The sequence below is a fragment of the Callionymus lyra genome, chromosome 2 (genome assembly GCF_982586985.1).
Source record: "Callionymus lyra chromosome 2, fCalLyr1.hap1.1, whole genome shotgun sequence".
In the NCBI taxonomy this organism is placed as follows: Eukaryota; Metazoa; Chordata; class Actinopteri; order Syngnathiformes; family Callionymidae; genus Callionymus; species Callionymus lyra.
Genome location: NC_141819.1, coordinates 11,302,283 through 11,446,461, shown reverse-complemented (window position 1 = coordinate 11,446,461; position 144,179 = coordinate 11,302,283). Strand labels below are relative to the sequence as shown.

Here is a 144,179-nt window from a genome sequence, read left to right as displayed (position 1 = left end):
TCTGTTCTCGCAGTCGTGGGAGCTGTTCTTCAGCACCAACACTTTATATTCAATTAAAAAAAAGGTCATCACATCAACATGATCCACTCAGAACCGGTAACTTCAATCCGACCCGGTGTCATTGACGCGATGATGTCACTTCCCTCCGCTCGTCTCGCTCATTGTGAACCTTCGTACAGTTTCCTCCGAAGTGACTCAGCCGTGGGTTTGTTTGAAAAGGGCAGCGACACAGGAGTCCAAGAACGCCCTTGACCCCTCCCACTCCTGAGTCGCTTCACTCACACACCCACTCACACGCTTACACACATTCTGTTGATCTTTGTGGGAGTCGGACATTAAGATGAATTTCCTGCCTCCTGTTCTCTGAGTCACTGGCTGAGTGTGTGTTTGAAGAAGTTGCTTTAAAGGTGGTCGTTCAAAACTTGAGTAGCTTCATGAGACTTTTTGAAAACTTGTTAGACCACCTGTTAAGAAGGTCAAAATAAAACCTTTTGCAAAAAAGAAAGACATAAATATATTAATTTTGATTTAATCTTAACCCTTGTGTTATCTCAGGGTCAAGGTGACCCTAAGGCCTGAAAACAAATGTGTTTGTGGTATCCATTATGTTGTCTCTGGGTCAAGGTGACCCGAAGGCCTGAAAACAAATGTGTTAACAAGGGATACCTCAAACACATTGTTTCCAGGCCTCTGGGTCACATTGACCCTGAGGTAACAAAGGTTAAATCCACCTTGTATTATTAATAATAATATTTTCTGTCAGGCTTCTTTATACTACCTATACCTATAAACCATTCTTTTAAATCGACTACATACAGAGCTTGTTTATCAAAATACAATGCTATATATTGTATTTTATTTTATGTAATATCTGATGTAAAACTAGTCATTTTCTTTTATTTCTCATTAGGGCCAATTTTCATTTGTTAAACCAATGGTGGAAAATTACATTTCCTCAGGGGCCCCATTTTATACAATGCCTGTTGTAAGGCGCCATCAAGAACAAATAAAGTAGAGAAAAGTATAAAATTAGGTAATAAAATCAAGATAAATATGCTAAAATTGTAATTCAATTGCACTTTATGTATTTTTAATCCAATATAAAAGCCTTTTTATTCCAAATATTCTTTTTTCATTAACCTATATCTACAAAATGGGAGGACAGAAGTCCTGAAAAAAGAATAGTAATTAAAAGTAAATAAATACAAAATAAAATGGTAAGACTCTACATGATTTTTGACCTCAAGAGGGCCACATAAATAAAGTCAAAGGGCCACATGTGGCCCCTCTTGTCAGGATCAGGACTGAACACTCCTTTTTATTCAACATTACAGCATGTTCCCTTCACTAGACAAACTCATATTTCACTTCTGAACATCTCTGACAACATCAAGCTCATTTGTTTTAAAAAAGAAAAGGAAAAAACTGGCAGAAAACTTATTTTCCCTAGTAATGTATTTGAAAATAAATTAAGTGGAGGATTGTGATTAAAAAGATACAGTAAAATTGTCAAATTTTGATGCAATTTTGAGTCTTTTGAGGGATGTGCTAACACAGAGATTTGGGGAACACCACGTGAAAACTTTACAAGTTTTTTTCCTCTCTCTGTTTCTACTCTGAAATTGCTTTTTAGAGTTATAGAAATAAAGGAAGAGCAATTACTTTTTAGAGTTATAGAAAAAATGTTTGTTCATTTTAATGTAGCGACTGGAGCTCAGTTGTCTTCATCTTCGTCCAAAAAGACACTTAAAAACATCCAAATACCTCCATACTGATCGTCTGTAACCTTTAGTTTCGGGTAAAAGGGAAAGTCTCAGACTTTTGAAGGTGGGTCTAACACAGAGCCTTGTGGAACACCACGTGAAAGATTTATAACCTCAGACTTTTTTTTTATCCATCATACCATGTTTTTTAATTGTTTTTTTATTTGCACTGTATGTTTAATCCAATATTTATATAGTGTATATATTCTTTCTGTTTGTGAACCTGCTGCTGTCTAAATGTAATTTGTAAGTCATCAATCTTTTTCGTTCACGGCTGAAAGCAACGAGGTACAAATGGAACCCACAAATGACCCGGTAGTTGTGACTTGAGCGTTGCCAAAGAGAAACCATTCCTTCAGCTTTGAAATCGACTTTAATTCATCAGGCCGGAGGACTGAAGGAAACAAGTTTAATCTCTTGATTTAAGTGCCCCTCTTGGAGCATCAAGTCTCTCTAAAGTATGACTTGGCAAACACGACTCCCGAAGATCAAACCGTCGCTGTGGTCAAAACAGTGACGTCACCGGTCTGGAAAAAAAGAAAAAAGAAAAAAGAAAAAAAGTTTTAATTGATTTTGGGGAAGAGGAAGAGGGAGAAACTCAAGGTCGAGAGGCGTTTGATATCCAAACGTACATTTAGATGATTCAACAATGTAGTGCTATTTCTGGTGAGCCTTCTCCCAAAATATAATTCACTTACTGCTGTTACTGCTTTGTCATTCCAAGAATAAAAGATGAAGCTGAAGCCGGAGGATGAGAGGACGAGTGGTGATAGAAAACACGACGTCACACACTGAGACGATTACGCCCAGAAGAAGTCTCAGGACTCAGAAATATCTGACTTCCTTACTTCGCCGTCTTTATTACTAATGAAATAAATGTGTTGTATCAATTTAAGAACTTGTTTTATCATAAAGAAATGATTTATTCACTTTTTAAAACATAATTCATTAATAGGGGTGTTTAATAGCTATCTGGTGGATCACGATACAGGACACGATATAGTGTGATACTGTAGCAACAAGTATATCTGTGTAGTATTGTCAAGTACTTGACTCTGGTGTTGCAGAATTTACAGACCACATGAATCTTGATGAAGTCGTAACTGCTTTCATTCGTTTTTAAACCAAAATATGACCAAACATCAGCTTTAAAAGCTGCTGGATTGGACTGTATCCTCTCGTCCTCAGTCATCGTGGAGATCTCTGGGATTTAAATGTTCCATTGGCTGCAGAGGATGTAATGACTTCTAGCATTTAGCACAGTTTAGACACAGAGATTTATTGCACCGATCCAACTTTGGCATTATATTCAATGACAGAACATTTTTAACAATAGTTTAAAGTTTATTTTTTGAGTAAATCTAACTGAAACGAGGGACTTGTTGTCAAGAGTCACAGTATAATGTCAGCTCAGAGGAAATACCATGTAACGGTTTAGCTAGCAAGGCAACCCAGACGCGGAAGATAATAAGTTACCAGGCAGGAGGTTCACAAAAGACAGTTTAATAAACACACAAAACACAATGAAACACAAAAGATGTCCACAAGATGGCGTCAAAAGTTCAGAGTCCAAATCTCAGTCTTTACAAGTCCAATTAAAAAAAAATAACAGAAGTCCAAAAAAACAAGGGTGGCTGCAAGGCGCGAGAAAATTAAATCCAGAACTCACCAAACGAAACACAAAGCGCTGAAAAACAGTGAGGAGGTTAACGTTAAAAAAGCAACGTTAGTTTACAAGGCGAACAACTGACAGCTTTATTGTGGATCTTGCCGAGCACCGCTCTCACCGACTGTCAAGAGAGCAACGAAACACAGGCAAAGACTGTACAAAATACAAGCCCAAGGAAGGGTAACGTGACATACCATCTTCTTTTCAAAACAAAAAACATCTTTAAGACAGTAATAATCAACAGAATAGAAGTAATTTATATTTTCTAACGCGCTCGGTCAAAGGAGCCGACAGAATAGTAAATAACACATTTTTTGTTTTTTTATTCTATACACACTTTATTGATATTTAAATCAGAAAATGACCATAATAAAAAAGAAAATGTTATTTTGCAAACACAAAAATGAACTTAAAAAATGTAAAACATTTGTATTTAATAAATAGCTACAGTGCTGTTGAATTGTTATATATCGGTATCAATATTTCACACACCCCCTATTTATTAATATATTTTTCGATAAATTTTAGACACTAATAAGACAGATTTATCTCTGTGATCATGTGGCATCTGGTCCAAACCTATATTTTGAAAACCCTGCTGATGCTGAAGAGTAGCACCAGCACAACTGTCAGGCTGTTATGCAACAAGTTTGGATGAAAAATGACCGGACGTAGATGAAAACTTTCTGCTGGATCTGCAGCGCCGGCGTTCCCAGGGAGAGAAAAAACAGGCTTTATTTTGAATTACAGCATTACTCAAATCCCCCGCTGATATAATTGGCCTGAACCGACGGAGGGAACGACGTGGCCCTCTCCAGGCCATGACCAATCTCCTACACAGATCAATCACGGCGGTTCAACACTGGTGCTTTCAGCAGGCCCACCCAGCTCTGATGAATGACCCGGGCCTTCGCTGCCCTCCTCGACGGACACACCTCGGATGCAAACATGTGACTGTTTTTTGACAAATACCTGCCGTGCCGACCTCTGCATTCTTGTGGATTTCGGAGCTCGCCAGTGTGTCCCGGGTCCACCACCAGGTCTCCAGCTCGGATCTGTTCATCTCACTATCCATCGTTTTGAAGTAAAGACCATGGTCTCAGATTTAGAGGAGCTTGTATTCTTTATTTCATTTGTGTCTATGTTTACATGAACGACCAATTCAATGGTTACAGTATCATGAGGACTTGTTCGTCCATCTTTGTCGCGCCTCCAAGTGACTTAGAAGTGGATCAGCATTTTTTCCAAAAGACACCCAGAAAGCCCATGAAAATCCTAAGAAAAAATGAATACATTTCTCGACTTCACTTGACCTTATGACCCCATATTAAAGGTCAACTAAAGTGAAAATTCAACTCTCCTGATTCACATGTTTCAAGTGTTAAAGTCTTCCTCTTTTCAAGATACAGAAAGTCTCTCATCATGACCATGTTTTGAAATTAATATTTTATTATATTATTTAAGTTCTCCCCTGTCTGAAATCTGGGCGAACGAGAGGTTACGAGAGCGGAGTAAATAATGACATAATAATGGCTTCACTCCTCCTCCAGCCAGCAGTAATCACACCTGCTTTGTTTATACAACGAGTCCCTCGGAGGTGGATCCACTCAGGATTGATGATGTGAAGTGACAAATGTCAACGTTTGTCCAATCACAGCAGAGTGGCTGTGGTTATGTTAAACAAAATTCTCCAGAAAAACAAAGTGTTTTCAGTGGGCGGGGCTTAAGATCATTTTCTAATGTCAATATTTCAATGAAAAGAGAGTTTTGTACAAACAGACACTGATGATACAATAGAGTCCAACATCTATTTAATACACACTTACATCAACACATTAGTTGAACTTTAAGCTTTACCTAGCAATGGCTTTACCAAAATAAGTAAAGTTTTGTTGGAAATATTTAATCACATTATGGAATTCTGAATCTCATTGGGGCTTCAACACAAGATGGAGGTATTTGAATGTTTTAAGTGTCTTTTTGGACGAAGATGAAGACGAAGACAACCGAGCTCCAGTCGCTACATTAAAATGAACAAACATTTTTGTCTATAACTCTAAAAACAACAGATTAATCTAAAAATAATCCCAACCTTTAGTCGACATGAGGGTGAGTAGAAAACGAGTGAAGTTTAAATTTTGGGTGAACTATCACTTTAACTTTGTTGTAATGCTTTGGTGTGAGAAAAGGTTTTAACCCAGTTCGGCGTGTTAGCATTCCAGCTTGGAGAAGTGGGTTCTGTTTGTTGTCGGTCGCTCTATTCTTCGGCGGGTCAGCTGAGGATTGTTTTACTGACCAAATGTTGAACCTGGAAGCAGAAATTCATGAATTGAGTCCGTCCATCACTTTCATCCTCCTGCGTTCTGTTGACTCTCCCACTTTCATTGCTCGCCAACTTCTTCTTTATTATCTCATTCGTCTTTTGCTTTTCTCACTGATGTGAACGGCGGTTCCCATGTGCTGCAGGCGGGGTTTTCGCCCCCAAATCCTGGAGGGAGCGACTGAGAAAACATCTCCTGTTACCAGCATCTCCTCGACCGTGCTCCCGACCAAGTCTTTACAACGGGTCCGTTTGAAGTCCTGAATGAAGGATGACAAAACTCCAGCGCTGACCCTAGAACGCAGGGTGAGTGGGAAAGACTTGATGGCAAATGGAAGAATCACTCATCAGTGATGACACAGAGACAGACATGGAGACAGACAGATACACTCAGATACAAACAGATACAAAAACACACAAATATACACACACAAAGACAGACAGATACACTCACACACAAACAGATACAAAAACACACAAATATAAAGACATAAAGACAGACAGATACACTCACATAAAAACAGACACACAAACACACAAATATACAGACAGACAGATACACTCACATACAAACAGACACAAATATACAGACATAAAGACAGACAGATACACTCGTAACAAACAGATACAAAAACACACACAAATATACAAACATAAAGACAGACAGATACACTCACACACAAACAGATACAAAACACACAAATATAAAGACATAAAGACAGACAGATACACTCACATAAAAACAGATACAAAAACACACAAATAGACAGACATAAAGACAGACAGATACACTCACATAAAAACAGATACAAAAACACACAAATAGACAGACATAAAGACAGACAGATACACTCACATACAAACACATACAAAAACACACAAATATACAAGCATAAAGACAGACAGATACACTCACATACAAACACATACAAAAACACACAAATATACAAGCATAAAGACAGACAGATACACTCACATAAAAACAGATACAAAAACACACAAATATACAAGCATAAAGACAGACAGATACACTCACATACAAACACATACAAAAACACACAAATATACAAGCATAAAGACAGACAGATACACTCGGAACAAACAGATACAACAACACACAAATATACACACATAAAGACAGACAGATACACTCACATACAAACAGATACAAAAACACACAAATATACACACATAAAGACAGACAGATACACTCACACACAAACAGACACAAACAGACAGACATAACGACAGACGGATACACTCACATACAAACAGATAGAAAAAACACACAAATAGACAGACACACACATATATATAGACATAAAGACAGAGAGCAACAGACTGATACACAGACACACAAACATACACACATACAGATCCACAAACGAAAAGATAGACAGAGACACTAAAAGACAGGCAAAAAGACACAAACAGAAATTCAGATACACTCACACACAAACAGATACAAAAACAAACAAACAGAAAGACACACACTTATACAGACATAAAGACAGACAGCAACAGACAGATACACAAACATAAAGAGAGACAGATACAAAGACACACTTAATCGACAAAAAAAGAGACACAAACGCACATACATAAACACAGACATAAAGACTGATATAGACACGGACACAGAAACAGACAGACAGACGGACAATAAATTGACAGACACACACAAACAGAAAGTACTGCAAAGACAGAAACACCAACATGAAGACAGACAAACAAACAGGTAGATACACATACACAGTCCGACAGACACAAAGACGGATGCAAAGACACACAAACACAGTCTGACAGACACACAAACAGATGGACACACAAACAAAAAATAAATACATACACATACAGACAGAGACACACACATGAAGAAAGACAGACACTCAAACAGACTGAAAAAAAACCCTGGATAAAAAGACACCGGGCAGAAAAACAAATACATTAACACACATACTGACGGACATACAAAAAAGACAGACAAATGCATTCACAGACACAAAAAGCCGGATAAAAAGACACACAAATAGACGCACACAGATAAATAGAAACAGTCAGCTAGATTCTGTATTAATTCAAACATGAATTACATGTAAGAGTAATTAATGATAAATAAATAATAGTATTCAATTTAATGGAAAACATACAAACTTTTTGAGCAAAAGAACATTTAGTTGCGTGAAGCCGTGACTCGTGACGACTGCCTCCACCGAGCTGCTCAGGGTGAGACGTCACTCCTCCTGAAATGTGCTGATATTCATTAACATTGATGTCCAGAAAAAAAGCTTAAGCTCATCACAGGCCACGGAGAATAATTACTTCTTTGAATTAGCAAACGTTAACGCCCACACGTCGCCCCCTCGTACTCTTGAACGCTTCTTTTCTTTTCCAATCTCCCTCTCCTCGTCTTCCGCCACAAACACTGGGACATTATTCCGAGCCGCCATTTGCCTCTGGGTGCGTTTGCTGGTTTATGGGCTGTTGTTGCAGAAATGAAGGAGCGTTTAGGACACGACTGAACATCACAGACACAAATTGAGGTGAAATACGAAAAGAATATTAGGATCAGATTCTTATACCTCCAGGTTAAAACAATCCCTGTGATATTCATGAACATATTATTTCTCTCTCTCTCTCTCTCTCTCTCTCTCTCTCTCTCTCTATATATATATATATATATATATATATATATAGCTTATTGCTAATTTATCTTATAAAACAGTTGTTGTTTATGTTATTTTATTTTAGTTATGATTTAAGTGTAAAATATTTCATTTAATAAATATAAATTTGGGATTAAATGGTAATTCCAAACCACAGAATTACTTTATTGTACTTTATTTAAAGTTACATTTAAAGCTATTTTACTGTATTTAAAAGTTAATCTAAAAGAAGAAAAAAAACAATGATGGATTTTCCTTTATTAAAACAATTGTTTTAGTATGTGACTTGTTATGTATGTATATTGGGTGTGTTTTCATTATATTCGCACTACCTTACCTTACCTTACTAGTAGGTTGATGAAGCTTCATGAAACAGTGTCATGTTGTTTAGAGGTCAGTAGGTTTAAAAATAATGTTTCATTAAGACAGTTTTTCAAAACAAAAGAAAATAGTGCAGAGACCGCCATCTAGTGGACTCTGAAAATAATGACACTGTTTCATGAAGCTCCATCGACACATCACTAGTTTTAAATGCTGATACATGATCAAGAAGCTAACTGTATTTTTATATTATGTGATTATATTATTTTAATTTGTCAAATAATTTATTTAGCGTCATCAACACATTGTTTTAATCTAAATATCTAAAAAAATATATACATTAAAAATAATTCACAAAATGTCTTTGTGGAGTTTCTCCCAGTCTCTGTGTGGGTTTACTCCGGTTTCCTCCCACAGTCAAGAAAGCCTACAGAGGTCGACTGAATACCATAAATTGTGTGAGTGAGTGTGAATGGTTGTGTCTCTGGCTTCCCTGTTGACCTGTTCCATTCTTCCTGTCTTTTGTCGGAAGTAGTTGAGACTAAAACGGAAAAAAGGAAAAAGGAATTAATATCTATTCATTGTGAAATATGATGATAATACAATTATTTATACAATAAAAAAACGTTTCCTTCAACTGAGAAAAATCTCTAAACTTATCTAAAATTATGTCACAAAATGATCTGGAGCTTATTATCCATGCGTTTGTGTCTTCTCGTTTAGACTATTGTAACAGTTTATTTTCGTGTCTAAACAAGAAGGATCTGTCTCGCCTTCAGTTAATACAAAACTCTGCAGTGAGAAAACTGACCCGCTCTAGTAGAAGACCTCACATTTCCCCGATCCTTAGAACTCTTCACTGGCTGCCAGTTTCTTTCAGGATCAATTTAAAAATTCTGGTTCTTACTTTCAGATCTATTCATGGTCCTTCCATCAGTGATCTGATCCAGCCTTACACGCCAGCTCGGGCTCTGAGGTCTGTGGATCAGAATCTACTGATGGTTCCTGAACATGCTTCAGGACCAGAGGAGAGAAATCCTTCCAGACTGTTGCTCCTAAGCTTTGGAACTATCTCTGTGTTTGATGATCTACTGACTCCTTCAAGAAACATCTTAAGACACTTTTATTTGTGTTTTTCCCTAATTTTTCTGGGACTCCTGTGTTTGTTTGATGTTCAAGTGCTTTGTGACCCTGGTCTAGAAAGATGGTTTACAAATAAATATTACTTACTTATTTACTTACTTAAATCAAAATATAAAACTTGAAATAAAATATCCACAAGAGACAAACAGGAAGTAAGGAGAGCTTTATTTCAAGATCAGTAGATAGACACGTCATTTGAAGAGAAACTTAAATTCTTTAAACAGTGATGATATAACTCAAATTCCTTTAATTATGTTATTTTAGAACAAGAAGAACAAGTGGAATCTCTTCCACTTGTGTCGTTGGTCCTTTATGAGGAAACTCTGAGTGTCAATTAGGAGGAAAAATAACTCATGTTCATGTTGATCATGTTTAAACACATTGTCTGCTGCTGGCGTGCTGCGACAAAGACACAGAACAAAGGCACACACGACATTTTCCACATAAACACGCAGTGGAAAGAACACTAAAAGCACAGAAACAGTGAGCACATGTGCCCGGGGGCAGAGATGACACCATGTTTGTCTGCCACATGTCTAGGATGTTTGGGGACGCTCGTGTCTTCCAGAGGCGGTCGAGGAAACAGACGAGCTGAGCCGAGGACTTGACACTCCTGCCACCTTCTGGACCTGTGGGGACGCAGTGACGTTGAGTCGGGCACCAAAGATGCATTTTCAAGACCGTTATTCATCTACATGTGTTTGTTTTGTAATCTAGAGACATGTCAGAAGCAAGAGAGATGACTTTTGCCAGGTGGTCATAATGTTATTGGTATCTTAAAGAGTTACTAATGTGAAAACCCAACTCTCATGTTTCAAATGTTAAAGTCTTCCTCTCCTAGATGCAGTAAGTCCCTCATCATGACCATGTTTTCAACTTATTACTTAATAAAGTTCTTCCCCGTCTGAAATCTGGGCGAACTAAAGGTTACGAGAGTAGACTCAATTATGACGTAATAATGGCTTCACTCCTCCTCCAGCCAGCTGTAATCAAGCCCCGCTTTGTTTATACAACAAGTCCCTTGGAGGTGGAGACTTACGGGATGGATGACCGGTAGTGAAAAATGTCGATGCTTAACCAATAACAGCAGAGTGGGCGTGGTTATGTTTTTTTGTGAACAAGATTTAATCTCCAAGAAAAGTGTTTTTCAGTGGGCGGGGCTTAAGATAATTTTCTAATGTCTATATTTAAATGAAAAGAGAGTTTTGTACAAACAGACTCTGATGATACAATAGAGTCCAACATCTTTTTAAGACACACTTAAGTCTCTATTTAAACATTCTTAAGATACTCTTGTGCAACCAAAAAAATAATATGGTTTCTTTGGAGGATTTTGCTGTATGTTTGGCTCTTTATAATTTAGCTTCGGTTACTACTTGCTAGAAACTCATCTGTCGCTCAATGCTTTGAGTCGCAGAAGCAGCAGCCGTGAAAAAAGATGCCCAGATTTCCTCCCTATTATGATGCAGTGTTTTACTTTTGAAAGGACAGTACATGTGACTTTCTACTCTATAACCTTTGGCTTTAATCTACTAGTTCAATGAAACCTAGCATCATTTTCAATCTTATATTTATATACGTTTATAATTTGTTTGTCCACTAGATGGCAGTCTCTTCAATATTTTAACTGTTCTTATAAAACATCACTTTTTATTTTTAAACTGATGGCGCCACCTTCTGACCTCTAAACAACATGACACTGTTTCATGAAGCTTCATCAATAGTCTTAAATGTGAATGTGAGGATTTTGTGTTCTTTTGGAGCATTTTTTACTGCCATTACCCTTAAGGCCTCCAGATGTACCAATGAAGCTTCATGAAGCAGTGTCATATTTTTCAGAGGGACAGTAGAGGGCGCCCTCAGCTTAAAAATGATGTGAGGTTTCAATAGAAAAGCTTTTCAAATCAATAGATTATAGAGCAAAGAGTGACATCTTGTGGACACAGGAGATAATGACACTGCTTCATGAAGCTCCGTCTCTTCCAGCCTGCATTGCTATGTACAGTGGATCGCATCTGAGGATTTCACTTGGAAACGAAACAAACGACTTCACAGAAAGACAGAAGATCTCCGTTTGTTTCTCCGAGTGAAGTTAATGATCAGCGCTTCAACAGATTGCGTCTATTACTCTCACTATTTATCTAACTTGTCTGCTATTACAAAACTGGCTTTGACTTCCACACCGCCATTATTTTTAATCATCTCTCCACGTCGTCAAGTGTGCGGCTCCCACTATTTACACTGCGCCGGCCGTTCATTATCGTATAATCTGAACCGTCTCATCAAGATCTGGGAACGAGTCGTGGTAGAAAATAACTCATTGATTTACAGGTTAATCCCGAGCCAGGAAATTTTTTTTGTCCGACGCAGGTTAGCTGTTGTTGTCGGAGAATATATTGGAGAACCAGAAAGTGACCCGATTCTTCTGTAAACCACCCACTCAGCCCCTCAGAACCCCAAGATTAATGGCGGCTCAGTAGAATGGGTCTCACTGTGGACGAGCCAGGGATGGAACCGTTCGTCTTCCCGTGCGGGTTTTTGGGAGAAAGTCCAACTCCGTCGTATTTATTAGAAGCTCTGTTTGATGGCTGGGGTCGCCCGGCCCGCCGACTATTTACCCGAGAGGTCACTCACAACGGAGGGAGAGAGAGAGAGACGGAAATTTAAGCTGCAGGAAGTAAATTGGTTGTTTCCAGCGTGACCTCTCCGTCTTCTTGGAGTTCTGCAGGGTGCAAGGACAACTTAGCACTGAAATAATATTTCAACAAGCGGAACCGGCGCCATCGCTCAGCTTGGGCTGTTCACACCACAGTGCAGCATCAGGGCTTTTTCATCTTTGTTTTAGGGCTAATTTGCTTCAATGTGAAGCAGGATTCGAGAGTTTTGGAGATTTACCTCCACATGAAATGTTTGGCTTTAAGTGTTTAATAGTATTTAAACTTCAACTAAAGTGTTGATTTAAGTGTGTCTTAAATAGATGTTGGACTCTATTGTATCATCAGTGTCTGTTTGTACAAAACTCTCACATCAAGAAATGATCTTAAGCTTCGCCCACTGAAATCACTTTTCTGGAGATTAAATCTTGTTTACCATAACCACACCCACTCTACTGTGATTGGTCAAACATCAAGGTTTGTCACCGCACATCATCAATCCTGTTTTTTTTCACATGAATGGCCCAAAAACGGAACAACACATTTCTCTCCTTCATCCCAACTGGTGTCAGGATATTTAACTCTTTACTTTAAATATCCTGATGTTAATCCATAGTGTGTTTTTCTTCCCGTGTGTTTTTATTTTTTTGTTTTTATTTTTTTTTATTTTATTTTATTTTATTTTATTTTATTTTATTTTATTTTATTTTATTTTATTTTATTTTATTTTATTTTATTTTTATTTTATTCTGTTAATAGTGTTAATTTTCTAATATTCTGAATAATTTGTATATTTTTAAGATCGTTTTATTTTATTTTATTATCTCTTTTATTATTTCTTTATTTCATTGCACTTTATTTTCATTGTGCTGTTGTAAAAGTGTGTTTCCCCTCTGGGGATGAATAAACGTTTTCTATTTCTATTTCTATTTCTATTTCTATTTCTCTCACATGACTGCCTTGAGAATATCAACATAGTGCAGCAGAAAAACTCAGTTTATGTGGCCCACAAAGAAGAATTACAAATAAAGATAAAACATGAAACTGATCCAACAAGATCCTTTATCTCACTTTATAAATAAATGTACACAAAATAAGTTGCTAACAATAAAATTGTACGAAGCTATTTTTGTCTCACTTATATTTAAAGAGGGTGATCTGCAAATATTCAATGGTTTGCAACAGTTGTAACTTATGTTTTTATATTTACAAAACATTTGTATTTGGAAATGTATAATTTTAATGTACAAAACAAAAACATACATTGGTTTAAACTTTAAATTCTGTGTGTGAAATTACTTTTACATATCGATCAGCAATTACACAGATTTTCCACTTCACTTAAGTCTTGTTTATTATGAGACCGTTGTAGCTCAAAATTTGCTAAAGATATGCCTATAAAGTGGAGACACGCACAGACACACAAATGCACGCAAACACAAGATTTTAGTACCATTGTATTTATGTATTTATTTGTTTGTTAACTCTGTTCTTATATACAGCAGTTTGTGATATATATATATATATATATATGCTCCTTTATTCCATGGTAAAATTAATTATCTTTATTATGCAGATAATTTACATTCGTATTGAAGTATAGACAATGAGAATAGATCTTAGTGAAGTGTGTGTTCGCTGACTTTTAAAGTGTAATTTTGTAGAGTGGTTAGAGGGGGAGCTTTAAATGGCAGCAAAAGACCGGGTTTTTTGAGTGTAGTTTGGCAGCATTGCCTTTTGCAAAGCAGTAAATTCTAAGAGCTACCTGTGGATGACTGGCTGTAAAACTACTTATAGACTATACTGTCGGAATTGTTTACTTGTATCGCGACAGAAACACAGGTAACTGAAAGTTGTTCTGGTATTGACTGGATGATCCAGGGATGGATCGGATGGTCAGCCAGAACGCTTAGCTTAGCTTTTCTCTTGGAAGAGCTTTGATGATCAGAAGACAATCGATGTAACTAAACACTTTAATAACCAAGTCTTTAAAATGTGATCTCATTGCACCAAGGTCTTATATACAGTAGATGGCCAATCAAATTGATAGCCGTAAGTTGATCTTTGAAAGCTCTGGAGAGACATAATGACTCCGGTTTGTTTGCAGTTTGTGTTAAACTTCAAAAAGTTCCTGGGAAAAAATGTTAATAAGAAACCATTTGCGAAGATGGCAACATTCTGGTCAGCGATTTAGTAAACAGGATTTCCACTAGGCTTGTCACGAATGCCTCGGAGATGTTGAAACGGAGGCTGAATCTGCGTTCTTGAGCAGCTTAAGCTCTGCACAAAATTGACTTTGACCATCACATTTTCATACAAACGGCTCCCGGGAGTCCCATTTGTGCTCGGGTCTCCTCCGCAGCCCGACGGGCCCAATAAAAGCCAATGAGCTGTTGAGAAGTGTGTTGTTGTCTTATACAAACGGCATATGGTTGGTGTCGCCGCGGCTGCACACGGTCGCAGCGCTCCAGCTCACTTCTCATTTAACATCTGGGCAGTTCGAAACTTTCAGGAGCGTTTGGTTGATATTAGGAAGTGGTGATGCTGGGTAGATGCTGCGGATGTCTCGAGATATTGTATCATATGAATGATTCTTCCCACACTGGGGAGATGGAAGATGTGAAAATGGTTTGACCAGATAATCTGTAAGAATCCCAAATCTAGTTACTTACTTAAATATATACTTTTTTTATTTTATTTATAGGACACTAATTGTGTTGATTTAAGTGTGTCTTAAATAATGTTGGACTCTATTGTATCATCAGTGTCTGTTTGTACAAAACTCTCTTTTCATTGAAATATTGACATTAGAAAATGATCTAAAGCCCCGCCCACTGAAAACACTTTGCTTTTCTGGAGATTAAATCTTGTTAACCACGCCCACTCTTCTGTGATTGGTCAAACATCAAGGTTTGTCACAGCTTGTCATGAAGCCCGGAAGTCTTCGACCTTTAAGGGACTCGTTGTATAAACAAAGTGGGAGTGATTACAGCTGGTTGGAGGAGGAGTGAAGCCATTATTACGTCATAATGGACTCCGCTCTCGTAACCTCTTGTTCGTCCAGATTTCAGACGGGGAGAACATGGTCATGATGAGAGATTTACTGCATCTTGGAGAGGAAGACTTTAACATTTGAAACATGTAAGTAAGTCAGGAGAGGTGTTTTTTTTTAATTTAAAGACTATACCTAGCGTAGACAGATATTTTTGCTAGAAGATATTTCAACATTTACTACTGACAACTTTTTGTCTGAGCCCTAACACAGAAAAACCTTTTACTAATAACTTTAAAAAATGTATTTTCTTAACAGAGCAATAAATAACTTGTTTTTCAAGAATTTGAATTTGTGGCGTTCCACATGCAGGGAATGGAAAGAGAAAGGCTGACTGAACCTTTGATACTGTCCATGTGTGCAAGAGCAAAAAATGTGGGAAATTTAAAGGATTTAGTAAATTCCCAGACTGCTCATGTGTCCACTGTGTGCAACTTCATCAAGAAGATCATGGATGGAAGATATAAATAATATCAGACTACAATGAAGGATTGCTCGAATGGATAAAGAACATTGATATACTTCTAAGTAAAATTTAAGTGGCACTGCGACGGACTGGCGTCCTGTCCAGGGTGTCCCCTTCCTCTCGCCCTATGACTCTGGTATATGCTCCAGTCTCCCCGCGACCCCGGGACAAAGCGCTTGTCAATGAATTTGTAAAACCTGTTTTGGTGTCACTTTGCTTCTTCTTGCACTAGATGTCTTGAACTTTAGGAGTTGAATCTGATGGAAGAAACTTGGAGAGCAACTAAGTATCCAGTGTCAAAAAACTGAGTGTCTGAACTCTTCCTTAAAGCTAATGTGACATTGACGGGTGCCAGTTTAGACCAATTTTTTAGTATGTCTTCTCCCCCCCAACTGGCAGGAGATCATGGGGCAGACCCAGCCCATTAATGTATACTTAAAGTAAAAGTACGTTATAGTTGACGGCACTTTTATTAATCTCTCTGGAGATCTCCTTCGGGAAATAGGGTAAAAACATTCCAGTTTACTATGAAGAAACATTATATTAAGATTAAGTTATTAAATGAAGAATTCTAAAAAGCATGTCCATGGTTTGTAGCATTGTTTAAATAAAGTTCACTTCTGACTTTTTGAACCATTATTTTCCTTTAAATTCATCTTAACTGCCTTTAATTAGTCTTTGCAAATCACAGCACATTTTGAAGTTAGAAGCCTGACTGTAATTGTCACAGACGCCAATTAAATTGTTTTAATCTTCGACAAGCTTTTGTTGGTGAAGCGTTGTGTGTTGCTGCCCTCCAGAGGTTAAAACTGCTCCTACACCTAGTTTCAGACCAGCACAGTGAAAACGGAACAATCGCTTGAATACAAATATATACTTTTATTAAAACAAAAACGTTGGAATATTGGAGAATTTAAAAAGAGGGGGAGGTTTTTTGGAAGGGAACCGACACAAAAAACCCAAAACCGATTTGCATTATTACGGAAACAAGAGTTTTCTTTTTTTTTACAGATGTTAAGAAAGTAAAACACATGATGCAATCGTTCCTCAGTCGGTCCTCAGTCGCTCTCCGACGACTTGCTGGAGTTGGACGAGGACGTCTCTCTTTTCTTCTTCTCCTTCTCCTTCTTCTTGGAATGTTGACCGTGTTCCTTTTTGTTCTTCTTGCTTTTCTTCTTGTGGCTTTTCATTTTCTTTTTCCTCTTTCGTGCCTCTTCATCGGACGACGACCTGCTCCGCTTCTTCTTCTTCTTGGTGGCCTCGGCTTCACTCAGTGAAGATGATGACGAAGATCTGAAAAGCCCAACAGATAAAAAAAAGTTTTACAAACAATGTTGCGTTTAGTTTAAAGAGCAGAGTTACCTTTTTCTCGGCTTTCTGTCTCGGTTTCTCTTCAGTTTCCGCCTGTCCCTCCTTCTGTCATCTTCACTGGAATCTGTAATTCAAGCAAAAATGCAACATGTATTCATAATAAAACAGAATTTCCAGATATGAACCAGTTACATCCACGGATCTTCTTAAAGTCTGCACCTCTCTCTCGACGAGGACCTCTTCCAACTTTCTGTGTATTGTTCTGAGGAGCCGGGACGTCGTCGTCACTGTCGTCGGTGCTGGTGCTGCTCACGTCCAACACGATGTCCTTCTGCGGGTCGACTCTGACAAAGTTCCGGCACTCAAACGTCAAATGGCCCGCTTAAAAATAAATGAAACTTTAGCATCGATGCAAAAAAATGTGTGAAAGACGTTTCATTCACTGGCGTTAATACTCACGATAGCCACATTTCTTGCAGCCGGCTCTGATGTTGTCCTTGTTGGGACCTAAAATTAAAGAACAGAGATGTTTACACAATGGAGAAGAGATGAACATTATATAAAAACAATTAAATAAAACATTTACAATACATAGAGCTACTTTTGTAATACTTCCCACTTTTTCTTTGTGTCTCTCCTCTCCACAAAAGATTAAAGAAAATTCCTGTCCTTTATAAACACTCCAAAGAAAATCCATCTTAAACTTTAGGTTATTTTCATACTACATAATGTATATAAAAAAACGTATGTGGATAATTTACTACTTACAAATATCAATAAAATGCCTTTTAACTCCAACATTTCCGTCAACCTTCTAGCAACAGTTTGTATTGTTGAATGTATTCATATTATAACTACTACTACTACTAAACACCATATATCTGAGAAGAACTGTAGTATAATTTACAATATAATCGAGGCTTGCTACAAACACGTATGTGGTTCACAATGTTAACCTTTAACTAGGATCAAACCAATTGTTAGTTTTTCGCAGAACACTATTTAAGTTTAAATCAACTTTGTAAACACTGGTTTAGTCTTAATAGCTGTGAACCGTAAACGTATCAGTGACGAACATCGACGTGAAGAACATCGTGTTCACATTCAAGATGAAGTATTTTTCATAGATTTAAACACATATTAATATATGAAGAGAAGAGATACTTGCCTGGAACCGCCATCGCAGACAAAAAACAAACAATGTAAATCTACTAAAGCGCCAAAACAATGGGACTCCGCAGGGTGCACTATCGAAACAACCTCGACGAGAAACGTTCCACGCGACGAAGGTTCCGCTTCAAGACAACAGCACGTCAACACCGCACCCAAGTGGTCTGGAGTGGTAAATGCTGAACTTTGAAAAAAAAAAACTACAGTTAAAAACTTGAGCCGCCAGGATAGATGATGGTTGAAAAAAAATATAGTACATTTTTGTTTATACCTTAACAGCATGAACAACTTAAATAAACCAAAAATATGAGTGAGAGAATTTAATATTCTAAGGGTATTTAAGGTAGCGGCCAAAACAGAAGAAAGAAGGAACATAGTTTCGACATGAGTGAATAAAAAAAAATGTAATTATGCAATTGACATTTATTTTATTAGATTGTTTAGATTTATATTAGTCTATGCATTCATAAACGAATACTGCTCACCATTAAAGAAAATAACATTATGCTTTAACTTTTATTTGTTCAGGCTTTTCCTTGATTTTCTGCAACTCCTGTTGTGTTATCAGTTTTATCTTGATCTTTAAAGTATATAATTTATTGAATATTGTTTTGATTGTTTAAGCGCTTTGTGACCCTTTAAGCGCAGACCCTTGTCTGGAAAAGCGCTATACAAATAAAAATGACTTACTTACTTACTTACTTTGTCTATTATCGTGTTATAGACAAATAAAAAGATCAAATCAAATAAAAAGTAGTCACAATAGTTATATTAAGTGAGTAATCAATAGAAGGGGAAATTTAAACTGTGTCAAACACATTTCTACCTGATAAGATGCATAGTTTCACCCATCAAGTCCAGTCAAACATACCATATGTGGCCTTCAGGCTGCACTTTGCCCAGGTCTGCTGAGGACAATAGGTCATCAATTAACTTCTGGACTGTGGGAAGAAGGCTGAGGAAACACACTCAAGGAGAGGATTATCTTCATAGAAATTAGACTCTAGTTAAGTGTAAACAACCTGAAGTTTTGACATATTGAAGAGTAAGAATACGAGGGATAAGTGTTGATCATGGTTTGTTGATGCTTGTTAAGGAATCCAGTTCATGATGAATCTAACTGAGAGACAAAACTAAAAATAGTGACTGGATCTATCATACAGGATCATACAGTTAAAGAGTTTTTTCTAGAAAATTTACAACAACAAAAATCATAATTTAAATGTCAAGAAGAATTCAGTAATAATATAATTTATAACCCCATCAGATGTCATTCATTGTTGCTAACTTTTTCACTAAATCTTGTGTGGTGTACTTGAGGAAGGCGTTAAACCACCAATTTTCTCACGTCTAGTCATGTGGCACCTTTAACCTCAATTCAGCCTGCAGAGGATTAAGTGAGTGAGAAGAACATTCAATGTTTTATTGCATTAATCCCGCTACACAAAGTTTTCAGACACAATATCAGCCGCATGATCACCACCGTCCTCCGTCTGTGGCTTCTTTAAGGAAGGCAGGAGAGTCGCCCTGCCAGATGGAAAGTATGTGCAGATGAGGAGACCCCAGACGTGCGCTCATCCCAGAGTTGTTGACCCTGACATTACACGTGCACACAATCTATTTCCTGACGATCCTGGGCCGTGTATGAAAACATAATCTTTATCGTGTGTCTTTATATTGAGACAAATGGTTGTCGTTATCACAGCAGATGAACCTCAAAGCTATCAATCTGGTGTTCATAAAAAATCTTCATTTTGTTTTCTTCTGCCCACTGGGTGGATTCACAGTAGAATACTACTACTACTACTACTACTACTACTACTAGTACTACTAATAGTAATAGTAATAATAAATATATTAATGATATATCATATTTATTTAGAGCTTTTTGGACATACAAAGATGCTAAAACAAGGGATGGAAAAACACACAAAAAAGGGTTAAACAAGTAAAGTAAAGACAATTGCGAGTAAGTAGTAAATGGATGATAAAGGGATGGATGGATTCATAGTGAATAGTACGATTGTAAATAGATGAAGGGATGATAGATGGATTCATAGTAAATAGAAAGATGATAAATGGATGGATGTATGATTTATGACTATATTGATTTATAGTCAATAGAAGGATTGTAAATAGATTGGATGGATGGATTCATATTAAATAGATGAATACTAAATGGATGGATGTATGATAGATAGATTTATAGTAACTAGATGGATAGATGGATGGATGGATGGATGGATGAAAGATAGGTGGATGAATAGAAAGGGTGGATTTATAGTGAATAGATTAATTAGAATTTAATGGATTGATTCATAGTGAATGGATGGATAGATGGATAAACTGAATGATGGCTGGATAGATTAATTCATACTCTATAAATGGATGGATGGATGGATGGATGGATGGATGGATGGATGGATGGATGGATGGATGGATGGATGGATGGATGGATGGATGGATGGATGGATGGATGGATGGATGGATGGATGGATGGATGGATGGATGGATTCCCGAAGGAGACCTCCTGAGGAATCAATAAAGTTCTACCTATCTACCTATTGTTTTTGCACCGGAGTACCCAAAGATGACCTCGTTTCTCACAGTCCTGATATATGTTTGTCTCTCACTCACGTCAGTCTGGTCGTGTTTGGTCTGTTCAACTCAAGTCAGAAAAAAAAAAACATTTTCATCTCAAACATCTCCAGGAAAATATTGAGTTACATCACTTTTACAGACTGTTCACGTCTTTGATGTCTATGATCCGAAACATACTCCGTCTGATAATCCCACTTCAAAACCACGTCTGCTCATTCATCTTCGCAGCGGTTCACAAGTATGTGTCCGCACACACGACGCAAACACGATCAAGGCAGAGAGTTGGTGTTTGTGTGACTCACAGAACTCAGTTAGAACGATAGTCCTCCAGATCGGGTTCGGAAATTAAATGACATGAATCAAAACCCAAATAAAAATAAATAAACAACAGACTCAAAACTATTGGGTGGGTCATTTCTGCTTTTGTATTATTTAACAACACAAAAAAAAACGTTTTTAAGACTTTATTAGAGACACATGTAAAAATAACCTCTTCATCTTTACAGGGGATAACCTTTCAGAATGCAGATCACAAAAACTTTTTTGTTAGCTTGAGACCTTTGGCCGATATCACCTGTTTTATGTTTAGTTTTATTTGACTCTGTCACCCTTTTTTTTTAGTTTAGTTCATTATCTTCATTAAAAGTCTTGTTCTCGTTATTCTCAGGCCGTGTCAAACAATGTATTCATTAAATTGTAATTTAAATTTCAGCTGTTACTAATTCATCACAATGGTGGAGTAAACTGAGGAATGATTTGTATCAAAGGTAGTGATGTGTTGATGAAGCTTCATGAAACAGTGTCATTATTTCCTGAGTCCACTAGATGTCACTCTTTGCTCTATAATCTATTGCTTTGAAAGGCTATACTATTGAAACCTCACATCATTTATAAGCTGAGGGCGCCCCCTACTGTCCTCTGAAAAATATGACACTGTTTCATGAAGTTTCACCGACACATCTTTAATCAAAGGAATAATCTTAAATAATGAAATATGCATTAAAACAAATGTTAAGTGAATATGCAAGGCCCTAATTCAAGGAAAACTCTCCATGTATCATGTACTTTTATTAACAATTTTGTACTTCTTACATACATTTACCAAGATGCAATAAGTCCCTCATCATGTCCATGCTTTGAACTTTATAAAATTCTCCCTTGTCTGAAATCTGGGCGAACGAGAGGTTACAAGAGTCCATTATGACGTAATAATGGCTTCACTCCTCCTCCAGCCAGCTGTAATCACACCCCGCTTTGTTTATACAACGAGTCCCTTGGAGGTAGAGACTTCTGGGATTGATGACGTGCGATGAAAAGCCTTGATAATTGACCAATCAAGACGGTGTTGTTATGGTAAACAAGATTTCATCTCCAGAAAAACAGTAGTGTTTTCATTGGGCGATCATTTTCTAATGTCAATACTTCAATGAAAAGAGAGTTTTGTACAAACAGACACAAACTGATGATACAATCGTAACAATATATTTATTTTTAATAAAATCCCTGTAATTATTTGACTTCGTAGACGCTTTGGTGATCGTTAAAGATGTTTTCGGGCGAAGGTTCGCCTCAGCATGGCTGCCTGTGTAAATAAACCTGCGTCTGACCTCAAGCGCCAGCCCTGGATTCTCCTGACCACCTGACACAATCTTCCTTCCCTCACACACACACACACACACACACACACACACACACACACACACACACACACACACACACACACACACACACACACACACACACACACACACACACACACACACTGTGCCTGGGTGGTCAGGGCAGCTGGAGCGAGCGAGTCCTTCCTCTGGTTGTCCTCCTGAGGTGAGAAAGATCCTTCCGAGTTTGTGATGATGTGTCGGAAAGTTTACATCATGTCTCGGGTTCACAAGAAAACACTCTGATAGACGAGCGAGTGACGACCTGAGGTGTGTGTAAAGGGCGATGAAAACAAAAGGAGAAGGTAGAGACAGGGAGGGAGGGAAGGCTGAGTCTGGTGGAAGAGAGTGTGACCAGGTTAACCACACCTCTATTTAACGGAGTGGGTTATTTTCAAAAGTGTATTTAAAATGTTGTCGTTTTATTTAAAATCTACATTATTTGCGCCACCAAAGAATTAGCAACTAGCATAACTATTTTTTTTTTTACTTTTTTCTAAAACTTTCTGTCTATTTAAAAGGTTATTTAAGTAACATTTTTAAGATAATTGAAAATATCTGTAACTAAATAACAAACCTCTCATTTAAGAACATGTTTAGAAATTCATATTCTAAACATAAATGTATGCAAAACGTCTCAAATGGAATTGAATTGTGTTTGTTACGGGGTGCTAAGTTAGTGATGGTCTGATGAAGCTTCATGAAGCAGTGTCATTATTTTCAGAGTCCACTAGTTGGCGGTCTCTGCACTATTTTGTTAAGAACAACTGTTCAAATTAAACATCACTTCATTTTTAAACTGATGGCGCCACCTACTGACCTCTGAACAACATGACACTGTTTCATGAAGCTTCATCAGACCATCACTAGTAATAACCTGCTGTATTGACACACCAGGGCCCCAATGATAGTGTCATAATAATAGGGATTTCTGAAAAGTTTATATTTTTCTTTTTTACAGGCCATGTTTTTTTTCTTGTTTTCATTTTCTTTCTTTTTTGTAATGCTACGGGAAACTTGTAGCAAATGAATCTCAACTTAATTATATTTTCGTTAAATTGTTTTCCTGTTATCATTATATATTTTTCTCAACTAATGCTTTTTTTTAATGTATATGTACTTTCTTTTTAATGTCTGTAGATTTGCCCGTGCAACATATTCACATTTATTTAAGATAGAAATATAATGTAATATCCTCTCTTAGTGATGTGTCAATGAAGCTTCATGAAGCAGTGTCATATTTTTCAGAGTACAGTAGGGGGCGCCCTCACCTTAAAAATGATGTGAGGTTTTAATAGAATAGATTTTCAAATTTAATAGATTATAGAACAAAGAGTGACATCTAGTGGACTCAGGAAATAATGACACTGTTTCATGAAGCTTCATCGACACATCGCTACCATCTATTCTCTAAAACAGCTTAAGTTAGAGATTAAAGTACTTAGGGACATAAAGCATTTTGATTCTACACAGACAAAATGGCTTGTAGTTGTGGGTCTTGACAAGACAGTTGAGATGTTGTGGTGGAGAAATTGAGGAATTACAATTTTATTTCTAATCTCAACAACAGCTGATAAAATCCGAAATATATTTATTGGAATGAGGAGACTCCATACAGACGAGCAGTATAGAAGTATTTGGATGTTTTTAAGCGACCTTTTGGACGAAGATGAAGACCAAGACAACTGAGCGTCAGTCGCTACATTAAAATGAACAAACAATTTTGTCTATAACTCTATAAAGGAACATAATAATAATCCCAACCCTTAGTCGACATGAGGGTGAGTAGAAAATGAGTGAAATATGAGTTTTAGGTGAAGTCTCCCGTAAAGACTCTGAACTTGTGTCTCTGCTTCCACAGATGGATCTGATTTTAAGAGATGAAACTTCTGGTAAAATGACCTCCTTCAACACCACGTCTGTCATCCGACCTCACTTCACCACCGCCGGCTCTCCCTCCTCCTCCCGAGTCACCCTCTGCTTGCACGACGACTCCCTCTTTCATGTGGACCATTTGTTGTAGGGATTGAAACTTCAGTTTTTGCTTCATCAGTTCCCTTAAATTATTTTTCGCCTCGGGTCCGGTTCCTTCCCTCCACAATTCTGTCGACGACTTCTGTTACATCGACAAACAAACTTTCTCATTACAACCGGAATCATCAAGGTTGTTTGTCTTTGTACCTCCAAAGCTGCAACCAATTTCCTGCTGCTAATGACAAAGAGCTCCAAACCTGAAGGAGCCGTCGGAAGGTTTGTTCCCAGAATGAAAAGCGCTCGGATCGATTGTTGTGGCGGAGGGACGGATGCCTGCGCTTTCATTTGACTGATATTGTGACGCATAAGGCTCTTGGCGTCACGTTTGCTAGCTTGAATAGTGTGTAATTATTTCTCTTATTTCTACTCATAAGCATTTGGTTGGCGAAGCTGACTGTATATTTGTTAAATTAGTTGCTAATACAAAATGAGCAAAGGACACATTTAGGAAAAGCAAAACACAAGTTCCAAGCTACATTATAGTTTCATTAGGGTTTGAGTAAAACTATTTTCCAAAGAAAATAGATATAAATAAGATATGATAATAATGTGAATTAACAAACAATATTTTTTATAACTCAAAACATGAAGATTGCTAACACAGACAATGCTTAAAAGCTAATCTATGGAGATGTTTCTGATAAAAAAAATTGTATGTACTTCATTCAAACAGAATTAAAGGATTTCTAAAGAACTAAAATAACTTTTTACTATTTTATAATAATTTCCTTTTGTTTGCCCGATGAGGGATGTGACAAAACTGACATTTATCTAGGTCCTATTCAACATATACCTGGAAATTAATATTAATGTTTATTTAAAACATCAATACTGTATGTATATCTATTCAGAAGGCTGGGTATAATTCTGGATATAGCCTATTAATAAAGATGTGTGTCTGCATGATCTCAGTGTCCTAAGAGTGACAAACAGCTCAACAAAATTGTTAAAACAAATTGGCATATATGAGGAGGGCTGTGACGATTTCCTTACATCACATTTATTTTGTCAAGCCATCTCCAGTCTAGTCCATTCTTACCCTTTGCATTAGTCGTGAGGCCGTTCTACATGCTGTGTTTGTTGAGCCTCCTAATGACGCACGCCTGCCGTATAGCCACCAATCATCCAACTTTCTTACACGCTGGATTTTCCATTGACCGGCGTCAGCTCGTTTTAAAGTTCTTCCTGCTATGACTGACTTCACCTCGCTCCCTTTTTAATTGTGCTAGCGCTTTTAGTTACTTGGTTTTGGTGCATTCTATTTTGTTCATTCACTTTCTTTTTGTTCTTTTGTTTTAGTGGTTTGTGCGTTTGGACACCGACCTGTTTCGGGACTTTGGCGTTTCTGTCGTTTTTGAATGAACTGAGATTTGGACGGTGAGGTATGACTCTGTCGCCATCTTGTGGACATTTAGTAGTGTGTTTTGCGTAAACTGGACTAGTTAAATTGTAAATTAAATTGTATATTTGATCAATGAAACATTGTTTGTGGATTGTCTCCTGGGTCTTCTTTGTTAACCCTCTTCTTATCTCAGGGTCAAGGTGACCCACATGAAGTGAATGACATCTCTAGCGTCCAGAAATACATATGCAGTGGTGGAGGTCGTTTACCTTGACCTAGAGGTAACACAAGGGATACCACAAACACATTTTTTTCGGGCCTTCGGTCACATTGACCCTGAGACAACACAAAATAAATCTAATTCCAAGAAAATATACCCAGTCAGGCCTGGTATTTCAATTAGTTTTAAATAAATAACTTTCAATATTTTCTTAAGAACTAAATGAAGAACTGTGAATTGTGTAGGTGTTCAGTGTTCTCCACTTAAAGAGTTGATGTTCTTACCATGCGACAGTCACCATGTTCTCCGGCATTACATCATAAACTGTAACGAGCCGTCGAATTACCAACTTTAAGCATCGTCTGCATCTAAATTATACTTTTTCCATGACCTGGCTTCCATGTGTGAACTCAGACATAACACATCAGACAGGCTTATGCTTCTTCGTTTAAACAGCCATAAATACAAACGGCCATGCAGTTCTTTAGATTCAACTCCATTGTCCCGCCGGTCCTCGTCGCTCCTCCGCACTTAAACTGGGATAAACCATGTTTCCTTTACGAGCCCAATTAAAGGGAAGCTCAAAGTTGTTGTTTTGCCTGCCGTACGCTTGTGCAGCCGCCGTGATCCGTCCTGAGTCGCGATGTCTGACTCTTGGTGTGTAATTTAATATCTGTCCCCCAGCTGAGCTCAACGGCGGCAGTAAAACCTCCTATTATGGCGTTACAACCAGTCCAGCTGCTGTGCAGCACATCCCATAAAAGACGTTACATCATTTATGGAGCCTCCTTAAATTGATCCCGACTGTATCTCGAGAAATGTCCACTTTCTAGGGAAGATTTTTGTGTACGCAAATAGATCACAGGTGTTACTAACAACTTGATAAACTTTCTGCTTGTATTTGTTTTTTTTCATTCATAATGTATGTTCAAACATGCAATTACTTTTAATAAACAATTAAAATGGTAAATAATATTCTACAACATAAAACATATATGCATTTTGAAAAGTTGCATTTTGCATTAGTTTTTATCCAAAATATATGTATTATTTTAAATAATATTGTTTTTTCAAAAATAATGCAAAATACAACTTGAAATATGAATTGTATTACAAAATATATTTAAAAAAAAAAGAGTTTTATCTTAAACTTTAAAACAATATATTATCAATCTTTTAGTTGAGTACACAGGAAGGCCGGAAACAATAAATATTATGAAAGTTTTAAGGGGCAAATGTGGCTTGAATTTGACATTCCTGATGAAGACAATATGACTGATTTGAATTATGGAAAGAATCAAAGAAATAATAACGAAAAAAGGCTACAATATAAACAGGGAAAAGGTCGGCCGTGGGGGCACTTATTCATCCTTGAAGACTCTGTGAAAACATCAAGGTGTATCACTGCGCGTCATCAATCCCGGAAGTCTCCACCTCCAAGGGAATCGTTGTATAAGTCTGTCAAACTGAGCCTGAGAAACCTGGGTGTTGTATTTGATAAAGACATGTCTCTTGTTCGACACTGCAGAAAACTGAACAGAAACTGTTTCCTTCAACTGAGAAAAATCTCTAAACTTAGGAAAATGTTGTCACAACATGATCTGGAGCTTGTAATCCATGCGTTTGTTTCTTCTCGTCTGGACTATTGTAACAGTTTGTTTTCATGTCTTAACAAGAAGGATCTGTCTCGTCTGCAGTTGATTCAAAACTCTGCAGCGAGAATTCTGACCCGCTCTAGTAGAAGAACTCACATTTCTCCGATCCTTAAAACTCTTCACTGGCTTCCAGTTTCTTTCAGGATCAACTTTAAAATTCTGGTTCTTACTTTCAGATCTATTCATGGTCAGGCTCCTCCTTACATCACTGATCTGATCCAGCCTTACACCCCAGCTCGGGCTCTGAGGTCTGTGGATCAGAATCTACTGATGGTTCCTGAACACGGCTCAGGACCAGAGGAGAGAAATCTTTTCAGGCTGTTGCTCCTAAGCTTTTGAACGATCTTCCTCTCTCTTTGCGCTTGATGGATCTACTGACTCCTTTAAGAAACATCTAAGACGTTTCTATTTGTTCAGGCTTTTCCTTGAATTTCTCGAACTCCTGTGTTGTTCTCAGTATTATCTTGATCTTTAAAGTATGTACTTTTTTGAGTATTGTTTTGATTGTCTAAGCGCTTTGTGACCCTGGTCTCGAAAAGCGCTATATAAATAAATATTACTTACTTACTTACTTACTTACTTACAATACGGGGTGTGATCACAGCGAAGTTTACCACATTTCAATTGTCATTTTCATTCATTAATACCTATTTTATCTTTTTAGATGCATCTTTGAATTCTCTTTAGCGTGCAGATGTTAGTTCTTTTGAATTATTTCAACTTTTATTTTCTATACTTTGAAGTTTTAGCCTTTGATTTCATCATGTTTGTTATTGGTTTTCAAATTTTATAGAGAATTTTCTAATCATTCTTTTTGGTACTGATCCTTCCTACCCCAGTCTAAGATATGCAGAGATCGATTGACGACTCTAAGGTGCTCCGGAATTTTTTTTTTTTTTCTTTTTTTTTTAAAGAATGAGTCAACAGCTCCGAAGTTGCATGATAACAAACTGAATCAGGGATCAATATTTTGGTTGTATGTCTTGGATTTGTGTTTTTAAATAAAAAGATTCACACCTGCCACAAAATGGGTCCAACACCTACAACCTCACCTCACCTCACCTGCCTATCATCTTTTTTTTTATATACTACGATCTTAAGAAAGTCATAAAAAGGGATTTGACTGCTGCTTTGGAAAGGCAGCTGTGCGGTGTGTCGCCACCCACGCCTAAATCCTCAGCCCGACAACCCCAAACTAAACATTTCCCCTTTGATTTGTGATCCAGACTAACCACAGTCATTTACAGAATCTATACGTCAAAGTGAGTCGACGCGTTAAGAGCACTGAGGGGGATTTCACCTTTGTAATTTACTTTTTTTTACTGAGTAAACAGCTCGAGTCCAGATGCTGGAATATAAGGAGTTTCTGGGATGTAACTGTTGAATCATGCTTTCAGTTTGAGGGAAGGTTCCAGGAAATGCAGACGGTAACCTGAGGATTAGATTATCTAGAGCTGGTCAAGTTAGGAGCATGTAGAGAAAATTAAAATCATTGTGGAGGGGAAAGGTTCTTGTTCTTTCTCTTTCTTTCTCTTTGTTCTTGTTCTTATTTTATTTTAATTTTTATGAATAATTGCTGTATTTGTGTGTCTAATTGGTAAAAAAAAAAATTTACGAAACATTTTTTATTTCAAATAAATAAATAAAAATACTGTAACAAAGAAAAAACCGTAAAGAACAGAACCGATTAAAATTTGTGTGGAAAAAAGTGTTTGTTTAAAGACGATTAAAGTGCATGTTTAAAGAAATTTGGGAAATAAAAATGATGTGAAAAAAACAAGATGAGAAGCAAAGTGTAAACTTTGTATTGAAAAATACAAATGACAACAAAATAAACATTATTGCAAAATAAAATATAAAAAATATATTAAAAAGACAAACTATTAAAAAATATTTAGGCAAGATATTCTCAATTTGGCTTGCATTTAACACACATCTATTAGTTTTGTAAGTCCAACGTCCTTTTTTCAGACTCTCCCCATAGGCCACACCCCCTATGCTCCTGGAGCAACAGATTCCAGTGAGACTGGGAGATCACAGAGAGATTTTAAAAAGTATTGATAATGACAAACTCAGTTTCCTACAATCCTTTTCAAAGAGTTGTTTGAACTTATTGGAAAGTGGAGACTAATTCTAATAACTAGGTTGCAATTTTTAAACTGACAACTAAACCACCGACTGTAACAAGGGTTAAACTAACGACTAAAACCCCCGACTGTAAAAACGGTTAAACTGATGACTAAACCACTGAATGTAACAACAGTTAAACTGACGACTAAACCTCTGACGGTAACAACTTTTAAACTGACAACTAAACCACCGACTGTAACAAGGGTTAAACTAAAGACTAAACCCCTACTGTAAAAATTTGTTTAAACTAACGACTAAAACCCCGACTGTACCAACGGTAAAACTAATGACTAAACCACCGACTGTAACAACGGTTAAACTAACGACTTAAACCCGACTGTAACAACGGTTAAACTAACGACTAAACCACCGACTGTAACAACAGTTAAACTGACGACTAAAACCCCGACTGTAACAAAGGTTAAACTGACGACTAAAACCCCGACTGTAACAACGGTTAAACTGACGACTAAAACCCCGACTGTAACAAAGGTTAAACTGACGACTAAAACCCCGACTGTAACGAAGGTTAAACTGATGACTAAACCACCGACTGTAACAACAGTTAAACTAACGACTTAAACCCCGACTGTAACAACGGTTAAACTAACGACTAAAACCCCGACTGTAACAACGGTTAAACTAACGACTAAAACCCGACTGTAACAATGGTTAAACTGACGACTAAAACCCCGACTGTAACAACGGTTAAACTAACGACTAAAACCCCGACTGTAACAACGGTTAAACTAACGACTAAAACCCCCGACTGTAAAAACGGTTAAACTGATGACTAAACCACTGAATGTAACAACAGTTAAACTGACGACTAAACCTCTGACGGTAACAACTTTTAAACTGACAACTAAACCACCGACTGTAACAAGGGTTAAACTAAAGACTAAACCCCTACTGTAAAAATTTGTTTAAACTAACGACTAAAACCCCGACTGTACCAACGGTAAAACTAATGACTAAACCACCGACTGTAACAACGGTTAAACTAACGACTTAAACCCGACTGTAACAACGGTTAAACTAACGACTAAACCACCGACTGTAACAACAGTTAAACTGACGACTAAAACCCCGACTGTAACAAAGGTTAAACTGACGACTAAAACCCCGACTGTAACAACGGTTAAACTGACGACTAAAACCCCGACTGTAACAAAGGTTAAACTGACGACTAAAACCCCGACTGTAACGAAGGTTAAACTGATGACTAAACCACCGACTGTAACAACAGTTAAACTAACGACTTAAACCCCGACTGTAACAACGGTTAAACTAACGACTAAAACCCCGACTGTAACAACGGTTAAACTAACGACTAAAACCCGACTGTAACAATGGTTAAACTGACGACTAAAACCCCGACTGTAACAACGGTTAAACTAACGACTAAAACCCAGACTGTAACAACGGTTAAACTAACGACTAAAACCCCGACTGTAACAATGGTTAAACTGACGACTAAAACCCCGACTGTAACAACAGTTAAACTGACGACTAAAACCCCGACTGTAACAAAGGTTAAACTGACGACTAAACCACCGACTGTAACAACAGTTAAACTGACGACTAAAACACCGACTGTAACAAAGGTTTAACTGACGACTAAACCACCGACTGTAACAACAGTTAAACTGACGACTAAAACCCTGACTGTAACAAAGGTTAAACTGACGACTAAACCACCGACTGTAACAACGGTTAAACTGACGACTAAACCACCGACTGTAACAAGGGTTAAACTAAAGACTAAAACCCCGACTGTAACAATGGTTAAACTGACGACTAAAACCCCGACTGTAACAACAGTTAAACTGACGACTAAAACCCCGACTGTAACAAAGGTTAAACTGACGACTAAACCACCGACTGTAACAACAGTTAAACTGACGACTAAAACCCCGACTGTAACAAAGGTTTAACTGACGACTAAACCACCGACTGTAACAACAGTTAAACTGACGACTAAAACCCTGACTGTAACAAAGGTTAAACTGACGACTAAACCACCGACTGTAACAACGGTTAAACTGACAACTAAACCACCGACTGTAACTAGGGTTAAACTAAAGACTAAAACCCCGACTGTAACAACGGTTAAACTAACGACTAAACCACCGACTGTAACTACAGTTAAACTAACAACGAAATCTCAGACTGTAACAGCGGTTAAACTGAGGCCTAAGCCACCGACTGTAACAAGACAAATTTCCACTTTGAGTATAATGACTATGACGATGAAGACGTGGAAACGGTAAGGAGGCGTGACGATAAATGAAAAATTTACACCAAGACAAAGAAGTGTTACGCCAATAAAGGACCAGTTGTGGGGACGGGTGCATCTAAACGGGTGGTATAAGTGGGTGAGGAACACGGTAAAAGAAATGACAAATGAAGAATGGATTATTTGCACGAATGCGCCAACAAAAAAATGGTTATAGTCACCAAGAAATATACAGTGCAGGAATGTGCCAGAACGACACAACAGTGTAAGGAAGGCAAATTAGTTCAGAAAAAATCCTACCTTCCGATATTGCACCTTTCAATATTCGGGATTAGTTGTAGAATGTTGTATGAGTCAGACCAGAACCACAAGTACTTTATACAGGATGTAGGACTAAAAACAATATGCCAGGAATTTGAGATTTTTATTTTAAACTTTTCCTCCGGCACTACAGTAGTAGTAGTACTACTAGTAGTAGAATTTGTATTATTTTATTATTTTATTATTGACAATGAAACACTTTTGAGTAAATATTTATTATAATGATGTTTTTCGTTCAAGAAATTATTCAAAAAATTGATTAATAACAGTGATATTTTTCAGTAAAGTTTCACTGAGGAAGGAAACGCTAAACAGAATAAACTGCAGGAAATTGGACGATTACAAAAGTGGCAGCAAATTCCCTCAAATGGGTTCAATTAGACCCTGTTGTTTTAAACGCTGCTGCCTTCTAGTTAAATATGAGGTTAAAGTAAGTGCAAACCATGAGGTTTAATTATAGTTTTCTCATTTGATGACGGGAAATTAGTTGAATACATGTTTGTCGACTCGACCTTCGTTCGGAGAGATGGAATGAAAGAACCTTTTCAACACTGGTGTGGGCAGTTTGGTTCGATTCCCAAAGTCTCAGTTGGTTCAGGAAAGAGAAAAAAAAGAGGAGACACGGATCAGATGCCAACCTGATACCACAAAAATCTCTTTTTTTTATGATTTAAAGTCAAATAATCCAAGAAATCACAAGAAAAATGAAACAAACTTGTCACCGATGGAGATGTAAAGAAATAAAACAGGAGGTTTCTGATTTCTCTTTTTTGTAGATTTTAGATTCTTTCTGATGATCAAGTGGAAAAAATGGTGGCGGTCCTGGTGAACCAGATTTATATATCCAGAGTACTTTTGTGAGGCACATATACCCGGAAATCTTCCTAATCCACAGCACATGTTGTTGTCACTCCGAGGTTTGTCACAGTGCTCAGATCTTTCACTCAAATGTTGGCGAGACAAGATTTTTACCGTGAAGCTCTGCCAAGGTCTTGCCTGGTTTTCTTAAACATCTCCTGGTTTTCATTACCCAGGATTCATTAGGGCGGTCCTGGAGAGGACAGTGTAGATTCAGCAATTTTGAAGTCAAACATTTATTTTTGACTCTTTGAATTCCTAGAATGAGATCAGTTCGACAGTTTCCTGTAATTTCCATTCCTGAGAAACTTCAAGATCATCATTGAGCGAGTGAGTCAGTGATAGTGAAACTGAAGTTAAAGATTATGAGGATAAAAGTTCTGCTGAGGTTCTCTGTGCAGCCCTTTAGTTTATATGATGTTATTCTATGTTTGTATGCTTTTAGGTCTTCGATGTGTAATCTTTATATCTGCACTTTGTGTTCACTTTGCACTTTGTTCTTGTTCTTACTTTTATGCAACTTTTCTGTACCTTCAAATGTCTGCTGTGAACTGGAAACCTAATTTCCTGAAAGAGATCTCCAGAGGGATTAATAAAATCAATCTAATCTAATCTAATCTAATCTAATCCAATCCAATCCAATCCAATCTAATCTAATCTAATCCGGCCGTTGTGATGTAAATCTGAGTTTTAGCAGTTTTAAGCTTTTGTTCAAATATTTTAACAGAACTACATTTAACAATTTACAAAGAAAAAGGTATAATTTAGGATTAAGTACTTGGATTCATTTGTATGACTAGTGACTTTTTTGTACCTGTTTATTTACGATTAAAATTTAAATTAATATAAATTAAGATAGATTTTTAATTGAAAGGCATCGAATAACTTTTGCTAATATTTTGAACATATTTAAGATTCAACTTTAAACTTTAAATTTAAATTTAAATACGTAAATTTAAAGTGTTAAAGAAACTCAAAATTCATTCATTGGGTTGGGATTTTTTAGAGAGTAATCTTTTCATTTTTAGAGTTATAGACAAACATGTTTGTTCATTTTAATGTAGCGACTGGAGCTCAGTTGTCTTGGTCTAAAAAAAAAAAGTCTCTATATTGAGGCTTCAATACAAGATGGACGTTACAGACGAGCAGTATGGAGGTATTTGGATGTTTTTAAGTGTCGGAGACGAAGACATTTTAACTCCAGTCACTACATTAAAATGAGCAAACATTTGTTGATTGCATAATTCTAAGTTTGGGGGCAGGAGTGGAGTGAAAGGATGATGTTATTCTATTCTGTTAATCTTTAAATCCTTTTCTTTATGTTAACAAAATCAGAAATCTTCATCTGATTTATTTGTGTCATTTCTTTTGATCTATGTTCTTTAGACTTTGTCATCCCTTGCTCTTTGCACTTTGTTCTCATTCTTGCTTTAATAAAACATCTGTACCTTCTATTGCCTGCTGTGAACTGGAAACCCAATTCCCCGAAAGAGACCTTGAGGGCAATTAGAAAATGAGTTAATGTTGGGTGGTTGTTCGCTGGAACTCCGTGCTCTCTACATACTTTTTTTTTAAAACCTCCTGTTAATTTGGTCTGTGTCACGACTATGTCATTGAAGGAGATGAAGCTCATTCATCTGCCAGAGATTAGAACTGCATCTTCTCAGCATCAGCATGAATCCATCCAAGAGAAAAAAAAACACTTCTAGCCAAACACGTTGAAACTGTTAATCATCTGCTCTCGACTCCAGCGTTTCCTGGACGGGACTTAAAACCGTCAGCAGGTGTCGAAAACAATTCGACGGCTCATCGTCTTCCTCCCCGTTTGACGAGAACCAATCTCCGTCGCCGCGGCGATCTTCAAACATCATCTGACTCGACGAGAGACATGTGACTGACTGGCAGCAGGTCCCGGGGTCGTGATGGGACGCAGGCCTCCGCCGGGGTTCGAAAGGGGTCGAGAGGGAACTTGATTCCTCGCTCTCGAAGCTGGAATCGACTCATTTCACACATTAACCGTCGTGTTTACACAGCGGGGGGAGAGACAGTTTCATTTCGGCGGGCGGCCTCCACTACCTCACAGAAGAAGAATGCTAACTCACCACCACCAGGCACAGCCGATCGCCAAAACCGGTGGGGGGGGGGGGGCGGTAATATCAGGGTCTTTAAAGTCCCAAAAAAATAGAGATGGCAAGGGTGGAAATATGAGCTCTTTCTCCCAGAGGGAGAGTCTGGATCTGCTCACTTTCTTGTGTTGATCCAGAGAAAACGATCCGAAGACGTCTCGCCGTCCGAGCAGAGAATTGGAGTAACCTTTTTTAAAAACAATAAAAGTGGAGGCGAGAGACGAGGGGCTGCGATGCTATGGTGCTCCTCCTGTGTGGTCCTCCCTCTCTCCCTCACTCTCTCCCCTCCTTTTTTTTTCTCTCTCGCCCTTCCTCACTCCACACCCAGCGGGGGCTTCAAAAAGGCAGACTCTTCCCAGCCTCTCGCACTCTTCCTCCCATATCCCGGACCTGGCTGAGCGTCCACCTTTTTTTTTTTTCTTCCCCCAGGCGGCAGCTCAGCGGGGGATTAGAGATGCGGGCGAGTCAGAACAGGGCCACGGATCTGCTGCTGGTTCTTCTGGGCCCCGTGTTGCTGTGTGCGGCCGCGACCGAGAGTCAAGGTGAGTTTATCTCTGAATTCGTGGTCGAAAAGTATAGAAGTGTGATGAACTGGTGCAGCATGAAAGTCGTAATAGTATTTTATTACAAACCAATTGAGTTGTAGCGTAAAAAAAATACATTTAGTCCTTTTTTTAACTTTTTTAAATAAAGTTATGTGTATTTTCTCATCTCACAATGTGTCTTTGTCTTTTCTTTTACATTATTTAGCAGCATTTCTTTTAACTTATATTACTCAAATTCCTCTCTCGTCATATTAATATTTCTCTTCTATTTCTTTTAATGAAATTAAGTAATACTTTTAACTTTAACCCTTGTGTTTATCTCAGTGTCAAGGTGACCCGAAATCAAATGTGTTTGTGGTATCCCTTTGGTTGTCTCTGTGTCAAGATGAACGACCTCCCTGGCTACCATCAATTCGTATGCAGTGGTGGAGGTCGTTCACCTTGACCCAGAGACGACACGAGGGATACCACAAACACATTTGTCGGACCTTTCTGTCAACTTGACCCTGAAAACATGTTTTGTTTAACATTAGCACACATGTGTAAATATCTATTAAATTTGTAAACACAAATACAGTATTTTAACATACATATTATATTTATAACTATAAGCCTGTTGCTTTTGCTTGAATGTTTATGGTTATACAACTTTCAGACAGTGTTGAAAACTTTAAAAGTTACAAGATGAGAAAAGACATTCTGTAGTTACATCTGGATTTAGAATGATAGATAGATTGATTGATTGACTTGATTAATCCTTCTGGAGAGTGCAAGGGATGACAGAGTGGAATTATAAAGAACATAGATCAAAATTAAATAATGCAAAGAAAAGGATACAAAGGAAAAAGGATACAAAGATTAACATAGACTAGAATAACATCATACTTTCACTTCGCGCCTGCCCACAAATTCAGGATTATACAGTCTAATAGCACAATTAATTAATGTGTCCCTGAGTCTATTAGTGTTGCATCTGGGGAGGAGCATTCGTGCACTACATCTGCTCCTTTCAAGAAACATCTGAAGACACTTTTATTCGTTCAGGCTTTTCCTTGATTCTCTGAGACTCCTGTGTTGGTCTTGGTGTTTTCTTGACCAGTTAAGTATATATTTTATTGGGTATTGTATTGATTGTTTAAGCGCCTTGTGACCCTGGTCTAGAAAAGCGCTATAGAAATATTACTTACTTACTTACAGTAGTTTGCCGAGTGATCTCCTCTCTTCAACTGTCACCAGTGAGTCCAGCTTCAACAACACAAAGGTTTATTCGTCCACTTGTATGGCTTCTCACCGCTACTGCTGACACACTGGTCTAAATTACCAAGTAGATTTTTTGAAAAAGGTTAAAAATAACTGTGTCTATTGTGACAAAATAGCAGTTTTTCTAGTTACCATTGCAATTAAACACACCGCTATCATTCTAGCTTGCCAAGTTTTGCAGTGAGTCATGAGAAATGAGCTCCTTGTTGAGGTCGTGCGTCATCTAAGTGCTCTCCTAGTTATTTGTTTTTTCCTAATGATTGTTCTTGAACATTTGAGTTTCTCGTCTTTTGAATTTCCTTTTATAATGTATTTGGTTTCTTTATGTTTCTGTTTTCTGTATGGAGTTTGTATGTTCTCCCCGTGCTGCTTGGGTTTACTCCGTGCACTCCGGTTTCCTCCCACAGTCCAAAAACATACATGGGAAATTTACCGTAGGTTTGAGAGTGTGTGTGAATGGTTGTGTGTCTCTTGTGTGCCCTGAGACAGACTGGCGTCCTGTCCAGGGTGTCCCCCGCCTCTTGCCCTATGATACTGGGATAGTCTCCCCGCGATCCCCATAATGAATGAATGAATCAAGTAATCTCTGGACGGAATGAAAGATACATTTGGCTTCACCATTTTAAAAGTCAGAACTGCTATTATACAGATAAGTAACTAAGTAAGTACATTTTATTTATATAGCGCTTTTCCAGACCAGGGTCACAAAGCGCTTAAACAATCAAAACAATATTCAATAAAGTATATATTTTAAAGATCAAGATAAAACTGATAATACAACAGGAGTTCTAGAAAATCAAGGAAAAGCCTGAACAAATAAAAACGTCTTAAGATGTTTCTTAGGTGTTTGATTGTTGGATGCTCAGCCGTTCTGACTTCAGAGTGGTTTCCCTGAGTCAGTCGCGGCGAGCTCGTCCTCGTCATCCCACTGGGTCACACAGATGAATGAGTGCACTTGACCCGGAGTACGCTTCGCTCTTGAGCGTCGCCGCTCTTCCCACGCTTCAGCCTTCGCTGTCACGCAGATGACATGCCTCCTCCCGAAACGCTCCGACAATCCATCTTCCCTGTCATCTCTCCGCAGCGTATCCCGACGACGACGACGAACAGTACGAGCAGGAAAGGGAGGCGGCGTACTGGGACGCACAGGCGAGGCGAACCCTGGAGGCTGCCCTGAAGCTCCGACCTCGAGAGCACCGGGCCAAGAACATCATCCTCTTCCTGGGCGATGGTAAGGTCACGCTGTTATTATGGGATGTGTTCGCTCGTAACTCGCCTCCTTGTACTGGGGCGCCGAGCAGAAAAGGGCAACGGTGAAGGTCCACGAACAAACAGCTCAATACTTGATGCACGACGTCGTCCATGGTCGGAATGGGGAAAGGAAGTGTTGCATGAAAGAGGGTCGGCGAGTTCTTTGATCAGAAGTCTCTCTTTCACTGGTTATCTCGCTTTAAAATGCTGTCACGTCCAAACTGAATCTGAAGAGCGGTGTCAACACAAACTTTATTCTCAGTTTCGGATCAATCAGACTTGGAAGAGAAAAAGTCTAGTTCAACTAATGTGTTGATTTAAGTGTATCTTAAATAGATGTTGGACTCTATTGTATCATCAGTGTCTGTTTGTACAAAACTCTCTTTTCATTGACATATTTACAACCACGCCCACTCTTCTATGATTGAGGTTTGTCACCGCGCGTCATCAAATCCCCGAAAGTCTCGACCTCCAAGGGACTCGTTGTACAAACAAAGGAGGGCGTGATTACAGCTGGCCGGAGGAGGAGTGAAGCCATTATTGCGTCATAATGGCTTTTGTAACCTCTCGTTCGCCCAGATTTCAGACGGTGGAGAACTTAAATGAAGTAATAAGTTCAAAACATGGTCTTGATGTGGGACTTACTGCATCTTCGAGAGGACAACTTCAACATTTAGATCATGTTTTAAGGATGTAGTTTAAGTAAACTAAAGATATAATGACATGCATGTCTATTTCAGCTGAGGGCGCCCCCTACTGTCCTCTGGAAAATATGACACTTCATGCTTCATGAAGCTTCATCAGCCCATCAGTACTCAACAGACAATAATAATCATCACCAACAAACAATTCTTTACCATTTTGAGGGAGGAAAAACTACACATTAAAATCTTAGTTGCAAATTCTGTAGCATCAATATGTGAACATTTAACCTTCGTGTTAGCTCAAGGTCAGGGTGACCCGAAGGCCCCAAAACAAATGTGTTTGTGGTATCCCCTGTGTTGCTTAAAGGGTTGAAATTAAAATGACCACCAAAATAAAGTGTGTGGGATTGAACTTGAAGCATAATTAACTTCACGAATGTGCCCAACTTGTCTTAGTTTTCACAGGTTAAGTATATATTTGTTTTGTAGTATTGTCGAGTACTTGACTCTGATGTTGCACAATTTGCAGACCACATGACTCTTGACGAGGTCGGAACTGCTTTAATTTGTTTTGAAACCAAAATATTTCCAAACATCAGCTTTAAAAGCTGCCGGAAGTCGACTGTATCCTCTTGTCCTCAGTCATTGTCGGGATCTTGCGGGATTCTGGTGTCTAGTGGTCGGACAATGAAGCTTCATGAAGCACCGTCAGAAGACAGTAGGGGGCAGAGTGACATCTAGTGGACTCAGGAAATAATGAAGATGCATGTCTATTTGTTATTGTGCACACATGGCTGCTGGGATTGTGGCGATAATACTTTGCATTAATTAGAAGATTTTTTTTTGTTTGTTTCATGCGCTTGCATCCAAACATGAATAACTAATAAATAAACAGCTCTGTAGCCGGAACTTTGTACATTTTAAAATTATACACAGTCTTAAATTAACCGTAATCCTCGAATACAAGATGAGTCCTCATTAGACACTTTTTTGTACGAGAAAATAATCTTTTAAGTTAGAATTTGGTCTACAAAGAGTACTACAATAAAATAATCATTACTCCAAAACCATGAGAACTAGAAGCCTTCACCGTAAAACATATAGATGTCAAGGAAATTAGTTAAAAAATGTGAAGAATCCCCTCCACTGTGGCTTTATAAACAAGCCTGAAAACGTTTACAATTGTTACAACCTATTAATACATTTGACTGATGGACCTTCAGCTGCTTCATTACCTGCTGACAGGCGGAGTCTGTGTTAGTCTGAAAGATGGTTTCGTTATTTCAACCTCTATTAAACCGTCTGTTTAAAAACTCCGGCTCGAACTGTTGACATTCCATCAGGCTTTTTTTTTCCCACCAACACTCTGGCACATGATTTAAACTAATGTGACAGTAATAGTTCACGAGTGTATATTTTCAAAAGAGGACACTGGTTTCTTTTTCCCTGTGGAGCTTTACTGTGACGCCGACAGTAAACAAAGCTGAATAAAACCTGAAATATTCTGAGCTACAGTAGCGTTGAAGTGGGATGTGCAGCATATGGAAAATAAACATGACCTTTAGAGCAAACAAATCCTTTCTTGTTTATGCGTCACATCTTTCTATTTTTGTTCTGGTGGAATAAACATGTTACACAATCCTGTTTTGGGATCTCTAATGAATGAATCAACAATAACACAATTAGAACCTTTTAAAATAATTATTTAAAAACTGGGAAGTACCACTGAACAGTAGTGGTGTGTCGATGAAGCTTCATGAAACAGTGTCATTATCTCCTGCGTCCACTAGATGACACTCTTTGCTCTATAATCGATTGATTTAAAAAGCTATTCTCTTCTGTATTATTTACCATTTTGAGGGAGGAAAAACTACACATAAAATCTATAATTGCAAATTCTGTAGCGTCAATATGTGAACATTTAACCCTTGTGTTAGCTCAAGGTCAGGGTGACCCGAAGGCCCAAAAACAAAAGTGTTTGTGGTATCCCCTGTGTTGCTTAAAGGGTTGAAATTAAAATGACCACCAAAATAAAGTGTGTGGGATTGAACTTGAAGCATAATTAACTTCACGAATGTGCCCAACTTTGTAGTATTGTCGAGTACTTGACTCTGGTGTTGCAGAATTTACAGACCACATGAATCTTGACAAAGTCGTTACTGCTTTCATTTGTTTTGAAACCAGAATATGTCCAAACATCAGCTTTAAAAGCAGTCGGAAGTCGACTGTATCCGCTTGTCCTCAGTCATTGTCGGGATCTTGCGGGATTATATTGTCTAGTGGTCGGACAATGAAGCTTCATGAAGCACCGTCAGAAGACAGTAGGGGGCGCCCTCAACTTAAAAATGATGTGATGTTATAATAGGATAGCTTTTCAAAGCAAGGGATTATAGAGCAAAGGGTGACATCTAGTGGATTCAAGAAATAATGAAGATGCAAAGTCTGCGGCCGAAAGTGCAATTGCAACAGAAAAATAAGCAAACAAACGTGAAAAACTATGGTAACACATAAAATATGATTTGAGGTGAGGCTTAGGATCTCTATCAACGGTGACCCATTTTTACATCAAAGTATGACATCACAATCAACTGTTCTCTTTCTACGTAGTGGAAAGCAGGCCGACTGAGAAATGTCTAATCAAATACTCACAGCAAACAAACTGCACATACATGTTAAAAAATAAAGTCTTACCATTAAAAGACGGGAATATATGTGATATATAGACAGTGTATATATATATATATATATATGTGTGTCTTTGACAACTGGTTCTGAATTGTTCTCTAGTTTAATCAGCAGCTCAAGACATTCTGCTTCTGACATTTGTGACTGCCGGTAGATATGATCACATTTGGCCATGAAACCATTTATATCTGGACCACTAACACCCGCTAATGAGTCTCCTTAAGGAAAGTTCCACATTTAAAACATTATCTTTAAGCTCTTCCCTCATTGACTAAGAGTTGTGGTGATTCTGCAAATGAAAGCAAATCATGCAATTGCTGGCTTTGATTAGGACTTAATCCGAAAAAACAACTATTGTATTTCTCACCTTCATTAACCTTAATATAAAAAGTCAAAACGTTTTCCTGTAAAATGTTTATTGTGCCCAGTAACCAAAACAAGAAGATCTTTAAGCGCACAGGAGTCATTAAACAGCTTGAGAAGATTAGCTGGAAATTCAAGTCGTATTCAAAGAAAGTTGATCTTTTTTCTCACCTTTGGGTCAACACGTCGAGTCAGTCACTTTTGTTTATGTTCTGTGTGGTCTCGTGTTCCTTTGCTTTTATTACTCTTTTTACCACCAGGATGACTAAATTGTGCTTTTAAAAATACTCCGGCTGCACACTGACCGTCAGAGTCGTGCTCCATGTGTTTTCCTGCTATTTTCCAAACCGTGTCCGTTCTTGCCGTTGACTTTCCATGGTTCTGTTTACCGTCACAACTTTAGAGAACAATTACAATCCGGATGGTGATACAACCTCGCGGCGCTAGAATGAAGTTTTTTACTCACAACTAAATGAAAAATTGAGTTTAGCCAAAAAATATCAATCTAAAATGCAGATGGACAATTATTTAGTTTGAATTCCAAGATACCAGTATCACGATACAGGGGCAACGGTACTATATGTCATTATAGTGTAGTAACAAGGATACATTTGTAGTATTGTCGAATACTTGACTCTGGTGTAGCAGAATTTACAGACCACATGACTCTTGACGAAGTCGTAACTGGTTTAATTCGTTTTCAAACCAAAATATGTCCAAACATTAGCTTTTAAAAAGCAGCTAAGGTCGACTGTATCCTCTCGTCCTCAGTCATTGTTGGATTCTATTGTACCTTTAATGGCTGCTGTCATCTAGTGGCCGGAAGTGTAACCGTAACAGAAAAATAAGCAAAAGCGTGAATATTTAAAATGTATTTGTCATAAAAATTATATATTTTATTACAAACACACTTTATTTAACTATTAACCAAGAAAAACTATGGTAACACATTACAAATGATTTGCGAGCCGATGATTGAAACGAATAAAATCTTTAAAAAATATACATTTTTTAAATAATCAATACAGTGCTGAATATCGATACAATATTGTGTAAAATAATATCGCAATAAAGGTATTTTCTAGCACTTTCTGTCTCAATCATTCACTGTATTTTTTTTATTAAAACATCTGTTTTTTGGGTTTTCTATTGACAATATATAACAATTTAAAAATCATTATTATTTTCTCATATTTTACACAACCATTGGTTTCATTTTGAAGTACTCTCTAGCTAATATGGTAACCGTGACCTCCGAGGACCAAACTGTAGATTAGAAATGATTAAATAATGAAATGACGTAGAGGAAATGATCCGAAACATAGACAAATATTGCAACATTTCAGTGCTGTCGTTACGTTTACTAGCATTGCTTCATGGCCATGAGTGTGTGAACTACAATACAATAAATAAACCCAAACACATTAACTGCAAGAAGTACTGTTTTGAGCAGTGACTTAAAAACACCTTCAGACTTGCTTGTGTTGCCTAACACTTTGATTGACGGCTCTCTGTCAGGAATGGGCGTGTCCACGGTGTCGGCGGCCAGGATCCTGCGAGGTCAGCTAGAGGGGAGGTCCGGGGAGGAGACCATGCTGGCCATGGATACGTTCCCGTATTTGGCTCTCTCTAAGGTGATCACACATTTACCTGCACGACACCAAAATGATTCGATAAAAAACACCAAGATATTCTGACAAAAAATCAAATTAAAAGATAAAGCTGTAACTTTGTGTTCTTATTGTGAGAATACAAGAGTTGATTGTGCGAGTATTTATTTGTCAACCCTTACATTGTTACAGTAAGAGCAGGGGAAAATTCAGATTTAATTTTGGATAAACATTGAGAAAAAAACCACTACAAAGCAATTTCACAAGTACTTATCATTAAGATATTTGTCTAGTGAAGCTGAAGAGAATAGCTGGTGTGTCTGGACTCAAAAGGCCTCCCATACTCTCTTAAGAAGCCTTTTGTCTGAGATGTTGGTCTGGGATCCTGATAAAGAGCCTCAACGACGCTTAAGGTGTGTGCATTCGGTGAAAGTTATAATCAGGTTAACTCGCATCATAACAGCAGATCATCTCTGGAATGTGGACGAGTGTGAGAACACCACAGCGGGAGGTGTTTTAACATGAATCAGGCACTAAATGTCTTCATGTGGAGACGATCATTCACTCAGTTAGTTAACAAATGTGTTTTTTCAACAAATAAATGTACTTGTTATTATGTGTCTTGTTAGTATCATTTGCTTTTCAACTGTTTCTATAAAGTTAATAAAGCTTAATGGTTCTCATAGTTAGTTTTTTATGGTCGTTTTGTTTAATAAAAACAGAACAAAATGAGTTACTGAGTCCCAGTGAGACAGAAAGACAATATCATAAGAGACGGATAAAAGATCAGCGATAAGAAATACTATAACTGAAAATAATTTTAATAATAATAATAATAACCACAACTACAATAATAATGTTCAAAACCAACAACAATAATAATGACAATGCTAACGATAATAATAACAGTAATAATAATAATAAATAGATAATAGCAATGATAATAATAACGATGAAAAACAACAACAATACTAATTGTTTTAATAATGACAATAATAACAAAAATCGTAACGGTAATGATAATGATAATAATTACAAAATAACGATAATAATGGTAAAAATATATATAATAACAACGATAATAATAACAACTGATAATAATAATGAAAATAAAAACTGTTATAATAATGATTAAAATACAGATCATAATAATGATAATAACAATGACAATAAAAAACAACGACAATAGTAACAATAGTAATAATGGTAATAATAATGATAATAACAACAATAATAATGAAGTTAATAACAATGTTAATCATAATGATAATAACAACGATAATAATAAAGACAAGAATATTAATAATTGTAATGATAACAATTATAATCTAGATAATAACAATGATATAATGATAATACTAACAACATTAATAATGGTCATAATGACAATAATAATAGTTATAATAATGGTGATAATAATAATAATTATAATTATGGTGATGATAATAATAGTGACTGTAATAATAGCGTCAATAATAAGAATGTTAATAACAATGATGAAAAAGTTCCAATACTCTTTAAATGTCTCGACATACTTTATTTAGACCAAAGATGATCAAATTAACACGAGGAGTTAAAAAGGACAACAAGGTTTTGGGTTTTATGAATTTTTTCAGTAAACATACCAAATAGCAAAGGATACATAAGTTATGATGCTGGATGATTTGGCAAAAATGTGGCTTAAAAATAAAAAAATAAATGGGCCTTAACTAGAACCATGAGGAACTCCACTGGTATATGTATCCATTAATCATAAGAAGTTACCGATCCTTGTCTAAATCAGGAATGTTTTGATAAATAAAATCCTAAATTTGGAAAAAACAAGCCTTTGTCTATAACTTGTAAAGCCAGAAATTGAAGTTTTAAAGATTGTTCCACTGGATAAAGGGAGTGGAATGAACCAGAATGCCCTTTAATCCCGCCACAAATTCACCTCAACAGACCTACAGCGTGGACAAGCAGGTGGCCGACAGCGCTAGCACGGCAACAGCCTACCACTGCGGGGTGAAGGCCAACGCCAAAACAGTCGGCCTCAGCGCCAGAGCGGTCGCGTACGAGTGCAACACCACCTTCGGCAACGAAGTCTTCTCCGTTCTACGACGGGCAAAGGCTCAAGGTGAGTCTTTTTCTTTTTTTTTTCGCTTGTGTTATGGGATGTTTATGGTTTTCTTATCAGGAGATATTCGCTATATTTAACGACAAGGAATAAAGCATCATCTGATAAGAATAATTGGTGTTATTGCTCAGACTTGAATTATAGTTCAATGTTCAGATGCTGTGGATTGACTTTATGGTTTCTGGGTAAACAGCTGAGGTTTTTTAACTAGTAACTAACAAATTAATAACTAAGTTAAATAGCTTGTGACCTCAGAGCGAGTTAAGAAGGAGATACTTTGCTCAGGGGGAGGTGGTTTTCCTGAATATTAAAACACTTTGTGAAGTACGTCCTGAGCCTCCGCCTCCGAACTCTGTAACCTCCAAGTTTCCTTCGACACCGCAGGCCAAGTAGGGATGGACGGAAAAAAAAAAGAAGGATGGCGACAGGAAAGATAGCCTGAGCAGTAAATGGGTTTACCCTTGTATAAAGTAAGTAAGTAAGTAAGTAAGTAATTTGTATTTATATAGCGCTTTTCCAGACCAGGGTCACAAAGCGCTTAAACATCAAAACAATATTCAATAATATATATACTTTAAAGGTAAAACTGATAACACAACAGGAGTTCCAGAAAATCAAGGAAAAGCCTGAACAAATAAAAACGTCTTAAGATGTTTCTTAAAGGAGTCAGTAGATCCATCAAGCGCAAAGAGAGAGGAAGATCGTTCCAAAGCTTAGGAGCAACAGCCTGAAAAGATTTCTCTCCTCTGGTCCTGAACCGTGTGCGTGGAACCATCAGTAGATTCTGATCCACAGACCTCAGAGCCCGAGCTGGGGTGTAAGGCTGGATCACATCAGTGATGTAAGGTCTGAGCATAAATAGATCTGAAAGTAAGAACCAGAATTTTAAAGTTGATCCTGAAAGAAACTGGAAGCCAGTGAAGAGTTTTAAGGATCGGAGAAATGTGAGTTCTTCTACTAGAGCGGGTCAGAATTCTCGTTGTAGAGTTCTGAATCAGTAGACCTTCACAACGAAATATTCAATGACGACACCATGAAAACAAGTGTTTTAATTGACTATCGCGACTTCTTGTCTTGTGTCCAGGCAAGTCTGTGGGTATAGTGACCACCACACGCGTCCAGCACGCCTCTCCGGCCGGCGCCTACGCCCACTCGGTCAGCCGCAGCTGGTACAGCGACGCCGACCTCCCGGCCAGCGCTCGCAAACAAGGATGCGTGGACATCGCCACTCAACTGGTCACCAACGTGGACATAGATGTGAGATGCCAGACCCAACACGTCAACACTTTCATCGAATCTATAGATCCATAAGTCCAGCTGAATCTAGGACCTGTGTTATGATAGATTTATTGGGGCGGGGCCTTGAGTTCAGCGGGACTTTGTTCGGGTGTGAATCCAGTTGACAAAACAGTAACAGGAATGCAAAACGTTAGTCAGTACCTCTATCTGCATGTTGTAGTCATTAACCATGAACCTCCTTGTTTGTCAACAGCTTCCCTTTTTATCTCGATCGCATGTGTCAAAACCAACTGGCCTACGTCGGCGACAGTCCTTTCTAGTAATCATAGCATCTTCAACTCGGACTCTTCTAACTCTGCCGAACGAGTTGCTACATCATTGATCGTGACTTGATTCTATCCTACGATGTTTCCCTTTAATCCAGAAACGTCGTCCAAAAAAGACACTTAAAAACATCCAAATACCTCTTAACTTCTCGTCTGTAACGTCCCTCTTATATTGAAGCTTCGACAAGAAGAATTGTTCCTTAAAAACGTAACCAAGTCTGTATTTCAACATGTTTTTTAGCGGACCCTAGTAGGCTAGCTGCTAGGCTAACGTCCTACGCAGACAGGAAGTACTCCAGGTTATATAGTGCTTCCAGTGTAGGATTTGTGCGTCATTTGAAACAAAGACAAACTTGAAGACAACTGAGTGTTAGTCGCTACATTAAAAAGGATAGATTTGGCTGAACTATCAGTTTAAGGAAAAAATTGCTAAATAAAAATATAGATACTTTTGTCGTAGGCGCATATCTCTGCCATATCTCTCGATGAAGCTTCATGAAACAGTGTTATTATTTCCCGAGTCCACTAGATGTCACTCTTTGCTCTATAATCTATTGTTTGGAAAGGTTATTCTATTGAAACCACATCATTTTTAACCTAAGGGCGCCCCCTACTGTCCTTGAAAAGATTTGACACAGCTTCATGAAGCTTCGTCGACACATCACTACTAAAAAGTTAAGTTAGCATAACCACTGCAGAGGCACAAGCCATGCAAGTCAATCGAAAATCCATGTAGTTTAATTACAAAACATTAAAAAACATTGTGAGTAATTGTGTTAAAAATTACACAAATTTTGACAAACAAATAAATTCTATGGTGATGGTAAAAAAGAAATCTGTGTAAGAATCAAACAATTATCAACCTTTTTTTTTTTTATAGTAAAATGGAAAAAATTCTATCTTTTACTACATTTTAGTTACACATGCACACATGAAGAAATTATTTGTACTCTCGACACTAGTGATGTGTCGATGAAGCTTCATGAAGCATTGTCATATTTTTTCAGAGGACAGTAGGGGGCGCCCTCAGCTTAACAATGATGTGAGGTTTCAATAGAATAACTTTTCAAATCAATAGATTATAGAGCAAAGAGTGACATCTAGTGGACTCAGGAAATAATGACACTGTTTCCTGAAGCTTCAACGACACATCACAACTTGACACCGAAACAAAACTACCATTGTAACATGTTCTTCTCTCAGGTTATTTTGGGGGGAGGAAGAATGTACATGACACCTAAGGGAACCCCGGACCCTGAATATCCGACCTCCAACTCTCGCAAAGGAGACCGCAAGGACAAGAAGAACCTCATTGACTTGTGGCTCAAGGCCAAACCGGTACTGTCACTTCAAGCCAATGAGTTCAAAACACACACAAACTAAACCTCGTTCTTGTTCTGCAGAATAAGAAATCGCGCTACGTTTGGCACAAAAAGGAGTTTGACGAGATCAACGTTAAAACTACAGACCGACTCATGGGTGAGTAGCACATGCTCGTCCCTTATCTCTCCTGTTCTGTGTGTTAAAAGATAAACTTATCTGACGTGAGTTTCCCGCTTTCATCTTTTACGAGTGAACAACCTCGACACTTAAATGCGGCGATAAGAGGCCGAGCACACGTTTGACCATCTGACGCCGCAACAAGGCTGACTGAGCTGATTCTCCCCGAACGTTTCCAGGTCTGTTCGAGGCGAAGGACATGAGGTTCGAGATTTTCCGAAACGAGACGCGGGACCCGTCCATCGTCGAGATGACGGAGAAAGCCATCCAGATCCTCAGCAAGAACCCCAGAGGGTTCTACCTGTTCGTGGAAGATAAGTCCAGTCGAAAAGATTTAGATGTTGTTGTGCGTGTCGTGAAACTAATTGTTGTGAACGTTCCCGGCATCACGAGGGAGAATCGATCACGGCCATCACGACGGCGTCGCCAAGCACGCGCTCACCGAGGCGGTGATGTTCGACCACGCCATCCAACGGGCCGCGCAGATGACCAGGGAATCGGACACGTTGACCGTCGTCACCGCAGACCACTCTCACGTCTTCACCTTCGGCGGGAACACGCCCAGAGGGAACCCCATCTTTGGTGGGATCCTAGTGGCAATCACCATAATGAAATCATATGAAGCTGCGTTTTTTTTGGTCCTTGTATCCATGTTGGGAACTAGTTCAACTTCAGTTCACCGAAAATGAACTGATTTAAAGTTCAGTTACCCAATTTTAAAATGAACTAATTTAGTTAATCGTTCAAAAGTGTCAAAGGTTTACCGCTACAAGAATGAACCAGTTAAAAGTTCAGTCCACTAACTTTAAAATGAACTACTTCAGTTATTATTAAACATTTTGTAAGGTTCACCGCTCCAAGAATGAACCAGTTCAAAGTTCAGTTCACTAATTTTAAAATGAACTCGGTCAGTTAATCGTTCAACATTTTTAAAAGTTCACAGCTCCAAGAATGAACTGACTCAAAGTTCAGTTCACTAATTTTAAAACGAACTAGTTTGGTTAATTGTTCAACATTTTTAAAGGTTTACCGCTCCAAAAATTAACCAGTTCAAAGTTCAGTTACCCAATTTTAAAATAAACTATTTCAGTTATTCGTTCAAAAATGCAAAAAGTTCTCAGCTCCAAGAATGAACTGGTTCAAAGTTCAGTTCACCAAGAATGAACCAGTTCAAAGTTCAGTTACCCAATTTTAAAATTAACTACTTCAGTTAATTGTTAAAAATTTTTACAGCTTCAAGACTAGTCTGGTTCAAAGTTCGGTTACCCATTTTAAAATGAACTAGTTCAGTTAATCTTTCAAAAATGTCAAAAGTTGACACCTCCAAGACTGAACTAGTTTAAAGTTCAGTTAACCAATTTTAAAATAAACTAGTTCAGTTAATGGTTCAATATGTTTAAAAGTTCACCCCTCCAAGAATGAACTGACTCAAAGTTCAATTCACCAATTTTAATTTGAATATTTAATACTAGTTCAAAGTTCTGTTTATGTTTGTATATATATCTATATATATAGAGAGAGAGAGATATATGTACAGATATATATACTCAAACAGACAGGAAACCAAGTGGGCTTCAATGACTGTTTCTGACCCACCAGGACTGGCACCGAAGAGAGCCGGGGACCACATGCCTTTCACCAGCATCCTGTACGCCAACGGGCCCGGCTACATCCACATCAACGGAACCAGAGAGAACATCACGATGCTGGACTACTGTGAGTTGGTCAAGAGTCACTTAACACCAGCTGCTCTCAGGAGCAAGAACTCATTAACCGTCTATTGTAACCGCGGACGCTTCTATTTCCATGTATTTACACTTGTCTTCCAAAACCTTTTTCCCTCGTCCACGGTTCTGCTCCAGTCACTGCAGTCATTGCATGGGTCAGACCTGCAAAGATAGTTTAATTCTTCAAACCCTCATATCACTCTGTTTAGATTTAGGATTTATTTAATGTTCTACCCTGTTTTTATGTAAGTACATCATGGCTATTATTTAAATTACAGTAAAAATGGTAAAACAACTTTTTGAAAGAGTTAAACAGCAGATTTGTGATTTGTTTGTAGAAATTCATCATATTTCAATATTTGCCGCAAGAAGCAACATGTCCTCCCAACATACATCCATCATCCATCCATCCTTCCATCTACCATCCATTCATCCACGATCCATCCAACCATTTATCCATCCATCCATTCATCCATTCATCCATTCATCCATTCATCCATTCATCCATTCATCCATTCATCCATTCATCCATCTGTCTATCCATCCATCCATCCATCCATCCATCCATTCACACATTCATCCATCTATCAATCCATCCATTCATCCATCTGACTATCCATCCATCCATTTATTCATCCACACATTCATCCATCTATCAATCCATCCATTCATCCATCTGACTATCCATCCATCCATTTATTCATCCACACATTCATCGATCCATCAATCCATTTATCTGACCATCCATCCATTCTTCCACACATCTAAAATCTATCGATTTATCCATGCATTTTTCTGACCATCCAGCCATTTTTTCATCCATTTGTCCATCCGTCATCCATCCGTCCATCTATCCTTCCATCAAACCATTTAAATATCCATTCATCCACCATTGCATCCAATCTGTAACCCATCCATCCATCCGTCCATCCACCTATCTTTTCATCCATTCGTCCATCCATCCTATAGCAAAGAGGCCCAGACGTCTTCCAGGAAACCTATTTTAGCTCCTTCTACAGAACCAAATACATAGTTTCTTCTGGTCTTCCCAGTAGAGTATGCCCAGAACATCTAAGAGGCATCTTCCAATGCTTTCCTTAACTGGCTTCTCTGAAAGGTAGAGGAGCAGTGGTTCATCTTTTGGTCTCTCCTGAATGACTCATCTCCTCACCCAAGGAGAGACCAGACACCTCCATGTATGGTCGAGTTGAGTTATTCATACTCATTAAACAAAGTTGGTGAGCAAAGAACGTTATGGACAAATGCTTTGGCTTTTGGCTCAGCTCTTTCTTTAACAGAACACAGTCATACAGAGAGCTCGTGACTGAAGGATCTCTTCCCAACCTGGACAGAACGTACCAACCTTTTCCTTCTGAAGACTGAAGCTTCAGATTCTTACAAAAAAAGCAGTGACGAGCATTGAAGACCTCTTTGTTTTTTGGTGATGAAAGAATCAGTACTAACGTGTTCAAATCGATTCCAGAGCAAAATGAGGAGCATTAAAGACGAGCACTAGCAACATGTTACCTTCCGTATCCTCGAAGCCCCTTTTCACTGATGTAACGTTGTTTGAATCGATTCTAAATCGACTTCATGCTCGACCGACGAAACCTCTTTAGCTTTGATTGTTCAGATTGTTTCCATGGCGACAAAGCCGTTTGTGTGTTCATCACCGGCTTGTTTACAACCATTCATCTCCTCTCCAGTGTAGTGTGACATTTTGAACACGTCCTATTTCCCTTCCAGTCGACGAGGAGTACATGCAGCAGGCGGCCGTCCCCCTGGAGAGCGAGACCCACGGTGGCGAGGACGTGGCCATCTACGCCAGAGGCCCCATGGCTCACCTGTTCCACGGGGTCAAGGAGCAGAACTACGTGGCCCACGTCATGGCCTACGCCGCCTGCCTGGAGCCGTACACGGACTGCCCTCCTCCTCCTCATCCACGAGCCCGAGGCTCCGCCGGGTTCATGGACACGTCGTCCCGACTCCTGTTGGGACTTCTGAGTGTCACCTGGTTGCTGAGATGACACAGAGGAAAAACACACGAGAGTGTTTATCCAGATCCAGAAGTTTAAATATATATATGCAGTTTAAGACACCCGACGTGTCCTTCTACCGCTAGGCCTTGATCACACTCGTGCTTTTCAAGCAAATGATTGTGATTTAGTTCAGCTTCAAGATAATAACTAGTGATGTGTTGATGAAGCTTCATGAAACAGTGTCATTATTTCCACTAGATGTCACTCTTTGCTCTTTAATCTATTGTTTTGAAAAGTTATTCTCTTGAAACCTCATATCATTTTTAAGCAGAGGGCGCCCCCTACTGTCCTCTGAAGAATATGAGACTGCTTCATGAAGCTTCATCGACACATCATGGTCTGATGAAGCTTCATGAAGCAGTGTCATTGTTTTCAGCGTCCACTAGATGTCACTCTTTGCTCTTTAATCTATTGTTTTGAAAAGTTGTTCTCTTGAAACCTCACATCATTTTTAAGCAGAGGGCGCCCCCTACTGTCCTCTGAAGAATATGACACTGCTTCATGAAGCTTCATCGACACATCATGGTCTGATGAAGCTTCATGAAACAGTGTCATTATTTTTCAGAGTCCACCAGATGGCGGTCTCTGCATTATTTTCCTTTGCTTTGAACAACTGTTCTAAGGAAACATCATTTTTAAACTGATGGCGCCACCTACTGACCTCTAAACAACATGACACTGTTTCATCAACACGTCACTAGCCAACAGGTCAAGTTTTCAAATCTTGTTTTTTTTTTACTGAATAGCTTTAAATTGCAAATTTTTTTATTTTTTTTTATCAATTCTAAATGGGTTTCATCACAAAACTTAAATGATGATTTTTATATTTTTCAAAAATTACTTAAGCCAAAAATATTATTATCTACCAATTACCTCGACCAAGGAGTGGCATTTATCCACCCATGCCTTGTAAGAACCAGCATAAACTGTAAAACTAGACTTTATAAAACTCAGGTTACAGTTTAATGACCAAAAAAAGGTTTATTTTGTTTCATTTATTTCCTCCTTTTCCATGAGACTTGTGTCGATAACTTACCTACATTTTGTTTGTGGTGCTGCAAAGAAAATTGACTGATTTCCTTAAATAATGGGTTTTTATGAAGTGAATTTAGCCTCTTGGCGGAGGTATGTGGCGTCTTAATGGGATGAGTTTTAATTTATATATGTATACCTAAATTAAATATGAAATCATATGCTGCAGTATTTTTAATATGCAGATTATTGAGAAAGGATATAATATTTATATATCTGTTCAAACACAGAAAATCAATTATAATTCATTCTAGAATATTAATTCAAAACATGTCAAAAGCACTTTAATAAGCATTTTAGATAAATTTTTATATATACAGTATATATATTAACTATATGTAATTGGCTATTAATAGATTGCACAGAATATTGTAGAAATCCAATTTAAATGAACCATTGATAGCAAATAATGCAACATTACCTCTTAAACCAATTACTTACCCTTCAATAAGGTTTGACATGATGCGCTGAAATGTTCATTTAAATTTTAAAATTCAGGAATATTGATTTAAAATCCACTAGAACATCCAAAGACAAAAAACGTATCAGTTCATAACAAACTCTGTTGCTGTCTCTGTTCAGGTTTCTACGACTGTTATTGTTTGGAAGAAATGTTTTTCTATTGACAAATGTTTTATGAGCACAATATATTTATGTACATATTTTTTCACAAAGTGTTTTCGATATGAGGAATAAAACGGCCATGTATTTAAAGGATTAAATGTGTAGTCTTTCGTATTCTATTCCATCTAATATCTGATATTAAAAAAGTATTATAGTTTTCTAATGCAAATTGTTGGTACAAGGTTTTGTACAAAGAGTACAGGCACGCTGTTCACAGGTTATGGGGATGTATGAATGGATAGATGGATGGATGGATGAATGGTTTGATGGATGGATGGATGAATGGTTTGATGGATGGATGGGTTGATGGATGAAAAATAGAATGGATGGATGGATGGATGGATGGATGGATGGATGGATGGATGGATGGATGGATGGATGGATGGATGGATGGATGGATGGATGGATGGATGGATGGATGGATGGATGGATGGATGGATGGATGGATGGATGGATGGATGGATGGATGGATGGATGGATGGATGGATGGGTGGATGGATGGAAGGAATGTATGAATGGGTAGATGGTTGGATGAATAGATGGATGGATGATAGATAGATAATGGTTGGATGGATGGTTGGGTTGAAGGATGAACAATGGAATGGATAGATGGGTGGTTGGATGATAGATGGATGGATGGATGGATGATGGATGGATTGACGGATGGATGAACTGATGGATGGATGGATGGATGGATGGATGGATGGATGGATGGATGGATGGATGGATGGATGGATGGATGGATGGATGGATGGATGGATGGATGGATGGATGGATGGATGGATGGATGGATGATGGATGGATGGATGGATTGACGGATGGATGGATGGATGGATGGATGGATGGATGGATGGATGGATGGATGGATGGATGGATGGATGGATGGATGGATGGATGGATGGATGGATGGATGGATGGATGGATGGATGGATGGATGGATGGACTACAGTTACTGAAGGCTTGTGAATGACATTTGAAATATTTTAATGTGTTCAAGTCTCTAAACTCAACCTTCAGTGAACATCAGATGAAGAATGTTTGTCAAACGGCAGCCGTGTGAGAGAAAGACCACGTCTGACGCTCACTCACTTCTAGAGGTGGACTTACCTGTGTCAAGGTGTCCACTAACACAGCACCATAGACAGGTTGTTCAACAGGTTGTTTCCATTAAAGACTCCTCTGAGCTCTGGTTACGTGTGAACGTCGTAAAGGTCTCGTGATAGTCGAGCGCCCTTTACTCCCTGAGTGCTGCTATAAAGAGACGTCGGACCACGACGACACGTTTCTCTGTTTGTACAACGACCGGCAGCATGGCTCGGATACACGGAGCAGTACTGGTCCTTCTTTTAGTGCACTCCACTTCCTGCGCGTCGGGTAAGAGTCGCCCCCGGATCTGGATTGTGTTACGAGTATTTTGTCCAAATGTTTGGTGTGAATTTGTGTTTTTTTCTGACCTCCAGAGGAAGAGCTTCACGCCGATTTCTGGAACAACAAGGCGAAGCAGGCGCTTTACACGGCGTTGAATGTTCAGCCGAACGTCCATCAGGCCAAGAACATCATCCTGTTTCTGGGCGACGGTGAGTTCAAGACTTGGCTTTAAAATATGATGGAGGAACGATTCAAATGAAAATATATTTGAGTCAATAAATACAGGTGTTTACAGGTGCGGGAGGAGTATAAAAACATTCAATTAAATCAAAATTAAAAGGAAAACATAATGTTGAAAATGATCAATTACTATTAAAATGTATTAATCTCAAGTTTCTAGATTTAAACTTTGCAAAATGAATCAAAACACATTGTGCTGGATGTACTTAATATGTAATTATTGAATTTATATTTAAAAATGTACCATAATCTCAACAGAAAATAGCATGTATTAATCTAAATAACACAAAAACGTCAATAAATATGTGAGATATTGACAATTTACAAACACAATAAACACATTTTCAAACTATTTACACAAATGTGTAAACTCTTGAAACTAAATGTATAAACTTTTATAACACATTTTCAAAACTTTGGGACAGGTATTTAAAATAAATAACAAATTTATAACTCACTCTCAAATTTACAAACGTTTCCAATAAATTTACAAACCCTTGAATCCAATTTTAAAAAACTTTTCTAAAAAATGTAAAAACTTTTCTAAAAAGTAAGAAACTTTTCTAAAAAATGTAAAACATTTTCTAAAAAAAAATAACAATCTTTTCTTAAAAAAAAGAAATGTACAAACTTTTCAAAAAGATGCACAAACTTTTCCAAAAAATGAACAAACTTTTCTAAAAAAAAATGTACAAGAATGTACAAATATACAAGAAATCGAGGAAGAAAAGCTCTCGCTCTGGTGTACAAGTCATCTTAATGAACACTTTCCTGCTGGCTGCTCTTTTGAAGGGAAACCCTACCCCTGTCGTTGTGGGGGTGGTTTGGCTGTTTTATAGAGATAGTTGTTCTTGCAAAGTGATTCTGACGCAGGAATGCACTTCTTTTGAGTCTCAGATGATCTTGGTTGGTTCTACAAGACCTTTCTATTGTGTATCAATCTAGTGTCTTCCTGGTCCTGCAGCGATGTTCTTGAAAGACTTCAGTGACTTCTTATCTTAAACTATTCAAATGGAATATGTTCTTATTCTTGGAGACTTTAATCTTCATGTTGATGATGTCACATCTTGTTTTGCTAAAGAACTTTTAACTTTAACAGAAGCCTTTAATTTTGAGCAACATGTTTCTGAACTCACTCACCAAAAAGGCCACATTTTAGACTTAGTTTTTACTCTTGGCCTGAACATTTATAATGTATCTGTACATGATGTCCATCTGAGGGATCATTCTCTTGCCTTGTTTAACCTGGACTTCATCCCTGAACCTAAGCCTTTGAAAGTTAGGTCTCAGAGGCGTGTCATCTCAGCCGATACTGCAGACAGTTTTTCTGCTATGTTTGAACCTCTTTCCTTCAATGACTGCCTTAACGTGGACAATTTGATTCACTGTTTAACTACTCATTGTGTTAAAATACTGGATCAAGTGGCACCTGTTAAATCGAACTTGAAAATTCAGAAGAAACGGTGCCCTTGGACAAATGAAGATCTCCTGAGTCGGAAGAGACTTTGTCGAAAGACTGAGTGTCTCTAGAAGTCCACTAAACTTGAGGTGCACAGACTTCACCTCAGGGATCTGATGTCTTCATACAATAAGATGGTGGAAACTGCCAGATCTGATTACATTCGGAAGCTGGTAACAACAAATAAGAAAAACCCCAAAGTGTTGTTTGACACGATAAATTCTCTTGTGTGTCCTGCTGCTCCAAAACCCCTGTCTTCTGTGAAGCTGAAAGCGACGCTTTGTTGAGATTTTTCACTAACAAAAGGAGAAAATCGTTCTCCTTCTGTCTGGAACCCCTGCTGTCACTGAGCCATGCCATTGTGAGAGCCTTTACTCAAAAAACCAGGCTTAGACTAGACTAACCTCAGTCATTTCAAGGCTATTTCTAAGCTCCTATTCTTTTCAGTTTCAGAAGATTCAGTCTGGCTTCTGCAAACATCACTTTACTGAGACAGCATTACTGAAAGTGTCCAGTGACATCGAAGTTCTAAAGGGTTCAGAGACTCAGGGACTCTGAAAAATGCAGGGGGTCTTGTGGGTGCTGAACTTGTGGCCTGAAATGTTTGAGGACCAGCCGCTCCAGTGTCTTAATCAGCTGTGAAGTCAACCAGGTCTGTAATCGTTCAGCTCGCTCGGCCAGATCTTTTTCTGGCCTGGAACGATACAGGAAGTCTTCCACAGGGTTGGTTCTTTACCCAGCTGTAGACTGTAGGTTGAAGACATGCTGGAGCGGCTCAGCTAGTTCAGCAGCGCAGGTCTTTGGCAGCCGAGCAGACATCTTGTCAGGACAGGAAGCACTTCCCTGGATCCTCCGAAGAACATCACGTATCTGGAGTGACTTATTATGAGACTTCGGCAGCACATCCCAGTCTGTGGCGTCAAAGAAGTCTCTGATGGCGTCCATCCACAGCTGTGCTGTGTCTCAAATCGCATACTAGCGTACTAAAAGTTAGTATTTTTAGTACGTTAGTGTGTCTCAATTCTTAGTATGCGAAATTTAGTGCGCCATGCATACTAAATTGGCGTACTAACACGCCCACAAAACTGAGTATGGTTCGATGGACACTAACCACACTAAACAGCCGCCATTTTAGTGACGTTTTAAACGGAAGTTACGTCATATATAAATGCATATATATTCATATACTTAAATGTGTATTTTCAGCAGCAGTAGGAGGATAAACACGTCTTCGCTGCTGATACCAGCTTAAATATCTCGCGATTATTTAGATTCTCATATTTTTTCTTTATTTCTTTTTCTAAAGTTGCAATACGTGCTGCCAGCAGGTGTCGATAGCGTTCAAACATCTGCTTGAAACATCGTTAAATAGAAGTAGAAGAAGAAGCTGTCATGTGATTTCCGGTTAGTGTGTAGCAGCAGTGTTTGATTTGAGACATACTATCTGCGGAGAATTTGCGTACTAGTTAGTATGCATACTAAACTGATGCATACTAACTTCTAGCATACTAAGATTAGTATGCGATTTGAGACACAGCACTGGTGTCCACTTCCTGATTGTCCTAGTGTTCAGAGTCGGACTCTGCACCAGAGGAGTGCACCGCGACTGAAGGTGGACCAGGTTATGATCGGACCTTCCAAGTGGAGGAGGATATAAAAGGCTCTTCATAAAGCTCTTCACCTTATCAAAGCTCGGTAATTACAACTTTATTGTCGTTTTCTCGTAACTGTAATGATTGACAGCGGCGTGTGGTCACATGCAGAGATTCCCTTGATGCGCAAGATTTAATCGTCCCATTCGTGACACATTAATGAAAGGCGTTCTTCCATCCAGACTCAGCAGGAACTCACCAGGATTTATGGGTTTACACACAAGTGCATGATGGGAAATGACTGTGGTCACATTGTGTCTCACCTTCCCCTCAGGTATGGGTGCACCCACGGTGACGGCGGCTCGTATCCTCAAAGGGCAGCTGGCGGGAGAATCCGGGGAGGAGCAGAGTCTGAACATGGATAAGTTCCCTCACCTGGCCCTGTCCAAGGTCAACCGCACTTTAATCACCTTAGTAATAGTGACATCGGCCGAGACGACCTTTGAACCCCGTTGATAAGACAACAACAACAACTAGCCAGCAGTTAATGCAAAACTCTGCAGCGAGAATTCTGAGACGCTCTAGTAGAAGAACTCACATTTCTCCTGATCCTTAAAAACTCTTCACTGGCTTCCAGTTTCCTTCAGGATCAATTTTAAAATTCTGGTTCTTACTTTCAGATCTATTCATGGTCAGACCTTCTATCAGTGATCTGATCAAGCCTTACACCCCAGCTCGGGCTCTGAGGTCTGTGGATCAGAATCTACTGATGGTTCCTGAACACGCTTCAGGACCAGAGGAGAGAAATCCTTCCAGACTGTTGCTCCTAAGCTTTGGAACGATCTCTGTGTTTGATGATCTACTGACTCCTTTAAGAAACATCTTAAGACGTTTCTATTTGTTCAGGCTTTTCCTTGGTTTTCTGGAACTCCTGTGTTGTTCTCAGTTTTATCTTGACTTTTAAAGTATAGATTTTATTGAGTATTGTTCTGATTGTTTAAGCGCTTTGTGACCCTGGTCTGGAAAAGCGCTATATAAATACAAATTACTTACTTACTTACTTACTTACTTAAGTACAAACAACAAATTGCTATTTCATTCTGTTATTGGGATTATTTTGGAAGAACAAAAGTTTTACAGTTTTAAGATCTATGTTGTTCAGATGTTTTGATACTGAGATATATTACAAATGTTTGGTGGCTGGAAACACATTTATGACACATTTTCAAACCTTTGAAACTCATTTAAAACCTATTCTAAATAATGTACAAACTATTCTAACACATTTTAAACCCTTGAAACAAATTGACAAAATCTTGAAACTCATTCACAAAATCTTCAAAACAAAATGTATAAACACTTCTAACACATTTTCAAACTCTTATAACAATTTACAAACTCTTCTAAAAAATGCAAACTCTTTAAAGACATTTACAAACTTTTATAAAACATTTTTAAACACATTTTAAACATTTCAAAACCCTTGAAATAAATATTCAAACCCTTGCATCAAATTTACTATTTTAGCACATTTACAAACACATTTACATTCTCTTCCAACACATGTACAAACTCTGTTTTTAAACTCTTTTAACAAATTCCAAAAATGTCCAAAAATAAAGAACTCCTGACACAAATCAACAATTTTTTAACCCTTAAACCAAGTTACAAACTTTTGAATTCAATTTACAAACTAATAAAATCCAAAAATGTCTTATAACACATTTTCAAACCTACGAAACAAATTTAGAAACTATTTTCAAAACATATTTTCAAACTCCTTCAACACATTTTTAAACCCTTGAAACCAATTTACAAACCCCTAAATCAAACTTACAAACTCTTTCAACACATTTTTAAACCCTTGAAACCAATTTACAAACCCCTAAATCAAACTTACAAACTCTTTCAACATATTTTCAAACCCTTGAAACCAATTTACAAACCCCTAAATCAAACTTACAAACTCTTTCAACATATTTTCAAACCCTTGAAACCAATTTACAAACCCCTAAATCAAACGTACAAACTCTTTCAACATATTTTCAAACCCTTGAAACCAATTTACAAACCCCTAAATCAAACGTACAAACTCTTTCAACATATTTTCAAACCCTTGAAACCAATTTACAAACCCCTAAATCAAACTTACAAACTCTTTCAACATATTTTCAAACCCTTGAAACCAATTTACAAACCCCTAAATCAAACTTACAAACTCTTTCAACATATTTTCAAACCCTTGAAACCAATTTACAAACCCCTAAATCAAACTTACAAACTCTTTCAACATATTTTCAAACCCTTGAAACCAATTTACAAACCCCTAAATCAAACTTACAAACTCTTTCAACATATTTTCAAACCCTTGAAACCAATTTACAAACCCCTAAATCAAACTTACAAACTCTTTCAACATATTTTCAAACCCTTGAAACCAATTTACAAACCCCTAAATCAAACTTACAAACTCTTTCAACATATTTTCAAACCCTTGAAACCAATTTACAAACCCCTAAATCAAACTTACAAACTCTTTCAACATATTTTCAAACCCTTGAAACCAATTTACAAACCCCTAAATCAAACTTACAAACTCTTTCAACATATTTTCAAACCCTTGAAACCAATTTACAAACCCCTAAATCAAACTTACAAACTCTTTCAACATATTTTCAAACCCTTGAAACCAATTTACAAACCCCTAAATCAAACGTACAAACTCTTTCAACATATTTTCAAACCCTTGAAACCAATTTACAAACCCCTAAATCAAACTTACAAACTCTTTCAACATATTTTCAAACCCTTGAAACCAATTTACAAACCCCTAAATCAAACTTACAAACTCTTTCAACATATTTTCAAACCCTTGAAACCAATTTACAAACCCCTAAATCAAACTTACAAACTCTTTCAACATATTTTCAAACCCTTGAAACCAATTTACAAACGCCTAAATCAAACTTACAAACTCTTTCAACATATTTTCAAACCCTTGAAACCAATTTACAAACCCCTAAATCAAACTTACAAACTCTTTCAACATATTTTCAAACCCTTGAAACCAATTTACAAACCCCTAAATCAAACTTACAAACTCTTTCAACATATTTTCAAACCCTTGAAACCAATTTACAAACCCCTAAATCAAACTTACAAACTCTTTCAACATATTTTCAAACCCTTGAAACCAATATACAAACCCCTAAATCAAACTTACAAACTCTTTCAACATATTTTCAAACCCTTGAAACCAATATACAAACCCCTAAATCAAACTTACAAACTTTTGAAATTTGTCACACATTGAAATACTCTTCAAACAAATGTACAGCTAACAAAAGATGTGGGCTTGAGCATGAAAACTGACGACACTTTCAAACCCACAGACCTACAACGTGGACCAGCAGATGCCCGACAGCGCCGGTACGGCCACGGCCTACTTGTGCGGCGTGAAGGCCAACTACGGGACTCTCGGCGTGACCGCTGCCACGCCCAGGTACAACTGCAGCGCCACCGCTGGTAACGAAGTGTACTCCATCCTACATCGGGCCAAAAATGCAGGTAGACTTCCCCCCTCGAGATGTTCTCCCCCGCCGTGAGATCCATTGACCAACAATCCGTGCTCCAGGGAAGTCGGTGGGAATCGTCACGACGACCCGGGTTCAGCACGCCTCTCCCGCCGCCACCTACGCTCACACCGCCGACAGAGGCTGGTACTCGGACTCGGATCTCACCACGGAAGCCGTCGCCAACGGCTGCCGGGACATCGCCCACCAGCTGCTGTACAACACCGAGATCGACGTGAGTGACTTCGTTATGTGGCGTCAAGTAGGACGCTAAAGATCTGCGCCTTCAGGTCATTCTCGGCGGAGGACGTCAGTACATGCACCCCAACACCTCGGCCGACCCGGAGTACCTCGAAGAAACCGGAGATCGACTCGATGGGAGGAATCTAGTCGAGGAGTGGATGAAGGACAAACAGGTAAAAAGTGCTTTTTAACAAAACTGAAATATTGACGCAAGAAAATGATCTTAAGCCACGCCCACTGAAAACACTTTGTTTGTCTGGAGATGACTTTAACCACGCCCACTCTCCTGTGATTGGTCAATCATCAAGGTTTATCACCGCTCGTCATTAAATCCTGGAAGTCTCCACCTCCAAGGGACTCGTTGTATAAACAAAGCCGGTGGGATTACATCTGGCTGGAGGAGGAGTGAAGCCATTATTACGTCATATTGGAGTCTACTCTCGTAACCTCTCGTTTGCCCAGATTTCAGAGCAACTTTATAAAGTAATAACTTCAAATAACTTGATGAGGGACTTACTGCATCTTGGAGAGGAAGACTTCAAAACGTCTCACCATAGATTCATTGATCCATTGTTAGGATGTTTACACATATGTAACGGTTAAAACAATACAAATATTGTTTTCTTCTTCGTGTTCTTCCCGATAAAGCACGCCCTGAAGGCTTTTAACTAGTGATGTGTTGATGAAGCTTCATGAAACAGTGTCATTATTTCCTGAGTCCATTAGATGTCACTCTTTGCTCTATAATGTATTGATTTGAAAAGTTATTCTATTAAAACCTCATATCATTTTCAAGCTGAGGGCGCCCCCTACTGTCCTCTGAAAAATATGACATGTACAATCAATGTATGATGAAAATATATTGGGTTTTTTGTTGACAGAGAGCTAATTATGTGTGGAATAAAAAGGACTTTGACGCTGTCAACCCCGCGAAAACAGACTTCCTGATGGGTAAGAGACGCAGAGTCAAGTTTTAAGTTAATGATGCACTTATTTAAAGAGATACTTCACCCAAAATACACTTGTTTACTACTCACCCTCATGTCGACTAAGGGTAGGGATTATTTTCAAGAGTAATCTGTTCCTTTTTAGAGTTATAGACAACATTTTGGTTCATTTTAATGTAGCGACTGGAGCTCAGTTGTCTTCATCTTCGTCCAAAAAGACACTTAAAAAAACCAAATACCTCCATACTGCTCGTCTGTAACGTCCCTCTTGTGTCGAAGCCTTAACATCAGGGATTGTTCTGAACTTAAACAAGTCTATATTTTAAGTTTGTTAGCAGAAGCTTAAACGCTAACGTGCTACACAAACAGGAAGTGCTCCGGGTAAATATCGTAAGCGCTACCAGCGTAGACAGCAGACTGAAAGCTTTCTGAAATATAGACTTATTTAAATTTTTCTGGGACTATTTCTCAATCTGAGTCTTCAATACAAGAGGGACGTTAAAAACGAGCAGTATGGAGGTATTTGGATGTTTTTAAGTGTATTTTTGGATGAAGATGAAGACGAAGACAACTGAGCTCCAGTCGCTACATTAAAATGAACAAACATTTTTGTCTAAAACTCTAAAAAGGAACGGATTGAAAATAATCCCAACGCTTAGTCGACATGAGGGTGAGCAGAAAATTTGCAAATTTCTGGTGACCTTCGACTTTAATGTCGAATTTCTTGTCCTCGCAGGTCTTTTCGAACCCAAAGACTGCCGCTACGAACTGGAGCGCGACCCGTCCATGGATCCGTCTCTCACTGAAATGATGGAAAAGGCCATCAGGATCCTCAGCAGAAACCCCAAAGGCTTCTTCCTTTTTGTGGAAGATAAGTTGAATTAAATTTTTAAAAATATTGTTGGTCAAACATCATAGACGACGAGAAGAATCATTACGTGTTTTTGTGTCGGGGTCTTCAAGGGGGAGAATCGATCACGCCCACCACGCCTCGAGGGCCAAGAAGGCCTTGTATGAAACGGTGGAGTTCGACCGGGCGGTGGGTCGAGCCGGCGAACTGACCAGCGAACTGGACACCTTGACCGTGGTCACCGCTGACCACTCGCACGTCTTCGCTGTCGGAGGGAACTCCCCGAGGGGGAACTCTATCATAGGTGAGCCGTCTACGATACATGTTGACACTTCGTCATAAACACGTGAAACACCTTGACCTTCGCAGGGGTCAGCAGCAAGGTCGCCGAGGATAAGAAGCGCTTCACTGTCGGCATATATGGAAACGGACCCGGATTCGCCATCGTGAACGGAAGTCGACCTGACGTCAATAACACTGTTGTGTGTAAGTGAAGTGTGTTTAAATGTAGTTACAGTTGACACTGGTGGTGTAGCGCCATCTGCTGCCCAAAGACTTGCTACTGTAATCCAAACAAAAGTTTCAGATTAAGTTTCCCCCTTTTTTCACACTTTTAAACAAAAAAAAGTTTGACTTAAACGGACATATTTTAATTGATTTTGATGATGGTTATATTCAGGAAGACAGGGGCCACATTGACTGTATTTAGGAGGCCCTCATGATGTCAGAGTAGAACATTAAAAAAAAAAAACAGCTAAATAATTTTAATTTTGTATATATTATTGTATCAACTATAACATATTGTTTTAACTTCGTCGTTTTTGGTAAACATTTCTCACCTTACAATTGAATGAATAATTTAGATTGTATTTCGAAAACATTTTATTTTATATGTATATTTTATAATGAATGGTTTATAAATATTTTATTGTATGTTGTATTGTATTTTATTATGTTTTTTAATCACATTTTGGCTCGTCTATCCTCTCTTTTGGCTTGACAGCCACTCACGTCAACCACTATATATAATGTGGTCCCTATAATAAAAAATATTATGAAATAAAATACAATAAAATAAGTGTCTTGTAGACTAAAAAGAGCATTCAACTCAAAAATGAATAAATAAATAAAGGCAGCAGGCAATGTGGTTGAATGACATATGGTATCAAAAAAAACTTGAATACAATCATACAAATAAATATAATTTATTTGCAATTATATTATGTTTTCTAAGACATAGTAACATATATCCTTTTAGAACTTTTAAAGGAAGTTGTATAGGCCTTTATTAAGGGGAAGTTGTTAAGATGTTAAGATGCTAACAATTGCATTTTGTCTTTGGTTATTTGGAGCATGATGTTTTCAATTAAAGGGACGTATATTTGTGTGTTCTACACAATTTAACACTTATTTATCTTTCATTATTCTCTTTCTTCAGCCGATAATGATTACCGTCAGCAGTCGGCGGTTCCCCTCGACTCGGAGACGCACAGCATCGAGGACGTGGCCATTTTCGCCAAAGGCCCCATGTCTCACCTCTTCCACAGCGTCCAGGAGCAGAACTACATCGCTCACGTCCTGGCTTATTCCGCTTGTATCGATCCTTACGATAACTGTCTCCTCACCATGAACCATGCTGGATCCTTCCATCCCAGTCTGATGCTTCTCCTGATGTGTCTACTGGCGCTGTGTCTCTCAGCCCGTTTATAAGAACAGTTTAAAGTGAAGTTTTTGAGTGGATTTGCCATCAGATGAACGCTTGATTTAATGGGTGGAATGTATGGACATCATAAGCTAAACTCATCATTGGTGCCTTGTCATTAACTTGTTTATAATGAATAGTAAACTGTAATTGAAATGCTTCTGAATTCTCTATAAAGTGTATTTATATAAAAATAGATTTTGTTTTCTAAATAAAGACATGTCAAACTTGACAGATATTAATGAATAAGCATCTCTGAGTCGTACAATATTTACGTTATTAATACTTTTTTCATTTGGAAATGAGTAGAGCCGAATGTATTTGCATTCTAATGACACAAATGGACAATATAACTATAACTAATATATTTATTATTTGTTAGGTGTATTGAACGATTAATGCCATCGGAATCAGAAAACGTTTATAGCCAGAATTGTAAAAAACACAGGATTTTTTTTTTTGTGTGGTGTTGTGCAATTAAGTATTTATTAAATAAAATCTAATACAATAAGTTACTCGTGCACTAAAGTTGGCTACAGCGAAAAGTGAAGATGCTAGTAGACAATAATAAACATTTTACATGAAATTGGATAAATAAAATATATTTCTTATAGACTAAAGGTAGCATTGAATAGAAAAAATAATTAAAAAAAAATAATAATAATGTTAAGAGCAGCAGGCGATTTAATAATCTTATAAATATAATCATAAAAATAAATATAATTTATTTGCCTAAACATCAGCTCCGCAGGTTTATGTTGATCATGCTCTTGTTTGACACAAAATAAGAATAAGTAAAATATATCACAGCTCATTTTCCAATAATTCCGCAATAGCAACATTTTTAGAAAAATAATAATAATAATAATCGAAAATACACTATTTATGACATATAAAGCGTGACGAACGTGTGTCTTCTCTTATTGGTCGAACGAACATCAACCCGCCAATCACAAGTTGAGATAGGCGGGACTTCCGGTTAGTACCGACAGGGGCGTGACTGGAGGGAAGTTTAAGAAACACAACAACAGATTTTATACTTCATGCATTTGTGTTCGATCGATTGAACGATCGACGATATATAATCGATACACGCCATTGACAGTGAGGAGAAATGAGAACGCATGAACCAAACATGCATTATGTTGCAGCCATGTTGGAGGCTTGTTTTGAGCGCTAGCTTAGCTTGTTGTTAGCGGCGACGTCAACAATGACCCAGACGTGGATGTGATCCGGAATGAGACGGAACCGGTTCAGACATGGATCGCAGGACAGAACGACTGGCGAGTGAACTGTGCAAAGCTGTAAACGACGAGGATCCCAGGTAGAGAATTTCAAGTCTATGCCCGGACATGTTTTGACGCCACAGGACATGTGTGTCGAATCTGACGTTTGTTTGGATTGTTAGAAAAAACAAAAACATGTGGGGGAAATTATATTTATTATAACCATACATTAATATATTCTTGTTATAAGTTGATGAAAAAACTATAATAATAGTAATATTAACTATAATAATAATAACTATTGTAATTAATAATAATGTGGCATCAATGCAGCGTCACGAAATCTATCGAATCAGCTCTTTGAATTGTCAGATCATTTACTTAAATTCACTAGTTTTGACAACAAATCTCACTCACAGCTACTGTTCATCTATAAACACATTAATTGTATTTATAAAAAAAAACATGTGTGGTACAAAGTAAATGATGAAAGGACATTTATAAAATGAGAATAAAGCAATATGGGCAGAAGATATTTCAAAGTCAGTTCTGTACCATTTAAAGTGCAGTCTTTAGGTCAAATTAAACCTAAAATATATGGATCTTAATCCTCCAAATTAGTATGGATTTACTCAAATATGTGTACGACAACACGCTGAGGATAATGAAAATACATCACCTTGCAAAGTATGACTCTTAGTGTAGGAAAATTTTACCTTAAAAACTGGATTATTATGAAAACAAATAATATCACTTCCATTGGTTTAAACTTATGTCTCTCTATTGAATTCATTTTTTATCTGTGAAAATGTTCATCATATACAGATAATTAATTTCTTCCCATTGCATTTGTTACTTTTAAAGCAGTGTTTTGTATGTTATTTGTCGTCTCATGCTTTCCATACAAACCCTTTTAAGAATCAAATATTTATTCACACTCGACTCATAGGAAACGTTTAAAGTCGACTGTTTCAATTAAAAAAAAACATGTGGTTTGTCGTCGTCTTCAGCCGAGACTCTCTTCTGTTGCAGGTCCGTGCAGCTGCTCTTGTCACGAGGTGCGAGCCCGGACCTGGTGGGAGGTCGAGGGGTCGCCGCCGTCCACCTGGCAGTCGGCAAGGAGACGGAGAAGAACACACGATGTTTGAAAATGTTGCTTCAACACGGAGCCAACCCTAACATCAGGTCATTTAAATGCTAGAAAAAGATTTTTAAACTTTATTGAATGTGCAGTTTTTGGTTATTTCTCTGGGTTTGCTTTGATGGTCGCAGATCGATGGAAGGCTTGACTCCGCTTCACGTGGCTGCTGTGTGGGGATGTTACCAGAACCTCAAGCTGCTGCTGATGAACGGAGGAAACGCACATCTTAAAGATAACGTGAGTAGGGACTTGTTCAAAGGATCAGGACGTAGGTCAGAATATTGAATTGTTGAATTTCAAATGTCAAACGTTTATTGAGTAACATAAGTCAAATAATTCTATAATTTAGTTTAAATAATATTGAAAGGTCGAATTTGTTTTTATTTCATAACTTTATTCAATAATTAGTATATTGAAAGGTTTATTTATTTTTTATTAATAATGTAATTGAATAACTTGTGTATCGAAAGTTTTAATTTGTTTTTATTTAATTATTCAGTTGAATTCAGTTATTTTTTCTTAATAATGTGAATGTATAACTTGTGTATTGAAAGGTTTAATTGTTTTTTTCTTAGTAATGTAAATTAATAACTTTAATATCGAAAAGTTTAATTAGTATTTATTAAATTATTCAGTTGAATAATTAGTATATTGAAAGGTTTAATTGTTTTTTTTAATAATGTAAATGTATAACTTGTGTATTGAAAGGTTTAATTGTTTTTTTCTTAGTAATGTAAATTAATAACTTTAATATCGAAAGGTTTAATTAGTTTTTATTTAATTATTCAGTTGAATAATTAGTATATTGAAAGGTTTAATTGTTTTTTTCTAAGTAATGCAAATTAATAACTTTAATATCGAAAAGTTTAATTACTTTTTATTTAATTATTCAGTTGAATAATTAGTATATTGAAAGGTTTAATTGTTTTTTTTTAATAATTGAAATTTATAATTTGTATATCGAAAGGTTTTATCTGTATTTATTCAATTATTTAGTTGATTAATTAGTATATTTCAAGGATTTCTTTTTTTTAATAATTTAAATAAATAACTTGTATATCTAAACGTTTAATCTGTTTTTATTCAATTATTTACTTCTATATTTTGTATATGGAAAGGTTAATTTTTTTTTTAAAATAAAATATTTTCTTAAAAGTTTTTTCGATTTATCTAATTATTTAATTGAATGATTAGTTTATTGAAGGGTTTAAGCGACGTTTAAATTTTTTACATAATGTAGTTCAATAACTTGTATATCGAGAGGTTTAATTAGTTTTAATTTAATTATTTAATTCAATATTTTGTATATTGAAAGGTTTAAAGATCATTTTGAAAAGTTATATAATTCAATAGATTGTAGGTAAATTCATCGATTCAAATATTTGGAATGTATTTATTAGTTTTTAAACACAGTTTTATATTATTATTCAAATAATTCAAAATGTATTTTCTTAATCCATTACGTTTTAATCATTCACCTTTAAAATAATTATAATTAAAAAATTCGATTGGTATTTATTTTGGTATAAAGATGCCACCAGACAATATTGAATTGAAAGGTCTACAAATTAAGAAATATTGATTATTATTTAAATTAAATTTGGAATATCAAACACAATATTTAAGAAAATAACTAATTTTGAAAACACTTACATTTTAAATTAAATAAATAAAAATAAAAAAATGAAACCTTTTCAATATAGAAATGATTGAGTTTCAAAATATTATAATTAAAGATAAAAAAAAAAAGTTAAATTCAACCGCTCTATATTGTGATGGAACCGATCCTCAGTAGATCGCAGGTAGAACCGTGGTCTGATGTTTCCTCGACCTCTCAGGACGGAAACACGCCCTCGGATCTCGCGAAGCAGCAGGAGAACCGTAAATGTGTTCACCTTCTCCAAGAGCATCTCAAGACGTCGGTGGAAACCGAAGATGACGCCTCGCCACAATTTGAGTTCTGTAAGTTCACCCCTAGAATCCTCACGCCGGATATTTCTTAATAAGTCCTTCTGTCTCGTCGCAGCCGTGCTCTCCGACCAGACGGACGCGTCCAGCTGCAGCTTCGCCTCATCTGAGGTCGGCGACTTGGGTGAAGCCGCTCTGAGCAGCACCAGACGCTCCTCGTTCTTCCGCCGCTCCGCCATGAATGGGAGGTTCAGCACCAGACTTTCGGACGTGGACCCCGAGCTGCTCCCGCGTCAGTCCTTGCCGTGGCCTCCTGAAGGTCCTTCTCTGTTGTCCAGCACTCGGGTGTCGATGTCTCCGTCCAGGAGGGACACCCTCCCGGCCTTCGCCTGCAGACCCGCCGCCCGAAAGAGAGTCAGCTTCAGGGACGTGGACGACTACTTCCCCGTCTTCAGTCCGGAGAATCGAGGGGCGTCCGTTCCCGACGACCTTTCCTTTGACCTCTCGCAGTATTCCAGCTTCCTGGACCCCGAGCGTCTGACCACGATGTCGCACAAGCGTCAGGGCGTCGACGTCACGTCGCCGGATCACGTCTATGTTTTTTGGCGGGAGAGCGGCGAGGAGGAGAAAGAGATGGACAAGACGGTTCTGATCAGGGAGGAGGGAAGAGGTGCTGCTCGGGCTCAGCCAGCAGGGGGCGGCAGTAGCAGCAGCGGGACTACCGGGAGCAGCTACAGCAGCTGTGAGAGTGACCACTACACCAGCGCTCTGGATTTGTCTGCTCACCCCAGACACACCGAGACACTGTCTCACGATGGTTTTGAACCTCCTGTACAAGCTGATCCTCCTCGGCCTGAACCAGAAACTCAAATCCCAGTCACAAATAAAGAGTCCGATCACAACGCCGCTGTGGAATCGTCGGAAAATCCTTCCGAACTTTCGTTCACGCCGAGTCCCTTCGTGACGGGAAGAACGCGCTCCCGGCTGAGCCGATGCTCTTTCAGATCTGGTTTCGAAATGACCGCCTCCTCCCTGTTCGAGGAGAGTCTGCCCACGCCGGTCCGGACCCAGCGCCAGCAGACGCCGAAGTCCCTCGGCGACGCCGGCTACACCTCGCCGACGATCAGCGCCGAATCGTCGCCGGAGAGTCGCTCGTTCTCGCCGTCCTGCACCTTGAGCGGGAGTCAGGCGGACACCATCATCCTGTCTCCGAGCGTCGGGTCTCAAACCCTCAAGGACACCTTGATCCTGGAAGGCGATCCGGAGACGTCGACCCAGGCGTACGAGAGGAACCTGGAGGAGGTCATCCAGGCCATCAGAGAAAACGGGTTCCAGGACGACGACCTTCTGACGGAGGACGTGACCGACTCGGACAAGGCGACGGACGAGGTGTGGCTGACGGAGGACTGCGGCCCTCGCACCGAGTCCTCGTCCGAGTCCTCGTCCAGCTCCGCCTACTTCTCCCCGAGGAGGTCTGGCTCGGACCCGCCGTCCACGCCGAGGTACAGCGTGAGCCGAGTGTCCGGCCACGCCACCCCGGCCCGCCTGTCCTACACCCCCGGGGGACGCCCGCACATCCTGGAGGACGCGGACGAGCCGGTGGAGTACCTCTACACGGACTCGGAGCAGGGCCACGCGCTGATCGAGACCCGCATCCCGCCCAAGTCCAACGCGTCCTTCAGCTCGGAGGCGAGCGGCGAGGAGACGCTGGTGTACGACTGGCGCGGCATGCGGGACGAGATGAAGGAGAATCGTGGTCCGAGACCGGACCGGGAGAGTCCGATGAAGGGGTTGACGGACGGGGAGCTGAGGCTGAGGCTGCAGGAGCTCGGCGAGAGCCCGGGACCCATCAACAGACGCACCAGGCCGACCTACATGAAGAGGCTGGCTCGGCTGGTGCTGGTGTCCAACCTCCCGCCGGCCGCCCCGGGTGAGAAGCCACAGAAAGGTGTCGCGACGTCTTCCCGCGCAGACCTGGGTTACAGTCCGGAACTCAATCTGGCCCTTCAGACCTTCAACCTGCCGGACTGCCAGGAGGACGAGCAGGCGCTGTGTCAGCAGTTTGACCAGCCGGATCAGAACCGCAAGTGGAGGGAAGGCGTCATCAAGTCCAGCTTCAACTACCTGCTGCTCGACCCCAGGTTTGTCCCCTTGAAGGTTATTATATCAGGGTTCACGAGGAACAACTCATGTGTTGATGTAAGTGTATCTTAAATAGATGTTGGACTCTATTGTATCATCAGTGTCTGTTTGTACAAAACTCTCTTTTAAATGAAATATTGACATTAGAAAATGACCTTAAGCCCCGCCCACTGAAAACACTTTGCTTTCAGGAGAATAAATCTTGTTTAACATAACCACGCCCACTCTGCTGCGATTGGTCAAACATCAAGGTTTGTCACCACGCGTCACTAATCCGGAAGTCTCCACCTCCAAGGGAATCCTTGTATAAACAAAGTGGGCGTGATCAAAACAGGCATTAAAATCGTGGATCTAAGAAAAATATAAAAATGAAGGCCTTCATTTTCAATCAAATATTTCACATTTAAAATCTCTAAATATCTGGAAAATGTATTTTGTTTAAATAATAATAATTAAATATTGACACACTAACAATAGTGAACACAAAGCGGCTTCTTAAAGTGACGTTTTGCTTTGAGCAACAGTTATTGTCCGACCAATGTTTGTGTCCACGGCTGATAGTGTTACCAGGCTTTGAGGGAGAAGTGTTTTATTTTGAAAATCAGTGAGATCAAAGGCATGTTTTTTCCTTTTTTATTTCATGTTAAAATCAACATTTATGGGTTCAATTGTCCCAAAAAGATACTTTGTGGCCGGTGTCGGTCGATTTGGAGTTTTAAATTTAATGTTGAATGGTATTAAACTTAACTTTCCTTGAGCTGTAGAACTTTGTATAAATGATTTGGATTATTTTTACTGGAAATCTTTATCTATAATACTTAAATGTGTATATATATTAATGTATTTAAACGTAAATCACATCAGATTTAGTCATTTGCTGCAACTGCTCTGTCTCTCATACCATCTCATGCACAAAACACACACACATTCATAGCCGTTGAAACCTAAGAATTATTCCTTTTATTTACTTTATTCAATTAAATGTAGTTGTATTAGCCCTCAAGAGCTGCAAATTCTAAGAAAAGATGGGTCATTCTTCAAAACAAGGGATGCATCAAACACATTTGTTTTCGGGCCGACACAAGGGTTCAATCAGAAACATATCGACTACCAAAAAAATATTAAATCCCACCCTAGACTTAAATCCCTATTTTTCCCTATAACATTATCCTCTCTTTTTATTGAATATTTCAAAACATTATACAGTGTCACTAGTTTGAATAACCACTAGATGGCAGTCTACGTTTAAAAACGGGCTGATGAAGCTTCATGAAACGGTGTCATGTTGTTTAGAGGTCAGTAGGTGGCGCCATCAGTTTTAAAATGATGAACAGTTGTTCAAAACAAAAGCAAAATAGTGCAGAGACCACCATCTAGTGGACTCTGAAAATAATGACACTGCTTATGAAGCTTCATCACTAGGCAGAGAGTGGCATCTAGTGGCCAGTCACGCTAATCTTTATCATGTAGCTGTTTCATGAGGCCTCGTCAACACATCGCTAGCGTTAATGCGTGAAAAAAAAAATCTTAACAGACGCTAACAAAATAGAAAATAAATTGTAGAAATGTATGTGTTTACTTGTGACCCTGGGTCCTGAGATGCTTGTCGTTTGCTGTGTCAAGCAAAAGTGTCTTTGTAGTGGCCTGAACATAAATGTTTGCACATTTTCATTTTTTCCCTTTACTAAATGATATAAAAATATTACAAAAATAAATTCACTTCTATTACAATGACCTTGAAACGTGGGTGATGTCATTCACAATTTTTAATTCTCTATTTTAGATTTTTTGTATCCCATGAATGTATTATTCACAGGTGGTACCTGACGTCTAGTTATTGACAAATGTTTCTTCCATCAGAGTGACCAACAACCTCCCCTTCCGGAGTCGTAGCATGACTCAGCAGGAATGCTTCCAGACCTTCGTCCGCGCCATTTTCTACGTGGGGAAGGGGAAGCGCTCGCGTCCCTACAGCCACCTCTATGAGGCGCTGGAGTACCACAAGGGAGACAAGACCTCCAAGGTAAAATAAGCTTTTGGTCGGATTTTTAACATGTTTTCTTTTTTTCTGATGTGTTGATGACGCTTCATGAAGCAGTGTCATATTTTTCAGAGGACAGTAGGGGGCGCCCTCAGCTTCAAAATTATGTGATGTTTCAATAGAATAGCTTTTCAAAGCAATATATTTTAGAGCAAAGAGTGACATCTAGTGGACTCAGGAAATAATGACACTGTTTCATGAAGCTTCATCGACACATCACTGCTTTAAACTGGAGCACAAATGTTTTTCGAAAAGAGTATTTTGAACAAAAGCCCGTCAGAGACTCTCATTGTAGACCAAAGATGAGTCGGTAAACAAGTAGTCTTAACCCTTGTGTTATCTTTGGGTCAACACAAGGGATACCTTAAACACATTTGTTTTTGGTAGTGATGTGTCGATGAAGCTTCATGAAACGGTGTCATATTTTTCAGATGACAGTAGGGGGCACTCTCAGCTTGAAAATTATGTAAGGTTTCAATAGAATAGCTTTTCAAAGCAATAGACTATAGAGCAAAGAGTAACATCTAGTGGACTCAGGAAATAATGACACTGTTTCATGAAGCTTCATCGACACATCACTGCTTTAAACTGGAGCACAAATGTTTTTCGAAAAGAGTATTTTGAACAAAAGTCCGTCAGAGACTCTCATTGTAGACCAAAGATGAGTCGGTAAACAAGTAGTCTTAACCCTTGTGTTATCTTTGGGTCAACACAAGGGATACCTTAAACACATTTGTTTTTGGTAGTGATGTGTCGATGAAGCTTCATGAAACGGTGTCATATTTTTCAGATGACAGTAGGGGGCGCTCTCAGCTTGAAAATTATTTAAGGTTTCAATAGAATAGCTTTTCAAAGCAATAGACTATAGAGCAAAGAGTGACATCTAGTGGACTCAGGAAATAATGACACTGTTTCATGAAGCTTCATCGACACATCAATGCTTTAAACTGGAGCACAAATGTTTTCCCAAAATAGTATTTTGAACAGAAGTCTTTCAGAGACTCATTGTAGACCAAAGATGAGTCGGAAAACAAGTAGTCTTAACCCTTGTGTTATCTTCGGGACAACACAAGGGATACTTCAAACACATTTGTTTTTGGTACTCTTTACACTCTTTGCTCTATAATCTATTGCTTTGAAAAGCTATTCTATTGAACCATCACATCATTTTTGAAGCTGAGGGCGCCCCCTACTGTCCTCTGAAAATTATGACACTGTTTCATGAAGCTTCATCGACACATCAGTATAAAAAAAACATGTTCAAAATCCAACCAAGAGGACAGTAGGGGGCGCCCTCAGCTTCAAAAATGATGCGAGGTTTTATTAGAATAACTTTTCAAAGCAATAGATTATAGAGGAAAGAGTGACATCTAGTGGAGATAATGACACTGTTTCATGAAGCTTCATTGACACTAGTTTTTTTCTACATCCAATTTCCATTTCAGAAACTTTGCCGGAAAGTCCAGCACATCCTGCAGGTGTGGGGCGACGACCAGGGCGTCGTCTCGCTGCACTGCTTCCAAAACGTCATCCCGGTGGAGGCGTACACCCGGGAGGCCAGCATGGTGGAGGCCCTGGGTCAGAGCCGCTCGACGACATTGTCACAAATGGCAGCAGCAGACACTTAACTTTTTTTGTTTTCTCTCTCCGATCCTCACAGGGTTGAAGATGCTGACCAACCAGAAGAGGGGAGACTTCTACGGCGTGGTGTCCAACTGGCCTCCGAAGAGGAAGCGTGAGCTCGGCGTCCACCTCCTGTACCGAGCCATGCAGATCTTCCTGGCCGAGGGCGAGCGGCAGCTGCGCCCCGCCGACATCAGACAGTGACACGTCGCCCCCCCTCACCCTCCGCCGCACCCCTAATCTCGGTGGATGTTTTAAAAAAAAAAAACCCCAACGCTCCGCCGCCGCCTCATCTCCACAATTAACTGATGCCGACGCGCTCGTAATTAGTCGCCTCCTTATCAGGCGCCTTCGGATCCGGGCGGCGGCGGCGAAGAAGAAGAAGAAGAAGAAGACGGGACGATTCCCCCGCAGGAGCGTCTCCGCAAAAAAAAACACTTTTAAGATCTCCGGGCGTCTATTTATAGAACTCATAACACGGTTTTATCAGGTGAATCTCCAGGCCTGCAGGCTGCCGTCGTCAACTCGGCAGAGGAAATGAAATCATTTGTTGGTCCCGAGCAGTTTGATAAAAGAAAAATGTCTGTTAATAAATGCTTTTTATTCTGCATTAAAATCACGATCAGCGTTAAACAAGGTGTAAAATAACTCAAATTACATATGAACTAGGTTTGAATGTCTTTTTAACGTGTGTTACAACGTCAAGCTTTGGAAACAGAAATGTATTTTTAAAATGTTTTTTTACTTTTACAGGTTGTGTTCCTGACTTGAGCTCATGTTTCTCTGATTTTTAATTCTCTCTCTTTCTCAGGATTATTGTCGTGTGTAGATAATTGTGTAGAAAAAAAAAAGTCAAAAACACTGAACGCATTAAAAATCAAACGTGTTTACCGTCAAATCATTTCTTCTGTTCAGCTGTCGGAGCTTCACAAATGAAGTTAAAATATTAAATAAAATATTTTTTTACTACAGCAGTTTGTAGTGATGTGTTGATGAAGCTTCATGTAACAGTGTCATTATTTTCAGAGTCCACTAGATGGCGGTCTCTGCACTATTATTTTTTGTTTAGATCAACTGTTCTAAAGAAACATCACTTTTTAACTGATGGCGCCACCTACTGAACTCTAAACAACATGACACTGTTTCATGAAGCTTCGTCGACACATCACTAGCAGCTTGTAGTGATGTGTTGATGAAGCTTCATGAAACAGTGTCATTATCTCCTGAGTCCACTAGATGTCACTCTTTGCTCTATAATTGATTTGAAAAGTTATTCTACTGAAACCTCATCATTTTTAAGCTGAGGGCGCCCCCTACTGTCCTATTAATTCTAATTTATAATAATAAAAATACAACCTCCTGGTGAATAAAAAAAATTTGGCCAGAATTGTGACTAGTTGAAAAGAAAAGAGTAAATTAAACGTTTTTGTTTCCTCTTACACAAAACTTTGAGTCTCACTGAGAACTCAAAGTTTTTGGTACAAAAATACTGATGATTTAACAAACGAATGATGATAGAAACAATATTTTATTGTTTTAAAGTGAATTAACTAAATTACTTTTCTTTTTTACATCTAATCATTATTATTTTCTTCCAACTAACTTAGCTTGTTTTGTTTTTTATTAAAATTAAATGTAGAGTTAATACTTTCTTTCTGCTACTCAATACGATATATATATATGTATTTAAATATATATATATATGTAATTTTGAATGAATGGTCTTTAAAAACCAACTAATCTGTATGAATAATTATTTACATCTTGTTTATTTCTCTTTAGAATAAAAATTAATTAATTTAAATGTATCATTACAAGGTATAATTACTCTGTAGTTTCATGTTAAACGTTCTTTATGTGAAGAAGAAAAATTCCAAAATCCTCTGGAGGAAAAAAAAAAAATCTTTATTTAAAAACAGTCAAATATTCAACATCAGTCATTTTTCCTCCAAAGGTCATTTTCCACCATCTTACCCGAGAATTCCATCCCAACTTCCTGTCCCTTCAGTCTGCACCGACATGATCAACATGTTGTTGTTGTTGTTGTTGTTGTTGTTGTGGTTGAGGGGCTGGAATCTGGGCCACAGTTGCATTCATCGTTCAGTGAGCTCTACCCAACGTTAAACCCACCGACAGCAATGAATGTTGATTGTGACCTTTTGTGGGGGGGATCAGGATTCTTTGGGGGGGGATCAGGATTCCCGACAAACCTCTTGTTCTCCGCTGGTCCCCGGCGAGGACAAAGGACTCAGACACAGGGTACAGTCAACGGTCGATGGTTTCTCGTTCAGCACAAACTCACCGACAGCGTTGAATGTTCCCTGGGACGAGCTAGCGTAGCATCCAAACATCCTAGCGTTAGCTAACCTCGACGCCTCGGACCAGTTTGTTGGTCGTTGTGTAACCGTGAGTCATGTCAGGTTTTTGTAAACAAGTCGTCATCGTCTGTGGTGTGTTGCTGTGGTCGAGGTCAGCAGGGCTTCGTCCGAAGCCTTCAAGAAAACAGGGTTTCTAGAGGATCTTAAGAGTCTTAGAAAACGAATATTAGCTCTAAAAACATCTTTAATTGGAATAACTTCTTTTAAAGTCTTGAAAAATGTAAACACTGGTCTGATGAAGCTTCATGAAGCAGTGTCATGTTGTTTAGAGGTCAGTAGGTGGTGCCATCAGTTTAAAAATGATGTGATCTTTCATTAGAACAGTTGTTCAAAACAAAGGAAAATAGTGCAGAGACCGCCATCTAGTGGACTCTGAAAATAATGACACTGTTTCATGAAGTTTCATCACCATTACTACCTGGAGCTGAGATTTTATGATACTTTATAAATGTTAAAATATCTGGTTACATTTATTTATTTATTTATTTAAAATGCGAAACACAAAAGTGTAAATTCAATAAGAATTTACTTTTTTTCATGGCTGTCAAGGCACAGTTTATTTTGTTCAAGAAAATGTCAATGTCAATATAATTGGTAGCGGTATTTGACAGCAATGTATTTTTCTTCAAAGTACATTTTTATAAACCATATATTGTTCTTTGTTTATGGCTAGAACATCATATTTAACCAACATTTTAAAAATCAATAATATTAGTTTAAATACGAGATAACTATTCAAACAGTTTTCTCATTTTTGTGTTGCAATTAAGCATACGTCCACTAGATGGCAGCAGTCATCACAGCCTCTGCAGTTAAATAACAATAAAATCCTGGGGATAACTGAGGACGAGAGGATACAGTGGACTCCAGCAGCTTTTAAAGCTGATGTTTGGACATATTTAAAAAACAAATGAAAGCAGTTACGACTTTGTCAAGAGTCATGTGGTCTGTAAATACTACAACACCAGAGTCAAGTACTCAACAATACTAAACATATATACTCGTTCGTTTGTTAATTTTGTGATATTTTTTGGTTTTGTTTTACATTTTTAAAGTGTGCTTGATGTTAGAGTCTTTCATTTTAATTTGAAACGGCATTTAAAAGGTCTTGTATTTCAACTCGCCTCCAGGCCGGAGACCCTTCAGTTTTCACGACAGCTTGTAATTACACTCGCCTAACAGCGGGGGCAGCAAACAAAATGCGATCATAGCCTGGTGGTCGACGCAAAAGCACAGTCCTCGCCGCCGGGTCACGTTGCCACGACTCACGAATTTGAATGACAGCGTTGGAATCGACGGGAGTGGACGAGGTCGGGGGGTTGGGGGGGTTGCGTTCTAAGGTCTCCTCTGGCTGCGGGTCCGGGCTGACAGGGAGGAAGATCTGGGCCGGCGTGAGGGAGGAAGAGCCAGGAGCTGACATCGTGGCCCTAATCTGAGTGACAGGGTCTGCACATCAGCCCGCTAACCATCCTGGACGGACGCTGGGGGCGGCGACGCTGGCGAGCGGCGAGAGGGATGATGGGAAGAGACAGAAGAACAGGGGGAGGAGGACGGAGGAGGGGAGGAGGGGAGGAAGAGGGGAGGCTGCCCTTCCTTCAAACATGCTGCCCTTAATGGCAGCGACAGCTCTGACATTTAACCACTGAATCATTTTAAGATAAGTGGAAATGCTGCGCCCGAAGAGAAGCTCGAACCGACTTCTTCTTCTTCGGGGCCGAGCGTGAGAAGAGTTTATAAAGAAATAAACATCGGGATCCATGTTTAATTCAAACGCCGTGCAAGTTCAATTGGAAATTTAAAAAAAAAGGCTTTTAAGTTGAATTTCATGAATTAACATCCGTATAAAATCCTTCATGTCGTGTGTTTAACTCACATTTTAATACTTTTAATAATTTTTAATTAAAATGTATATTACAATTAATAACTACTTGAGTTAAAATGTACTGAAGCCATTCTGCTACCATGTGGCGTTCATTTCAAAGCATCAAAAATGTGTATAATTCGTCAGTATTTAGGTCAAACCGTTAGCGTGTCGCTAACTAGTTAAAAGAGAAGCTCGACACAAACACCGTCGTCTATATATTCGCCTCCTTTGATTCTCCACCGTTTCAATTTCCTTCTATATCATTTTTTTTTTTTGGTTTGTTAATCTGGTTTCTGGATCCTATTTATGCCGCGACTTCTGAGGGAGCCCGACCGTGTCCGCTCTCCCACTCCCCGAGATCGTATCCAACGTGATTTAAAGTCCGACGACGGGAAAGTTTCACTTTTGATTAACGTCGGAGAAATTATTAAAGTGACTCCATGTTGTTTTTTTTTTGGTTGCGTTTCTGGTGAAGAATCCATTTAAATAATTTAAAATGTTTGATTTACATTCGTGCCTTTGATGTCGACGGATGTTGAGGATTTTTATTTTTAGATTCTACCGTGTGTGTGTGTGTGTGTGTGTCTGCAAGTGTGTGTAGGTGTGTGTTCTTGCGTCTCTTCACATTTGGAATCACGTCTGGAGCCGAGCTCTGAAATCACAGGAACAGGAAATGACATCAACGTTAGTTCGACTTAATTTAGACATGTTTAAATTCACAAAATCGTGAATAAAAATGTTATAATATGAATTAAAACATTTAATTAACCATTTGGTTAGTAAATTAAAAAATATAAATACTATAGAGAATACATTAATCATAGGTATTTTAACTGATATGAATAATATTCAATAATTAATAGTTATTTTATTTAAAATGTTCCTTTAATTAATCTTTATTATTATCTGTATTAGCTCATTGGGTTAATTTAGCAAATTATATTATTAAATATTTTACATTTAATCGATTACATTTATTTATAAAAAATATATTGCAAGTATATATTTATACATTTTCTTAATATAAAATAAATGTATTTCTTAATAAAACTATTAAAGATTCATAATTACTTTTTCCATCACGTCACACAAAATCTGTCCTTAAAATAGACGCTTTTTTCTCTCTTTTCTTTTAGACAAAAGTTCACTCCTTTCGTTTGTTCTGAGCGCTCGGGGATTTGGGCTGACATGAAAAAACACTCACACAAACACACACACACACACACACACACACACAAACACAGACACACACGGGGGTCCAGCTGGAGGTGGTCTCTTGCCAAACCTACAGGCCGGCGGATTGTGTTCATATTCATCACACACACACGCTGATGTGAACTGACAGGACACACACTCACTCACTGACGCAGATGCTGGAGGAGGAGGAGGAGGAGGAAGAGGAGAGAGAAAAAAAAAAGTGGTGAGTGAATCAATATTTCAAGGGCAGGCTGCCATCTTAAAAAAATGAAAATCTATTAGCGAAACACTTGGGTCTTCGGCGCGCTGGTGTGAAAAGGTGATACGGAGTGAAACAGTGAGTAACAGCCAGCGGAGTGAGTGACGGAGGACCAGCTCCTGGACCCCGGAGAGAGGCTCCGCGGGGGGCCGAACAATAACCTTCCTTGTCATAATGACGGCCGCGCTCTGTTCCTCCGCGACACAATCGTCGGGACTATCGTTTACGGCGCCCTGAATGGGAAACATCGATAGACGCATCCATTAGCCTCGGTTTCCTCGCTCGGTCCTCCTTCGGCACGTTCTGCTGCGACCGAGTGGAGAGAGAGATGCATGCTGGGTGGAGAGAGAGAGAGAGATGCATGCTGGGTGGAGAGGATGGTCGCACTGGCGAGCTCCCGCTGTGAGAGGACGGGGGTCGCTCTCGAGCGGCTCCTGCATTAGCGGAGGATCTGCCTCCGCGACAGAGTCGCTCTTTTGGGACCTGGGGCGAGAAATTTACTCTCGACTTTCACCCGAAAATCCTTTGTTTTCGCTGAAGTCTGGTGACATTTGAGCCTTTTGATCACTCACTTCCTGTCTCTGTTTAACACGCAACTCCTTTGATCAGCTTATGTTGCAAGAATACGGCGATACCTAACGTGATACAGCGGCAAGAACAAGAAGTATTGCGATACTGTAGGATACATGTGTAGTATTGTCGGAAATTGACTCTAGTGTTGTAGAATTTACAGACCACATGACTCTCGACGAAGTCCAAACTGCTTACATTTGTTTTTAAACCAAAATATGTCCAAACTTCAGCTTTAAAAGCTGCTGTAGTCGACTGTATCCTCTCGTCCTCAGTCATCGCTATGATCTTTTGCGGGATTTCAATATTCAATTAGCTGCGAGGTCGGATTTGACTTCACATTTGTGAAGGTTATTTACACATTAGCTTTAAAAGCTGCTGGAGTTTTGACTGTATCCTCTCGTCCTCAGTCACCACAGGATTTCACTGTTCCTTTAGCAGCGGAGGACGTGACCTAGGCCATCTTATGGCCGGATGTTTCATTGCAACACAAACATGAACAAACTGTGAATACATGTTAATTGTGAATTTTAAAATAAAACTATTTTTTAAATAAATTATATTAAATAATTGTTTTATTCAATTGTTTAATTTTACAAACACTTCATTGAAATTTAAACCATAAAATAAATATGATAAATATAAAATATAACTCTTATGAGGTTAAATAGAGCATGAATACACTTTAAATTAATGTTCAGATTAGTGATGTGTCGATGAAGCTTCATGAAACAGTAATATATTTTTCAGAGGACAGTAGGGGGCGCCCTCAGCTTAAAAAAGGATGTGAGGTTTCAATAGAATAACTTTTCAAAGCTATAGATTATAGAGCAAAGAGTGACATCTAGTGGACTCAGGAGATAATGACACTGTTTCATGAAGCTTCATCGAAACATCACTAGTTCATATACTAACCCTACATTTCTTTATTATTATAGTTAAAAAATATTCTAATTTTATTTATAAGTCGTTTTGTGTTTTTCATATAGTTTATCCTCGTGTTCAAGTATCTTCTACATGTTAAACATGTATTAGTATTTCTTTTCCTTTGAAGTAAATAAAAGCATAATTATTTAACTATCATTGAACCATTACGACGAAAATAATCGTGTAATATACGAGACTATTTCACTGACTCACTTTAATCTATTGTTTTAACTTTTTTTTTAAATTTCTAGTCTATTTTTCGATTTTCAGTTACTAGTTTATCTTTCTGCAACACACATGGCGACCGTGACGAGTGTTTTAAACGTACTATTGTCCTCGTCGATCTCGCTGATAACTCTCTTCAGCGACGGTGACTTAAATCTGCTTCGACTGTGTCTAGACGGTTAAAAAAAAAAAAACCTCCTGTAAATATCCGAAGATACAGTAATCCATTCCGCATGTCGGCCGAGCTCATTATAGAAATTGCCTCCATATGTTGCAGCTACACTTTAGCGTAAACACGCTGATTCGGTGAAGTCGAGGAAGACGTCTGGAGGACGACGGCGGAGGTGAATACTCGCGTCTGACTCGATATGCAGGAAAACTGAGCCTCTGGTTCAGGTGTTGGAAACGACCTTAAAATAGCCCCAGAACTTGTCGGAAACCGTTGTGGAATGAGAAAATGATAAGCATGTGAAGGAGGGAAGGGTGTCCCGAACCGCCCGCAAACACACATTCAACACACACACACACACACAATCTGTAATTTAAGTTTTTTTTTTCTTCTTTTGGATGCAGGAAGCTAGGGCGGGGTAGTGGGTGTTTTATTTTGGGGTGGGCGGGTTTGCTGGTGGGAGATATTTGTGGGAAATGTGGTCCAGCTGTTTAACTTGCGGGGATTGGTTTTGACGGCTGGAAATACACACATTCCAGGGACACACACACACGGAAGCCAAATGATTCCCGTCTTTAATATTTGGATTCGACATATTTATTCACTTAAAGGACTAAGTGGCGTGTAATAGATTTTGTTTTGTTAGCATTCAAGCTAAGCTTGACGAGATAATTGATATGGATGTTTTTTTTAACACATTTCGGTTTTGCCTCATTCACTTTTGGTGGTTTATTGAAAGACTAGAGCACCTGAGCTGCTACTATTATACTAGTTAGCACTTTAACTAGTTCAAAGGTTCAGTACTTTACGATGCAGTTTAGCACGTGTTTGACATGCACTAGAATTCTATTGAAAAACAGAAACATTAAATCACTATTTTTGTAAAAATGGGTTAGCCTCAAGCTTTTAGTTTGAGTTTTTTTTTTACTTACTAGACTGAACTTAAGCTGTTTGACATAAATACACAATTATTAGCTTTTGATTTTAGTTGCATTAGCACCAATTAGCTTGCCATTTGTTTGACATAAATACGAATTTCTTTGCTTTTGATTTTAGTTGCATTAGCATTAGCACCAATTAGCTTAGCATTTGTTTGACATAAATACGAATTTATTAGCTTTTGATTTTAGTTGCGTTAGAAATGGCACCAATTAGCTTAGCACGTGTTTGACATAAATACACAATTATTAGCTTTTGATTTTAGTTGCATTAGCATTAGCACCAATTAGCTTAGCATGTGTTTGACATAAATACGAATTTATTTTCTTTCAATTTTAGTTGCATTAGCATTAGCACCAATTAGCTTAACATGTGTTTGACATAAATACAAATTTATTAGCTATTGATTTTAGTTGCGTTAGAAATAGCACCAATTAGCTTAGCATGTGTTTGACATAAATACAATATTCTTAGCTTTCGATTTTAGTTGCGTTAGCATAAGCACCAATTAGCTTAGCATGCGTTGACATAAGATTTTTTTTTAGCTTTTGATTTTTGTTGCGTTAGAATAAGCACAAATTAGCTTAGCATGTGTTTGTCATAAATTCGAATTTATTAGCTTTTCATTTTAGTTGTGTTATCATTACCACCAACTATAACAACATTGGTTATAGCTAAATTAAACACTACATTTTTTCTTCATTTGATTTGTTGGTTTGTTAGCTCAATACTTATAGTACCTTTGTTTGTAAATAAGTATTTTATTAAATTTCATTTATTTTTTTGAGTGTTTTAGATACAAGTGTTAAGAATTTAAGTTCTGTTAGGCATTTGGAAACGATAGCAATAGAATTTAGTTTGGATATATTAGCTTTATTTAGCTTAGCTTTTAGCTACATTAGCAATTTAGCATTATATGATGGCTACAATGCTTGACTTGTACCTAAAGCTATTTTTTTAAATGAAGAGTTTAGTTTTTTCCTCCCTGAATTATTCACAGCAAACATTACCACGACTGTTTTTAAACACGGTCATTATCTCGCGACTCATAATCCTCACCTTCAAACCGACCCACTCGACCGCAGACTGGAGGTGCCGTGACTGGAGCGCGAGCCAGAGTCTCCATCATGTCTGGACCTGGACACGGAACAAACAAAAGACGGAATAATGAGGCCAATAGATTCAGGTGTGCCCATTACAGCGACTCACAGGAAGTACATGTGGAAGTCAAGGACTTTATTTACTTCTCTCAGAGCCTTTTAATTTCCTAAACTGGATGTTTCCTCAATTATTCACTCGGACCGTCCTACACTGTTTTCACGACGAGAGCCTTTGAAGCTCGCGGCCCAGATGAGATACAGATCCGAGTGATGCCGATTGTTTGTTCTGTCTCCTCTCATGAAGCCGGATTGTCACTGATGAGCTTTTATGTCGGATCATCATAAAGGATTTGGGTTGTAATGGCGCCGCAGACTGTAATGTATTATGTAGAGGAGGGCGGGTGACGGGCCCGCGAGCAGCCAGAACCGGGGCTGAGAGCGCGGCGCTCCAATCAAACAGAATTCCTGAGCGCTCCACGGTCACGTGGCCCCGATGTGGGAAAGACCTAGAAAAACAGTGGGGGGTCGACGGGATGCTCTTGAAATCTACTTTCAACTTTCAGCCACTGCAAGAGAAGTTTTTTCTATTCCGGGGAAGAAGGCGTTAGTGACGCATTAGCGCACAAGTCAGTCGCCCGTTCGTGTCGAAGGATAGTGTTGACTACATTAAAATAAACTCTCAAGTCTCTTAGTGGAAGATAAGACGTTTTTAAATAATGCATCTGATAAGTTATATATGAAGGTATTGAGTTATAAGATTATGTTTATCAATACACAGCTATATCACAATCATTTTTCACTTTAACCATTTTAAAAAGCACTGTATTGTATATATTATATTAGTATATAAAGGCAGCAGTCATAACATCCTCAGCAGCTAAAGTGACAATGAAATCCATAGAGACCCCGGCTATAACTGGGGGCAAGAGGATACAGTCGAAACCATCAGCTTTAAAAGCTAATGTTTGGACATATTTTCTTTAAAAAAAAAAAGGAATAAAAGCAGTTACAACTTCTTTCTTAGATATTCTTTTTGATTATTTTTTGAGTATTTAAATCTAGAATTTCTTTATATTGTATTCTTCTTTAAGTATTTTATTAAATCTTTTTTTTTCTATTTTTGTGTGTGCTTTGCTTATTGTATTTTTGTTTTTCCCTTGATGCTGCTGCAAGTAAAATTTCCCCTTGTGGGACTAATAAAGGAAAATCTCTAAAAAAAACTCTAATTCTTGTTCCTACTGAATCGCAGTACATTATATTGTTGTCCCTGTATCGCTACACGTAATATTCTTGCCCAAAAATCACCACTAGAAATAAGGTTATGTGATGTACTGTAGTACTGTACTGTAGAAGGTATGTTTGTGTCTAGAAAAGCAGAAAACCTCAGTCACTATTTTTCTAAAAATGAATTAGCGATCAAGCAATCTTTAGTTGAAGACACAATAAGTAATTGCGCAACAACGTTGGATTTAGCCGCCCTTTGACTAGACCTGAAACTAAGCAACCATTTTTAAACATTGTTATAATGGCATTATTAAAGTACTTTAAGCTACATTCATCTTGCAGTTCAATACTGAACCACAGTAAAAAATATGTTTTTATTTCAGCTCACAACCACTTTCAAGGTCATTATGTAACTTCAAGTGTACAGCGCAGCGGTCGGTATTACTCATAGTTGTTGTTTCTTTTTTATCCTTCGCCATGTTTCTGCTTTAACAGTCTCCATCTTTCTGAATATGTTCCAGGCTTTAACAAAAGTCACATCTTGTAGGTGACGTGACCAACAATGTCTTCGTATGTTGAAGATCACAGAGGAGCAGACGCAGCAGCAGTTGGCAAGTTTTTGTAGGAAATGCTCTCGAAAAGTCATGATCCTGGGACCGTTTTGTCTTCGAAAATGCTGAGTCACAGTCTAAAATCTCCGCCTGACATCAACTTTCTTCTCTTCATTCATGTATTTCCGGCCACTTTGACAACCTTGATGACTTCACAAAGAAAGAGGACGCCCAAAAAGGGCTAAAATGTCCTGGATCTGACCAGTGTTTGTACTGTGCGGGTCCGAGCCCGATCCATCTCCTGGTTGTGTACACACCCGTGACCCCTCGTCCTTTCGGGCATTTGTATTCACCGGCCTCGTCCGAGTTCAAACATGACATTTTATCACGGGCGGCGAGGATGTTTTTACGTGCACATCAATCGCCTTCTCTCCCATGTATGCACTTTTTTTTTCTTTTTCGTGGAAACGCGTCTAGACGACGTGCTAATGAAACCAAACATTAGATGGAAACTCCCATAAATTACCGCCGCAATCTCAAAGCCCCGCGTTTTCAAACCCAAACACACACAAATCAGGCGCTGGTGGAGAGAGGTGGCGGCAGAAGCAGCCGAGGCGCTGAAATACATTTCTTCGGCGAGAACAATGATTGACCTTGGCTGCCTCCATTGTTCCTGCTTCACTTTGATGTTAAATACAGTCAAAGTGGAAAAGCTTCTCGCCGCGGCTGCAGGAGAAATTAAACCTATTACCGCCTCCTAAGACCTTCCGCCCTCATCTCTTGCTTTTTTAAGTCCCCTCCGGTTGAATTGCCTTCCATCCGCCCCGATATTCTCCGTCATTTGCTATTTCTGTTAATGCAGCCTTCATTTACTGCTCTTGTGTGCGCAGCAATCCGTCCTTTTAATGTTTTGCATACATTTTCTCTCGCTCTTTGCTTGACTAAACACACTTGCAGAAACCCCGAGATTTAAATACAGGACCACACACACACACACACACACACACGTGAGTGAAGATGTGTTTCTCTTTTGTCACATAAATTAGCCCGGATTCAAATGAGGCTGTAACTCACTTTTGGTGTCGCGTTAACCGAGGAGAGTTTCTGCAGAAAAGACAGAAACGCTTGTCATCACGTCCAGCTCGTAGTTTAATATAGAGGAATGTTTACCCGGATTTATTTCATCATGAATCAAAATATGAATATGTGGCTGGATGTAGAGATGCTTTTAAATACGGTGGCATGACTTGTGGATTTTGTACGTTTTAAAGAACGTACGTTTTAGAAATGAAATTTCCTTTCGTACTTTTTGTCTTTACTTTTCCATATTTAATTTACTCACTGATATTTTCATTAGGCTTAATTTGTTACTTTCACAAGTGATTTTCGCTATTTAAAAAATAAAATATACATTTTTTTTTACAATATGGGCTAGCTTTGTTTACTGTTAATACATGATTTAAAAAATGGAAAAAAGACGAAAAAAGAAAAAGAAAAGTCTTTAATGTAACGTCATAATTACTCAATAACGTATTGATAACGTAAGGCTCGTTTCCTTGGTCGACTCTTCCTTCTTCTAACATCCACAGTATTTGTATGAAGCCATATTTAAGGATAATATTTTTCTTTTTCATCATTTTTCCATCTTGGGAGCTTGTGTTGTTACCCATAATAACTTGAATTAAGTATAGTTTCTTTTTTAAATACTGAATTGTTTAATAAAACGCATGTGCACTTTACCTTACCTGCGATGTTGGGGGTTTGTTTTCCCAACTTTTTCTTCTATCCCTTCTTTCTTAAGCTCCACACAACAGTCACAATATATATATATTGTAGCTTCGTAGAAATCTTTTTTCCCTACCCCTGTCCCATGCCTGTTAATCCCGACTTCTAATACGTTTATCCCAAAAATACATTCCCTTTAAGTCATTTCCATCATTATTGCTAAATGCCATCTTGACATTGTAGACATCAGAGGTACAGTAAGAACTTCCTTTGATTTTCTCAAATAAGCGAGATGGACCAGAAGAATAAAAACCGTAAAAACTCAACATCACACTAGGGATGAAGTCTGGCACATTCTGACGTCACTCGTGTCTGTTTTGTGTTAGAAAAGCAGGTATTCTGGTTGTAAAGTGTAATTCAAGTGCACATCCACGTCGGGTGAATTCCTGGCGTCCCTTTGATCATTTCTACGTCTGCTTATCCAAACTGCCATCGCAGACATGGGGAGCAAGAAACTCGAGAGGTGGCCGTTGTTGCCGGCTTTTTTTTTTTTTGTCTGCGACCTAAAAATGCTGATCTTTGTGCTTTGTCAGGGGTTGTCTGTGTTTTGTTTGTAATAAAAACTAGCGCAGACATGTAGCGCGAGACCACCCAGAACACCAAAAAGAGTCGCTAATTATATCCATCCTCTGTGCGAGATGCTTAAGAAAGACATCTGAGACCCCCCCCCCCCCTCTCCATCACCCACAATCCATCACTGATGGAAGTCACTCACTTAAGATGGAAACAAATGTGTTCTCCTTTGTAGCTCGAGTTAAACGAATATTGTTTGCGACGGGATTTGCTCCTCTTGTAATCCGAAGCGTTCTATAAATGATCCCAGTTCCTGCGGGGTCTCCTTTGATAAGAGAATGTTTGAGGGAAGTCAAAAGATTAGAGTCAATGCCACTGATAATAAAAAAAAACCTCCCAAAAAGGCAGATGAAAGGATGGGAAAAAAAGGCGGCATGTACGTGCACGCACTCGTATATGTGGCAGGAAGGTTGTTGTGACTGCGATGTTCTCCGTCGCTATCTGTAGAAAAAATTCCAAGCTGCCGAAAAGCGCCAGGTCGTTTTTTTTTGCGCCGAGACCCGGCGGGACTGGGGTGTCATTCCGTCTGACAAATCCTGCCTGAGCTCTGATTGCTGCCCACTGGTCTCACCGCCGTTGTGTGGTGGCAGTAATCTTAATCTGAGCGTCGGAGGGATGAGCAGCAAATGAACTGACTCATAAAGCTTCAAATACATCCTATGGATTCACTGACTTTGAAATAGAAATCACCTCCTCCTGCAAATACTGTTTTTTTTTGCCTTTGATCCTGCCTGTGTGTAACTTTCACAGCTAAACTAGTTCTGCTAATAATCCTGTACTGACACGCTGTCATAGAACATTTCTATTGAACGGGTCACAAGTCAAAAAGTTTACCCTTTTCTAAGTTTTCTCATCGTTTTATGCATTTTTTCCATCTATATTATGGGTTGAAAGCCCCTCGAAAGAGGGTCCTTCAAGAAACATCTTAATCTATTTTTATTTGTTCAGGCTTTTCCTTGATTTTCTGGAACTCCTGTGTTGTTCTCAGTGTTATCTTGATCTTTAAAGTTTATATTTTATTGAGTATTGTTTTGATTGTTTAAGCGCTTTGTGACCCTGGTCTGGACAAGCGCTTTATAAATAAAAATTACTTACTTACTACACTGATACAAGTAAGGTAAGGTAAGGTAAGGTAAAACTTTATTGATCCCTCAGGAAGTCTCCTTTGGGAAATTGTTTTTTTACAATAGCCAGCAATTTTTCATAAACAATAAAAAATAATACATAAAAAATAAAATAAGAAGAACATAAAGAGGAAGAACAAGATGACACAATCTAAGTCTAAAGACAAAGACAAAGAACATAGGTCAAGGAAAGAAAAACAACAAAGACAAAGATACAAAGACTAACATGGAACAGAACATCCAGATACTCTCACTCCACTCCTGCCCCCGAACTCAGAATTGTACAATTTAATAGCCCGAGGGATGAATGAGTCCCTGAGTCTATTTGTTTTGCACCTGGGTAGGAGCATTCGTGCACTCATTCTGCTTCTCTGCTCACTGATGACAGTGCTGAGAGGATGACTGTCATCGTCCATGATGGACAGTAGTTTGTTCAATGATCTCCTCTCAGCAACTGTCACCAGTGAGTCCAGCTTCATTCCAACCACAGAACCAGCCCTATACTAAGCCCTAAGTCCTATACTCTTAGCCACAACTCTCTAGATCAGGGGTGGGCAAAAATCCTCAGGGGCCACATTATATACTGTAACTGTTGTAAGGGGCCGTCAAGCCAAAAGAAAAAACAAACAAAAAAAAGAAAAGGGAATTCTAGAAATAAGCTTTGGTGTTAAACTGATTGTATATCACTCAATTTTAATATGTATTTTATTTAAGAATTAAATTAAATATATTTCTAAATAAAAAATAAAGTGTTTCAAACACATTATGCCATAAAATGCAATAGGTTTTTTAAGTTTAAAAATAGGTTTTGTAATATTTCATTTAATATAAATTCCATTTTACAATGTGATAGAAAAGCTTTTTATTCTCTAAAAATCAAAAACATTTCCAAGACAAAGAACAGAGAGAAAAAATAAAAATAACTAAGATCTTTAACAAGTTACATGTAAAGCTGCACTAGTATTAAAATGGTTGGATAGCCAATTGGAAACATTTAAAAACGGTCAGTTTTAAAGTATTATTTGGACCTTACTAGGGCCGCATAGATAAGGTTGGAGGGCCACATGTGGCCCCTGGGCTGCACTTTGCCCAGGTCTTTTTCTAGATGTAAAAATCTAACGTTTATGGTTGTATTCGGCACTAGTTCCGGTTCCTCCTCCACGCTAAACATCGCAGGGATACTCCAGTTAATCTGCTAACGCAGTATCTGCTCCCAGATTTTTTATCTGAGGCCATTTGTTCCTAATGACCCTCGGCTGACGTTTGGACGGGAACTCCCGAGCACAGGGAAGGTAAGTAACCTCATATATTCTCAGGAGGGCCGAGATAATGAGAGGGAATGGGAATAGGAGCGATGGTTCATCATCTACTTAGTGTCCAGACAGCGGTGCTTCGTCCTCCCCGAAGTGTAGACTCACGGTGAAAAAACGCCAGAGAGGAAACCAGACGGCCCTCGTCTCCTCGGGGCTAATTTCACCGCCGTCTTGTTAAGTAATGCACGACGTGAAGCTGTTCGTCATCGATAAGTCAATAGCACATTTATTCCTGAGACGTGGAGTGCTCTGAAGGAAGCAGACGTAGGATTAGCTCTGCAGCTGCTGGGAAGTTAATTACACACCATGATAGGACACAAGTGAACAATGCATAATAATGCTAGGTTACGAGAGCGCACAACAACTTAATTTTTAGCCTCTGTATTGGCAGGAGTCTGGAGATACGATAAGATATATTGCGATACTATTGGCACGAGGACATATTTGTAGTACTGTCCGAGTACTTGACTCTGTCCTGTTCCAGGATCAACAGACCACATGACTCTTGACGAAGCTTTCATTTGTTTTGAAACCAAAATATGTCCAAACATCATCTTCAAAAGCTGCTGGAGTCGACTGTATCCTCTCGTCCTTAGTCCTCACCGAGATTTTCGCAGGATTTTATTGTTCCTTTAGGAACCTAATGACTGCTGCCATCTAGTGGACGGGGAAAGCTGTGAATATTTGCATGTTAATAGTTAAAAAACTATAATGAACATAAAATAATATTTGAAAGCCAAAAAAGTGCTGTTGAATTTCAATTCAGTATTGGGAAAAATATATCTATATTTATTTGTATAGATATTTTTTTACACCCCTAATTAATTGCCTGGATTGCAGTGGTCTCGGCTGGATAGGGTGGGAAGCAGGGACACCCTGGAAAGGCTCCCAATTCTAAAACCTGGATGAGTAATCATATATACTCGCGTAATTCATCCGTTAATCTTGTTTTTTTCAAACATGGTGGAAAGTGAAGTACTAGAGCTCGACTCCTAAGCTCGAAAACGAAAATAAATACGTTTTTGATCGACGGCGTTTGTCTTTGTAATTGCGTTATAGTCTGGTCTCCACGGAACAGAATAAAAAAACAAATCCTGTTGGGGTTTTGCAGGTGACTCCGTCTTAACTCCTCGACAGGAACCTGGAGCCGACCCGGGGCGTGGATGGAGTGAGTTCTGCGGCGATGTGAAGAGCGAGGTGAGGTGGGCGGGGGGGTGGTCTTCTGCCCTCCTGATTCGATTCAACTCAAGCCTGACAGCCTCTCGTGCGGCTGCACAGGAGTACATGCGTGTGAGATGACGGAGAGGGAGGCGTACACGAGTGCAAACGTGGCGTGTTTGTGTGTGTTGCTAATGCCTCCAATGGCAGACTAATGATAGGTCTTATCGACACCCAGCAGTGAATGCAGGCCTTTGTCTCCTCTCGGGAAACATTATGGAAAGCTTAGGGGGGATGTGGGGGCGACTCTGACTCCCTTTTTCATTCTCCCTCACCCACCGCTTACACAAAAATGGCAACTGTTATGCAGCCGAACGAGGCAAGTCGTGGTAGAATGTACCATCTCACCGGCTCCGGCCATTTTTAAACGGTCCCTTTAATACTTAATATTTGGTCAAGTTAGTCCCCTTCGTTCTGGACAATGGCTTCAGGAAAGTTAGTGTTTTTAGTTATTCCACTTATTTCAGGACCATTGCTTTATGAAAGTTAGTGGTTAGCTTATCTATATATCACCGTGGAATACCGATCGAAAAACCTCTTGGTTGTATTTTCACCAGAATTAAAAAAGGGAAAAACAGGATCTTATGTTTTGCCAAATTATTGTATTTTTTTTTATTGAAGCTAAAGCCAAAAAACAGAACCGTAACCATTTTACAGTCAAGGTTAAAAAAAGTTAGCCTAGCTAGGCTAGCTATCGTTTTTTTTCTCGCTTAAATATGTTAGCTAACCGCTAGCTATTATCACAAACGCAACATTTAATCACCTGTAAGACAAACAATACTAAAAAAAACCTCATCATTTGCTCTGAATGATTGGACGTCAATATGTCAATACCTCTTACCCGTCCTTGAGCAAACATTAGCGTTAGCGTTCACGTTGTAGTACGTAAAGCCTTTGCTAGCAAATCTCCTGTCAAAGCTAATACTACTGTGTCTTGTACTTTCATCCACCAGCATATAGTCAATAAAACATGTTCTTTAATATTAAAGCCTTTTTTCCTTCTTCTTCTCACAGCTTTTTCAAAAACATTCCTGTCTGGACTCGAATTAAAGATTGATGAAGGGTTCCTTAGACAAGCTGCTTTTCTAAAAAAAAAATATGTTTCTTTCCTCTAAAGAGAGTTTCTTGTTATATTTTTCTGCACACAACTCCTTAGGGGGGGACATGGCCATTTCTTTTCTTTTCTGCTGAGTCACTAAAAGTCCAGTCCACAGCCTGCTAGAAGACGTGACAGACGTCCAAAAATTAAAATGGATTCCTCGTCACCGCTTCAGGATTTTTTGATCTCATACAAATGATTTTTTTTTAAAAATGCCCTGGAGGCCTCGAGCGTGAACACTTACGGTCCTCGATCAGGGAGCAGGTAGGATTAAGTCCCTCGTCCCAGGCCCACTTAAGCAATTAAGATAGAGGACAGGAAGTTAAGTATTTTATGGCCTTATAAACACATTAGCGACATCGCTTCATTGGCTCTCACCCCTTTATCTCGCAAGTCTCTCGTCCCCGTAGGATCCCTTCAACTTTTTATTTGCGCACTTTTTTTAAGCTCCATTTATCAATTTGTCTACCCTTGCATTATTGACATCTTTGTAGCTTAGCATGCTAGCATCACTCGTCATTATAAAATGTCGTGGATTGGAGTCCTTGTTTCCGATCTTAAAAAAAAGTCGAATTAATTGTGTATCTTTGACGGAATTTTTTCTCCTTCATCAGATCGCGATGCCCGCTAAAGCTGGCGTCCATCATCCGGCGGTAATTCCGCCGCGGACGTGAAAATGGCAATTACTCGCCTCGGAGTGAATCAATGCGACATGACGGAGTGACTCATTCGCCCGTCGTTTCTGCGGATGCGTTTTCTGAACGATGGCCGCGTGACAGACTACAAAGTCCGGAGAGAAAGAGAGAGAGAAAGAGCGAGAGAGAGCTGCTTCTCCGGTCCAGCGGTGGCTTTTAAAGCAGCTTAGACAAACTCGGCTGCTCCCGAATGAAGATTCTGCACCAGAGCAGATCCACTCCGAAGCAAAAGTGGAACAAAAACATCCCTTTTGGCTTTATTTTATCCCAGCGGAACGCCACACGCATGATTTGACTACTTTCCCGTACAATGGACGAGTGAGCGGTTGAAAGGGAAAAATCCTTCTTTCGCTGCTTGTTTCGTCGATTTTTAAAACAAGCAGATGCGAGAGTCTACACGTGAGGAAGTTAAGATTCAATAATCCTCTGAAGGTTTGATGTTATTTGGGCGAGCGGCGCTCGGAGGACGCTCTTGGAAAAAAAAAAGACGCTACTTCAGAGAGAGAGAGAGAGAGAAGAGATGCTTTCAATAATAAATGGAATTCATTTGATAAATTAATTCATGTGGCTTAATTGAACCTAGGAGGAGGAAGAGATGTTAGAGCGAAACACGTGATGGGAAAGAAAACAGCTGCAACAAAGAGATTAAGAAATATTTACGACAATAAAGTGCAAAATAATATTGTATCTAATTGTAGATTTGGAAGTTTTAACCTTAATTAAATACAGATCTTGCATTAATAGGATGTTGTATGATATGAAACTATAAGAAATGAGTTATAATCAGTAAATACAACGACAACATCCTCATTTAAAATAATTAATTCCAACTTTATTGAACTATTGTTGCATTTTTTATTCACAAGTAACACAAAAATGTGAAATAATGTAAAACAAAAAACGTGTGTATCTGTACTGTGAACTGAAGATTAATTTGCTTTAAACAAATGTATGAACAAGGAAATTGTTATTTCTTAACTGGTATCCGACTAATGGTGACACCTCAGCTATTGTAACTTTTTATCTTATAAATATGTAATGTTCATGAGGCGTTTCACTTCAGCGCGAGAGTTCAAAGTGACAGAATTCATCGTTGGCAGTTGGTATTGTAAACGACAGAATGGTCCGGTTGAATAATTGAAGAGAAGAGAAGAAAAGGATGCAGCAGAAGAGACGCAAACAGGATTTTTGTTCTTCACCTGCTGTCTGTGGCATCGTGCCAAGAAAACACACACACACACACACAAAGAGACACACAATAAACTTTACCTACCGGAGACTGGTGGAACCTTCAAGACAAACACACACACACACACCAGGCAGAAATCTTACCTCTTTCATGTCTCTTGTGCAGACGAGCTGAGGAAGCTTTTCTTCCACTCCATGTGTCTTTTTGTGCTTCTTCACCTGAGAAAGAAAAATGGGTCAATTAGCAAAAAAAAAACAATATTATTTTGTTAAAACTTAATTCCAAACTTCAACATGAATGTGTAAGAAATAATATATATATTTTTTAATTTAAGTAAAATTTAACAACGTATTATTGTACAATTTATGATGATTAAGAATAAATCAATACAATAAAATAATAATTTACAATTTAGCTTTAACGCTAACGTAGCTAAAGTGCTCCCTGCAATCTGGTTGTGTTCTTGAGACCATCGACTACTTTCTCTGCGGAGAAATAACAGGAAACCAACGGTGGTCTCGCCGACTCTACCGACTTCCAACGAGAGCCGTGATGAGGTCGATTATCGCCCCCGAAATGTCTCCCCGATTGCCATTTACAGTCGCATAACTGTGTCGTTACCGCGTCGCTCCTCATATCACTGACACAACAATTGTGCCATTGAGCCGCCGACGACCCACACACACACACACACACACACAGACACACACACCGTGCGCATGTGTGTCAGGGGCGCGCTGTAAATGGCTAACAGCTGCATTTGCACACAAAGAAACAGACTTTATTGTCGCTTCATTTGTAGCTACAGCTGCACGGATAATGCCGGAGTGTCGGACAATTAGCGAATCAATGAGAGATGTTTCGCCGATTCACCTCCGCACACAACGCTGGGTGAGCGCACACTGTAAGTGTCTGGCACCGCTCGCCCTCTTTATCATTGTGAAGAAGGCAGACACAACCCCTCCCCGTTTATTCTAATCTCTATTCTTGATGATAAAACCTCCTCAGTCACACTCTGTCTCTGTCTCCCCCCCCCCTCCACCTCAATCAACCCTTAACCCGCGACCCCTCCAAGCCCGGTGCAGACCCCCTTTTTTTTTTTCTGAAACCACAGCCAGTGCAACAACAGTGCTCCTTTGTCTGCACCCTCGCCACCCCTGCCCCGGACGAAGGCCCGCCGGCGCAGAGCGGAGCGAGTCCCGGCAGGAACGCCCCGAAGGGAAAAAAAAAAGAAGTGTGAAATGCAGATTAGGGGCTAACAAATATTTTGACAGCGTCGACCGAGTGTCTCGGTTCGTCGCGCATGGAACGGTTGAGGTTGAGACGACTTCATCCATGGGAAGATAATGTTGGGACATCAATGTTTAATTGTTAAAGTTTTTATTGGAGATGAACTTTAAAAAGTGAGCAACTTTCCTGTTACAACTAATTGAATTATCCATTATTTGATATAGCTTTTGTTAGATTGTTTCCCTGTTGTACACTTTATTTTTTAATTTAATCTACTTTTGTATTTTCATATAAAGAGTTTTATATTCTCTAAAATGACTCGTTTATTAATAATAATATGATTTTCTTTTTTAATATCAGAAATTAAATGACCATGCTTTGTTATTTTCTCCCATATCAAGTCTCCTGAAAATATCTGTTTATAGATATTTACTTCTAAATTCTGCGGTGAAAGTATAAAAAAAAGACAACTGAGGTTAGTCAAGACATCATTGTAGTTGTTTTGGTAGATTATTCTCCTGTTGTACTTTTTATTTTTAATATACAACGTTTATTTATGCATTTTTATTAAGATTTTCTTTAATATTATTTATGTAAATTGACTTCATTATTTTTGCTCTCGATATTAGGATTTTATTTTTCGAAAGCCAAACTATTTCTTCCAGAAAAAATATATATTTATTATTTTATATAAAAGATATAAGTCATATTACATGAAGAATAATTATGAAAAGCTATTTCAACTATGAAAGAAGACTCTTTTGGTTTCAATGCTTATATATTTTAAGATAATATGTCCATTTAAAAGATATTTTACTTTATACTTTCTGATGCATTTTCATTACATAGGAAATATTAAAAATGCCGATGATGAACATCAACAATTCTTCTTTAAAAGTTTTAAATCTCCAAACGCACCATCCAAAAAAGTTATTATGTGTGTTGACAGTTTCTATTCCTGTATTCACAGCCCCACGCCCATATATTTACACCCTTCAGACCTTATTAGACAAGTATTAACTTTTGAAATGTATTTTGGTTTCTCAGAACAGTTCATAGAGTCCAGTCGAAATAGCTGCCAAGCACACAACTCGTAATTTCTAAACTCTGCTGCGAAAATATTGAAAGAGACGACTGAGGTCAGTCAGGACATCATTTTAGCCGTTTCCTCTGGCGGACTTGTGAGGCAAACAAGGATGACTTTTTTAGGGCGACTCTGGGTGTCTCTCGTTTGAAGTGGAAAAAAAAGAGAGTCCTCTTCGGGGGGGAAATGTGCACATACGCGAAGACACCCTGGCGACTTCCGAGGCAATCGGGTCATTAACCCCGACTAATCTACAAACATTATGTTTATTGAAAAAGCCTTTTCGAGCTTATGTGCCAAGTTAATTTATTCCAAGTGTGTGTGTGTGTGTGTGTTAGGGCGTGTTTCTGTGTGCCGACACAACATGTTGTGTAGCCGCACTCTGTTGTGTCACGTCTTCTCTGGAAGTCTGTGTGATGGTGACAGACAGAGAATATGATAGACAAGCATCAGTGTGTGTGTGTGTGTGTGTGCACGACATCAAGTGATGACGCCTTGATCTAGGACTCCTGCCTCCGTCTGACGCCCCGCTGCGTCTGCTTCATTAATCAATAAGACAGATGAAGATAGACTCCTGCCGAGCCACGAGGGAAAACTCGTTTTTTTTCTCGCCTGCTCCAATGTTTGTGACGCCGACTGTAAGGAGGCTAGAATTACCCTAAAGGGCGTGTGTGGCGGGCGCGATGCAAAACATCTAGACTTCCTGCCCCCACAAGCGTCATTCAGGCTGGATTTGATCTTCGCCACAGAGACAAAAACTTACTGTGAATCTCATTAAAAACAGTTTCGTAAATGTATCAGTTTGTAGATATTTAAGCCCTAAAATGAAAAGAACAAGATGTATTCTTGCCATTAAATATAGTCTTTGGTTATGGAAAGTCTAAGAAGAAGAACATTTTTGAATGATGCGACTAGTTATGGGTCGATGAAGCTTCATGAAACAGTGTCATATTTTTCAGAGGACAGTAGGGGGCGCCATCAGCTTGAAAATGATGTGAGGTTTCAATAGAATGGCTTTTAAAAGCAATAGATTATAGAGCAAAGAGTGACATCTAGTGGACTCTGGAAATAATGACACTGTTTCATGAAGCTTCATTGATACATCAGTAGAACTGACTCAAACTAGATCTTAAGAATTTCAACTTCGCAATCACTCAGAGACTGGTTTCCAGGTTCAAGTCTACATTATATTGTAGAACATTAGATTTCATTTTAGGATTTAAGAATTAGTCCCTAAAATTGTATTTTTGTTTTGCATCCAAACACATTATAACCATTATAATTCTAGGTTATAATATGGTCTCTATTACAGGTCTTTTCAATTAAATATGTATTATTGTTTTACCTCCTCTAAAGAAATTCAAAATTTCAATTGATTCTATGATCATGTAGTAAATACGAAACTTTACTACTACATAAAAAGCCTAACAATTTATTGGGTGAAAATCTAAAATCGGAGTTGATCAAGTCCAGCTCCTCATAAACCCCACGAATCCAGTTTACAACATCATCAAGTCATGATTTAAACCTGCAAGGATTTCAAACTACAAATCATCTGGAATGGAATATACCCTTCAAAGTCAGAGGGGATTAATATAAATAAATGGCATTACTCGCGGTCCTAGAAAGAGAGTTCTTGAGGATTGCAGTGTGCTTTCGTTCGCTGGCTCTTCTAAACTATTTCGGGCTCTGGGTGGAGTAGGAGAAGCATTAAGTTGCCTCGATACCACAGCTATTCCACAATAAAACGGCAGGCTAAGAAAAGCAGCGCAACAATTTTCCTTGGTCCGATGAGACCTTAAGCTGAAACCAGGGAAACTGCACACGACTGTAATTACCTCGCTACTTTACCCCCAACACAGCGACTGATGCATCGTATCTGCACTCCGAAAACCCTTCGCTATAAATACCCGTGTCCTGCTCAGGCATTTTTATGGAAGAAATACTGCTTGAAAAGGACCTCGAGCGCAGTCGACCGGAACGGAAACTCCTGAAGAAAAAAAACCCAGCAGACGCTTTAGATCAAGTGCACTTGTCACTTCTCTCCTTTTGAAACGGTGTCATTTGGAAAAGAAAACCTTTGAGACTCAGAAGACAAGATAAGAGAAACACCTGAAACTGTCAAAAGATGCTGTGAAGTCTGAACAAAAATAACTCAGGGGCGGCTGTCATCGACAATCAGCGTATTGCGTGTTTTGTTGTTTTTTTTTTAACAAAAGAGAAGAATACTTGAACAAAACTATATTGGTATCGGATACTTGACAAAGGAACGTGATGCGTTGAGTCATTCGTGCTGTCTGGCTTTGTGAGTCAGAATTAGCTTCCAGTTGACGAACACGGAAGGCTAAAAGAAGAAGTGGTCGGGGAAGAGTGGAAATGAGTCGTATAGAACTTTTACATTGAAATGTGACTAAAGCTCATTTCTACCTTTAAAGACTATCATGAATATTTAAAGATTCCTTGTACAATTAGCATTACTTTTTTTTAGCAACTTTCTCTATAAATACAAATAACTTCAATCAAATAGTTTTTACAGAGAATCATGTTTTTTCTACTTCATTGTTGCGTTTACTTTTTTAATCCAAATACATTAAAATAAAGAAGATATTTATATATGTATTCTCTGGTCTCTTGGGGAATATAAGCTAAATGAGATGATGATGTTTTGTGTGTCAGTGTGTAAACCAGAGAGTAAAAGTACAATGGTATGTTGACATATTCAGGTTGCTAAAAATACCTAAAAAAGTAAGTACCTGAAGATAACATACTTACTTACTTATACTGCAGCTCACAGTTGGAAAACATTGTAACTTTTGGCTAAACTTAAGTCTATACTTACTATATTTGTGGTGTTTTTTTATCTAGGTACCTACTCAACCAGTTTTTCACTTGGGGTAGATGTATGTGTGTTACATATAATAAAGTGTATTATTGGGAAGACTGTTGAAGAATTGTAAGCCAACACTCTGTCCTCCATGAGAAGATATAACCATCTCTTGGAAGATCCGCGCGAACGTTTCAAAAGCACTTCGCCTCGACCTCTCGTCTAATATCCAGACACGAAAATCCCTTGTCGGTTCCTAACCCGAGATGCCCTGATTGGAAAAAAAAAACGCATTGTGTTATTTGACATTGTACCCACGCTTGACGCTCAAACAAAAGCACCAAAGCGGGCCTCGAGGGGGCAGATGACAAACACTCCTAAACCATGGCCAGACATAATCCCCCCTCACGCCTAACCTCATAACAAACGCACAGCGGAGGGGGATCTATTCAGGGCATATTAGGGAGGTGAAGGAGGCCAGGCACTGAGGGACTCTCCCCACTTGGTTGTCCTAATCATCTGAGACAACGCCTGCAAGGGACGACCCCCCCCAAACCTCCCAATTCTTTCCCGCCTCAATCGCACCCCAACCCACCAATATATGACCTAGACATATCCAGGAATGCCCACAAGGAGAGGCATCCATGCTGACCGAAGTGAGCGTCCCCTCCGGGGGAAAATGTAATTGTCCATCATCGTGGTCCAAATTAAAACAACTCATTCGAAAGACTCTCCTCGAAGCAGGTTTTTAACGGATTGGCACGTTCCATAGAGCACGCCGGCGATGCAGAAGACGAAGCGAAGGCTCCATTGTCTCTTCGCATTTTCTTCAATTAGGCAGGAGATGACGGGAGACAATGAGGGGCGTTTGTAATCATGAGCTCCCCCAAATTCACACAGAGAAAACAGACTTCATTATGCCCAATGGTCCTGTACCGACGATAAAAACAACAAAAAAAATCCAGAAAGTGTGCCTCGTCCCGCTGAACATTTCGAGCGCAAGTGGGTTGGAAAAAGAAGCGAGTCACCGGGAGGAACTGCAGGGGGGTTCTGGAGCACAAAGGATCTCAGCGGAGGCAAGTGTTCTTTTATCCGCAGCCTAAGTGAACAGCATGATCCAACCCGAGCAATCGTTCCCCCTTCTCTGTCCCTGTTCCCTCACCTGAACTCTCATCATAAGCCAGTATTCTGCTCGGCTTCACAAAAGTTTTTTTTACAAGAGATAAAATTAGAAAAATAAAAAAAAAACCTGATACCTCCTTCGCGACAGCCCGTCGTCCTTGTAACGGAAAATCTTTTTTTCAAGCCCCTCGCAGCGTCTGCTCCGCTTTTAAAAAGTTCAGTTCTTCAGAAGAAGAATAAAAGAGCATGTTATCTCTTTTCACGTGCAAAAAAAAAAGAAGCACTCAGCTGAGAAATGACTAACCCAACATCTCGCTAGCTTTGTTGCTCACCTTGTCATTCATAAATCCTCCGTTCCACCGGCAGAACCATCCGACCGGATAAATACGGCTTTCGCAGAACTGTGAAAATGATTTTTTTTCTTTTCGCCATGAATGGTATTGTTCCAAATCCCTGACCCCACTCTTTACCCCTGTGCTTACAGCACAATGAGCTAATCTGCTGCGAACACACGCCGCCGCCACGACACGCATGTCAAACTAAAAGCAGGGTTATTGTACTTTCTTTTGATCATGTAAGTGAAGTGAGGTAAAAACCCTTTTCCCTGTGCCCGGAATAAAGATTATGCTTCTTCTCCGCATCTCTTCCCCCCCCCCCTCGCCTTCAGACGTTCGTTCAAAGGTATCAGTGCAGCCCCAGATTGACGCTGACTGATTCTGCCGTTTTCTTCTTTTTTTTTTTTCCAAATGAAATTGGTCACCAGCGAGCACCTGGAGGAGGGACGGCTGTCAAGTGAGTTGCCTCCGGGCGGGGACACAATCCTTCCTGCGAGGGCCTCCACTTCTTTATCTGATTCCAGCAGACAGGGGCACGACGGCAAGCCAAAGCCAGCCAGAGCCCTTTGATATCCCAAGCATATCATCCCCGCCGCTCGTTTTATTGATCGCCGGAAGGTTTGGAATTCTCCACCGGTAGACGATGTTGTGACAAAATACGGAATTATCTTTTTTTTGAGGTGATATCTCGTCAATCGAGCATAGACATCGAATAGTGTTTATGGGTGTCTTCTACCTACCATTACTTTAAAAGGGTGATGGTTTTTAGTCCAGATGCCATCTCAAATAATAAAAGAATACATTTTTTGTTTACCAATCCAAAGAGGTTATTAACCGACCCGTTTAGTTGTATATCTTTTTCAGTGGCTCGAGCCAAAGACAAGATTTATGTTTTCCATCTTGAGATCAACTTAGTTGGGGCTAGCTAAACAGGCTAGTAAAGGCTTAAACCGCGGGATTACTTTCAGGAACAACTAGTAAAAGAGTTTTCTTCATTCTCGTGTACAAGGTGTCAACGTACAAAAGACAATTGGTTAAAGTGTTATATCCATGTGTTTGAACCTTTTGCCTCAAATCTACCATCTTCTCAGGTTTCGTCGTAAGCTAGCATGTATTTGACTTAGTTAAAACATAGTGATAGACATGGATAACACCTCGTTTTTTGGTCTTCGTGTACCGGTGATGTTGTCAGTTACCTGTTGGTTAACCATCATTTCCATCATGCTTGTCGCTATGAAGCGTAAACCATTAACAATAACCACTAGCATGTGGCTATTGTTTTGATAGAAGCGTACACTCAGTGTTATCTTGACCTCTAAAGTATATACTTTATTGAGTATTGTTTTGATTGTCTAAGCGCTTTGTGAGCCTGGTCTGGAAAAGCGCTATAAAAATACAAATTACTTACTTACTTACACTACCTCTGTTGACATGTACACCGGACTATGAAATGGATAAACAAAGTTTTAGGCAATAGGGGCAACAAAATCCGAACCTCTATGTCTTTCCAACAAATTGGGAATCATTATGTAAATGCTCATTCCATGTTTATCTATTTGGATTTCTTTCGTTTGATCACTCATTCCCGTTTCCGACGTCCTCGCCCACCAGGCTGGCGAAAAGTAAGACGTCAACAGTTACCTTTAAAGCAACAAACAAAATTCCAAGAATACATTCAGGAGTGAGCAAAACATGGTGGTATTATGCATTCATCTCTTTTCCACCACGGTATACCTGAGGACTTCATGCATTGCCGCAAGGACAAAGGACGAGTGGAGAGCTCTCCTTCAACGGAAAAAAGAGGCAGAATGTATGTAAATTGATTCATTAACCTTATAGGGCTCTGACCGGTGGGCCGTGCAAAAAGGACGGGGGGGGGGGGGGGCTTGTACCAGCCTTGAATTTTATCAAGACACATTAATTGCATAGGAAAATTGTCATGGATGGCCCGGGGGTTATATCCGGAAGGTGTTATCAAACACTGTAATAATTATACATGACGCGTCTCTGATTAACGATGGCGTGATTATTGCACCATGTCTGCTTCTTTTTTTCTTCCATCAAAGACGAGCGAAAGAAAGTATTATCATAACGATTCTCTTGGATCTTTAACCCCCACCGCACCCCCCACAATAGAACAGCATGGAGAAATGGGATTGTTGAGGGGGGGGGGTGTAAAAGGATCAAACTGAATTTCCCACCAGGATGTGAAAGATGTGTGTTTGGAGAGACCGGTTGCCAGCGGTGACGGCTTGCACCTGGAGCCGGGAAGGAGTAATGCGGGAGGTCATGGGTCACGTCGTAGGCTAAACAAGACCCCAGGTTTTCCCCTCTTCTTCTTCTTCTTCTTCGGGAAGACCAGACTAAACCCCCCCTGCGGCTGGATAGTTCCTTCGCACCCTTTCCCTTCGTTAACCATCGCTCCTTCCTGTTCAACCAAAGAGAATTAATCCATAACCCACTCAACTCGGCAACCCAATTACCCCAGACCCCCGGCTTGTCAATCACCCCCTCCTCCTCCGGATGCGCGATTTTTTTGAAAACAATTAACCTCTTCACGGCTGGGGACTTTCTCCCGAGGAAGGGCGTAGATGTAATTGAATGACTCCCGACCACGTTCGCATTCCTGACCATGACTTCGCATCAACTGGATCATCTCGAACTTTGGTCACTTCCTGTGTCCTTCTTTTTCCGTCTTTTATCGTTTAAACGGGTCCAAAGTAGACTTTTTTTTTCACACCGACTGTCTACGAGCAATAACGCATCCCCCCACATCCTCCACCTCCAATAAAATGCTCTCTTCCCCCCTTGGTTATGAGGGGCCTCCTATTCATCTCCAGGTAGAAAACCTCAAAGTGTAGGAGGGCAAAACAGCTTGTTGCTCCATTGAGCTTTTTTTATTACTTCCCCCTTCAAAGGGTAGTTGCCGAGGATGAGACAACCTCAAATCTCCTTGATGCCACGATAAACAGATCAGTCGGAAAAAAACAAAAAACACTTGAACACTAAACCGTCGGACGAGGTTGTAAAAGCGTTTACAGCAGTGGAATAATCCATCGAACAAACATTGTTTATGAGAAAGAAAATGTCCACAACGACAAGTCTTTGAAGTGAACGTTATTATTTTTCCCCAACAAAGACCTTCATCCATTCAGCCATTTTCTATCGCTATTATTTATGCTTACGTAGAAGCGGGTGATGTAATCCCGACCCAACACGAAAACAATGATTCTTCAAATGCTTCTTTCAAAAACAACCAAACGTCTACGTAAACACTTCAAAAAAAAGGTCGTGATTGAAAAAAAGGGGCTTAGTTTTTCGTCACATTATTATACTTGTGCCTATTTAACATAATCCTCCTTCAGATCCCGATCTGTGCCACCGCAAAACAATCGCGGCGGAAAAAAAGTTGAACAAATACGACTTATAACGGCGGATACGAGCAGAAAAAAAAAGCAACGAAAAATCAAAAAGAAAACTCCAAAGGCGGGCGAGCCATATCTATATTCTTGCAGAAGCGCGTCAGTATAGCTGAAATCTCTCTCTCACACACACACACACACACACACAGAAAAAAGTCTTTGATGTTTCCTCAAGTGTGTGTGTGTGTTGCAGATATGTGAGTCACCCACACTCCACCATCCAGATCCCTGTAGACGACACACACACACACAGCTTCAACAAGATAGCGTGTGACTTGGATTGGGTGGAATCAGTGAAGAGACACGCGTGAGGCCAGCAGCAGGAGGAGGAGGAAGAAGAAGGGAAAAAAAAAAAAAAAAAAAACACACAACAAAACAACTGGCTCTGGTTCAGACAGGCTGGAACTTCTCTTGATCATTATGTCTAGCCTTCAGGTGTCTGGGGTTGGACTGGAGGAGGTAGTTAGGTTGCTAAGGGAGGTGGTGGTGGTGGTGTTGGGGGGGCGGGTGGGGGGGGTGATGACACTACACCCCAGACAAAGACGGTGTAAAGAGGTCGCCGTGTACTATGATCACACAAGATTTTTAGAGTCGATAAAAACTTAAGGAGCAACTTTTTATCTATTTTTTTTGGATAGATTTTTCTCTTTTTTTTTTGGTCACTTAAGCAAGGCGGGCCCCCGAGAGACACTTTTTTATGGGTCCTACCTAATTAAAGCCATCTGAAGTCCTTCAGAACATCAAATGTCTGCTGGAATCAAAGACAATCATTTTACCCTCTTTTTTTTATTATGATGAATAGTTCCAGGGTGTTTTTTTATTATTATTATTTTATTTTTTTTAATTAATGGGCGAGGAAATCAAACTTTTTGCTGTCGAGACAAGAATGTATATCTTATTTGTTGGGATTATAAAATGACAAGTTTTGCGACAGATCCAAACCTAAGCCTGCCTTGCGGGCGGAAGTCAAAGTCGAGCCCAGGGTTCAAGAACTCGTTTTTTTTTTTGTTTTTTTTCTCACCCGGATCTCCCCCTCCCTGGTGGTTCTCACTTGACCGTGTGCACCGTCAGTCAGACGGGGTCACTGGGTTTAACGTTTTATCTACACATCATGCTATGGCGCTGTTTCTCAGACAGAACAACCCCCCAAAAATTTAAAAATTAAATAAAAAAACGTTTTTTGAATCAAATGCACACAACAAGAAACAGTCAACACACATCAATTAAGTTAAATACAATTCTAAATTAAATATATATATATTTTTTTTAAAGAATTAAAATTGCAAGTATATTTTAAAAAAAAAGTTAAATAACATTACGTCTATTAGTTTAAGGTTAATATAAAAAATAAATAATAGTAAAAAACTTACGATGGATTTCGGGAACTTCTGGGCGTTTCGCTCGGTGTCTCTCGGCGCGGCGTCACGTCACCGGTGAAGCTAAAAGTCGCTTCTTCCATCTTCTCCTTTTTTCCGCAGTCGCTTCTTCTTCTAAGTTTCTCTCTGGTGCTCACAAGTGTTCCGAGCTTCGTCTTCAACCCTCTTTTTTCTGGCGGAGGCTTCTGTTCTCACGTCCTGCTCTGCCTGAGTCGAGCCTACAATGACGCCTGGACTCGCCGGGACTGAGCGCTGAGAAGCAGGGGCGACGATGAGCAAAGGGCCGTCACGTGATCGCAGCAGCGGCACCTGATTGGTTCTTTCTCGCCCGGGCGTCATTGGCTCCCTGGAGCATGGAGGAGGAAGAAGCGCCTCCTCCTCCATGATGTGTTATACCGCGCGTTCACGAGTCAGCATCGCGGACGATCGCTTCTTCTCAGGACGAAAGGGAGGGAGCGTGAAGAACCAACTGTTCAAATACTTCCAACTCTGAAACAGAAAGTCAGCATCTGTGCGCGTTTTATATAAGTTGACTTTTGTACGAGCAGACAGCGATCATACACATTTTGTAAGTTGTAAACAAATGGGATAATAAAACATAAATGCAATACAAATATTATAAATCATTGAGCTAAAATATATTTTTTAAATAAAGCATGTGTTGTGGATTACAAAATGATGATTTAATGTCGATTTTAATATACATCCTATAGGTTTAAGAAATATTTGGTTGATGGGTTTGTATTTTATTTTATATAGTTTCACAGATGCCTCATTTTATTTATAATACACATCATACACAAATTTCACCATGTGCATGAGTAAAAAATAGCCCCAAAAAGAATTAGCATTAAACATATTTATTCAAAGTTATGACCTATTATTATACAGTGCTGGGGCCACGTTTTTATACAGGGACTGAGGGGGAAAAGTTTTTATAGCGAAAAGTATAAAAAGTCATGAACTTGCTTAATTGTATTATATATGACTTTTATTCCTAAAAAACAGTCTTTATGCCAAAAGCTTATTTTTAAAGTCGAGTAATATTTTTCAAGAGCAATACTTACTCAAAGAAACGACAAAAGCCGAAAAGAAATCAACACAAAAACCTGATAATCATATTTGGAATCATGTAATGAATAACCGACGTACATACACAATAGAATTGTTAGTTTCCCCATTTCCTTCAACCTATCGAGGGCCATACCATGGGACCGAATGTGGACCCCTGGTCTGCTATAATATATGCCTGTAACACTTATTACAAAGACACTGTTTCTTTAAGGGGCATTACATAATGAACATCACTTAAACCCATGCAGAAGCCATGGTTTAAAGTAGACAAGTTCCCACAAAATATAACGTTGTTTCTTTCTTTACATAAATAGTGTTTGTTGAGCTTAACCCACCCATTTGTAACAGGCAATACACATTAAGACTAAGTGAAGTTGTTGATTTTCTTTTGTTCCTTTTACTGTAAAATATATTTTTCTAATGCGATAACTGTACCTATAATTGAGTATGTGTGCAGCTACTGTGGCCAATAAATACTGCATAGTAACTACTTCATATATTGATATATATTCAGTTCATCCTATATCTTCTTGAGTGTCAGAATGTCATGTTTCGCAACATTATGTTTGGTCCGAGGACCTGATCTGACACTTTAAAAATATTTCTGTTTGCGGCTTTTAACGGTTACAATTCATCAGTAAATAGATCAAGTGTTTGTCCTGCTACATGTATAGATTGAACCTTAAAGTTGTATGACCTCGGAATCTGTATCTACAGTTAATGCTTTCTCAAGTGTTGATAGAAGGCTAAACGCAACCCAAGACCCCATCATCTCACTCCTTACCAAACAGCGCCTCTACTCAACCTTTTTAAACTACATTATTGATCTCCTCGTCCTATTTATAAGGAAGATACAAGTCATACACATATGGAAACCCATTTACTTCCTTCACTTTTCATTGTTTCCGTCAGATTGTGACCTGGATTTGTTAAATATATATAGGGTTTGAGTGCAAAGAAAATGGAGACCACCATCTTGGCTATAATCCTAAAGGCCTGGGCACACCGCGGGGATTCCCCGTGTGGTCTGACAGAGTCTGCCCTCGTCCCTCGAAAAAATGCCTTGGAACACACCAAAGAGATTTTCGGCAAAGTGCAAGACGTAATTCTCCCCCATAACAGCGGGTGGCGCCGCAGCGGCGCTCATCTGTGTTGACGCCACAAAGAAGTGAAAACCGTAAATGCTTTAAAACTAGTCGAAAACTGTCTGTGTTTTCACCCGTTGAACGAAAGACAAAATAATAATACGACGCGAATATGAAGCGATGGTCATTGTCAGCCCTTGGTCTTCTTGTCGTGGAAGAAAGACTTCACAGAAAAAAGAAAGAGACGCTTTAAATATCGCAACTTCCAAAAGTATAGCAAACATTCTTGTCCTCGAATCAAAACTGTATTGAAGTAACATGAAGTACAAACCACCCATGTTAAATCCTTCAAATACATATAAATCCTTTTAATCTATTTGATCTATTTATATTTGCTATCCTAGTACTTAACCCTAGTCACCTTAATACCTGCTTCAAATGGATGTTCAATGTCCTCCATATGTTTAAAACATTAAGGGCTCCACATGGATCAAGTGTATTGGCCCTACATGTAGAGCTCTCCTGCTGTTCCAGTGGTCGTCCACCATCCTTTTTGAAAGACCCCGACCGACCTTCTTCGATCAATATTTGATACTAATTGAGTCCCGATGTATTATTTAAAGAGACCCGCACCTGGAACGAATGGATGCTGCCAATACGTGTTGGTTTTGACCTCCTTTGTTGTGTTTCTTTTAAGTCGCATAATTTAGCTTTTTTTTTTTTCTCGCTGTAATTCTTTCCCACAGCAAGTCTTGTGGAGAGAGGAGGCCGGCTATAAAAGAGCATCTCCGGCTCTCTCCGATTCTCTGGAGTGCAGCGGCACAAGAACTCAAGGTTTCTGTATGGGTGGGAAATAGAGCGCACGTAATCTGGAGCGCACATCTTCCCCCTTGCGCAGGGGGCTGCGGCATTAAATCAATATTTCGCAAAGCTTTCTCTTGTTTTGTTTTTTTCACATTCACTTGACTGCTGCCGTGATGCGCTGCGAGGGTCGAGCGGCCGCTCCCTGATTTTTCGTGGCACTCTGCAACCCCTCCTCCCCTCCTTCGTCGTCCACCTCCTTCACTTCCACCCCACGACAGACACCCTCATTTGCTTTTTTTGGCTCCGAGGGTCCCGACGCCTTAACGGGAGGCGACAGGAATAAGGCGGCAGTGCTAGCTCCGCGCAAAAAACATCGCGTGAAACCATCTTTTTAGTGAACGCTCAAGATCCGAATGTTGATCCAAGTCATGAAACATGGGGTTTACCTGCTGCCACGTGTGTCGACTTTTGACCCGCCTGTCACCCTCGTGTGGGGGGTTCGGCTAACAGAGGGATGACTGGTCGTGTGACGCTCGCCTTCTCACCAGAAAACACTTAAAAAAAAAAGCCTGTCGTGTCTCATCATCTTGTTGTAAGAAACTGGTTATGAATTCATGCGGTCCCTTAAAAACTCAGGGCGTTATGAAAGCGAAATCCCCCCTTCCCCCCCCCCCTGCAAAATGGGTCATTCACTGCAGCTACTTTATCTCAAGGAATGAATTGTGCGAGCGTGCGCGCCCCGAAAAAAGACATGTGCGGGGTTTGCTACATCAAAGGGAACATTAAAGCGCGGGTGTCGTCTGGAAACACGACTCCGGCAAGTCGAACCATTTCATGTTTCCGAGGGGTTGCGATGCTTGTAAGATCGTTTGCCCCGAGAGCTGAAGTGTCAGTCTTTAGTTAATACCTTTTTAAACAGCCGAGAGGGAAAGTGTCGGATCTAAAATAAACTCTCGGCAACATCATTTTCATTCTACCGCAGTGCCCCGGATGCCTGGGACTTCAGTGGTTTCATCCAGACTTTTGAACTCGGGGGATTTTTTTTTTTTTCGTGGAACACACAACATCCTTTACCTCTTGCTTCCAAAGTGAAGGTGCACCGACAGGCTGGTAAGGTAGTCGCACACACTTTCGCAGATTTTTTCCTCCCACTGTGCCGAGAATTTGAGCTGCTGGGTTCAAAGCGGTGTCAGTCTGAGAGAGGAGACAACGATGCGCCGCCCGTCTTATAGACCCATCACTGCAACAGCTAATCTACAGCGTGTTCCAGCCCCTAAATTTAGACTCTTTTTTATTTTTTTTATGAACGCTTAGCATAATTCTGCTGCGACGAGCGAAGTCGTTTCTGTGGAGCAGTTAGACTCACTCATTTGGGGGGGTTTTTTCAGCTCAGGAGTTTTCAGCCCAACACCTGTTTTTTTTCTCTCTAATCATGACACCGTCTTTATTTCAATGGGTTAAAGGCTCATTGAGAAATGAAGGTAAAAAGGGAAATGGGAATACATCTGGCTTTTAATTCCAGCAAATGTTAGGAGAATAAAAGAGACCAGAAGGAAACTGAGTATCAGCACTTTTGGATTTTTGCAATTATTCCATTCTTTAGATGGAAGAAGAAAACATTTAGTGTGGCCTGTAAGTAAGTAAGTAAGTATGTGTCTTAAATTACCATATATGTACGTTCTTTCATACCTGAAACAAAATTAAATATGTATTGATAGCATAGCATTTCATAGTATAGCATTTCCTAGCATAGCATTTCATAACATAGCATTTTATAGCAAAGCATTTCATAGCATTGCGTTTCATAGTATAGCGTTTCATAGCATTGTGTTTTATAGCATAGCATTTCATAGCATAGAGTTCCATAGTATAGCATTTGATTGCATCACATTTGATAGCATAGCGTTTCATAGTATAGCATTTGATAGCATAGTGATTTATAGCACAGAGATTTATAGCTTAGTGATTCATAGAATAGCGTTTCATAGCATAGAGTTACATAGCATAGAGTTACATAGCACAGCATTACATAGCATAGCATTAAATAGCATAGCATTACATAGCATAGTGTTATATACCATAACATTTCATACCATAGCATAGCATAGCATAGCTTAGAATAGCATTGCATAACATAGCATTGTGTAGCATAACTAAAGCACCGAGTCCTGTTTCGTTGTATTTCTTTATTACTATTACTATTATTATTATCTTTCTAGAGATTTTTTGAGAGAAATGTGTTTACTTTTGAAACACAGTTATGTGCTGATATGCTTCTGTTGCTATATCTAACTGTTACATTTTTAGTTTCCTTTCTAGAGATTTCAATGAATTGGGATTGTTTTTGAAAACAGATTTCATATTATTTTTTAGCTAGGAAGCGATGTATTAATAATCGCTGTTATTCGTTTTTTTTATTACACATATACCTATTATACGTAAGACAATGAGCTATGAAAACGGTGATCGAAATGTCTTGTGCAACAACTATTTGAGGCAGAACATCCATTATCTGTACAACCCTATTGAAGACTTTCTATTTGAGGTGACAATGTGACTGAAAATAAACTCAAATTGCTTTTTATTATCTTATTTTTGCTTACTTTTATTTAACTTAAGTCCATAAGTGCAGTCTGTAACATCACACAACTAAAAAAAATATAAGAAAACACTATATAATCATCATTATGTACATTTAATATTGATTGTTTTTTTGCAATCTTGAACTTGTTTTCTGTTTTGAAAAAAACAATTAAATTGTGTGTCTGTTGTGTGTGTGTGTGTGTGTGTGTGGCCATCAGAAGTATCCTGATCCAGTCCAGGTGGGCCACATTTAAAACCCCTTACCTCCATCTGTTGTGTAGCCCGCACAGTTGTGCTTGTTCACACGGATAAACACACAGTAGAGACGGACTGTCTGGTTCAAAAACATGTCTCTTAAGCATTACATGCAACACGCTCTGGCCACGGCGACATGCCACACTGGGGTCTGCATGGCATCTGCCTCCCGGCCTTCAGAAGCCAAGGCACGGGGGCCAAGGGAGGAGCCTGGGGCCGAGATAAGCCTTTCCTCCCCGGTCACTCGTGCACCGTGGGGACTGGACAAGCCTGGAACCTCAGCTGAGCTCCACTGATAATATCCACATGAGTGTACGTGCATGTGTGCTTGGATGGATTGATGCTGAACAGAAACAAGGGCTAGTTCAAGGGATGATAGCGTGTGTGTGTGTGTGTGTGTGTGTGTGTTTGTGTGCGACCAGGGTGAGAGAATGCATGAATACACACTACTTGCATGCTTGTTAAAAGAGTAAACCATCACAGCAAAATGAAAAGATTCAAGTCCCTTAAGTAATTAAAGTTAAGCAGTTTAGTCCAAATTGTTTTCGGTAGGGTGAGCTGATAGCGTGTATTACTCACGCGAAAGATAAGTTTAATCAACGAAACAAGAGCTACAAAGACATTCTATGCAGGCAGCAGTGCTTAAAATCCATCAACATCTAGTGGCCCTTATACAGTCTTTAATGAACTGCAAGTCCCTGATCATTCCTTTGACCTCTTCCCTCCCGACTGACTTTGTCCTTCAGGGTCTCCTAAAGCCTTTTAGGTTTACAAACGACTCAATAAAAAACTTTGTATCTTGGAACATATTAAACACAAGAGCTTTTATTTGGATGATTGTGAAAGTGAAACTGATCAGAACTTTTTCACAACCCTAACCCTAACCCTAACCCTTACCCTTACCCTTACCCTAACCCTAACCCTAACCCTAACCCTAACCCTAACCCTAACCCTAAGTAAAGGTTTGTTATTAATATTTCAAACCATAATCTTTAAAATAAAAACACAGTGTTACAAGTGTTACGGGATGTTTACTTCCACTAGCATAGCATCATGGGCATAGTTTTAACAATGAAATAAATATTTGGTTAAAAAAATATTAGTTGTTTTTTTTCTTGATGCTAATCTCATGTGGGATTCCAGACATGAGGAAATTACTTATGTTCTCATATAAACACTAAATAGGTAGTGATGTGTTGATGAAGCTTCATGAAGCAGTGTCATATTTTTCAGAGGACAGTAGGGGGCGCCCTCAGCTTAAAAATGACATGAGATTTCAATAGAATAGCTTTTCAAAGCAATAGATTATAGAGCAAAGAGTGACATCTAGTGGACTCAGGAGATAATGACACTGTTTCATGAAGCTTCTTCAACACATCACTACTAAAAGGTATTTATTCATTATTACATGGACATTAACATGTATATTACGTTACTCACTTAATTCATACTGTTTTGTTAAAATTAAACTTGCAGTCTATAGCTTTACTTCCCTCATTTGATTAAACTAAGTTAACCAACCTCTTGTTTTTATTGCTCTTAATAGATTAACTGTGAGGCTACTTTTTATTATATTTATTAGCAACTCACCTTATTTGTATATTTATTAGCAACTCACCTTATTTGTAACAAACAAAGCTGTATTATTAATTTGAAACACAGAATTATATGATACTGGCTAATCCACAATGGAGTGAACAACTTAATTGTAAAAATAAAATAAAATCCATTCAATCTAGAATAAACTTCCTGACTTTTTAGTTATTCATTTTGTCTTCCTATACAAAGTTGTATAAATTATACCAACATGGTGCAAATGTTTATTTATATTGTTGACTCTATTTTCAGTTCTCCTTCACATACTGGGACACGCATCCTATAAATAAGTCATCTTCCCTTTGTTTACTCTAAAGAGAATCAAAATCCTTTCCTCGCTTCGTTCGTCACTCATGCGTTTATATTAGAACAACAAACCGCTACGACAAACGCGAGAACATACTGTATTAATGCGTCACAATCCTGTGGAGTGTTTTTCTCCCGTTCCCGTTTCCGAGGTAGCCGTGTTCCTCCCGGCAAATCAATAGTTCAATTGCGCTAATTCATTGTTTATTAAACGTACGCCCGCTTCTTATTAAATGGAACAAAAACGTTTCCTTTTTTGAGCTCAGACGCAGTGACCTTATCATTAGCAGTTGTCACATTGAAATACTCATTTGCCCGTCATGTTGGAAGTCGCTGCACGTAATGAGGGAGTCAAATTAAATTAAACGCATTCATAGTTGAAAGAACAAGGTTTGCGTGATGATGATGTAAAATTGGCTTCAGTCATTTTCCGATGGAACACGTGGATCACTTTAACAGCCGCTAATTGTTTCAGCGGCGCGAGCGCTTTTTTAACCTTTTAATAATTAAACAACGTATTTAATGTATTTTCTCGCTGTGTGATGATTTCCAGTTTTTAATTATCCACAAGTATATCCAGATTTTTAAATGAATCGTAGCATTAATTATTGTAGCAAATCCAGTCTAACGTGAGATAATTGTTCTTTGGAGGTCCAGCCTTTGGACCCGCAGGGGAAGGCTTAATGTTTCAAAGTTAAACATTTTCTTTTTTTATTAATTTTTTATTTAAAGGGTGGCGGAGAATTCAGCAACACATGCGTCACCAGCGTTCAGCTCCTCGACCGACCACACCGACTATAGCATGAGTAACGCCGCCTGTCAAAACAGCAACAAACAGCCCAGGGGCCCAGTTAGCCAGGGTGACAGACATCACTTGATGGCATGTGAAATGTCACGAAAAGAACTGAAAGTCGCTCAAAAAGAATAAAATAATCTTCCCGTGAGTGGTGTTCAAATTTCGACCACATATTCATCTCCTAGGTCGTTTTTTTTATTCGGTAAATGTTCATGTATTACAGCGTATTTCTGTTTATCTATTTAAAATTATCTTTTATATATTACTATTTATTCTGTTATTGTTGTGGGAGTCCCAGTATATTTGAGATTAAACAGACTATGGGAAATAAAAAAATTCATCAAGGGCCACATTCAATTCTATGAATGTTTTAAGGGGCCGTCAAGCAAAAAAGAAAGACGGAAATTTTTTTTTTTTAAAGGATGAATTATAGGTATTTGTAGTGATGTGTACTGCTTAGTCCCTGTGGAGTATATCCCAGTTATTTTTGGCAAGACGCAGGTGACATCCTGGACAGGACACCAGTCTGTCACAGGACACAAAAAGACACACAATTCATACACACACATATACCTACAGAAAATCTCCCCAAGTTCTCAATCTACCTCTGTATGTTTTTGGACTGTGGGAGGAAACCGGAGTGCCCAGAGTAAACCAAGATACAAACTCCACACAGAATCAGGTCATAAGTTTGCTCTCTTTATTTTTAGTTTATTTTGTTTCGTTTGAGTCATTTTGTTTTGATTCGTTACATTTAATTTCATTAAATTTCATTAATTTCATTTTATTTATTGTTGGTTTTTGTCTAGTTTCAGTGTATTTCAAATGTGTACAAATGTGGAGTTGTCTAATGCTGACTCATTTTGCATTTATTTGCAAAACATGTGAAAAAACAACAAATACCTATACTTAATTAATTAACAAACAAAACCTTCATTTATGAAACAGAGCTGACATGAAAATTGATTTTAAAAGCAACACCATATTAGTAAAAACACTGTGGCATGTTGTCGATGTAAGCCTCCTTGTAGTAGCATGTGTTCGCGGACATGGAGAGAAACATCCTGAGATCCAGGTCATCTGTGAGGCCTCAGCTGGAGTGGAGGGCTACACCTGTCAGCGCCCGGGGGCCTCTCCCGTCTCACCCTCGCTCGCTCTCCGCATCTTTCTGTCGCTCTCTCGGTCCAGCTGGACGTGCCTCTCCACCCCCACCCAGCCTCCAGATCCAGGCCACTTTAGTCCAGCCATGCGTGGCCATCTCTGGGAATTCATTCCGGATGCTTCCTGTTCATCGCGTTTATTCCTCTGCCTCACTCTCGTTGCTTGTCTCGTCACCACCGCTCCCATCTTTTTTATATTTACTGACCACTGCATAAATCACCCTCTTTTTACTTTTTTTTTCTGCCATGTTTGACTTTCACCAACAAACATTGATGGAAAAGCGAAATGTTCTCCCAGCTATACTGCACTTGACTCGCAGCCAAAACCCTAATTAGGCCAAATATTTCTGCTTATTTAACAATCATATGATTTAATTGCACAGACACGCGTGTTATTCCGCTAATGCAACATCCGTGAAACTGCTCAGCTTGACCTGGATTTAAAAAAAAAAAGAAAAAAGAAGATACAGAATTGACTGTTTTTTTTTTTATCCCTTGTTTAACTGTGCAACAACAGTGGCAGAAATATATCTAAAGTTTTCATTTTCCCTCTAAAGTTTCAGCATTCCCTCCGCTCCTGTCTCCCGCTGTGAATCCCGAAACCTCCTTTCAACAGAGTCAGCAGAGACGACAGCTGAAAACATTAAGATGCTACAAGCATTCTCTTTATTCTTCTACTGTGTCTGCTGCAAAAACACTCCCTGGACTGTAACCAAAAAAAAAAATCCAACTAGGTGTTGTTTGTTGTGTATTAAAAGATGCTCCTTTGCTATGATTAGTCATTCTTTAACAAAAGAAAACCTGTTTAAGGATGATGGTTTTTGATGTCTGGTCTTTTAATTATTGCAGAACGGTTGTCTCGCGCTTTGATATCCTACTAGCTGACGACCCTGAAACCTTCAGTGGTCTACATGCTAATTCCCAGACAATTTTGTCTTCATCAAAATAGGACTTATTTATTTTCATGCCCCCCATTATGCCCCTTACACATAACAAACAAACAAAGTGAAATTTTCCCTTATTTAGTATGTAATTAGATGGTTTACTTTTCATTGGAATTTGACATATTTTGAATTTGTGTGCCCCGTTCCACAGACTTGATGAAATTTAATTTAACTTAATTTAATTTATTTGTGTCATTGGGGTCTTCCGTCGACCTTTCTCTGACTTGATGGAGTCTATAAGACATTAAGTAGTGATGTGTCGATGAAGCTTCATGAAACAGTGTCATTATTTCCTGAGTCCACTAGATGTCACTCTTTGCTAAATAATCTATTGCTTTGAAAAGATATTCTATTGAAAACTCACATTATTTTGAAGCTGAGGGCGCCCCCTACTGTCCTCTGAAAAATATGACACGGTTTCATGAAGCTTTATTGACACCTCACTACTGTTAACCATCTGGATCCAGGGATATTACAAAGGTTACTCACTGAGTCAATCTGCTATTCCTATAATGCATTCAGGGAAATCAAATAAAGTTTAACAACATTATGTTGTGGTCTGTAAATGTGTTGCTGTCTTTCTTTCATCATTGTTGGCTAAAGAAAAATACTAGCTTAACCGTAGCGAACTTCAAACGTTGGACCATTATATTTGGTCTCTGTAAATGATTTTCTACTTCACTCAACAAGGTTTATTTTTTCATCCTACCTTCCACTACAAAATCATTCTCTACTTTCTGGTATTATTTACGATAGAAACCTCGATGGCTTGACCAATCACAGCAGAGTGGGTGTGGTTATGGTAAACAAGATTTTATATCCAGAAAAACAAAGTGTTTTCAGTGGGCAACAAATAACGTCAATATTTCAATGAAAAGAGAGTTTTGTACAAACAGACACTGATCATACAATAGAGTTCAACATCTATTTAATACACACTTACATCAACACATTAGTTGAACTTTAAGAAGGTTCTGTCAGTGGTTGATGAAATATCTATTCAATCCAATCAGGGTCAGAAACGTCTCCTGGTGTGGTTTTATCATCTAGACGGAACATTTCTGTCAGCTACGGTACAGTTGATTTTCTGTACGATTTTATATGTGATCATTACCTTCGTTCACATAACGTGATACATTTCCAGCAGCAGAATTATTTATGGCCTCAGAAAGAGTGATATTAAAAAGGCAGCGCGTCTTCTGAAGGCTGCTTCAATATCACTGATCATTACAGATAGTTTGAATATTATCTCACCTCACACAAATAGATGCAGCACCTGAGATGTGATGAAAGTCAACAGGAATCCAATATTTAGCTTCTGAAATATATCTCCTCGGGCAGCGAGTGTAGAACCTGCCAGTTTTAACTCTGCTTCAATGAAAGTACCAACAGTCTGAGATCAAGCGGAATAACATACATGTTGTCTCACTTGAAATTAAAGTTGAACCTGCCAAGAAATTAGAGCAACAAATGAGTTTGGGGATGTTTTAGTCCCAAAAGAGTAGATTCAGGAACATATTTAGAAGAAAAAAAATCTACACACATTTATATCTACTGTCAAAACATTTCCACGCTGCATTTAAAACAGTAACTTTAATTAAACTTCTCGTTTAGACTATTGTAACAGATTATTTTTGTCTCTAAACAAGAAGGATCTGTCTCGCCTGCACATAATACAAAACTCTGCAGCGAGAATTCTGAGCCGCTCTAGTAGAAGAACTCACATTTCTCCGATCCTTAAAACTCTTCACTGGCTTCTTTCAGGATAAATTTAAAAATTGTGGTTCTTACTTTCAGATCTATTCATGGTCAGACCTTCCATCAGTGATCTGATCCAGCCTTACACCCCAGCTCGGGCTCTGAGGTCTGTGGATCAGAATCTACTGATGGTTCCTGAACACGGTTCCGGACCAGAGGAGACTTTCAAATGAGTAGAAAGGAAGGAGTTCTAGGTGTATTATTATGAAAGAAAATAAATATGTTAATTGTTCGTAAAACAGGTTATTTTTTGGGTCAATCACTTAAGGGTTATTAAACAATAATAAAGAAAATTGGGCCCATTTCGTTGACTGACAGCGGTGTGCTATAAAAAGGTTGATACAAGTATTGGACAATATATACATATATACTTGTTACTACACTGTCACAATTTAAGTATATACTTTATTGAATATTGTTTTGATTGTTTAAGTGCTTTGTGACCCTGGCCTGGAAAAGCGCTATATAAATACAAATTACTTACTTACTGTACAAGTCTACTGTACCAACTAGGAGGTACAGAAGGAGCCATTGGAATGAGTGATAAGAACAAAGAAAAAGCAATTATAGTGACTGATAACTGCGGATTTGAGCCTTAGTTTGCATCACTGCATCTGTAAGGGTATGATCTCTTCTATACAAAAAATGTTATAGACAAAACTGATTATTTATTTTAATGTCGTGTCTTCGTCTTCATCTTCAACTAAAAAGACACTTTAAAACATCAAAATACCTCCATACTGCACGTCTGTAATGTACATCTAGTATTGAAAAACAATTAGTCCAAAAAAACGTAAAGAAGTCTATATATTTAAAGCGTGTTTGTAGCCGATGAGCTGATTTATTTTTTTAAAAAATGAGATAAATTTACTATTTGGAATGAATGGGAAAAAAAGTTGCAAATCTGAGACGTTATTCAAGCCTCTCCTGCTCTGGCATACTTTCACGTAGAAACACCATTCCAGCTCTAAAATGTAGTCACAAGTCCAGAATATTTTAGTTGTATTTGAACTTTTTTCCTACGATGTTTAGTTTTTAAATTCTGAGCCTTGAATGACGGTGAGTTATATTAGAAAGATTCAGGGTTTTCAATGATTGTCTATGGCGGAATGTTCGCGGAGAGTGAAAGAGGAAACATTTTTTGTTTGTGTGTCTCTAACATTGACTTTATTGAACAAAAGAGAAAAGATTTTAAGATGAACGGCTCACAGTTAACGTGTCTCTCTATGAAACGCGCCAAGAGTCTATTGAAATATGGCCGTCTTGCTTGTTTATGTGTGGGCTCGGTTGTAAAAAAAAATCCATCATTTAACCTCAGTGAGTCTTTTCATTTTGTCCTCCAGCGAGCGAGCTGAACAACAGGGAGCATATTCTCCACCACATCCTATCCTACATGCTCTCCACTGAATTATTCAGCTGTTTGTACCTGTGAGGCAAGCGGGCCCGGTTAAGGGCCGCCTTAGTATGATCTATAATTAAATATAATGCAACATGAAAGTGCATAAGACATGAGATGAGGGTTGGACAAGTCACTCAGACTCCCTCCTTGTTATTCACTTTCTGTTGGCTCATATGCTGACGGCAGCTGCTTTTGATTTTTACACTTTATTTACAAGCTTTTCGCTCCCTGAGAGGATCTGTCTTTGTTCTCCTGGATGTTGGCGATCCACGGTTTGGAGGGGGATGCAGACATCTTGTGTTTGATTTAGCTATTATTGTCTGCTGTACACACCATTACACCCGACAGGGCTCTTCTCTCGTTTGTTTGGATTTTATTTTTTTCTCTCTTTAATCTCTCGAGCACAAAGTCAACATTTTGATGTTTCATTTCAGAAAAATCGGGTCTATGATAATATTTGGAATTTTGAGCAAATATTTAAAAGAAAAATGGAAAAAGAGTCAAAAACGAGAATGAATGAACACCTTGAGAAATGACACCAGATTGAACACGATAAAATGTTCTTTTCAAGGCACCCTAGAATCATACTTATGGCTACACACAAAAAACTCTACTTTAATTGTTTATATGTTTTTTTATTTCAAAAGTAAAAGATATTTTTTGAATACTTTCTATTAGGTACTTCGTTGTGATAAGGCAATCTTAATAAAATTGAATAGAATAGAATAGAATAGAATTGAATTGAATTGAATTGAATTGAATTGAATTGAATTGAATTGAATTGAATTGAATTGAATTGAATCTTATAAGTGTACGAAAATATCAATACACCAATATATTGTGATATTATAATTGTATTTTTATCATAGCATCTTATGGTTTATATTTCAATAAAGTGTTAACGTTTTAAAATAACATGCAAATATTCATTGTGTTTGTTCATTTTTGTGTGGCAATTTAACTTCCAGCCGCATTACGTCCTCTGATGCTAAAGGAACAATCAAATCCTGGCGATGACTGGGGACGAGAGGATACAGTCGACTCCAGAAACTTTTAAACCTGATGTTCGGGTAAATTTTGGTTAAAAAAAAATGAAATCAGTTACGACTTTGTCAAGTGTCATGTGGTCTGTACATTCTGTAACAACAGAGTCAAGTACTCGACAATACTACAAATATATACTCGTTTCTACAGTATCACAGTGTGTCGTATCGTCGATCCTGTATCGTGATACATATCTAATCGAAAGATTCTTGATAATTCTTGTCTCTTCTTTCTATTATAAATGATGTTGTGTGTCAGTGTGTTGTCATTTTGGCACTGAATCAACACGAAAACACCTTATTTCCACAGTAGATATTTTTAAAACACTTTGTATAAACTGGGAGTTATCGGTTTTAACTTGTAACAGAGCAAACTTCCCCTCCATGTAGGGTTTGTCAGGTATAATTGAGCATTTCCAGCCCCAGGAAAACACATGACCTACACAAAAAAACAACAACAAAATATCCATTTCAATATGTTCAAAAGAACCAAACTAGCTGCACAACTTCCACTGAAGAAAAATATTGCTAACGTTGCCAACTGCATAATTGATTTAAAACCAAGAAATTAAAAAAAAAAAGATTAGATTAAGAAAAGGGAAATGTTTATTTTCTTGACGTGTAAATGTGTGATGTCTCCGAGGTTAATCATCATAACATGCCGTCTAAATGCTTTTAAATGTTGGTATTACTCCAGAAAATGTCCTGTTAAATGATCAAACCTGTAAACAACAGTTGCCTGGCAACGAGAAATAAATTCCTGGAGTCAAATACAAGTGCAAAATGTGCACAAACTTTATAAAAAAAAGTGCATATTAATAATGCACAAAAGCCCTAGTTAGTAACTCTTTGTACGCTCGGAGTTACAGTTTAAGTGTGAAAGAGGAATTGAAAGATGATTCTGCAAATTGTTATTTTCGGTCACACACAGCAACACAAAACACACAAGTGGGTGAACTCTTGAACTTACATTAAAAAAAAAAGTGAAACAGCATTTCATTCCTCTTGTTTTATTCGCGCAACTTTTTCATATTTTGCCCCCGACGACAATTAAATGGAAACCTGCAACAATACAGTTTGTCACATGCACACCCGCACACACACACACACACACACACACACACAAAGAGAGACAAACACACCACAGTGGATTCCTCCCATCTCTCCAAATATGAGCGGTAATATCTCCACCTTGCAGGCGGCTGTGTGGAGGAAAGGCTTAGCGACTCGCTCACTTTCTTCCTTCACTGGCTGTGAAGTGGAGTCTGAGGTGTCAGGAGATTTATTTTAATTCACCCCCATCCCTCCCTTCCCTCCCTCTGCCTCCTCCCTCCTTTTCTACCCGGTGTGTATCTCCGTCGTCTCAGAGTAAATGCGTCTCTATAGTCGTGGAGTCGGCGCTCGGCGAAGGAACACTGCGAGGGTCTGATAAGACACTAAAGAGCAGATATATACAGTGAACTCTATATTCAGCAGCATCCAGAGGCTACATATATATCATGTAGGCTATGATGCAAGGACTCGCACGTGTATGATACAGAGCTATTTGTCACAAAAATGTCACTGTGGAATGTTTTCTATCTGAGCAAAATGGACACGTTTTTTTTAATGTTTGATCATTTCATCCAGCACGTTTTTAATCGTATAAACTCAATTCAATGGGAAATGTAATAACTGTCTGCTTCAAAGAATCTGTATATACACGTAAAAAAAAAGGCTCTACTCCAATTCTATGATGGATGACTGAGCTCGACATTCCACCTCTAACACTCGCCAAGACTGACTTATTTTCCATAGCTTCCATGACAGAACTTTAGTCAGACATTTCTCTTTCTGCTTCTTCAGGACAAAAGTCCTTTTATTATTCCCCACATCAATTATTTCTCAAGTTACGTCTTCTCCGTGGCAAGTACGCCCATTTTTCTGCACCCCCCCCTCCAGACAAGCTTCTACCTCGCCCTCTTTGTAGAGACCCGGCAATTACTCCAGTTTGCTGACACCCTGAATACCGAGACAACAATAACCGCCCCATCTCCCCCACATAACGTTGTCACCCTCCCACTCCTCCTGCTTCTCCTCCCCTTCTCCTCGAACGTATTTATGTTGAAGTCTATAATATAGAAGCCACTTTCTGTCGCCGCTGACCATGATATCAGGCGCCCGACAGGAAGAACGTCCTGCACCAAAGCAGATGGTTCCTCGTGACTCCATGCCACCTTCTGAGCGCCGCTGCCAGAAGGAGGATGGGCAGTGGGAGATATGGGGCAGGGGTACTTGGCATCGCTACAAAGTGAAGATGCTCTGTGGTTTGGGCTGACACAAAGGTAAACTGCTGTTATGTTTTCTGTCTCTTTGAGTGTAGAAAACAAGTTGGAAAAAGGTGCTTCCAGTGCAACTATCTTTGACCAGGGTTTCTGCCTGCAGAAAACAAAAACACAGATTGAAAATAGCCAAAAAGGAATATTTCCAATATATATGTTGTCCGACCCTAAACTTTTTAAACTAATGCTTCACATTTTTTTAACCAAGATGGTACTAATTTAACCTACGTGTGCATGTGTGTCTGAATAGGAACAGTGGAAGTGTTGTCACATGTTCCTGAAATAATCTTCTCTGAAATCAAAATTGGTAAAACCAGTAAAAAAGGCCCTTGGACTCTCCATCCCTTCACCATAGAGCTTGATTCACTTCATAAAAGAAACTGCATACAATCCAATGAATACGATTTCTTCCATCACTCCAGGATTTGTCCAAAAAACCAAGGTACCTGACCTGATGTTAGCATGATAGCATTACCTACCTTTATGAACCTCAAGTAAGTAATAGTTATTTGTTAAGCATCTTTCCAGACCAGGGTCACAAAGCGCTTGAACAATCAAAATACAATACACATTTAAAAACTTTAAAAGGCCAAGACAACATAGAGACAAACACAGAAGTCCCAGAAAACTAAGAAAAAGCTACAAATAAAAAGGTCTTAAGATGTTTCTTGAAGGAGTCAGTAGATCATCAAACGCATAGGGAGATCGTTCCAAAGCTTAGGAGCAACAGTCTGGAAGGATTTCTCTCCTCTGGTCCGGAAGCGTCTTCAGGAACCATCAGTAGATTCTGATCCACAGACCTCAGAGCCCGAGCTGGGGTGTAAGGCTGGATCAGATTACTCATGTCTGACCATGAAAAGATCTGAAAATAAGAACCAGAATTTAAAAATTGATCCTGAAAGAAACTGGCAGCCAATGCAGAGTTTTAAGGATCGGAGAAATGTGAGTTCTACTACTAGAGCAGGCTCAGAATTCTCGCTGCAGAGTTGTGTATTAACTGCAGGCGAGACATGCTAACCTAGCAACCCTAAAACCTGTCACCCCATTCACATGTAAGTTGATTTATTGTTCGCTTTGTCTTTAATTATTATTTTTTTTATAAAGTTGTTAGAGCCGCAGCAGTAAGAAGGTATACAAAAATGAAGAATCATCTTCGTCCTATTTGTAATTTGTGCCAAATAACAAATAACAGTTTATCCTTCTTTAAGCTACCTTTTATAACAACCATTCTCTATCAATCTACCTGACTTTTTAAATTATGTTTGAAATATAGTTTCAAAGAACACTTGAATATTGACACTATCTTAATGTGTAAGGATGGAATTAGTAACCATTCTATTGTATTGTCACCTCCTTCAATGGGAAAAATTGATACTTCATTGTTTTTATGATTATTATTGTTGTTATTTGTATGGTTCACTCTGCTTTTTTATTGCTATTTTAACTGGTCTTCAAATAAGTCCTGAAAATCTGTGAATTCCAAGAGGCAAAAACAAAAGATGAGATGGTAAGTTTGTGGTTTTTTTTAACATCTCGCAATCTAATCAAGATATTGGCAGATCACGAGCTACTTAGCAGGATGCAACAATCCATCACCTCCATGTTGGTCAGTGGATGAGGTGCTGACCTTAAGACCAAGACTTGACAAACTCCTTTATTTTTGGCACCACGTAAAATCAATAGTCATTTCTTATGTCGAGGCTTCAACACAAGATGGACGTTACAGACGAGCAGTATGGAGGTATTTGGATGTTTTTAAGTGTCTTTTTGGACGAAGACGAAGACAACTGAGCTCCAGTTTGTCATGTAGTTTGTAGTGCATTTTGCATTAAGCGCTCTAGTCTTCAAGAGGAGGTGAAAAAACTGCTGCTCTTAACTTGGGGTGTAAAGTTGCGACTGGCCGGAACAACTATAATCGTGAAATTAATGTTAAACGCGATGAATTCCGTGGACTAGGTTTTAAGCGAGGCTGAGATACAGAGGGGGCTTTGGGTGTCAAGCATTTACAGTAATACCACACAGTTGAGTAAATCCCCGAATGTTGACCCTAAAAAAAGGGAATTAAAAAAACACCATCTCATCTTGTTGGAATAAGAACCGTGAAATAGATATATTTCCTACTATAAACAAGATGATTATATAGAAATAATTCAAAACCTGACTGATCAAATCTTCTCTTAAAAAACCCAGGCTGGGGGGGGGGGGGATTAGGGGCCAGTGGGAACATTGTGTTCCAGCCTCGAAGACGGCCAAGCAGAAACGTGGGTCCACATGATTCTGGGTAGAGGGGTGTACTGAATACTCCTACACACATCCTGACGCTCTGGATCTGGACCTCCCCTGCTTTTCACATGACCGCGTCATCTCCCACGTGCATTAAACCATCTGTACATTTGATCCAGAAGTTTTTTTGACTGTCCAGCTGATGGTGAGGCAAACTTGTTGGCTGAGTTTTTTGACGGCGAGACCCACTAATACTCGCCTTTCAAGATTCAAATAAGGTCCCGGGGCAGCCCCCCTTCGGCTTCCAGGCCCCGAAGAATGGAGCCAGTGTGTGGCGGGGCGGACAAGGGCAGGGCCGTGTGTGGGTCGGGGATGCGGTGGGTTTGGAGAAACGGGGCTGGTTTTTTTGGGCGGGTCTATACATCTGAAGTGCATTTAAGTAAACAGACAGAGTTACAAATAGAAACTGAGAGATTCTTGGGAGTCGTATTATGACAAACTGGGAGATCTGTGGCCGCGGCTACAAAGCCTTCAAGTGTAAGTGGATCGTTCCGAGGTTTTGGGATGAATTATTAAAATGACCGGTTTATCGTGCCGGATTTAGAAGCACTCAACGGATAGGAGCAGAAAACTACCTTTAAATAAGTACTGAAGGGAAAATTAAAACCTGATCATTGTGTTCCCAGTTCCTGTCTTGTCTTGTCAGCAGATATGGGATTGAACCCAGGCCAACAATTCCCTCATGTGTGACTAAATTAGGCAAATAAACTGAATGAGTTCAATGTCAATTATGTAGTAGTTAGGATTTTAGGATTAATGGAGATGAGGTCATCAGATTTTACAAGTCAAGAACTGACTTTTATTTTATTTACAGAATAGACCATCCAAAGCAATGCTGCGATCAGGCTTGTTATTATTAATATATTCAATCATCAGTACCATCTGTAAAAATCAATTGTCCACTTGTAGATTCCACAGGAATAGAATATTAACACTGTATTATTTCTAAAGACTAGCGACCATATCTCTTCTCGGGAGGAAGTACTTCGACAACTATCTTATGTTATTCTGCTGCAGTGAATAAACCTTCTGTCCTACTGTCTTTCATGTCTGGAACATTCATTGTTGCTTTTTTGTTTCGGGATAGAGAAGTTAATTCAGGGAAAAAGTCATCATGACTTTTTTCTGCCTGTTTTTTTTATTTTTTATTATAATGATTGAATTTGACATCGTCTCTTGCTAGTTAGCAATACAGCTAGCATCAAACAGTCCTCTGAAGTTAATGTTAGACTAATATGTTGATTTAAGTGTGTTTTAAATAGATGTTGGACTCTATTGTATCATCAGTGTCTGTTTGTACAAAACTCTCTTTTCATTTAAATATTGACATTAGAAAATGACCTTAAGCCCCGCCCACTGAAAACAAATAAAGGAAGTCTCCACCTCCAAGAGACTTGTTGTATAACAAAGCCGTCATGATTACACCTGATTGGAGGAGGAGTGAAGCCATTATTACGTCATAATGGACTCTGCTCTCGTAACCCCATGTTCGCCAGGATTTAAGACAGATTTAAAACTTAATGAAGTTCGAAACATGGTCATGATGAGGGACTTACTGTATCTTGGAGAGGAAGACTTCAACATTTGAAACATGTGAGTGAGTCAGGAGAGTATTTTTTTCATTAGTTGACCTTTAAACTAATAAATCATGTAAATAATCCTGCTTTTGAGAACTGATGAACTAAAAACTGTAGCATGTGTTGGTGACTGGAATTGTTATACACAACACATTCACGCAGTTTCTGCTATTTAAATTTTTATCAGGTTCTTCTTAAGTTCGAGTGTTTACCTCCAGTCTATGAACACCGCAGAAGAAAACACAAATGCAGATGACCCGGTCCAAGATGAATCAATCTAATGGTTGTATTCAGGATAGAACTGTAACTGTATTATTTTGGTTGCTTAGGTTCAATAGTGTGACTAATATTTACCAGGTATGGGTTCCAATGGTAGGAACCATGATGGCACTAGTTCTGACCTATATAGTAGTGATGGTGTCGATGAAGCTTCATGAAACAGTGTGATATTTTCCAGAGGACAGTAGGGAGCGCCCTCAGCTTAAAAATTATGTGAGGTTTAAATAGAATAACTTTTCAAACCAATATATTATAGAGCAAAGAGTGACATCTAGTGGACTCAGGAAATAATGACACTGTTTCATGAAGCTTCATTGACACATCCCTTCTATACAGTCATTAACTGGTCAAAAAATAAATGCAGATTTAATTTCAGTGCTTCATTGCAGTTTCATTTTCTCTAAAAGTCCAAATGAAACTGAGTCTACAACTACATAAAGTCACTTCCTCTGTGTTCACCTCACCTGCTCTTTTGAACTAAACTTTCTTCCACTTTGTGGAGTTCATGAACACTGTGTTGTGGATCACCAGTCTAGAAATAAGCCTGAACAACAACAACAAAATCTCAGAGAAAAAAAAAATGCAGATAGAAAGAAGAAAAACCTTGAATCCCTCCCTGTGGAGGTGAAGTGATGACAGCGGGGTGTAAAGGAAAGGGTTGAGAATATGTGTTACAAAAAAAAAAGAGGTGATTTGCCAATTACTTCACGGACAGATGTGTATCTGTTGCCCGGGGCAGAGTTATTGAAAAAGTGATAAGAATCACGACATCAAAGCAGTAATATCAGATGAAAAGGACAACAAACACAAACAAAAAAAGGGCAAATATAACAAGCGTAAAAGTGAAGGTAGCAATTAGATTCGGTGTAGTGGAGGCAGTCGAGGAATCTTGCCCTGAGGGCCGACGCATGTTTAGTTATTCCTGATAGTTCAGGCTCATTATCTAAAGGTGGCGACTGGCGTCTCTCACTCCAAAGCACACAAAGCTCTTATAGTCATGAAGCATTTTTTTATTGTGATGAATAATTATGAAGAAAAAAGATGAACTTTAAATGGTGACCCTTACACTCAACCTTTTTCATAAAGGGTGTCTGGAGCTGCCGGCCGCCAGACTGAGGCCGTATGACCTTCCGTTCATCATCTGGTTTCTCATGATGTTCCAGCGTTAGATCATCCAACGTTAGACGTCGATGATGCCGTAGAGGTTTTGTTTCTGAGCAGCTGTTGCTCACGTCCTGATCTCGCTCTGACGCGAGCAGAAGGAAGAGGAAGTGGTGAGAAGCCGTTGGAGACGTGGTTTTGACAGTAGGCCTGTGTGGTTGATGATGGGAAACATTCGTTACACTTGTGATGAGGAACCGCTGCCAAGACAAACTCTTGCTGCTTCGTATAGTGAAGCTATCAGAAGTTATTAACGGACAACTCCTTTATTGACAAGCCGAGGCCTATTTATATTTTATTTAAACATGAGTCTCTTTTAAATAGACAGCGCCATCATTTGAAGAACGCTGAAAGGGCAAATATATTTACGTCAGCTCTGCGGTTTAAGGAAGTTATTTTGATATTCCAAAAGTACAAGTTCTTCACCTCCTACGCCAGAACAAGCGCCGTGCTTCATCAAACGTCTATTTATTCTCACCGGAGAATCCTCTCGGACTCTCGGTGGCTGACCGAAGGAAACCAAACAGACACCATGATAGACTTCCCGTCCTTCAATAACCCTAACCTTCAATAACAGAGCCCATCCATCCGCAGCCGCCTCATGTTACAGGCCTTCTCTGTATTTAAAGTTCAACTAATGTGTTGATGTAAGTGTGTCTGAAATAGATGTTGGACTCTATTGTATCATCAGTGTCTGTTTGTACAAAAGTCTCTTTTCATTGAAATATTGACATTAGAAAATGATCTTAAGCTCCGCCCACTGAAAACATTTCTGGTGATGAAATCTTGTTTAGCATAACCACGCCCACTCTGCTGTGATTGGTCAAACACCAAAGTTTGTCACAGCGCATCGTCAATCCTGGAAGTCTCCAGCTCCAAGGGATTTGTTGTATAAACAAAGCGGGCGTGATTACAGCTGGCTGGAGTGAAGCCATTATTATGTCATAATGGACTCTGCTCTCATAGCCTCTCGTTCGCCCAGATTTCACACAAACTTTAAAAAGTAATAAGTTTAAAACATGGTTAAGCGCTATATAAATATAAATTACTTACTTACTTATGGTCATGATGAGGGACTAACTGCATCTTGGAGAGGAAGACTCAAGATTTGAAACATGTGTGTGAGTCAGTTTGATGTTACTTGCCCTATTTAAAAGCAACAGTATCTTTCCACGTGTGTTATTTGCTCACACTCAACCGTTTTTTTTCACTCACAGGTGTGTTTGTTTGAGCAGAATTACTGGGGGATTAAGGTTGAGTCCACCTTTTGTAATGTACTTTTGGCATCACTCGAGTATTTGTTTTGCTTCTTATCATCCATGGCATCATCTGTCGACAAGACTCGTGTGTTACTTTGAGGCAGAAACAGAAAAACTACAGCTCAAGGGTTGAGAAGGTTTCACGGGAGATTTAATAAGAAAATAAAGTTAAAAACTTGTCAAATTATGCAACAACCATGGCAGCTCACTAACCCGAACACTAACTCTAATCCTAACCTACTTACCCCCAAAACTTTAGCAAACAGACAGAGTGGTACTTAAATGGACTGTTAAATTCTAATTTCACTCGTTTTCTACTCACCCTCATGGTGACTAAGGGTTGGGATTATTTTCAGAGTCACCTGTTCCTTTTTAGAGTTATAGAAAAAAATGTTTGTTCATTTTAATGTAGCAACTCAGTTGTCTTCGTCTTCATCTTCGTCCAAAAAGATGCTTGAAAACATCCAAATGCCTCCATAACAGATGAGGACAAGGACTGGTCTCTCTCAAGTCAGGACGAGACTATGTGAAGAGAGATGACAGGAAGCTTCATATCGTCTTTCAGTGCATGTCCAGGAATATGAATTCCTAACAACCAACAACAGAAAAGTTGCTGCCATGATGACCTCGATCTACGCTTCTTCTCTGTCATTTCAAACATTTGTCTGCAAACATTTACCAGTTCAGAGGAAAGACTTTCTTCATTCTCATCCAGATTTCTCTTCCATTATCTCCCAACTCTTATTTTTGTTTTTTCATCTGGTATTAATTCATCTGGTCCCGATTATATTTTGACTACACAAAACAGAAGTGTCTTTGAATCTAACCTAAAAGAAGACAGTCAAACTTCCCCCTAGAATGAAGACAGATGACAGAATGAATCTTTGTCCTCCGTTCAACCTCTTTCAAATCTGTCCATTCAGAAGAAACAAAGGTTTCTTTCTGCACTTTAGGACATGAATTTGAACTTTAAGAAGTCCAGCAATATTTTTAAAGACATTCACATCACATTAGATACAAATAATCTGCAAAAAAATTCAACCACAAGCAAAAATTCCTTTACATTGTATATTTCTATACTTACATTTAGATTGTGACTTATAAATAAGAAATAGAAGGTTGTTATTTAACCGTAAACTTTAACATTCTGATTCTAATCGTCAAAATAACAAAAATCCATACGATACCATAAATTCACATTAGTATAAAAAAAAAATACATGAATACAGAACACATCTAGAATGAAAGAAATCTGAGCGAATGAGAGGTTATGAAAGTGGAGTCCATTATGACATAACAATGACTGCACTCCTCCTCCAATCAGGTGTAATCACGCCGGCTTTGTTATACAACGAGTCTATTGGAGGTGGAGACTTCCTTGATGTGTTTTCAGTGGGCGGGGCTTAAGATCATTTTAAATGAGATGAATGAAATGAGACTCTAACTAACTGCAAAACTTGCTTGAGACCTTGGCTCTGCAATGTTAAGTAGTATCATGTTTTTGGGCAAGTAATACTATACGAATGTATTGTTGTTATAAACATCCTATGGTAAAGTATCAAGGACATACACCTTTAAACATGGTACTGATTATATGTTTAACATGGAGATGATGTCTATTTCCTTGATAGAAATTACTCAAAAATGTAGGTTAAAATGATAATAAAAGCATAATATGAATAATATTCCCAATACTTCAATGAACATTTTCCCTCTTTTTAAGTACATTTTGACCAACATTTATATTTTCCAGGGGCTCATGAAATGTATTGCGCAAGAGAAAAGCACCAGTTTTAGAGAATTACTTCACTATATATTGAATAGACTCAATAACTAACACTTGCCACTGTGGAATATAAACGTAAAATATACGTACATTTTCCCTCCCAAAGATTCCTCTCCACGAGACATTTTAAAGGCAACACATAAATCAATTAAGCAGTTAACATTTATCGAAATTGAAGCCAGTCAGCCAGATGATTAGTCACACCGCTGTCAATCCAAATCCGTCCCTATTTCCTGTCATTGTCTTCAGCCAATCAGCTTCCGCCGCTCCTCCACGCTGGATATCTCTTTGTGTAAGAACTCCTCAAATGCCGCTTTTATACGCTGCCGTGACCTCAATAGAGGATCCGCAATCCTCCTTCCTCCGCTTAGCACTTGATGTTCTCAGGTGCTTCAATCCCTTTAGTTTTTACTCCGCGGGGGATTTAAAGAGCATGAATATGGATGTGACGATGATGAACCAGATGATGAAGGTAGTTTTGGTCGTTCCTCAGATAAGCGCTAATCGCATTGAGGGAGCGTGGCGCCGCAGCTAGGTGAAGAGTTGGCCGGCGGCATGACGGGGATTGGTGGGGTGTGTGGGGGGGTGCCGGATGTGAGTGAAGGTGCTTTTGTGTGGGAATTAACGTGTTGGAAATCAGGAGAATTGAAAGACTTAACCTGAAAGGATGATAACCGCTGTGGGGGTGGGAGGAGCAAGTCGTCTTAAACTAAGAGGTAACTTGATGCATGTTGCTCAAAATGAATGTATGATTAAATGACTATAAATAAATATATTTTATCAGAGTCATGTGATCAGTCCGGGGGGGATTGAGGAGATGTTGCAGATCGTCAACAGAAGGTACCATTAACCTCCTGAGACCCTCTTACCTCGTACAAGGCCATTACATTTTTGTCCTTCAGCATCATCACAGCTTGACCTTTTTAGCCACATTTAGGGATCTGAGCTAGTGAGGAATGTAGGTTCTAGCCCAAGGGATCCAACAGCACCACATCTATCTGCAAAAAGCATTGATGAGATCCTTTAACCACCAAACCAAGGACCCTCTGAACCAGGGCGTAAGTTCTTGTATCAAAATGTATGTTTTCTTAATCCTTACCATCCAAACTAAATAATCAAAGCTTTATAAAAGATACTATTTGATTTCATGTCATCATTCCTTGAAGTCAACTTATGTGAAACTCCAACTCTCCTGACTCACTCAAATGTCGAAGTCTTCCTCTCCAAGATGCAGTAAGTCCCTCATCATGACCATGTTTTACACTAATTACTTTATAAAGTTGGTCTGAAATCTGGGCGAACGAGAGGTTACGAGAGTCCATTATGACGTAATAATGTCTTCACTCCTCCTCCAGCCAGCTGTAATCACGCCCCACGTTGTTTATACATCGAGTCCCTTGGAGGTGGAGACTTCTGGGATCGATGACATACTGCGATAAACCTTGATGTTTGACCAATCACAGCAGAGTGGGTATGGTTATGGTTAAACAAGATTTCATCTTCAGAAATAAAAAAAGTGTTTTCAGTGGGCGGGGCTTAAGATACTTTTCTAATGTAAATATTTCAATGAAAAGAGAGTTTTGTACAAACAAAACAGATACTGATGATAGAATAGAGTCCAACATCTATTTAAGAAGAAATTTTGACACAGAATTAAAGTATAACTGTTAATATTAGTCGTAATTGTACTAATAACTCAATTGTTGACATATGAATTTTGGTGTGTTTTCTTTTTTGCGAAATCTACCGTTTAATATACAAAAAAAATGAAAGGACCAGACAACATTGCAGGATGTCTTATGTCTGGGTTAAAATGACCTGAAAGCCCGGGGATAAAAAGCGTTTTGAGGTATCCCTTGTATTGCCTATTTGTTTTTGGTGTCACCTTGACCATACTCAATGGTTGACTTCCTATTCCAAATACCTTCACATCCGTGCTTGACATATAAAAACAAGCCTCTTCGTATAGACTTCATATTGGTTTAGCTTCTCTCTCTGTACCTGCAGATTATCTAGCAGTGTATTCTTCAATGTACATGGAATTGTTCCGGCTTAAACATTTTTTTATACAACTTGACATCTTGGTGGAAGATTCCAGATGCAACACTGAATGTTTATTATAGCAAAAAGGAGCCAAACCTTCATAATAAAACACCTGCATAAACTAATATGGTCTGTTTTTTTTACCACTGATAAATTCATGTATTAATATGTACAGAAGTGACGCTGAAGAAACATCTCCGTTCGCTCCGACTCGTCTGAGGTAAACCTCTTGTCGCCGTGATACAGAGAAAACCTCGGAGAGTCACAGAGAAGAGAAAGGAATGTGTCTGAGATAATGGCTTTCACCTTTAAGTTTGTCCCTGGATGTGACAAGAAGGTGGGAATTATTGATGGCCCTAATAGTCCGGGCAGGCCAGGTGTAATTGCTCCTGGACCACCGTGGTGGGAGTTCATGTCTACAGAGTAGACCCGGGTCACTGGGTGGACTGTTGACTTTACATCGTATGGTGAGGGAAGAGAAGAACTCAATCTTATTGTTTTAAATTTAACTGTGTGAAGTCAATTTTAGGTTTTACACCGTCTGGAACTATCGTGTTATTTATCACTATTTTTATATAAAACATGGTCTGTGTTTCAGGATTATTTTTAACGCCTTTTTTCTTGGACATTCTTTGTGTCTTTCTATTCCCACGTTTATTACATAGAGTTATATTGGAATGTTTAATTCAATCATGTGTCCTTTTTTTAATTGGAATGCATGATATATTTAGATAATACATTACAATTTGTTTGACGATGATTATTTAAGAGGTTATATCTAGAAATTTGTAATGGCATTTTCGAGGTTATACATGGAGAGATGTGTAATTGTATTGATGAAAACGGAATGTGTCTGTTACATGTTACACACTGGTAACTACTTGATTGTGTAACCGTTGTTGTTATATGAACATATATGCTGTGATAATTCCCATGAATTTATTTTTTCTGTATTTATTCACTGATAACTGAACCTCTTTAATATAAAACAAGTAATCTTGGATTAAAAAAAAGTATAATTAAATAATACAATAAAAGAGTAGATTATTCTCATTATTATGGCACTTTTAATCATAATCGGCCACATGTTGTAATGTGGACTGTCTGGAAACATTGACAATAAAGTTTCCAATAATAAAAGAAAAGGAAAAAAATATAGAATATAAAAAAGACTAGTAAAATAAAATAAAATAAAATGAAAATAGCATGTAAAAAATGACAAATTAAATAAAATAGCATGTAAAAAATGACAAATAAAATAAAATAAATGAAAATAGCATGTAAAAAATGACAAATTAAATAAAATAGCATGTAAAAAATTACAAATAAAATAAAATAAAAATAGCATGTAAATAATGACAAATAAAATAAAATAGCATGTAAAAAAAATGACTAATAAAATAAAGTAGATTAAAAAAAATAAAATAGCATGTAAAAATGACTACTAAAATAAAATGAACTAAGATACATCTCCATAAAATGGCATATAAAAACTACTAATAAAAATAAATAAATAATAATAAAATAAAATAAAATAGCATGTAAAAAATGACTTATACAATAAAATAAAATGAAATAAGATACATCACTATAAAATGGCATATAAAAAATACTAATAAAAATACTACTAATAATAATAATAATTAAAAAAAAAAAAAAAAGAAAAAGTAAATAATAAAGTAAAATCTATTCCATCTAATTATTAACAATTTCTTTTTTTCTCTTGGATCGATAAATGAGTTTGTTTTAATAGTCTGTTCTTTCAAAAAGAAGAAAAAAAAGCCATTTTTTGAGCCGATAAAAGAGACGAGGTTTCGTCTCAGGTGTAGTTTCGTGAGGACATGGACGCAACAAGTCACTCTCAACAGGTCAGAACGCAGCACGATCTGCTTCCGTCGACGCAGCAGCCAAAGAGAAAAAACTTGATGAAGAATATCTGGAATCGTGACTTTGAGCTCAGTGTTGCTGACCGGCACATTTCCCTCTGACAGTGATGAAATAAAACGATACAAGCAAAACCACCCACAGTCTGTTTTCAACTCCTTACAAAATTTCATGCTGATTTCAGGCTTTTTTTTCTCCATCCCCCCCCCCGTCGCAGGGATGAGTCCTCGGCGAGGGCTGGGGTTGTGTCACAAGGATGCAGTGAAGCTTACTTGACGTGTATATATAAATAAAAAAAAAGCCTTCACTCACCTCGGGGTGTGCGGCACATCCGTGGCCTACATGCTTGTTGGAGCGGAAGCTGATTCCGCTGCTGCCTTTCCAGCGCATTAGTCCGTTATCTCTGCTGGATATTTATTAACTCCACCAAACCACATTTAAAGTGGAGCCATGTTTAAGACATGGTGACGCTTTGATGTTTTCAGTCGGAGGACGGCGTCAGAAATTGAGATAAAGTGCGACACGAGCGTGAAGAAAACCTTCTGCGACATCTTCTAATGCATCGTTACCCGTCATCTTTGTTGAGAGTCGGTTGTTATTTCTGGTTTTTATCTGCTTGTTCATTTTTTATCTGCTACTCTTTGTGTGTTTCCTCCAGTAACACAGACGCCATTAGACGTCTACAGTTCCATCTTGTCCGCTCTGGATTTCATTGTTTTTGCTCAATTAAGGCCCTTTCCCCTGAAATTTCCACAGAAAAAATATATATTTACAATTTTTTTAACATTTGGATATGAGATTTCTTGTCTTAAACTTGAGAAAACATTCCATAAAGCCTGGAAAATTCTTGAAACTATTTCAGACCCTTTAACCCTTGTGTTATCTCTGGGTCAAGGTCACCCAGAGGCCTAAAAACAGCTGTGTTTGTGGTATCCCTTGACCCAGAGTTAACTCAAGGGATACAACAAACACATTTGTTTTTGGGCCTCTGGGTCACCTTGACTCTGAGATAACACTAGGGATACCACAAACATGTTTGTTTTGGGGTCTTCGGGTCACCTTGACCCTGAGATAACACAAGGGATACAACAAACACGTTTGTTTTGGGGCCTTCGGGTCACCTTGACCCTAAGACAACACAAGGGATACTGCAAACATGTTTTTTTGGGGGCCTTCGGGTCACCTTGACCCTGAGATAACACAAGGGATACAACAAACACATTTCTTTTGGGGCCTTCGGGTCACCTTGACCCTGAGATAACACAAGGGATACAACAAACACATTTGTTTTTGGGCCTTCGGGTCACCTTGACCCTGAGATAACACAAGGGATACCACAAACATGTTTGTTTTGGGGTCTTCGGGTCACCTTGACCCTGAGATAACACAAGGGATACAACAAACACATTTGTTTTTGGGCCTTCGGGTCACCTTGACCCTGAGATAACACAAGGGATACCACAAACACGTATGTTTACAGGCCTTTGGGTCACCTTGACCCAGAGATTATACTAGGGATACCAAAAACATGTTTGTTTTCGGGCCTCCAGGTCACCTTGACCCTGAGATAACACAAGGGATACCTCAAACACATTTCTTTTATGTTTTGTTGTCACTATATGGTAAATGATTTTCTGCTGCCACTGAAGGAAATAAAATGTTTATCTTCAAGTACAAACTGAGAATCAATCCACACAGGAGACCAGAGAGATTTGCTAGAGAAGCTCAAAGACAAATGACAGTTTGTTCACAGAGAAAATCAATGTATCATGAAACTGTTGGTTTTAAAGTTTTCTTTAAACGTTCAACAGACTCAACAATAGTGGAAACATTGATTCAACCGAGAGTGTGTTTCGTAACATCATCACTTATTAATGTGAGGTTCATGACCCCACGTTCACCTGCAAACCAGCTCTCCACCAGAAAAACAACCTCTCAGCTTAAGTAGGTCAAACCCTGAGTTAAGATGTATTAACATGTTTTAACATCATTGGTGGAAGAGAAAGGCTTTGATTGGTGAGAATCATGTCTCAGAGGTTATTATGGGATGAAAAGCAGCTTCTTTGGTGTTTGTGTTTGATATCAAACATGTTTTACTGTGACGTGAAGATTATTAAAGGTTTGTCTTGAAAACACTATATAGTTGAATGACACCGAAAGATGTTATAATAATAATATTACTACTTATTATTCTTTTACTACTACTACTACCACTTTTAATAGTATTACTTATTCTACTAATACTCCTACTGCTACTACTACTTCTATTTTACTAATACTTGTACAACTACTACTCCTTCTATTACAACAACTACTACAACTAATTATACTACTACAAATTCATCTACTACTACTAATACTACTATTTCTACTACTAATTATTATAACTAGTAACTATACTACTTATAACAACTATTACGATTTATTCTACTACTACTTATACTACTACTAATTATACAACTACTACTACTACTACTTATTATTCTATTACAACAAATATTACTATTACTTTTACTACTACTACTACTACTACTTCTACTACTACTACCACCACTACTACTTATTATTCTATTACATATTATCTTCTTCTACTACTACTACTTCTACTACTCCTAGTATTACGACTACTACTACAACTACTACTACGACTTCTTCTACTACTGATTCTAGTACTACTTCTACCACTACTACTGCTACTACTACTACTACTACTACTACTACGACTACTATTACTACTACTACTACAACTACTACTACGACTTCTTCTACTACTGATTCTAGTACTACTTCTACTACTACTGCTACTATTACTCTACTACTACAACTACTACTATGACTTCTTCTACTACTGATTCTAGTACTACTTCTACTACTACTACTGCTACTACTACTACTACTACTACTACTACGACTACTATTACTACTACTACTACAACTACTACTTCGACTTCTTCTACTACTGATTCTAGTACTACTTCTACTACTACTGCTACTATTACTCTACTACTACAACTACTACTACGACTTCTTCTACTACTGCTTATAGTACTTCTTCTACTACTACTTCTACTACTACTACTACTACTACTACTACTACCTATTCCTTTATTACTTCTATTTTTTTTTATTACAACTACTAATACTACTAATGCTACTACTATGACTTATTCTACTACTACTACTATTGCTAATAATAATACAAATAATAATAACTATAACAATACAAACAATAATCTGGGCTGCACAGAAATAATAAATACTTGTTATTCTACTAATAATAACCGCCTTGAAGATGTTTTTTTTTTAAAGATGGTATTTTCTCTGAACTAACATTAGCCTGCGACTCTAGACATGTCAAGACGCTTATTTTAGTCAAGTTTACTCTAAAAATAAAGCAGTAAATTACATGAAGGACGGTCTGTGGACATGATGCCCACGTTACACTAGTCCGTGGTGCAAACACAGGTTGCAGACGTGGAGATGTGGTAGAAAATACTACTTGTCACATATTCTGGTCATGATATGATGGTCCGTCCACGAGTGGAGAAACTTTTGTCTTTCCCTTTTATTTCTTACATTTCCTGTCATTGCTCATGAACTGGATTTGAACCAGAGGGTTTCAGTGGCCAGAACTCGTCGTCATCAAGTGTCGGACGCGTCAATCCAAATGTTGTCGGTGACGTCTCTGACAGCCGTGACATTTCATGTCGGAGACGCCATCGTTGCCGGGTCACTCGTCTCAAGTCTGACCTATCGTCGTGTCCCTTCCCCCCCAAAGTGTTTCCTGTCACTTCCTCTCAATCATCCGCGGACGTCGACCGGACGGATCGGAGGAGGAAGACGGAATAACGGCAATCGGATTGAGCCGATCTCCACTTAGCCGCTCTAAAATATGCAAATCCTCAAGTGAAACCATCAGGCCGCTCGCAAATTCCCAGATATTATCGCCGGGAATCTGCCTGAGAAATTAATGAATGTGTCAAATGAGAAAGTGCCTTATCTCGAAACCGTTAAGGGAGATAGAAGTTTTGCGCAAGTGTTCCTGGTCTTCCCAGCGTTTAAATGCTCGTCTTTTGATTAAGCCCGGTCTCTCCGCCGAGGATTTTCCAAATGATCCCGACACGTTGGAAATATCATCTCCGGGCCCAATTATTAATAAGTCAGGACTTGAGAGAATGATTGGTTATTTATTTGAAATGATTCCAACATCTTTTGGTTGAGTAAGTAAGTAAGTAAGAAAGTAAGTAAAGGTTATTTGTAAAGATCTTTCTAGACCAGGGTCACAAAGTGCTTTAACAATCAAAAACAATACACAGTTAAAATATATACTTTAAGAGATCAAGACACATGAGACAAACACAGGAGTCCCAGTAGATTAGGAAAAAACACAAATAAGAAGGTCTTAAGATGTTTCTTGAAGGAGTCAGTAGATCATCAAACACAGAGATGGTTCCAAAGCTTAGGAGCAACAGTCTGGAAGGATTTCTCTCCTCTGGTCCTGAAGCGTGTTCAGGAACCATCAGTAGATTCTGATCCACAGACCTCAGAGCCCGAGCTGGGGTGTAAGGCTGGATCAGATCACTGATGGAAGGTCTGACCATGAATAGATCTGAAAGTAAGAACCAGAATTTTAAAATGTATCCTGAAAGAAACTGGAAGCCAGTGAAGAGTTTTAAGGATCGGAGAAATGTGAGTTCTTCTACTAGAGCAGGTCAGAATTCTTGCTGGAGATACTTGTATTAACTCGGGCGAGTGTAGTCTGATTATAAATTCATTCTGGTAGATGAAACGTTTTCTTTTTGTGTTTTTTTAGTTGTTTCAGATTAACTTGTATTGAAAAGGTTGAATTTGTGTTTCCTTTTTTTATATAATTAAATTTATTTAAAAACAAAAATGTTTTACACAATAATAATGATAATAATAAAAAAAATAAAAATAAAAATAAAACTTTTGTAATTATATATTTTTTAATTCGTACCCTTTTAAATTCAATATAAAAAGCCTAAATGTGACTAAAATTAAGTTGATTTTCTAACGGTTTGTTAGAAATTTGATGAGATATGAGTTGAATACATAGGAAAGTTTTTGGCAACACGATATTTATATCATGAAAGTTGTTAATCTGATACAATTAATTAAAAATGAATTTGATTATCTATTTTTTTAAACAAGCTTCTTGGACTGGTAATCATTTAAGTAATTTTCTTCTCTCTCAGAAAATATACCCAGTTTTCTTGAATCCAAATTTGTCTATGGTAATGGTATGTATGTCTATGGTAATCTATGGTACTAATTAATACGAATGGGAAAACTTCAGAGTCTTCATGAACGTCTCACGAATGAACGTACAAACTGTGTTAATGTGTAATCGTGTACTCTTGGCTGCTGAGAATTTAGAGAGATTGTAGTGTCACAGGGTTCAACTACAAAAACATTAAAGCAAGAATCCGCGCACTCTGACCAAGTTACATTTAGAAATGGAACAATTGAAATCCGAGGGCTTTCCCTGAAAATGTAGTGTTTTTTAGGAAGTTGTCATTAAATTTTAATGTCAGATTTTTGTAAATGAAAATTAAGGCTCAAAAAGGCTCCAAATTAGTTTTTTTGATTTGAGTTTCAAAAACTCAGTAACAAATGGACGGGAAGTTCACGGACTGTCAAGCATCGAGGTTTGTCACTGCACGTCACAAGGGACTACGCTCTCGTAACCTCTCGTTCGCCCAGATTTCAGACGAGAGAACTTTATAAAGTAATACGTTTAAAACATGGTCGTGATGAGGGACTTACTGCATCTTGGAGAGGAAGACTTTAACATTTGAAACATGGGAGTCAGGAGAGTAGGAGTTTCACATGAAAAACAGACCACATGTAACCCACATGTAACCAGGACCTCCACATCCAGCATGTTCAAGAGGTCTTTTATCGTGGCCGGTCCAAGACCCACCTGTGAAATAATCATGCATCTTGATATGCTATACCTGTGAGGTGGGATGGATTATCTCGGCAAAGAAAAAGTGTTCACTATCACAGATTTATGCATGTCTCTAAGTGCACTGCTTTACAGTACACTGTACACAAAGTTCACCAGGGTAGTACTGTCTCAAATCAAACACTGCCGCTACACACTTACAGGAAATGACTCGATAGCTTCTTCTTCTACTACTTTTTAACAATGATTGCAACCAGCTGTCGGAATACTATCGTCAAAACCTGACAGTGCTTTTCGCCAATTGAAACAAGTTATTAAGTTGTGTTTC

General features: G+C 38.7%; 4 protein-coding genes and 1 long non-coding RNA gene across 5 annotated transcripts; 3 read left to right on the top strand and 2 right to left on the bottom strand.

The window, feature by feature from the left end:
• Positions 1 to 16,913: 16,913 nt before the first annotated feature.
• srek1ip1 (SREK1-interacting protein 1) lies at positions 16,914 to 18,638 on the bottom strand. The gene is made up of 5 exons (XM_087782519.1): positions 18,534 to 18,638; positions 17,825 to 17,872; positions 17,585 to 17,746; positions 17,417 to 17,489; positions 16,914 to 17,347 (listed from the first exon to the last, which is right to left on the bottom strand). Exons 1-5 carry the CDS (start codon positions 18,544 to 18,546, stop codon positions 17,113 to 17,115), a joined length of 531 nt encoding a protein of 176 aa, XP_087638645.1. The 5' UTR covers positions 18,547 to 18,638; the 3' UTR covers positions 16,914 to 17,112.
• A 17,489-nt stretch (positions 18,639 to 36,127) lies between these two features.
• alpi.1 (alkaline phosphatase, intestinal, tandem duplicate 1) lies at positions 36,128 to 54,744 on the top strand. The gene is made up of 11 exons (XM_087782517.1): positions 36,128 to 36,261; positions 38,609 to 38,755; positions 43,986 to 44,101; positions 46,019 to 46,193; positions 47,278 to 47,450; positions 48,962 to 49,096; positions 49,162 to 49,237; positions 49,438 to 49,572; positions 49,649 to 49,840; positions 50,858 to 50,974; positions 52,732 to 54,744. Exons 1-11 carry the CDS (start codon positions 36,174 to 36,176, stop codon positions 53,010 to 53,012), a joined length of 1,635 nt encoding a protein of 544 aa, XP_087638643.1. The 5' UTR covers positions 36,128 to 36,173; the 3' UTR covers positions 53,013 to 54,744.
• A 4,929-nt stretch (positions 54,745 to 59,673) lies between these two features.
• LOC148085329 (alkaline phosphatase, germ cell type-like) lies at positions 59,674 to 66,661 on the top strand. Its single transcript, XM_087781728.1, has 9 exons — positions 59,674 to 59,789; positions 62,732 to 62,906; positions 62,974 to 63,146; positions 63,202 to 63,327; positions 64,036 to 64,105; positions 64,838 to 64,976; positions 65,065 to 65,255; positions 65,321 to 65,437; positions 66,390 to 66,661. The coding sequence occupies exons 1-9, from the start codon at positions 59,676 to 59,678 to the stop codon at positions 66,659 to 66,661; spliced, it is 1,377 nt and encodes a 458-aa protein (XP_087637854.1). The 5' UTR covers positions 59,674 to 59,675.
• Positions 66,662 to 67,759: 1,098 nt separating this feature from the next.
• Positions 67,760 to 77,643, top strand: ankle1 (ankyrin repeat and LEM domain containing 1). The gene is made up of 8 exons (XM_087782516.1): positions 67,760 to 67,977; positions 68,912 to 69,064; positions 69,152 to 69,257; positions 70,859 to 70,982; positions 71,047 to 73,069; positions 74,931 to 75,093; positions 76,557 to 76,689; positions 76,772 to 77,643. Exons 1-8 carry the CDS (start codon positions 67,913 to 67,915, stop codon positions 76,936 to 76,938), a joined length of 2,934 nt encoding a protein of 977 aa, XP_087638642.1. The 5' UTR covers positions 67,760 to 67,912; the 3' UTR covers positions 76,939 to 77,643.
• Positions 77,644 to 80,315: 2,672 nt separating this feature from the next.
• LOC148085327 (uncharacterized) lies at positions 80,316 to 108,732 on the bottom strand. Its single transcript, XR_015710498.1, has 4 exons — positions 108,521 to 108,732; positions 97,277 to 97,351; positions 86,322 to 86,399; positions 80,316 to 81,628 (listed from the first exon to the last, which is right to left on the bottom strand). It is a non-coding gene; the product is annotated as an uncharacterized LOC148085327 (long non-coding RNA).
• Between the last annotated feature and the right edge of the window lie 35,447 nt (positions 108,733 to 144,179).

Bases quoted from the DNA above. Each gene is read 5' to 3' on its own strand.
- srek1ip1 (XM_087782519.1), bottom strand. The intron at 17,747-17,824 runs GTGAGTATTAAC...TTTATTTTTAAG, and splicing joins CTGCAAGAAATGTGGCTATC to CGGGCCATTTGACGTTTGAG. The intron at 17,490-17,584 runs GTGCAGACTTTA...CTTGAATTACAG, and splicing joins AGGTCCTCGTCGAGAGAGAG to ATTCCAGTGAAGATGACAGA.
- alpi.1 (XM_087782517.1), top strand. From the start codon at position 36,174: ATGCGGGCGAGTCAGAACAGGGCCACGGATCTGCTGCTGGTTCTTCTG. The intron at 46,194-47,277 runs GTGAGTCTTTTT...TCTTGTGTCCAG, and splicing joins ACGACGGGCAAAGGCTCAAG to GCAAGTCTGTGGGTATAGTG. The intron at 49,238-49,437 runs GTGAGTAGCACA...GAACGTTTCCAG, and splicing joins AACTACAGACCGACTCATGG to GTCTGTTCGAGGCGAAGGAC.
- LOC148085329 (XM_087781728.1), top strand. From the start codon at position 59,676: ATGGGTGCACCCACGGTGACGGCGGCTCGTATCCTCAAAGGGCAGCTG. The intron at 62,907-62,973 runs GTAGACTTCCCC...TCCGTGCTCCAG, and splicing joins ACATCGGGCCAAAAATGCAG to GGAAGTCGGTGGGAATCGTC. The intron at 65,256-65,320 runs GTGAGCCGTCTA...TGACCTTCGCAG, and splicing joins GAGGGGGAACTCTATCATAG to GGGTCAGCAGCAAGGTCGCC.
- ankle1 (XM_087782516.1), top strand. From the start codon at position 67,913: ATGGATCGCAGGACAGAACGACTGGCGAGTGAACTGTGCAAAGCTGTA. The intron at 69,065-69,151 runs GTCATTTAAATG...TGATGGTCGCAG, and splicing joins GGAGCCAACCCTAACATCAG to ATCGATGGAAGGCTTGACTC. The intron at 76,690-76,771 runs GTCAGAGCCGCT...CGATCCTCACAG, and splicing joins CAGCATGGTGGAGGCCCTGG to GGTTGAAGATGCTGACCAAC.